Source organism: Narcine bancroftii, chromosome 3 (assembly GCF_036971445.1).
Source record: "Narcine bancroftii isolate sNarBan1 chromosome 3, sNarBan1.hap1, whole genome shotgun sequence".
Classification (NCBI taxonomy): domain Eukaryota; kingdom Metazoa; phylum Chordata; class Chondrichthyes; order Torpediniformes; family Narcinidae; genus Narcine; species Narcine bancroftii.
The window spans coordinates 290,735,667-290,857,669 of NC_091471.1; the positions used below are offsets into that span (position 1 = coordinate 290,735,667).

Genomic DNA, 122,003 nt, shown 5'->3' on the forward strand with positions numbered 1-122,003 from the left:
AAGACCTGCCAGTAGATATGGCTACGCTCTCAGCCAATCACAGTCATCCTACACTACCATCTGTACATATACACATTGGTGATAGAATCTGTACTATCACAGAGCCCATCAGATCAGCCATTATCTCATGAATGGCGGATCGAAGGGCCAGATGACCTTTTCCTGCTCCTATTTCTCATGTTCTTGTGTTCTCACAGGAGCTGTCCATGAAAGCAGCTGGATCTCAGCTTGTTACATATTGTGATGTGGCATCTGGAACTGCTCCGTTCTCCTCCATGTCCCATTGAATAGAAGGCCTGCTGCTCCTGTGGCCTTAATTACTGTTTGCATTCAGTATGTTCCAGTGCTTTATGTACAAGAAACTTCAGCTTTCTCTTCCTCCTCCAGCTTTCCACACTTTCACAAATTCTTTGTGGTATCCTTTGATCAAAATGACAATACATTTCCATTAATATGGCAGCATTTCGCAATAATGATTTCATTGCCAAGGTATGGATTGCTGTTATGCTGACCTACATGCTATCGTTAACCTTCACTTTCGTCTCCAGGGTGGCCTGAAAGCTGTGGTCTGGACTGACATCTTCCAAGTGATCATCATGATGTCCGGCTTTGTAGCCGTCATTATCCGGGGCACCTATTTAGTGGGCGGAGCTGGCAAAGTCTTGGAGACTGCATACAATGGGTCCAGGATTAATTTCGGAGAGTAAGACTGGTTGTTGCTGTTGACGCTCTTTGCATGTTCAAGCAGCTTGCCCACTAACCCGAGTAGATAGTTACTGCTTCCTCACTGGTAAAACAATTCAAAACTGGATCATACTGGCTGCAGCGCAGAGGGATATTTTCCCCAATTTTGTAACGATTTGTCCCACACAGGATTGCAATGGGATTGGCCCAGGACAGATAAACAAGCAATCTGACATTTGGTCAAAGTGATCCGGACAATTGTGCGCTAGCCTGTGGTCAGGGATGGACAATCTAAGTCAATGTAATCACTGTTTCAATGCAGAGAACACAACAGTCAAATAAATGTCTCATCTCAATCACACTGCAGCAGTGTGACACCCTGGCATGGACCACCAGTGCAGTGACGGATACCTGGCATGGACCCCCAGCATAGACCACTAGCACAGATGCCCCCTCCTGGCACAGAACACCAGCAGGGACACAGCAGGGCCACACTCCCCCAGTACAGAACCCCAGCAGGCCCAAACTCCATCCCCCCAACATAGACCCCCAGCAGGCCCACACTCCCCCAGCATAGACCCCCATGGTCCACACCCCCTCCCCCTGCACAGAACTCCGGCAAAGACCTCAACAGACTCACACTCCTCCGACACTACCTACATAGCATTGGAATGTGCTGCCTGAGCACCTGTTTGACTACCAAGGTCCCACAGCCATGATCCTGAGTACAGGGTAATGATACCCAAGGAGGTGCAGAACCAAACTTCAGTGAACAACTTCCTGTGAAACAGAAATTGTGGTGAGGAAGTCCCTCCAGCAAAATCAAGGAATGCTGGAAATCTTAAACAGAAAGATCTGCGAGGAGAGAACATAATAAGAGAATAAGAAATTGGAGCAGGAGTTAGCTATCTGGTCTATCGAGCCTGCCCCTCTATTCAATGAAGCTGGCTGATGAATCCAGCTGCAACAACCCCTTTCCCCACAATCCTTAGTTCCCCTGATATGCAAAAATCTATCTAATTGTGCCTTCTGTTCATTGAGTGAGACAGTCTCTGCTGCTTCCTTGAGCAGAGAATTCCACAGATTCACTGCTTTCTGGTAGAAGCTGTTCCTCTTCATTGCCATTAAATCTCCCTCCCCCCACCCCACCCCATCCAACCCCCACAAGCCTTGAGGCTCTGTCCCTTAGTTCTAGTTGCCTTTCAAGACCAAATCATTTCAGCAGACGCTACCTGAACAGACTGGAAAGGAGAAAGTGCGTCACTATTTCAAGCCTTTCTTCCACTGTTAATCCACAGCTTTCCACACCTCAGATGGACAACATGTACCTTTACTTTGTGTGTGTGGAAAGTCTTAATAGAGAGTAAGATTGGATGGAGTCAACCCCAATTCCTGCAGGTGGGGTCATTTTAAAATTAGTACCTGATCATTTCCCCCTTTTCTATTCACAAAGTCCAACCACACCCCCAAGCACCAAGCCACACTCCATCCTAGCTTGGCAATAAATTACTCTGGAATCTTCACAGAGAGGTGCAGAACCAAATATCAGAGATCCCATTAGGAAATATAGGTAGAGCCAATAAAGGAGCAATGCATTCTTGGTCACTGTGGGAATCTTTGAAAGAAATTGGTGCAGCCCTGACAAAAATATTTGCATCATGAGGAAAGGAGCCAGTAGGGTGGCTGATGTGTTGTCATTATTTTCAAAAGACGCTAGGGATCTACAGGGCAGTGATCTTAAAGTCATTCAGGGAGGGGAAGGATTACTGGAGGCCATGATAAGAGACTGAATTTACTTGTATTTGGAACACCACGGACTGAGTAGGGAATGTCAGCATCACTGTGTGTGTGGGAAATTGTATCTCACTCATTAGACTGAGTTTTCTTGAAGAGGTAACCAAGAGAACATGCCAGTATATGACTACGTGAATTTTAGCAGAGGCTTTGACAGAATCCCACATGATCTAGAATGTCAGAATCCCCTGGATCCAGCATGAACTGGTCAACTGGATGGAGAATTCACAATGTAGGAAGGTAGAATGTGGTAAACTGGCAGGATCAGATTGGAGGCGGGGTGGGGGGGGGGGGGCAAAGGCCCTGTTTCTGTGCTGTAAAGCTTCATGGCTTTCACCAGACCACACTTGTGATGCCCTTGTGGCAAGAATAAGTTGCAGGTTATGGTGAATTGTCAAAGAAGAAGGTTCACGACAACATATTGATCACATTGAATGGCAGGGGCTGAATGGTCTCCTTTGTTCCTGTGTGGTGGTGAAACCATATAGGGATGTTCTGTACAGATCATGACCAGACTCTTCCAGGAACAAATTGGAATGCAAACACTTTCTGCGATGTTTCCTGTGAGAGGCTTTGGAAGTGTGAGCAAGGAGAGCTAAGCTGACGTTGATGTGCTTGAAGGTATTCTGAGCCGATTGACTGGTTTGAGTTGTCGCAGGTTCTCAAGCCTTGGGCATTGGGAGATTCAGGCTACAAGCGTCAGCCAAGAAAATAAAGGAGTCACAGCCACGATCTTTGTGAGTGGCATGACATACCTAAGGGTTGTCTCACATTTCTTTTCCTTTTGTTTCCCTCATTGTGTTGACTTAACCTGGAGTTGCATATTAATGGACCCTCTGCTTAGTTTTGATCCAGATCCCAGGAGACGCTATACATTTTGGACATTTGTTCTTGGAGGAACAGTGATGTGGCTGTCGATGTATGGGGTCAACCAGTCCCAAGTCCAGCGCTATATCGCCTGCAAAACAGAGGTTCAAGCTCGGCTGTAAGTTTGGCAAAGAGGCCAATCTTGGCAATGTTGAGAACGTAACAGGAGAGGGCTGAGTGTCTGGGGAGGTTACACCCAAATTTCTTTCTCCAGACAGCTTCTTCTACTGATAACTGCAAACGCCATGCCAATCACTTCATCCAAGGCTCAAACCTCCCAGTGGGCTGGTCCTTCATTCAGGAGGGGAGGGGTGGGTGTTAAAAATGCAGGATCAGCTGTACAAGTCAGAGTTCTGGAAAAATGTCTTTACTCAGAGGCCGGTGAACCTTTGGAATAATAAAATAGAAGATTGTTAAATTTATTGAGGAGTAATTGGAATGCCTGGAATGAATCAGAAAGAAGTTGTAGAGCCAGTCAGACAGCATCAAACTGGCCGTTTTGCCCAAGTCTACAATGCTGACCAATCCAACATTCTGGCTCATCCCATTTCCATGCAGTTGGTCGATATCCTTCCAAATCCTTCCTATCTGTATATCTCTCCAACTGTTAAAATTGTGGTCATTTCTACAGTTTCCTCTGGTAGCTCAATCTACATACATTGAGTGAAAAAGTACCTCTTAAATCTCTCCATGCCCCTCATCTATTTATCAACCTCTAATGTTAGCCCTCAGCTTCCTGTGCTTTATGGAATAAAGACTCAACCTATCCAACCTCTCCCTAGAATTTTTTTAAAATTTAGACATAAAGCACAGTAACACACCATTCAACCCACAAGTCCAGGGCCACTCAATTAACCGACACACCCTGGTATGTTTTGAATGGTGGGAGGAAACCGGAGCCCCTGGGGAAAACCCACACAAACACAGGGAGAACATACAAACTCCTTACAGACAGCACGGGATTCGAACCCAGGTCCCAATCAAGGGCACTGTGAAGGCATTGCACTAATTGCTTCGCCAACCATGCCACCCAATTAAAGCCCTCAAGTCTGGTAACATCCTAGTGAATTTATTGATGACCTCCCTTTGTAATGTTTAGTGAGCTAGGTCTTCTCAGAGTGACAGGAGTGGCTGGTGGGTGATGTAATAGAAGTGCATAGGATTATGAGAGGCATAAATATGGTGGACAGCCAGCACCTTTTCCCCAGGGTGCAATGCCCAATACCAGAGGACATCTGTTTTTTTTTATTTTTTTATTTTTCACACCATAATCCACATTAACCATGATACATACTTTTTCCTTTTCAAATATATACAGTGCCATTTTCTCCCCCCCCCCTCCCTCCTCCCATCCCACCCTCCCTACCACCCCCCCATCCATTTAAAGTACAAAATCTAGGATACATTAAACCAGTCAAACAATGTTGTCATTCAATAAAAATAAACAAGAAATTCTACTGAGTCAATTCTTTTCATTTCCTTCTCCTTTCGTTAATTTAGGTAGTGAATGTCCCCAGTAGGTTTTCTCTATTGTGTTTCATGTAAGGCTCCCATATTTGTTCAAATATTTCAATATTATTTCTTAAACTATGTGTTATTTTTTCTAATGGAATACATTTATTCATTTCTATATACCATTGTTGTATTTTCAAATTATCTTCCAATTTCCAGGTTGACATGATACATTTTTTTGCTACGGCTAGAGCTATCTTAACAAATCTTTTTTGTGCACCATCCAAATCAATTCCAAATTCATGGTTTTTTATGTTACTTAGGAGGTAGATCTCTGGATTCTTTGGTATATTGTTTTCCGTAATTTTATTTAATATTTGGTTTAGATCTTCCCAAAATTTTTCTACTTTCTCACATGTTCAGATTGCATGAATTGTTGTTCCCATTTCTTTTTTACATCGAAAACATCTATCAGATACTATTGGGTCCCATTTATTTAACTTTTGAGGTGTAATGTATAGCCTGTGTATCCAGTTATATTGTATCATACGTAACCTCGTATTTATTGTATTTCTCATCGTTCCAGGACATAACTTCTCCCATATTTCCTTTTTTATCTTTATATTTAAATGTTGTTCCCATTTTTGTTTAGTTTTACCATTTGTTTCCTCATTCTCCTTTTCTTGCAGTTTAATATACATATTTTTTATAAATCTTTTGATTATCATTGTATCTGTCATCACATATTCAAAGTTACTTCCCTCTGGTAACCTCAGACTGCTTCCTAATTTGTCCTTCAAGTAGGATCTCAATTGGTAATATGCCAGCACTGTATCTTGAGTTATATTGTATTTATCTTTCATTTGTTCAAAGGATAATAATCTATTTCCTGAAAAACAATTTTCTATTCTTTTGATCCCTTTTTACTCCCATTCTCTAAAGGAAAGGTTATCTATTGTAAAAGGGAGTAACTTATTTTGCGTCAATATTAGTTTTGGTCATTGATAATTTGTTTTATTCCTTTCTACATGAATCTTTTTCCAAATATTGAGTAGATGATGTAATACTGGAGAACTTCTATGTTGTACCAATTTTTCATCCCATTTATATAATATGTGTTCAGGTATCTTTTCCCCTATTTTATCTAGTTCAAATCTAGTCCAATCTGGCTTTTCCCTTGTTTGATAAAAATCTGATAGGTATCTTAATTGTGCGGCTCTATAATAATTTTTTAAGTTTGGCAGTTGTAAGCCTCCTTGTCTATACCATTCTGTTAATTTATCTAGTGCTATCCTCGGTTTCCCCCCTTTCCATAAGATTTTCCTTATTATTTTCTTTAACTCCTTGAAGAATTTCTCTGTTAAGTGTATTGGCAATGCCTGAAATAGGTATAATATCCTTGGGAAAATGTTCATTTTAATACAGTTTATCCTTCCTATTAGTGTTAATGGTAAATCTTTCCAATGCTCTAAATCGTCCTGTAATTTTTTCATTAGTGGATAATAATTGAGTTTATATAGATGGCTGAGATTTTTATTTATTTGTATACCTAGGTATCTTATTGCTTGCATTTGCCATCTGAATGGTGATTCCTTCTTAAATTTTGAGAAATCTGCATTATTCATTGGCATTGCTTCACTTTTATTTACGTTAATCTTGTAACCCGACACTTCTCCATATTCCTTCAATTTCTTATATAATTCTTTTATTGATAGTTCTGGTTCTGTTAAGTATACTATAACATCATCCGCAAATAAACTGATTTTATATTCCTTGTCTTTTATTTTTATCCCTTTTATATTATTTTCTGTTCTTATCAATTCTGCTAGTGGTTCTATAGCTAAAGCGAACAATAAGGGTGATAGTGGGCATCCCTGCCGTGTTGACCTGCTTAAGTTAAATTGCTTTGATATATATCCATTTACTGTCACTTTTGCCAATGGCCCCTTATATAATGCTTTAATCCAATTAATATACTTCTCTGGTAAACTGAATTTTTGCAATACTTTGAATAAATAATTCCATTCTACTCTGTCAAAGGCCTTCTCTGCGTCTAAAGCAACTGCTACTGTTGGCGCTTTACTCCCTTCTACTGCATGAATTAAGTTAATAAATTTACAAATATTGTCTGTTGTGCATCTTTTTTTAATAAATCCAGTTTGGTCTAGATTTACCATTTTAGGTACATACTCTGCTAATCTGTTTGCTAATAGTTTAGCTATTACCTTATAATCTGTGTTAAGTAATGATATTGGTCAAAATGACGCTGGTGCAAGTGGATCTTTCCCTTGCTTTAGTATTACTGTAATTATTGCTGTTTTACATGAATCTGGTAAGCTTTGTGTTTTATCAATCTGGTTGATTACTTCCAGGAGGGGAGGAATTAATAAATCTTTAAATGTTTTATAGAATTCTCCTGGTGTTTTATTATTTGGTAATTTTTTTATTATCTCTTGTATTTCTACTATTTCAAATGGTTCTGTTAATTTATTTTGTTCCTCTATTTGTAATTTTGGTAGTTCAAATTTAGTTAGAAATTCATCTATTTTCCCTTCTTTCCCTTCGTTTTCAGTTTGGTATAATTGTTCATAGAATTCTCTAAAGTTTTCCTTGATCTCCTTTGGATTATATGTGATTTGTTTGTCTTTTTTCCTTGATGCCAATACCATTTTCTTAGCTTGTTCTGTCTTAAGCTGCCATGCTAGAATTTTGTGCGTTTTTTCCCCTAGTTCATAATATTTCTGTTTTGTCTTCATTATATTCTTCTCCACCTTATATGTTTGTAGTGTTTCATATTTTATTTTTTTATCTGCCAATTCTCTTCTTTTAGTTATATCTTCCTTCATTGCGAATTCTTTTTCTATATTTACTATTTCCCTTTCCAACTGCTCTGTTTCCTGATTATAGTCCTTCTTCATCTTGGTTACATAACTTATTATTTGCCCTCTAATGAACGCTTTCATTGCATCCCATAGTATAAACTTATCTTTCACTGATTCTGTATTTATTTCAAAATACATTTTAATTTGTCTTTCAATGAATTCCCTAAAATCCTGCCTTTTGAGTAGCATGGAGTTTAATCTCCATCTATACATTATTGGAGGGATGTCCTCTAACTTTATTGTCAATATTAAGGGTGAATGGTCCGATCATATTCTAGCTTTATATTCTGTTTTTCTTATTCTATCTTGCATACGAGCTGATAACAAAAATAGATCTATTCTTGAGTATGTTTTATGTCTAGCCAAGTAATATGAATATTCCTTTTCATTTGGGTGTTGTTTCCTCCATATATCCAAAAGTTGCATTTCCTCCATCGATTTAATTATAAATTTGGTTACTTTGTTCTTTCTGTTAATTTTTTTCCCAGTTTTGTCCATATTTGGATCCAAATTCAGGTTGAAATCCCCTCCTATTAATATGTTCCCTTGCGTATCTGCTATCTTCAAAAAAATATCTTGCATAAATTTTTGATCTTCTTCGTTAGGTGAATATACATTGAGTAGATTCCAAAACTCCGAATATATCTGACATTTTATCATTACATATCTCCCTGCTGGATCTATTATTTCCTCTTCTATTTTAATTTGCTCATTTTTACTAATTAATATAGCTACTCCTCTTGCTTTTGAATTATACGATGCTGCTGTTACGTGTCCTACCCAATCTCTCTTTAATTTCTTGTGCTCCAATTCAGTTAAATGTGTTTCTTGCACAAATGCTATATCATTTTTTTCTTTTTTCAGTAAATTTAGCAGTTTCTTCCTTTTAATTTGGTTATGTATTCCATTAATATTTAAAGTCATATAGTTCAGCGTAGCCATTTTATACTTTGTTTATCTTCCCTTTCCGTTTCTCCATCATCACCTTTCCTTCTTATCCATTTCTGCTTTCTTGTTTTGAACACTTTATAAGACAACATTTCTAAAACATCAAACATTTTCCTTATTCTCCTATTTAAAACTTCTTTAACCCCATTCTCCCCTCCCCCTCCTGAGTTGCCCTTTATCCCTTGTCGGACAACCACATCTCCCCTCTCCATTTGGATTTGCGAATTCACTCGCAAACGTCAGCTGATTTTGCAGTGACCGTAACTCCTCCCCACCCAGCCCCCCCAGAAAAGATTTCAATTTTCATATGTAACAAAGGTCATTCTTTTAATTCCCTCCTTATTCCCTCTATTCCATTTCTCTCCCTTATTAATTCTTGTCTATACTCTATATATTTTCCTCTAAATACGGATACATTCATGTATGCACACTATATATATATATATATACACACATATACCCCTTTACACACATACATATAGATCGTGATCATTTTTACTCTTATTATATGTCTTTATCTCTCTGCTTGTTTTGTAGTTGTTCTGCAAATTTCCTTGCTTCCTCTGGATCCAAGAATAGTCTGTTTTGTTGCCCTGGAATAACTATTTTAAGTACCACTGGGTACCTTAACATAAACTTATATCCTTTTTTCCATAAGATCGTTTTCGCTGTATTGAACTCCTTCCTCTTCTTCAGTTCAAAACTTATGTCTGGATAGAAAAAAAATTTTTTGACCTTTATATTCCAGTGGCTTTTTGTCCTCTCTTACTTTCTTCATTGCTTTCTCCAATATATTTTCTCTTGTTGTATATCTTAAGAATTTTACTAAAATGGATCTTGGTTTTTGCTGTGGTTGTGGTTTCGGGGCTAAAGTTCTATGTGCCCTCTCTATTTCCATTTCTTCCTGTAATTCTGGTCTTCACAGGACCCTGGGGATCCAATCTTTTATAAATTCTCTCATATTCTTGCCTTCTTCATCTTCCTTAAGGCCCACTATCTTTATATTATTTCTTCTATTATAGTTTTCTATTATATCTATCTTCTGAGCTAACAGCTCCTGTGTCTCTTTAACTTTTTTATTAGATTCTTCTAATTTCTCTTTTAAGTCTTCTACTTCCATTTCTACAATTGTTTCTTGTTTTTCCATATTTTCCACTTTTTTTCCTAACTCTGACATGGCCATTTCCATTTTATTCATTTTTTCTTCTGCATTCTTAATTCTTCTTTTTATCTCATTAAATTCTTGTAATTGCCATTCTTTCACTGATTCCATATATTCTTTAAAAAAAAATACATCCATTGTCTTGCCTTTCTCTTCTTCTTCCACTTCTTTCTGTTCTTCTTCTTCTTCTTCCTCTGGGTTGACCATCTGTTGTTTCCTTGTTTTCTTTTTACCCTCTTCTTTCTTGTTGTCGTTATTGTCCGTGTTCTGCACCTGCTGCTGTGCTGCAGGTGTCTCTCTCAGCTGTGGAGATCGACTCCGCAGCTGTTCCCCCTCCCGTCAGTGTGTTTTTTTTCATGCGCGGTTGCGCACTTTTACTCGGCTCTGCGAGCCATTTTTGTAGTCCCGAGCCCGGGACATCCACTGACCTGTGGGAGCGGGCCTCTCTCTCCGCGGCGGGCCTCTTCGGACAGGTAAGGCCTTCACCTTCTTCTTCCGACGTCTTTCCTTCTTCTTTTCTTCCCGTTGTTTTTGGTTTTTCTTTCTTCGCTGCCATTTTCTTCACACTTTTACTTTCACTTTGTTTTGGTTTTTAAGTTTGTGCCTTTGCTTTTTCTCTATCTTTTTTTAACTTTTCTGGAGAGGGCTGGAGTTCCCCTAGCGGCCACTACTCCATCACGTGACTCCTCCCCAGAGAACATCTGTTTAAGATGAGTGAAGGAATGTTTTAGGATAGGGTTTTTTTTTAAATCACGAATAGTGGGTGCCTGGAATACATTGTCGGGGTGGTGGTGGAGGCTGGCACAATAGAGAAATTTAAAAGACTTGCATCCTTTTTCATAAAAGTGTTTGGGAATAAACCAAGTAACTGCAGACTAACTGGAGAAAGTTCTAGAAAGAATTAGCATTAAGGGTGAAGGACATGGAAGAGAAGGGGCTGCAACAATGGTTGGGAAATTGGCTCAGAAACAAAAACAGAAAGTAGGTGAAAAGTTGTTTTCCAGACTAGAAGGAAATGCATTGTGAAGTTTTCAGGATCTGGGTGTCACCAAAGGTCAAGCTTTATTGTCCTAATTACATTTGAACTGGGTGGTTTGCTATTATATAGAACACTCGACTCAGCCTCACTGTGAATATGTGCAAGCCCCAATGGCAGATTTCCTTCCCAAAGTACATTAGGAAGCTTGAAGAAAACAAAAAGTCTGCAAGTGCTGGAGTACGAATCCAGTGCTCAAATTCACTGGAGGAAGTCATCGATGAAAAGCAACAGGCAGCCGATTTTTCAGGCCTCAGCTCTTCCTGAAACATCAATTGCCTATATGTGAACTAGATCTGCTTTGACAATACTCACTGTCTTGTAACTCTATCTTGGCATTGCTCATTCTCTGTGCAAGCACCAAGAATCCCTCCAGAGCTACAAGCTGCTGTCATTATGTGACCATCACACTGGTTAGCTGTTGCTAAGCTCTTGTTGAGCACGGTAATTAACTCTGTCCATTGGAGAAGCTTTTAAAACGGGCAACCTTTAACCTATGCATGAAGTGTTGGTCTAGGAGTAAACACTGAAGGCAGTGGAGGGAAGCGAGCTGTAAAAATCCCTGACGTATCTCATCACAAACTTCTCTTTCATTCCCATCAGTATCCTTATTCCTTCTTCAAGCACCAGCTCAGGGCTTTAGTAGCCTTGCATGAGCAGGAAGTCAAACAGCTCTTTAGAAACCATAGCCCTTTGTTTCTATTTATCTTCTTCTGGCTTGAGAGAGACGAAAGAGCTTTTCTGATAGACTATTCCTTTCCTTCCATTTATTAGCAAAATACACTGAAAACTCATCCAATGTGGAGAACATAAGACAATAAGGAAGGTTTGCTAGAAATGGCAATGTGCAGAGGAAAGACAATGCTTTCAGAATGCAGTGCATTCGGGCAACAAGACACATGGAAAATTATACCAGGCAATTTCTGGCAATGACCTTCTCTATGATTGGGAACCTTGTACCAGGTCACGATAGAGAGGACATTATTGGATACTGACAGGTGGAAATGGTGGGGTTTTATCCATGGAGTGCACAACCTGGTTGGTGGCAGTTAAGTGAAATACCCAATCCTTTGGCTTCACCCAACATGACCACCCATCTCCAGCGTATGGTCAGACTCCCTGATTCTCTGTCTCCCCCCCCCACCCCCCCACAATGGCCCTGATTCCCCCTCCCTTGCACCCAATTCTCCAGAAAACCCTGACCTTTTCCATTGCCCAAGCACTAATGGAGAGTCTCCCAATTCCAACCTCATTCCTCCTGCTGGCCTCTAAAGGCCCCTCAATCCAGGAATGGGAAGGAGGAAGGAGCGAACAACCAACTGGTGGCCTGCAATGTGCCCATCTTGCACAGATCCCTGACACCGGAGATTGGGCAGTGAAGAGCAGTAGGTGGAATGAGGCTAAGAGCAGAAACCCTCCCAGACATTCACAAGACAAGGTGAACTCCTGCTCCTGTATCCTGAATCAGTTAGCTTTGAGAATATTAGTGAGGTGACAGTGTGCATGGGAAGGGTCTTTGTTCGTATTTGTCATTCTTCTTCTTTGGCTTGGCTTCGCGGACGAAGATTTATGGATGGGGTAAAAGTCCACGTCAGCTGCAGGCTCGTTTGTGGCTGACAAGTCCGATGCAGGACAGGCAGACACGGTTGCAGCGGCTGCAGGGGAAAATTGGTTGGTTGGGGTTGGGTGTTGGGTTTTTCCTCCTTTGCCTTTTGTCAGTGAGGTGGGCTCTGCGGTCTTCTTCAAAGGAGGTTGCTGCCCGCCGAACTGTGAGGCGCCAAGATGCACGGTTTGAGGCGATGATCTAGTTCCACGCTCTTCCTCCCATTCTTCACTGGATTCTGTGTGATCCCTTTGACTGACAACATGGAGTGGCTCTCTAACTTCAGTCAGTGTTGATGGTTCTGAAATATCTCTCTTTTGCCTCTCAACAGACCAGCTGAGTGGCTCTTCATCCAATATATCTAAAAAGTTAAAGAGGTATGTATAGGCCTCAACTCCAATTTCTTGTCTGATTCCACACAACACTCGGTGTTCCTATACTCCCAAAATATACTAATATCAGCCCTTACTGAGTCTGCCTCTTCAGTTCTTGGGGAGTACCATCACTAAATCCCCCATTATCAACATTCCGTGGTATTACCATCACTGAATCCCCATCATCAACATTCAGTGGTATTACCATCACTGAATCCCCATCATCAACATTCAGTGGTATTACAATCACTGAATCTCCCACCATCAACATTCAGTGGTATTACCATCAATGAATCCCCCATCATCAACATTCAGTGGTATAAACATCACTGAATCCCCACCATCAACATTCAGTGGTATTACCAACACTGAATCCCCACCATCAACATTCAGTGGTATTACCACCACTTAATCTCCCATCATCAACATTCAGTGGTATTACCATCACTGAATCCCCATCATCAACATTCAGTGGTATTACCATCACTGAATCCCCCACCATCAACATTCAGTGGTATTACCATCACTGTATCTCCCACCATTAACATTCAGTGGTATTACCATCACTGAATCCCCATTATCAACATTCAGTGGTATAACCATCACTGAATTCCCATCATCAACATTCAGTGATATTACCATCACTGAATCTCCCACCATCAACATTCAGTGGTATTACCATCAATGAATCCCCCATCATCAACAATCAGTGGTATAAACATCACTGAATCCCCACCATCAACATTCAGTGGTATTACCATCACTGAATCCTCACCATCAACATTCAGTGGTATTTCCACCACTTAATCTCCCATCATCAACATTCAGTGGTATTACCATCACTGAATCTCCCATCATCAACATTCAGTGGTATTACCATCACTGTATCCCCATCATCAACATTCAGTGGTATTACCATCACTGAATGCCCCATTATCAACATTCAGTGGTATAACCATCACTGAATCCTCATCATCAACATTCACTGGTATTACCATCACTGAATCCCCCATTATCAACATTCAGTGGTATTACCATCCTGAATCCCCTATTATCAACATTCAGTGGTATTACCATCACTGAATCCGCATCATCAAAATTCAGTTGTATTACCATCACTGAATCCCCATCATCAACATTCAGTGGTATTACCATCACTGAATCCCCCTTTACAACATTCAGTGGTATTACCATCACTGAATCCCCATCATCAACAATCAGTGGTATAACCATCATTGAATCCCCCCTCATCAACATTAAGTGGTATTGCCATCAATGAATCCCCCATTATCAACATTGAGTGGTATTACCATAAATGAATCCCCCATCATCAACATTCAGTGGTATAACCATCACTGAATCCACATCATGAACATTCAGTGGTATTACCATCACTGAATCTCCCACCATCAACATTCATTGGTATTACCATCACTGAATCTGCCACCATCAACATTCAGTGGTATTACCATCACTGAATCCCCCATCATCAACATTCAGTGGTATTACCATCACTGAATCTCCCATCATCAACATTCAGTGGTATTACCATCACTGAATGCCCCATTATCAACATTCAGTGGTATAACCATCACTGATCCCCATCATCAACATTCACTGGTATTACCATCACTGAATCCCCCATTATCAACATTCAGTGGTATTACCATCCTGAAAGCCCTATTACCAACATTCAGTGGTATTACCATCACTGAATCCGCATCATCAAAATTCAGTTGTATTACCATTACTGAATCCCCATCATCAACATTCAGTGGTGTTACCATCACTGAATCCCCCTTTATCAACATTCAGTGGTATTACCATCACTGAATCCCCATCATCAACATTCAGTGGTATTACCATCACTGAATCCCCCATCATCAACATTCAGTGGTAAAACCATCATTGATTCCCCCATCATCAACATTAAGTGGTATTGCCATTACTAAACCCCCATTATCAACATTGAGTGGTATTACCATAAATGAATCCCCCATCATCAACATTCAGTGGTATTACCATCACTGAATCCCCATCATCAACATTCAGTGGTATTACCATCACTGAATCCCCCATCATCAACATTCAGTGGTATTACCATCACTGAAGATCCCACCATCAACATTCAGTGGTATTACAATCACTGAATCTCACACCATCAACATTCAGTGGTATTACCATCACTGAATCCCCATTATCAACATTCAGTGGTATCACCATCACAGAATCTCCATCATCAAAATTCAGTGGTATTACCATCACTGAATCCCCCATCATCATCATTCAGTGGTGTTACCATCACTGAAACCCCCACCATCAACATTCAGTGGTATTACCATCACTGAATCCCCATCATCAACATTCAGTGGTATTACCATCACTGAATCCCCCACCATCAACATTCAGTGGTATTACCATCACTGTATCTCCCACCATTAACATTCAGTGGTATTACCATCACTGAATCCCCATTATCAACATTCAGTGATATAACCATCACTGAATTCCCATCATCAACATTCAGTGATATTACCATCACTGAATCTCCCACCATCAACAATCAGTGGTATTACCATCAATGTATCCCCCATCATCAACATTCAGTGGTATAAACATCACTGAATCCCCACCATCAACATTCAATGGTATTACCATCACTGAATCCCCACCATCAATATTCAGTGGTATTACCACCACTTAATCTCCCATCATCAACATTCAGTGGTATTACCATCACTGTATCTCCCATCATCAACATTCAGTGGTATTACCATCACTGAATGCCCCATTATCAACATTCAGTGGTATAACCATCACTGAATCCTCATCATCAACATTCACTGGTATTACCATCACTGAATCCCCCATTATCAACATTCAGTGGTATTACCATCCTGAATCCCCTATTATCAACATTCAGTGGTATTACCATCACTGAATCTGCATTATCAAAATTCAGTTGTATTACCATCACTGAATCCCCATCATCAACATTCAGTGGTATTACCATCACTGAATCCCCCATTATCAACATTCAGTGGTATTACCATCACTGAATCCCCATCATCAACATTCAGTGGTATAACCATCATTGAATCCCCCCTCATCAACATTAAGTGGTATTGCCATCACTGAATCCCCCATTATTAACATTGAGTGGTATTACCATAAATGAATCCCCCATCATCAACATTCAGTGGTATTACCATCACTGAATCCCCATCATCAATATTCAGTGGTATTACCATCACTGAATCCCCCATCATCAACATTCAGTGGTATTACCATCACTGAATCCCCCATTATCAACATTCAGTGGTATTACCATCACTGAATCCCCATCATCAAAATTCAGTGGTATTACCATCACTGAATCCCCATCATCAACATTCAGTGGTATTACCATCACTGAATCCCCATCATCAAAATTCAGTGGTATTACCATCAATGAATTCCCCACCATCAACATTCAGTGGTATTACCATCACTGAATCTCCCACCATCAACATATAGTGGTATTACCATCACTGAATCTCCCACCAACAACAATCAGTGGTATAACCATCACTGATCCCCATCATCAACATTCAGTGGTATTACCATCACTGAATCCCCCACCATCAACATTCAGTGGTATTACCATCACTGTATCTCCCACCATTAACATTCAGTGGTATTACCATCACTGAATTCCCATCATCAACATTCAGTGATATTACCATCACTGAATCTCCCACCATCAACATTCAGTTGTATTACCATCACTGAATCCCCACCATCAACATTCAGTGGTATTAACGTCACTGTATCTCCCATCATCAACATTCAGTGGTATTACCATCACTGAATCCCCCATCATCAACATTCAGTGGTATTAACGTCACTGAATCTCCCATCATCAACATTCAGTGGTATTACCATCACTGAATCTCCCATCATCAACATTCAGTGGTATTACCATCACTGAATCTCCCATCATCAACATTCAGTGGTATTAACGTCACTGTATCTCCCATCATCAACATTCAGTGGTATTACCATCACTGAATCCCCCATTATCAACATTCAGTGGTATTACCATCCTGAATCCCCTATTATCAACATTCAGTGGTATTACCATCACTGAATCCGCATCATCAAAATTCAGTTGTATTACCATCACTGAATCCCCCTTTACAACATTCAGTGGTATTACCATCACTGATCCCCATCATCAACAATCAGTGGTATAACCATCATTGAATCCCCCCTCATCAACATTAAGTGGTATTGCCATAAATAAATCCCCCATCATCAACATTCAGTGGTATTACCATCACTGAATCCCCATCATCAACATTCAGTGGTATTACCATCACTGAATCCCCCATCATCATCATTCAGTGGTGTTATCATCACTAAATCCCCCACCATAAACATTCAGTGGTATTACCATCACTGAATCCCCATCATCAACATTCAGTGGTATTACCATCACTGAATCCCCACCATCAAAATTCAGTGGTATTACCATCAATGAATCCCCCATTATCAACATTCAGTGGTATTACCATCACTGAACATCCCAACATCAACATTCAGTGGTATTACAATCACTGAATCCCCCACCATCAACATTCAATGGTATTACCATCACTGAATCCCCATCATCAACATTCAGTGGTATTACCATCACTGAAACCCCTTCATCAAAATTCAGTGGTATTACCATCAATGAATCCCCCACCATCAACATTCAGTGGTATTACCATCACTGAATCTCCCACCATCAACATATAGTGGTATTACCATCACTGAATCTCCCACCATCAACAATCAGTGGTATTACCATCACTGAATCCCCATCATCAACATTCTGTGGTATTACCATCAATGAATCAATTACCATCAACATTCAGTGGTATTACCATCACTGAATCCCCACCATCAACATTCAGTGGTATTACCATCACTGAATCTCCCACCATCAAAATTCATTGGTATAACCATCACTGAATCCCCATCATCAACATTCAGTGGTATTACCATCAATGAATCCACCATCATCAACATTCAGTGGTATAAGCATCACTGAATCCCAACCATCAAAATTCAGTTGTATTACCATCACTGAATCCCCATCATCCACATTCAGTGGTATTACCATCACTGAATCTCCCACCATCAACATTCAGTGGTATAAGCATCACTGAATCCCCACCATCAACATTCAGTGGTATTACCATCAATGAATCCACCATCATCAACATTCAGTGGTATAAGCATCACTGAATCCCCATCATCAACATTCAGTTGTATTACCATCACTGAATCTCCCAGCATCAACATTCAGTGGTATTACCATCACTGAATCCCCATCATCAACATTCAGTGGTATTACCATCAATGAATCCACCATCATCAACATTCAGTGGTCTTACCATCACTGAATCCCCATCATCAACATTCAGTTGTATTACCATCACTGAATATCCCACCATCAACATTCAGTGGCATTACCATCACTGAATCTCCCATCATCAACATTCAGTGGTATTCACATCACTGAATCCCCGTCATCAACATTCAGTGGTATTACCATCACTGAATCTCCCACCATCAACATTCAGTGGTATTACCATCACTGAATCTCCCATCATCAACATTCAGTGGTATTACCATCACTGAATCTCCCATCATCAACATTCAGTGGTATTACCATCACTGAATGCCCCATTATCAACATTCAGTGGTATAACCATCACTGAATCCCCATCATCAACATTCACTTGTATTACCATCACTGAATCTCCCACCATCAACATACAGTGGTATTACCATCAGTGAATCCCCCTTTATCAACATTTAGTGGTATTACCATCACTGAATCCCCATCATCAAACTTCAGTGGTATTACCATCACTGAATGCCCCATCATCAACATTCAGTGGTATAACCATCATTGAATCCCCCATCATCAACATTATGTGGTATTGCCATCACTGAATCCGCCATTATCGACATTGAGTGGTATTACCATAAATGAATCCCCCATCATCAACATTCAATGGTATTACAATCACTGAATCCCCATCATCAACATTCAGTGGTATTACCATCACTGAATCCCCATCATCAAAATTCTGTGGTATTACCATCAATGAATCCCCCATTATCAACATTCAGTGGTATTACCATCACTGAACATCCCACCATCAACATTCAGTGGTATTACAATCACTGAATCTCCCACCATCAACATTCAGTGGTATTACCATCACTGAATCCCTATCATCAACATTCAGTGGTATTACCATCACTGAATCCCCCACCATCAACATTCAGTGGTATTACCATCACTGAATTCCCATCATCAACATTCAGTGGTATTCCCTTCACTGAATCTCCCACCATCAACATTCAGAGTCATTACCATCAATGAATCCACCATCATCAACATTAAGTGGTATAAGCATCACTAAATCCCCACCATCAACATTCAGTGGTATTACCATCACTGAATCCCCATCATCAACATTCAGTGGTATTACCATCACTGAATCCCCATCATCAACATTCAGTGGTATTACCATCAATGAATCCACCATCATCCACATTCAGTGATATTACCAACACTGAACCCCCATCATCAACATTCAGTGGTATTACCATCAATGAATCCCCATCATCAACATTCAGTGGTATTACCATCACTGAATCCCCATTATCAACCTTCAGTGGTATTACCATCAATTAATCCCCCATCATCAACATTCAGTGGTATTGCCATCACTGAATCCCCATCATCAACATTCAGTGGTATTACCATCACTGAATCCCATTCATCAACATTCAGTGGTATTACCATCACTGAGTCCCCCATCAACATTCAGTGGTATTACCATCACTGAATCTCCCTCCATCAACATTCAGTGGCATTGCCATCACTGAATCCACCATCATCAACATTCAGTGGTATTACCATCACTGAATCCCCCATCATCAACATTCAGTGGTATTACCATCACTGAGTCCCCCATCATCAACATTCAGTGGTATTACCATCACTGAATCTCCCTCCATCAACATTCAGTGGCATTACCATCACTGAATCCCCATCATCATCATTCAGTGGTATTACCAACACTGAATCCCCATCATCAACATTCAGTGGTATTACCATCACTGAATCGCCATCATCAGCATTCAGTGGTATTACCATCACTGAATCCCCATCATCAACATTCACTGGTATTCCCATCACTGAATCCCCATCATCAACATTCAGTAGTATTACAATCACTGAATCCCCCATCATCAACATTCAGTGGTATTACCATCAATGAATCCCCATCATCAACATTCAGTCGTATTACCATCTCTGAATCCCCATTATCAACATTCATTTGTATTACCATCAATGAATCCCCCATCATCAACATTCAGTGGTATTACCATCACTGAAACCCCCATCATCAACATTCAGTGGTATTACCATCAATGAATCCCCATCATCAACATTCAGTGGTATTACAATCACTGAATCCCCATCATCAACATTCAGTGGTATTACCATCAATGAATCCGCCATTATCAACATTCAATGGTATAACCATCACTGAATCCCCCATCATCAACATTCAGTTGTATTACCATCACTGAATCCCCTTCATCAACATTCAGTGGTATTACCATCACTGAATCCCCATCATCAACATTCAGTGGTATTACCATCACTGAATCTCCCACCATCAACATGCAGTGGTATTACCATCACTGAATCCCCATCATCAACATTCAGTGGTATTACCATCACTGAATCCCCATCATCAACATTCACTGGTATTCCCATATCTGAATCCCTATCATCAACATTCAATGGTATTACCATCACTGAATCTCCATCATCAACATTCAGTGGTATTACCATCACTGAATCCCCATCATCAACATTCACTGATATTCCCATCATTGAATCCCCATCATCAACATTCAGTGGTACTACCATCACTGAATCCCCATCGTCAACATTCAGTGGTATTACCATCACTGAATCCACCATCATCAACATTCAGTGGCATTACCATCACTGAATCTCCCATCATCAATATTCAGTGGTATTACCATCAATGAATCCCCCATCATCAACATTCAGTGGTATTACCATCACTGAATCCCCATTATCAACATTCACTGGTATTACCATCAATGAATCCCCCATCATCAACATTCAGTGGTATTACCATCAATGAATCCCATCATCAACATTCAGTGGTATTACCATCACTGAATGCCCATCATCAAAATTCAGTGGTATTACCATCACTGAATCCCCCATCATCAACATTCTGTGGTATTACCATCACTGAAGCTCCCACCATCAACATTCAGTGGGATTGCCATCACTGAATCCCCATCATCAACATTCATTGGTATTACCATCACTGAATACCCATCATCAACATTCACTGGTATTCCCATCACTGAATCCCCATCATCAACATTCAGTGGTATTACCATCACTGAATCCCCTTCATCAACATTCAGTGGTATTACCATCACTGAATCCCCATCATCAACATTCACTGGTATTCCCATCACTGAATCCCAATCATCAACATTCAGTGGTATTACCATCACTGAATGCCCATCATCAACATTCAGTGGTATTACCATCACTGAATCCCCATCATCAACATTCCGTGGTATTACCATCACTGAATCCCCATCATCAACATTCAGTGGTATTACCATCACTGAATGCCCATCATCAAAATTCAGTGGTATTACCATCACTGAGTCCCCCATCATCAACATTCAGTGGTATTACCATCACTGAATCTCCCACCATCAACATTCAGTGGTATTACCATCACTGAATCCCCATCAACAACATTCAGTGGTATTACCATCACTGAATCCCCATCATCAACATTCAGTGGTATTACCATCACTGAATCTCCATCATCAACATTCAGTGGTATTACCATCACTGAATCCCCATCATCAACATTCACTGGTATTCACATCACTGAATCCCCATCATCGACATTCAGTGGTATTACCATCACTGAATCCCCATCATCAACATTCAGTGGTATTACCATCACTGAATCCACCATCATCAACATTCAGTGGTATTACCATCACTGAATCCCCCATCATCAACATTCAGTGGTATTACCATCACTGAGTCCCCCATCATCAACATTCAGTGGGTTTACCTTCACTGAATCTCCCTCCATCAACATTCAGTGGCATTACCATCACTGAATCCCCATCATCAACATTCAGTGTTATTACCAACACTGAATCCCCATCATCAACATTCAGTGGTATTACCATCACTGAATCACCATCATCAGCATTCAGTGGTATTACCATCACTGAATCCCCATCATCAACATTCACTGGTATTCCCATCACAGAATCCCCATCATCAACATTCAATGGTATTACCATCACTGAATCCCCCATCATCAACTTTCAGTGGTATTACCATCACTGAATGCCCATCATCAACATTCACTGGTATTGCCATCACTGAATCCCCATCATCAACATTCAGTGGTATTAACATCACTGAATCCCCATCATCAACATTCAGTGGTATTACCATCACTGAATGCCCCATTATCAACATTCAGTGGTATAACCATCACTGATCCCCATCATCAACATTCACTGGTATTACCATCACTGAATCCCCCATTATCAACATTCAGTGGTATTACCATCACTGAATCCCCATCATCAACATTCAGTGGTATTACCGTCACTGAATCCCCATCATCAACATTCAGTGGTATTACCATCACTGAATCCCCATCATCAACATTCAGTGGTATTACCGTCACTGAATCCCCCATCATCAACATTCAGTGGTATTACCATCACTGAATCCCCCATCATCAACATTCAGTGGTATTACCATCACTGAATCCCCATCATCAACATTCAATGGTATTACCATCACTGAATCCCCCATCATCAACATTCAGTGGTATTACCATCACTGAGTCCCACATCATCAACATTCAGTGGTATTACCATCACTGAATCCCCATCATCAACATTCAATGGTATTACCATCACTGATTCCCCCATCATCAACTTTCAGTGGTATTACCATCACTGAATGCCCATCATCAACATTCACTGGTATTCCCATCACTGAATCCCCATCATCAACATTCAGTGGTATTACCATCACTGAATCCCCATCATCAACATTCAGTGGTGTTACCATCACTGAATCCACCATCATCAACATTCAGTGGTATTACCATCACTGAATCCCCCATCATTAACATTCAGTGGTATTGCCATCAATGAATCCCCATCATCAACATTCAGTGGTATTAACATCACTGAATCCCCATCATCAACATTCAGTGGTATTACCATCACTGAATCCCCATCATCAACATTCACTGGTATTCCCATCACTGAATCCCCATCATCAACATTCAATGGTATTACCATCACTGAATCCCCCATCATCAACTTTCAGTGGTATTACCATCACTGAATGCCCATCATCAACATTCACTGGTATTACCATCACTGAATCCCCATTATCAACATTCAGTGGTATTACCATCAATGAATCCCCCATCATCAACATTCAGTGGTATTACCATCACTGAATCCCCATCATCAATATTCAGTGGTATTACCATCAATGAATCCCATCATCAACATTCAGTGGTATTACCATCACTGAATCCCCATCATCAACATTCAGCGGTATTACCATCAGTGAATCCCCATCATCAACATTCAGTGTTATTACCAGCAATGAATCCCCATCATGAACATTCTGTGGTATTACCATCACTGAATCCCCATTATCAACATTCAGTGTTATTACCATCAATGAATCCCCCATCATCAACATTCAGTGGTATTGCCATCACTGAATCCCCATCATCAACATTCAGTGGTATTACCATCAATGAATCCCCCATCATCAACATTCAGTGGTATTACCATCACTGAATCCCCATCATCAACATTCAGTGGTATTACCATCAATGAATCCCATCATCAACATTCAGTGGTATTACCATCACTGAATGCCCATCATCAAAATTCAGTGGTATTACCATCACTGAATCTCCCACCATCAACATTCAGTGGTATTACCATCACTGAATCCCCATCATCAACATTCAGTGGTATTACCTTCACTGAATCTCCTATCATCAACGTTCTGCACATTACCTTTGACCAAAAACTTAATTGAATGAGCCATCTCACCTAGTGGCCACAACATCAGATCAAAGTTAAGGAAAGATGTAGCAAGTAACTCACCTCCTAACTCCCCTCAGTCTATTCACCATCTACAAGGCACAGTCAGGAGAATGATTCAATACTCTCTATTTGCCTCAATAGGAATAGCTTCAACCAACAGAAGAAGTTCAACACCATATGTGGCATAGCAACTGTTTAATCGACAGCCAATCCACAACAATTCACTCACTCCAACAATGACGCACATTCACTTCAATCTGTAGTCTCTAATACTTACCAACTCCTTGGACAACACCATCTAAACCCACAACCTTTACTAACTACAAGGATAATGGCAGCAAAATCATGAATTATCACCACCTACAAGTTCACCCCAGATGCTGCAGCTGCTGGAATCTGGAACAGCAAATGATTCACTGGAGGAACTCCGTAGGTTGAGGTGCCTCAGAGGGAGAAAAGAGTGGTCAATAATCTGACGTCTTGATGAAGGGTTCTGACTCAACCCGTTCACCTGCTGAGTTCTAACAGCAGATTGCTTTTAATATCACCTGGAAGTAGCCTTCCAAACCTATATCATCTAACCTTGGTAATATACCACTGTTTCGGCACTGTTCCTGGTCAAAATCCTGGAACTGACTCCCTAACTGCGCTGTGGGTGCCCCCACACCTCGAGGACTGCAGCTGTTCCAGAAGGGAGCTCAAGGGCAATTAGAGATGGGCAATTAAATGCTGGATCTGCCTGTGAAGCCCACATCCCTGAATGGAAACAAATCACAATTTTGTAGATTTACACCTTCCAAGTCACAGCAAGTCCCTGAGGGTGAGGTGCTCCTGCCAAATATAGAAGTGTTTGTCATCCGTTTCCAAAAAAGACCATCTGTCACATTTTGCAATATTAGCAAACTGTAATAAGTATGTACAATGAATCTTTTACAGAAAGTTCAGGGAGCATACCTTGAAGTCTGGTATTGAGGGACTTATTAGGACATTGGTGCGGCCAAATTTGGAATATTGTGTGCAATTCAGGGTTCCTAACTACAGGAAGGATATCAATAAGATTGAAAGAGTGCAGAGAAGATTTACTAGGGTGTTGCCAGGTCTTCAGGAGTTGAGTTACAGGGGAAAGGTTAAACAGATTAGGGCTTTATTTCTTGGAGAGAAGAAGAATGAGGGGAGATTTGATAGAGATTTACAAGACAGAGTGGGCACTCCAAGGTTCACGTAAGTAGGCTTTCTCCACTTAGATTGGGGGAAATAAATATGAGAGATCATAGTTTTAAACTGGTGAAAGGATTAAGGGGAACATTAGGGGGAAATTCTTCACTCAGAGAGTGGTGGGAGTGTGGAATGAGCTGCCTGCCATCTGATGTGGTGAGTGAGAGCTCGATCATGTGTTTTAAGAATAAATTGGCGAGGTACATTATTGGGAGAGGCCTGGAGGGTTATGGAATGGGAGCATTATGGTCAGCACAGACTAGAGGGGCTGAATGGCATGTTTTCTGTGCTATAGATGATTAAAGTTTAGAATGGCATTACATGAACAGATAAAATGGATGGTGACTAAAGGTTTTCTCATTGATGATTGATGCCAATTGTAATGTCCATCTACTCCAATTCATTTGCCAGCAATGGAGTCAAAGAATCATTGAGTTTAACAGACAGAAACAAGCTTTTCGGCCCCTGTTCCATGCCAAGCTGAGCTCGTTCTATTTGCCTGCATTTAGTTCATATCCCTCTAAACTTTCCTATCCATGGGTCTGTCCAAAAGTTTTTAAACGTTGTAATTGTACCACTTCCACTACTTCCTTTAGCAGTTCATTCAATACACTCACCATCCTCTGTGTGGAAAAACCTGCCCCTCAATTCTCTTTGAAATTTTTCCCCATCACTTTAAACCAAGCCCTCTAGTTTTAGAGTCCCTGTTCACCTGATCTATTTTAAAAAGAATCCCTATGAGGTGACCCCTCAGCCTCTGATGCTCCATGGAAAAATGCCCTAGCATATTAACCACTCTTTATATAAACATAACAAACGGTAATAGGAGGAGACCATCCGGCCCATCAAGCCTACCCCAGCATTCAATGAAATCATGGCAGATCTGGTTGTGAACTCTGCTCCACCAACATGCCTTTTACCCCATAAACTTAATTCCCTGGCTGTGCAAAAATCTATTTAACTCTTCCTTAAATATATTTAATATGGCAGCCTCAATGGCTTCCTTGAGCAGAGAATTCCAAAGTTTCACTACTCTCTCTGAAATGCTGTTCCTCCTCATCTCTGTTCTAAATCAACTCCCCAAACCTTGAGGCTAGGTGCACTATTTCTAGACGTATCTCCCAGTGGAAACAACTTTCCTGCCTCGAAGAGTTAAGCCCTTGAGTCCCAGTAACATTTTCATAATCTTTTCTGCAACCTTCCTGCTTTATAGTATCTTTGCTACTGCTGAGTGTCTAGAACTGTGCACAATACACCAAGGGTGGCCTTGTGTAGTTGTAACATGATGTCCCTGCTCCTGTTTTCTTTGGCTTGGCTTCGCGGATGAAGATTTATGGAGGGGTAATGTCCACGTCAGCTGCAGGCTCGTTTGTGGCTGACAAGTCCGATGCGGGACAGGCAGACACGGTTGCAGCGGTTGCAAGGGAAAATTGGTTGGTTGGGGTTGGGTGTTGGGTTTTTCCTCCTTTGTCTTTTGTCAGTGAGGTGGGCTCTGCAGTCTTCTTCAAAGGAGGTTGCTGCCCACCGAACTGTGAGGCGCCAAGATGCACGGTTTGAGGCGATATCAGCCCACTGGCAGTGGTCAATGTGGCAGGCACCAAGAGATTTCTTTAGCCAGTTCTTGTACCTCCTCTTTGGTGCACCTCTGTCACGGTAGCCATATAACACGATCTTGGGAAGGTGATGGTCCTCCATTCTGGAGACGTGACCTACCCAGCGCCGTTGGATCTTCAGCAGCGTGGATTCAATGCTGTCGGCCTCTGCCATCTCGATTACTTCGATGTTGGAGATGAAGTTGCTCCAATGAATGTTGAGGATGGAGCGTAGACAACGCTGGTGGTAGCGTTCTAGGAGCCCTAAAGCCATGTGTGTCAAAAGTAGCTTTCTTCACCACCCTGTCTACCTGTTTTGACACTTTTATCGAATTATGATTTTAATTCCCTCTGGTTCTACACTAAGGCCCTGTGCAAATCTTGTCCTGGTTTCACTGACCAAAATAATATACCTTGCATTAGGCCAAAATCTCTCACTGTCTTTCTTGTTCAAGTACTTATCCAAATGGCTTTTTGAACACTAGTATTGTATCAGACTCCACTACTGGCAACTTATTCCAGGTACAATATTTTTTTATCCGTAATTCTGAAAATCAAAAAGTTCTGAAAATTGAACATTTCTTTTTCCTGGATGTCATCTGCACACCAAGGTTCGTGTTTGGCACCAAATGTGACCTGATGTGACCCACGTTCAACTCATGCTTGAATATCCTTCGTCGGTCCATGTTGATAATTAGGTGAGCCCAAGGGAATCCTTACTTTATAGATGCCAGCGGAAAAAAGAGTCCAGTGTGTAGAGCGCGTTGAAAGAACCAAAGACTTGTTGATCCAAACCAAGGCTTTTATTAACTAAAAGACTGGAGCATATCACAAGTAAGACGTACAGTCCAGAATGACCTGGTCTGGCTCGGAGCAATCCTTTAAGACTTGCCAGTAGGTGTGACTACACTCTCAGCCAATCACAGTCATCCTACTCTACAATCTGTACATATACACATTGGTGATAGAATCTGTACTATCACACAGTGCACGGTCGCCCGATTCGTCGTAGACGGCGTATGCCACGATGTCCGAACCCACCCATTCATTGCTGCTGCCACCCCCCCTCACCCAACGCCGTTGCACCCCCCGTCGCTCTGTCAAGAGACCCTTCTAGTTGGAGTGTATCTTTGCTTTGCACTAATCTGAAATCAGCGCAATTACTTAATACTCCGCCATTCTATTATCTGAAAAATTCCCAATTGCAAAAAGTGTCAGATAAAAGATTCTGAACCTTGTACTCACCACCCTCTGTGTGTAAAATTTACCTCCCAGATTACCTTTAAATGTCTTCCATCCCACCTTAAACCTGTCCTCTCTAGTTTTCATCTGCCATCTGTACTCCTCATAATTTTATAAACCTCTATGAAGGTCCCTTTCAGCGTCCTATCTTCCAGTTAAAATAAATCCAGTTTATCGAGCCTCTCCTTATATCCGAGTCCTCCATTCCAGGTAATATTTGGAGAATCTGTTCTGTCTGCCTTGATGGGTCTTGAACTCATCATCTGAACTGTTGGTCAAGACTTCAGGTGACCTAATCTGGTAACATAATCATTCAGCAGGACCATGGCATGTAAGGACTTCTGGTAGTGAATCAGGTACCAATCAAATTGTTGGCCAAAGTCTCTTGCTTTTTTTAAAATCTCACATTCTCATTATCAATCTTATTGTTGCTCAAGTTCCTACGTCTCAGCTCTTGACACCCGCATTTCATCCACCGCATCCTTTATCAGATCAGATTCTACTTATTGTCATGTAATAAAACAAAAACGTAATATTACACAAAATTGCCTTTAATTTCCCAGAAGGCAGACAAAGATTCCCCATTAGAATTTCCCAGTGCCCCTTTCAGTCAGAGAAAGAGAAGCAAAAAGAGAGGACCCCCCCCCCCCACCCCCTCTGATTGTCCATAGGTTCACCTCCCGGACTCCCTCAGCCTCTGCAACTGCACGAGACTCCAGTTCAGTTCAGACCATTGGCAACCTGAGCTGAGATCCAAGCCTCTGACACAATGAGGAAGTCTTCAGCGCCCCAGGCCCTTTGGAGCCCTTCTTATCCTCAGCATCCACTCAAATCTCGGTTCCAATACCTGATTCTCATGAGTCAGTCTCCAACAGCCCGCAGCCTGGTGTGAGTCCTTCGATCTCAAGTTACCAGCAGCCAGCAAACTGTATGGGCTCCTCGCCCACAAGTCGCCAACAGCCTGCTGCTTTTGTGTGTCCTCCATCCACAGAGCCCCTCACTGGTCTGCCACCATGGTCACCATCCTTAGGATCATCTCCTCTGCTTCTCCTTTTCAACGAGGGATGTTCTTCCCATTACTGGTGCTCTATACTGATCTATTGCACCCTCAGAGGCTGCAACCCCTCGAGGCTGCTGCCACCATATTGGGCCCAGAACATGCAGTCACAGAATTTTAAATAAAATACTGTCATGTCTTTTTACAGGCCATTGGCACCACCATTTTTTTTTGATGGGGTAGTCTCCATAAACTACTTTACGACTTCAGGTAATGTGTGCCTTCTCTCTTCCAAACTACTTCCACTTTTCCCTTACCCTCCCCCCCCCACCCATTTTTATTCCGTTAGTCGCCCAACCCATGCATTCTCATCTTCATCCCTCTTTGCTTTCTTTATCTTCCACTCCTATATGCCCCTTTGGATTCTTCCTCTCCCTGCCCGCCATCCTTGGTTCCATCCAAGCTCTCCATTGTCACCTTCTCTCCTTGGCAGGTTCCAGTGCTAGCATCCTCCCTGTCACCCGTTCAATCTCTCACCACCTCACCCCTTTGTTTCACTTGCTTTTCTCTCCTTTTATCTGCCATCTCCCAGCCAGCTATCTTGGTCCATCATCCTTTACCTCTCCCTGCTCCACCAATTCCCACACAGGCCCTGATCCTACCCTTCTCACCATGTCCTCATATCAGCTCTCTCTCATGGAGTCAGCTTCTCCACGCTGAACAATGTACGGCCTACTTCAGTCCCAGTTTCCCACATTCGGTTCATACCCATCCAAACCCCTTCTATATATTTAATTATCCAAGTGTTTCTTGAAGGAAGCTAACGTATCTGCCTTTGCCGCTGTGCCTGGCACATCATTTCACATGTCCACCAGGACACATCATCTCACATCCCTTCTAAATGCTGTTCCCCCTCAAGTTATCGTTCTGTCCTCTCATCTTATTCCTACTCCAGGAAACAGACTGTCACTATTCACTGCCCTTTATGATTCTATAGTGATGGCCTTTAACCTCACACACTCTCATCAAACAAGCCGAGTATCCAGTCCCTCATGATAACTTAACTTCCCTAATCCCAGTAACAACTTTGTAATCTTCTTCTCTACCCTCTCCAATTTTATCATATCCCTCCTCTACCTTGGTGACCAAACTGCCGCACAATATTCCAATTGCAACCTCACCAATGTAACCATATAACCATATAACCACTTACAGCACAGAACAGGCCAGTTCGGCCCTACTAGTCCATGCCGTAACAAATCCCCACCCTCCTAGTCCCACTGACCAGCACCCGGTCCATACCCCTCCAGTCCTCTCCTATCCATGTAACGATCCAGTCTTTGCTTAAATGTAACCAATGATCCCGCCTCGACCACGTCTGTCGGAAGCTCATTCCACATCCCCACCACCCTTTGCGTAAAGAAATTTCCCCTCATGTTCCCCTTATAATTTTCCACCTTCAATCTTAAACCATGCCCTCTAGTTTGAATATCCCCCACTCTTAATTGAAAAAGCCTATCCACGTTTACTCTGTCGGTCCCTTTTAAAATCTTAAACACCTCTATCAAATCCCCTCTCAATCTTCTACGCTCCAGAGAAAAAAAACCCAGTCTGCACAACCTTTCCCTGTAACTCAAACCTTGAAATCCTGTCAACATTCTCGTGAACCTTCTCTGCACTCTCTCTATTTTGTTTATATTTTTCCTATAATTTGGTGACCAAAACTGTACACAGTACTCCAAATTGGGCCTCACCAATGCCTTGTACAATTTCATCATAACCTCCCTACTCTTGAATTCAATACTCCGATTTATGAAGGCCAACATTCCAAATGCCTTCTTCACCACACCATCTACCTGAGTATCAGCCTTGAGGCTGATACCACAACTCCTAAATCCCTTTGTTGCTCTGCACATCTCAATAGCCTACCATTTAATGCATATGACCTATTTAGATTTGCCTTTCCAAAATGTAACACCTCACACTTATCTGTATTAAATTCCATCAGCCATTTCTCAGCCCACACCTCCAGCCTTCCTAAATCACCTTTTAATCTACGATAATCTTCCTCACTGTCCACAACACCACCAATCTTTGTATCATCCGCAAACTTGCTTATCCAATTCTCCACCCCTACTTCCAGATCGTTAATATATCTATAACAAACAATAGTGGACCGAGGACCGATCCCTGAGGAACTCCACTAGTCACCGGCTTCCAATTGGACAAACAATTTTCTACCACTACTCTCTGACACCTCCCATCCAACCATTGCTGAATCCATTTCACTACCTCCTCATTTATACCTAATGCCTCCACCTTTTTTCCTAACCTCCTGTGGGGAACTTTGTCAAAAGCTTTACTAAAGTCTAAATAGACAACATCCACAGCTTGTCTTGTATAACTTGTATAACTTCAGCGTGATGTTCCAACATTTGTATTCAATGCCTGACCGATGAAGGCAAGTGTCCCAAACACTTTCCTCATCACTCTGTCTTCAAGTGCAGCCATCTTTAGATTGTGTACCTGCACCCCGAGGTCCCTCTGCTCCACAGCATTTTTCAGGGCACTGCTGTTAACATAGTAAACCCTGATGTGGTGATACGACCACCACCTACTGCAAGGGGGCGATCTCTGTACCTGCAGGAAGATCACTTCAGGGGCTGTCTCCACCTGGCTGGCTGTCAATATAGACTTGAGCTGGCCCCTCCTGAGCCAGTCACACGGAGAACCACCAAAGCATGAATTGATGTTCAGACTTTTACTGGAATAAAGCCTGTTGTTCAGTCTTTCGAGTTTTGTGCATGCTTGCTGCTACCTCAGTGCACCACACCTGTCCTGGTTCGATTTACCCAAACACAGCACCTTGCACTTCTCTGAGTTGGACGCCATCTGTCATTCCTTAGCTCAGTTCCCCATCTGATATAGATCACATGGTAATCCCATATAACATTCTTCAGCATCCACTGTCGCACATATTTTTATATAATCAAGAAAGCATCAAGCACCACCAGATTCAGAAACAGCCCGTCCACCATCAGACTCCTCAATGATAAACCCCATCAGGAACTTACTTATGGATCCTTACTTTTGCATGTTATTGATTTTTTCCCCTCTCTATATTGCACAGTCAGTTTGTTTACATTTCTTTACATGCATATATATCTTCTTGAGTACAATATTTTGCCTATCAATAAATGGTCATTCTACCTGGCCCACAGGAAAAAAAGAATCTCAGGGTTGTATGTGATGCCATGTATGTATTGTGACAAAAAAAATTCTGAACTTTGAACTACGGTACTTACTCACCTGACCTTAAGTATCCCTGTCCAAATAATCTATACATATTACAAAAATCAAAGGTTCTGGTACTAAACCCTGAGGTGGTCATGGTCCTCTAGTCTGAAATGCTGTCCTCTCCAACCAGTCTCTCACTCCTATCCTTAAGCCCATTTTTCATCCATTTGGTCAGCTGGTCTTCCATACAAATCAACAATGTGAGACCTAATGAAACACTTCACTCTTTGGCTTGGCTTCGCGGACGAAGATTTATGGAGGGGGTAAAAGTCCACGTCAGCTGCAGGCTCGATTGTGGCTGACAAGTCCGATGCGGGACAGGCAGACACGGTTGCAGCGGCTGCAGGGGAAAATTGGTTGGTTGGGGTTGGGTGTTGGGTTTTTCCTCCTTTGCCTTTTGTCAGTGAGGTGGGCTCTGTGGTCTTCTTCAAAGGAGGTTGCTGCCCGCCAAACTGTGAGGCACCAAGATGCACGGTTTGAGGCAATATCAGCCCACTGGCGGTGGTCAATGTGGCAGGCACCAAGAGATTTCTTTAGGCAGTCCTTGTACCTTTTCTTTGGTGCACCTCTGTCACGGTGGCCACTGGAGAGCTCGCCATATAACACGATCTTGGGAAGACGATGGTCCTCCATTCTGGAGACGTGAACCACCCAGCGCAGCTGAACCTTCAGCAGCGTGGACTCGATGCTGTCGACCTCTGCCATCTCAAGTACTTCGACGTTAGGGATCAAAGCGCTCCAATGGATGTTGAGGATGGAGCGGAGACAACGCTGGTGGAAGCGTTCTAGGAGCCGTAGGTGATGCCGGTAGAGGACCCATGATTCGGAGCCGAACAGGAGTGTGGGTATGACAACGGCTCTGTATACGCTTATCTTTGTGAGGTTTTTCAGTTGGTTGTTTTTCCAGACTCTTTTGTGTAGTCTTCCAAAGACGCTATTTGCCTTGGCGAGTCTGTTGTCTATCTCATTGTCGATCCTTGCATCTGATGAAATGGTGCAGCCGAGATAGGTAAACTGGTTGACCGTTTTGAGCTTTGTGTGCCCGATGGAGATGTGGGGGGGCTGGTAGTCATGGTGGGGAGCTGGCTGATGGAGGACCTCAGTTTTCTTCAGGCTGACTTCCAGGCCAAACATTTTGGCAGTTTCCGCAAAACAGGACGTCAAGCGTTGAAGAGCTGGCTCTGAATGGGCAACTAAAGCGGCATCGTCTGCAAAGAGTAGTTCACGGACAAGTTTCTCTTGTGTCTTGGTGTGAGCTTGCAGGCGCCTCAGATTGAAGAGACTGCCATCCGTGCGGTACCGGATGTAAACAGCGTCTTCATTGTTGGGGTCTTTCATGGCTTGGTTCAGCATCATGCTGAAGAAGATTGAAAAGAGGGTTGGTGCGAGAACACAGCCTTGCTTCACGCCATTGTTAATGGAGAAGGGTTCAGAGAGCTCATTGCTGTATCTGACCCGACCTTGTTGGTTTTCGTGCAGTTGGATAATCATGTTGAGGAACTTTGGGGGACATCCGATGCGCTCTAGTATTTGCCAAAGCCCTTTCCTGCTCACGGTGTCGAAGGCTTTGGTGAGGTCAACAAAGGTGATGTAGAGTCCTTTGTTTTGTTCTCTGCACTTTTCTTGGAGCTGTCTGAGGGCAAAGACCATGTCAGTAGTTCCTCTGTTTGCGCGAAAGCCGCACTGTGATTCTGGGAGAATATTCTCGGCGACACTAGGTATTATTCTATTTAGTAGAATCATAGCGAAGATTTTGCCTGCAATGGAGAGCAGCGTGATTCCCCTGTAGTTGGTCACGATCCTCTAGTCTGAAATGCTGTCCTCTCCAACCAGTCTCTCACTCCTATCCTTAAGCCCATTTTTCATCCATTTGGTCAGCTGGTCTTCCATACAAACCAACAATGTGAGACCTAATGAAACACTTCACTAAAATTTATATAAATAACATCAACTGCTTTGCCCTCACCTACCCTTTCTGTCAACTCTGCAAAAGAATACCATTCACAAATCCATGCTGGCTCTGTGTAATTATCCCCTGGCCATACAAATGTTGATAGATTCTACCGTTCTTTCACACTCTCAGTACTGATAAGGGTTCTGGGCTGCAAAACTGACAATTTGTTTTCCTACATTGATGTTGCTTAACCTGTTAAGTTTTCCCAGCAGACTTTGTGCATCTCTGGACTTATTTCATTATCTTCTCTCCCAAGAGTAGCAGTGCCTCAGAGGCCAGCACACCCTTGTGTATGAGATCACCTTAGGTGACACAGTTGGCATAATGGTTAGTGTGACACCTTTACAATGCCAGCAATCGGGATCGGCGTTCGAATCCCAAGCTGTCTGTAAGGAGTTTGTACGTTCTCCCTGTGTCTACGTGGTTTTCCCCGGGGGCTCCGGTTTCCTCCACGGTTTGAAACGTACTGAGGGTGTAGGTTAATTGAGTGTAAATTGGGTGGCACGGACCCATAGGGTGAAATGGCCTGCTACTGTGCTGTATGTCTAAATTTTTAAAAATTTAAAAATTAAAATTTAGAAAGCTTGAACTCCAGACCTAAACTCTTTTTTGCTGAACGTTGGAAGTGAACAAGAAATCTGCAGAGGATGGGGTCTGGAGCAGAGCACAAAAGTGCTGGGAAAACTCAGCAAGTCATGTACCATCCACAGAGAGCAAAATGTTAAACACCCCTTCTTTAGGTGCGTTTAAAGTGCTTTGCTCAAGAAATAATGTACTTCGGGCAGCGCAATGTGAATGATTCATTAACTTTTGGAGGGGCAGTACTATAGGAGTATTCACTGTTGGCGAATAGTGGTGAGAGAAATGTACAATGCAGTGAAATATTAAGGGAGTGTGCACTGTTGGACAGCCATTGTTGGAATGTTGCACTATCAGCCAGACAGAACTGAACGAGAGTCAGAATATTAAAGGGCAGTACTGATGTGAAAATACAGAAGGGCTGGAGGAACTCAACAGGTCTTGCAGTGCCCTTAGGAGATAAAGAAATACAGGTACACAATCCTTTATCCAGACACCACAAATCCAGAAAGCTCCAAAGTCCGGCAAGTGGGGACCGGCAGTCGGGGGAGGTGGCTGAGGGACCACGGTCGGGGGAGGCGGCCGAGCAGCTGAGGGAGCGGTGGTCAGGGGAGGTGGCCGAGCAACGGGTGGTCGGGGCAGGCGGCCGAGGGATGGGCGACCAGGGGACGAGTGGCCAGGGGAACGGTGGTCGTGCGGCTGGGGGTCTGGCAGTCGGGGGAGGCATCCGGGCTGCCGAGGGACAGGTGGCCGGGTGGCCACAGCGGGGGGAGATGGCTGAGGGACCGCGGTAGGGGGAGATGGCCGAGGGATCGGCGGTCAGGGCAGACAGCCATTGGGGTAGACTGCCGGGTGACTGGAAGGGGGTGGGGGTGGTTAGGCAGCATAATTTGGGTGGGGTTTCTGAAATCCGGAAAAATCCAAGGGTTCCGGATAAAGGATCGTGTACCTGTATAAACAATTTTTCGGTCCTGAGCCCTTCTTCTCGGGGAGTACTTCTGAATTGACACAGGAATAATGTGGAAGGAATGGCACTGTTGGTGAGGAGATGCTGAGAGTCCAGAAGACTGTTGGGGGACAGTTTTGTGGGAGAAGCAGTCTATTGGAAGGGAAGTACTGAGAGTACCACACTATTGGATGCGCAGTACATAGTTGGAATTGTATTTCAGAGGGATCTCTGCACTGTTGGAGATACACAACTGAGGGAACTTTGCACAGTTGGAGGTGCATGACTGAGGGATCTCTGCACTGTTGGAAGTGCATCATTGAGGGATCTCTGCACTGTTGGAGATGCTCAACTGAGGGATCTTTGCACAGTTGGAGGTCCATGACTGAGGGATCTCTGCACTGTTGGAGGTGCATGACTGAGGGATCTCTGCACTGTTGGAAGTGCATCATTGAGGGATCTCTGCACTGTTGGAGGTGCATCATTGAGGGATCTCTGCACTGTTGGAGATGCTCAACTGAGGGATCTTTGCACAGTTGGAGGTCCATGACTGAGGGATCTCTGCACTGTTGGAGGTGCATGACTGAGGTATCTCTGCATTGTTGGAGGTGCATAACTGAGAAATCTCTGCACTCTTGGAAGTGCATCATTGAGGGATCTCTGCACTGTTGGAGGTGCATGACTGAGGGATCTCTGCACTGTTGAAGGTGCAGGACTGAGGGATCTCTGCAATGTTGGAGGTGCACATGACTGAGGAATCTTTGCACTGTTCAAAGTGCACGACTGAGGGATCTCTGCACTGTTCAAAGGGCACAACTGATGTATCTTTACACAGTTGGAGGTGCATGACTGAGGGATCTCTGCACTGTTGTAGATACACAACTGAGGGATCTTTGCACAGTTGGAGGTGCATGACTGAGGTAACTCTGCACTGTTGGAGATGCTCAACTGAGGGATCTTTGCACAGTTGGAGGTCCATGACTGAGGGATCTCTGCACTGTTGGAGGTGCATGACTGAGGTATCTCTGCACTGTTGGAAGTGCATCATTGAGGGATCTCTGCACTGTTGGAGGTGCATGACTGAGGGATCTCTGCACTGTTGACATGCAGGACTGAGGGATCTCTGCACTGTTGGAGGTGCACATGACTGAGGGATCTTTGCACTGTTCAAAGTGCACGACTGAGGGATCTCTGCACTGTTCAAAGGGCAAAACTGAGGGATCTTTACACAGTTGGAGGTGCATGACTGAGGGATCTCTGCACTGTTGTAGATACACAACTGAGGGATCTTTGCACAGTTGGAGGTGCATGACTGAGGGAGCTCTGCACTGTTGGAGATGCTCAACTGAGGGATCTTTGCACAGTTGGAGGTCCACATGACTGAGGGATCTCTGCACTGTTGAAGGTGCAGGACTGAGGGATCTCTGCACTGTTGGAGGTGCACATGACTGAGGGATCTTTGCACTGTTCAAAGTGCATGACTGAGGGATCTCTGCACTGTTCAAAGGGCACAACTGACGGATCTGTACACAGTTGGAGGTGCATGACTGAGGGATCTCTGCACTGTTGTAGATACACAACTGAGGGATCTTTGCACAGTTGGAGGTGCATGACTGAGGGATCTTTGCACTGTTCAAAGTGCATGACTGAGGGATCTCTGCACTGTTGTAGATACACAACTGAGGGATCTTTGCACAGTTGGAGGTGCATGACTGAGGGAGCTCTGCACTGTTGGAGGTGCACGACTGAGGGATCTCTGCAGTGTTGGAGGTGCAGATGACTGAGGGATCTTTGCACTGTTCAAAGTGCACGACTGAGGGATCTCTGCACTGTTCAAAGGGCACAACTGAGGGATCTTTACACAGTTGGAGGTGCATGACTGAGGGATCTGCACTGTTGGAGATACACAACTGGGGGATCTTTGCACAGTTGGAGGTGCATGACTGAGGGAGCTCTGCACTGTTGGAGATGCATGACTGAGGGATCTTTGCACAGTTGGAGGTCCATGACTGAGGGATCTCTGCACTGTTGGAGGTGGATGACTGAGGGATCGCTGCACTGTTGGAGGTGCATGGCTGAGGAATCTATGCACTGTTGGAGGTGGATGACTGAGTGAGCTCTGCATTGCTGGAAGTGCATGACTGAGGGATCTCTGCACTGTTGTAGGTGCACAACTGAGGAATCTCTGCGCTGTTGGAGGTGCATGACTGAGGGAGCTCTGCATTGTTGGAGATACACGACTCAGGGAGCTTTGCATTGTTAGAGGTGCACGACTGAGGGAACTCTAAGTAGTTGGAGATGCACGACTGACGGGCATGTTGTCATCAGAAATGCCGCTGTGTTCAATAGCTAGTTCTGAGGGAATATTGATAAGTGGGCAGTACTGAGTGCCATGAGTCCCATTGTGACTGATGACTGCACAAAGGTTTGGCCTAAGCCCTAGGAGATGGGATATTAAATAGTTAAATAAAAAAGATTAAATGATGCCATCCTGAGACAAACAATGTCGGTCACCTCATGTCTTTTACATTGCTAACCTCTTAATCAAGATTATAGAACAGATATCTGTTCCTTATCAATTGTTCCGATACTAACTGCTCGCTACACTGTATTTACAACAACTTGCTGTGAATTTCATTGAGATTTCATTGGGTGACAAGGTGCAACTCTCTCAGAGGCCCAGCAACCTGGCTTTGAATCCGGGAGCTCCAACTTCCTCGCACCCTCCAAGACGTAAGGGGTTGGTTTCATGGGCTGGAAGGGCCTTCTCCTGTACAGTATTGTTAAAATTAAATAAATAAATCTCCTGAGGTTATAAACGGAGTCATATAAATAATTTATTTCCTTCTCGGTTCCATCCTTGTACCACCAGGATGAGAAATGACGGGAACTGGAATAACAATGTCAAGGTAAAGATCATGACCTTAGGCCATGACTGTTATTGGCTCTTCTGATTCTGATCCACTTTATTATTTCCCTATTGCATGGATATAAAAGTTGGAGATTATAGACTCACACTCATAGACCTCCCCGGCCCAGCTGATCTCCTCAATTATACACACTGCCCTTGACATCAAGCCATTCTGACAACATCCAGCCCCAATACCTGTCTCCTAACTTTCCTATTCCTTCCTTCCTCTTTCATTCCTGCCTCCCTCCCATTCCTATCCATTCTTTCTCCAATCTTCTTTTCAGTATTTATTTCACACCTACAACGCAATGTTTCAAAAGCGTAAGTGCTTGAAATAAAAGAAACAAAATGTTTGCATTTTTATGGCACCTCCAGGCATTTGAACTCACATGCAAACATTATAAGTACAGACGTTGTTAAAAAGAATAAAACGCAGCGCAAGAGAAGGGTCAGAATTTAAAAAGAAAAGAGGGTGATGCAAAAAAAAATGCATTCCATTTCATTATAAGGAATGGAAAATTTCAAGAATCTAATTATTATTAATAAGGAGAGAATAAAGAGAAAGATTGAGGAATGGGGCATAAGAGATGAGTGGAGGGGAAATGGAAAAAAGGGAAGGAGATTGGTAACAGAATGAAAAGTTCCTTCTGTTCCTTCCCATCCTCAAGATCACAGGGTAGAAGGTGTGACTGAGGAGCAGAACCAGCACACTGTTTGTGTTTGTAATTTCTAACGATACAGTTGTTCGATGTGGAACTTATAAAGTGGCTAGAAATCCATTCTGCAATTGACAGCTGTCCTCAGTTCATGACAACAAAAGAGGATTAACCTTGAAGGACTCAAGTCCCTCACTGTAAACAGAAAATTGGTCAGAAATGTGATCAGACACCCCTATACTACCTGTTCGTCCACTCACTGTCGTATCGACTGCAAAATGTAAATGGAACATTGGTCAGAAATGTGATCATACTTCAGCCAAATTAATTGGGCAGAAGTCAAAGAGAAAGCATGTCCAAATGAAATAAAGGAAAAAAATAAACAATGAGAAAAGAAACAGATACATAATGATAATTTCCTTGCCGATGGAATGTGAAAAGGAGGGCAATGCAGCTGGTACACGGAAACAACATAATGTTGTCAGAACATTTAAAAAAAGTTGAGAACCTTTGCATTGACGATGCAGTTACACTTCATATTGGCCCGCACGATGAAAGACATAGGGTTTTCCCATCTGTAAACATGATAATTTGTTGCATCCATGGTTGGATGGATTTCAAGAGGTACAAGCCAAACCTCATAGGCGATTTCTAGGTGTGAGGGTTCTCTGGGCCTGTTGAGAGCCATATGCACTGAAGCTGTACATCACCAAACTTCTGAACTTACCCTGCCTCTGCAGAGGTAGGGGCACCAACAATTTGTTTAGGTTCTGACCTTCCGCCTCAGTCTCAGTCTTAGCACGACATCACTTAGATCCTTCTTGAAAGGATTATACCAGAACAGATCAGCTTTTACCTGAAATATTCCACCTTTTCACTCAATTATCTCTATCTTTTTATGCTCTTCTCTGCCGAAGTGAAGCCAGAGGGTGAATATATCCTTCTTTAAAATAATGACAAGGTTGGAGGGAGTTAACTGAGATGTTCTGATTTACTGATAGGACACTATTACAGCGTGATGCTATTACAGTGCCAGAGGCCCAGGTTCGAATCCGGTGCTGTCTGTAAGGAGCTTGTACATTCTCCCTGTGTCTACATGGGTTTTCCCCGGGTGCTTCAGTTTTCTGCCACCCTCCAAAATAAAAGGAGTTGTAGGTTAATTGGGCTGTAATTGAACACCAAGGGATTAAATGGCTGGAATCGCCCACTACAGCATTGAAAATAAAGTTTAAATTTTAAATTTAAGAAACGGACTAAATATAAAACACTCAATAATAAACCCAGTCAGGAAATCCCGGGGCAATTCAGTTCTCAGGGAAAAGAGCTTTTATTTTTATTATTCATTGACCCTGGGTTACAGAAATTTGTTGCCTTTCCCTGGAATGCATTTCACAGCCTGGTCATCAAAGAACGCCAGTAAATTTGTCAAACAGAACTTGGTCTTGGTGAATTCATACTGGGTCCACCTGAAGGAACAATTCATATCTATGTTTCTGAGGAACCAGAGGTGCTGGTGCACTTCCTTGCGCACCGCATGGATAGAGTTGGAACAGGACAAGTTGTTGGGCACATTTACACCTGAGAACTTAAAGCTGTCTACTCTCTCTGCCTCAGCACCGTTGATACAGGCAGAGGAATAAGCTCCGTCCTTCTTTGCAAAGACTCTGACCATGGTCTGATAATTGGCAAGTAGCACTGTGCTCAAAATTGCCACCCAGTAATAATTGAGAGTACAACCTTTGAAAACCAATGGGATTACCATCACTGAGTCTCCATCATTAACACCCTGGTCACCTTTGACCAGAAACTCATCTGAAGCAGCCACATGAAGGATAACAATGTTTTTTTTTAATGGTGTGAAAACATATCCAAAGTGTATGACAGTGAATAGGCAGCCTAAAGTAATAATTCTCAAGTTGCAAAGGAAATATATTCCTTTAAGGCACAAAACAACAAAGAAAATTGATTCAGCTTCAACAGTCAAGAAGTAAATGTTATGAAGGTTAAAAGTGTTGTGGACAGTGTAGACCGGTGGTCTCAATCTTTTTCTTTCCACTCATATTCCACTTTAAGTGTTCCCTCTGCCATCAGTGCTCTGTGATTAGTAAGGGATTGCTTAAGGTGGTATGCGGGTGGAAAGAAAAAAGTTTGAAATCCACTTTTTTAATCGTACCTAACTGGCTTGTAATGTACACGGCTTCATAACTCCAAAGGAAAAGGGCCAATGACAATTTTTCTCAAGCAAAATATCTCAGTAAAATTGGGTCTGGAGCAGTGATTTTCAACCTTCCCTTCCCACTCGCATACCACCTTAAGCAATCTCTTACTAATCACAGAGCATAAGGATTACTTAAAGTGGTGAGTGAGTGGAAAGAAAAAGGTTGAGAACCACTGGACTGTAGAAGGTTGCCGTAGGTTACAACAGGATATATGCAGAATGCAGAGTTGGTGGTGAAGGGCAGATGGAGATCAATCCGGATAAGTATGAGGCGATGCATTTTAGTAGATCAAACTTGAAGGAAGAGAACATGGTTAATGGTAGGATACTTAACAGTGTGGAAGAACAGAGGCTCCTTGACATCCAAATCCATAGATTTCTCAAGGTCGCTGGGCAGATTGATAAGAAGTTAAGAAGGCCTATGGGATGCTAGGATTATTTAATTAAGGGATTAAGTTCAGAAGTCGCGAGGTAACATTGCAGCTCTATAAATTTTTGGTGAGACCATATTTAGAATATTGTGTTCAGTTCTGATCACCTCATTATAGGAAGGATGTTGAAGCTATGACAAAAATAAAGGTTATGAGATATGGAGGGATTAATTTAATTTTGAAGTTTATTTTGGTATATATAGGTCAGCACAACATCATGGACAAATAAGCCTGTACTGCGCTGTAATGCTCTATGTCCAATGTTCTCAGTGAAGGTAGTACTAACTTGAAGTTTATGGAGATCACTACAGAAATGAGAAATTGGGAATTTTAGTACCATAGAATCCTACAGCACAGAAAACAGGCCATTTGGTCCTTCTAGTCTGTGTCAAAACATTATTCCACTAGTTCCATTGACCTGGACTCAGTCCATATCCCTCCAGACCTATATATCTATCCACATATCTATCCAATTTATTCTTAAAACTTAAGATTGAGCCCACATTTACCACGTCAGGTGGCAGCTCGTTCCACACTCCCACCACTCTCTGAGTGAAGAAGTTCCCCCAATGTTCCCCCTACAGACTCAATTAAGAATCCATGAAGGAGGACCACAAAATTGATAAAGAAAGGCAAGACAGACTATGGCAAGACCGATGATGATAACAGGCAGTTCCCAGGTTACGCACGTATGACTTACAGACAACTCATACTTACGAACAGACTACGCATGGCTTCAGCGGTTCGTCAGCTCGAGGAAGCAGAATGCCATCTGCAATTTTAAGATGGATCATGGTTATTTACCTTTGTAACCATGCCTCCGAAATGTAAATCCAATGCAACAAAAGCTCTGTACAAACCTCCCTTGATGCCTACTTCAAGAAATTTGACTAACTGACGCTAAATAAGAACTGTATGTACCTGTTCTGACTTATCTACAAATTCAACTTAAGGATAGGCTTACGAATGGATCTTGTTTGTAACCCGGGGACTGCCTGTATAACATCCCTGGAATGAAGGGATTAGCTTAAGAGGAACATTTGACAGCTCTTGAACTGTACTCCTTGAAGTGCAGAAGAATGAGGGAGGACCTTGTAAAAGCATTTTGAACATTGAAAGACCTGGATAGAGAAGATCTGGTGAAGTTGTTTCCCATGGTAGGGAAGTCAAGGTCAAGAGGGCATAACTTCAAGATTGCAGGGTACCAATTTTAGCCAGAAAATGGTGAACCTCTGGAATTTGCTACCATGGGTAGCTGTGAAGCCTGATGTATTTAAGGCAGAGATTGATAGGTATCTGAATAGTCAGGGTATCAAAGATTATGGGGAAAAGGCAGTGGAGTGGGGATGAGTAGGAGAATGGATCATCTCATGATGGAATGGTCAAGCAGACCAAATGGCCTACTTCTGCTCTGTATCATATGATCTTATAAACAGAAAATGGGAAGGGGCAACTACTTTTGGTTCCAGTTGCTGATTGATGTTAGTATCCTGTTCCTTTCTTTTCCTCGTAGCCTTTGATCTCTTTAACACACATTTCCACCACTAGAAATAAATGATATTTGCATTGTGTGCATTGTAAGGATGAACTGCAGGTACTTAAGGTGAAAAAGAGAGACGACAGATGCTATAAAACTGGAAAATTACACAAAATGTATCAGTAGCACTCATGGGTGGCAATAGCTAGTCGAGGTTTCAGGCTGCAATCCTTCATTTGGAATAACAAGAAACAGGCATACGTGAAACAAAAGTCTGCAGACACTGTGATTAGAGTAAAAACACATTGCTGGAGAAACTCAACAGGTCAGTGCCCTTTATAGAGCCCTTCATCAAGGTGTGGAAAAATTTCGGCAGCCATCCGAACGAAACGGTAGTGGGGGAGGAATATGATCACAAAGGCAGGAAGTAATATGTGGAAGAAGGATGGAGGGCACAGCAGCAACAGGAGGAGTAGAGATGGAGAATGGAGAGGGAAGGGGGTGGAGAGCTGAGGGAAAAAAGACAGGGAGAAGGGAAGGTAGCAGAAACCTGAGAGGTCAATGTTGATGCCATCCGGTTGGAGAGTGCCCAGATGGAAAATCAAGTGTTGCTCCTCCAATTTACAGGTGGTCTTGGTGGGACAGACATGTGAGTATGGGAGTGGGTCACAGATTTGAAATGGTTGGCAACTGGGAATTCCCTGTCACTGATGCAGACAGAGAGAAGAGTCTCAGTGAAGCGATCTCCCAGTCTGCGCCCAGTCTCTCCGACATAGAGAAGGGCACAAAGGGAGCACCAGATGCAGTATACCAATCCTGCAGATACACGGGTGAAGTGTTGCTTCACTTGAAAGACTTGTTTGGGGCCCTGAACTGTGGTGAGGGAGGGGGTGTGGGTGCATATGTTGCACTTCGTCTGGTCACAGTGGGAGGTGCCGTGGGGTGGGAGGGGGGAGTCCGATTGGTAGGGAACGATGAATACACAAGGGAGACACAGAGGGAGCGGTCCCTACATGGATAAAAGGAGAGGAGTATCACAGATTTGCAGATGAAAAGTGAGTGCAGGTAAGAAGGGGAAGTAATTGAAAAAAGAATAAGAAGCTAGGTGATTGAAAGAAGAGGCAGAATAGGAGGAAGGAATGATGGGATGGAGGTAGGGAGGAGGAAGGAAGGAAGCAAGAGAAATAGGCAAGTTGAGAGGACAGGGGAAGGGAAGACAATGAAAGGGGAAAAAGGAAGGGGGCTAGAGAAATAGGGGAAAGCTGTGGGGTTTGATAAAAACAAAGGGGATACAGTAGGGAGTATGCCATGGATAGTCGAGTCAATGTGGGTATAGGAAGTAGGATTAAAATTGCTGGTTACTGGGAGATCCTGGCTGTTGTAGGGCAGAGAAAAGGTGCTCAATGAAGCAGCCTCCAATCTGTCCCTGGTCTCCCCAATGTAGAGAAGGCTACTCCGGGAGCACCGGAAATAACCCCTACAGATTTTCAAGTGAGGTGTTGCCTCACTTGGAATAACTATTTGTGACCCTAAGTGGTGGTGAATGAGGGTGGCACTTACTGCAGACACGAGCATAAGTGATGATGGGGGTGGGGGGTGGGGGTGATGCATTGGAAGGGATGAAAGGACAACAGAGAGGAGTGGAGAGGGGAGGGGAGTGGAGGTGGCACCTACTGGAGGTGGTGGAAATTGGGGAGAATTCCCCCTTCCATCTGTATTCACTTATCACTTGCCAACATGTTCTTCCCCCTCCCTCTCTTTCCCCCAACCCTTTATTGAGACATCTACCTATTTCTTGCCATTCCTGATGAAGGGTTTTGGCCCAAAAAGTCAGCTATCTTTTGGCTTCCATGGATGCTGCCTGACCCACTGAGTTCCCCCAGCATTCCATGTTTAACTGCATGCCAATGCTAGTCCCAAAAAAGGCAAAGGCGGTGATCTTGACTTCAAAATTTATAATCAGTCCTTCATCATTACTGCATTATAATCCAGACCTCACTATGGGAGCACCTTCACCACAATGACTCTGGGATTCAATGAGGCAGCTTATCATACATTCTTAAAAGTAATAATACTAGACAAAAATGTTTTAAATGTTTTCTTCCCGAAAAAAAAATTGGGGATGAAGTTAGACAAGTTCAAGCTGAACACCAAGATAATTTCAGATTTGCTGTATCACATAGGAAGATGGAGAAACATTAAGTTAACTTTTATGAATTTAGCAAGTTTATTTGCATAATGATGCTGACACATTGGATTAGTTCAACTGACCTAAAAATGTTGTACCACTGATTTTCGTTTTGTACTCAGCATCTGATGCCTCTCATGTCAGTGTCCAACAACAGTCGGCCAGCATTGGTGGATTCCATTTGCCATGCTATCACTTTTCCATGGCTGTAATGTTCTGATGAAACCTTTCACTGTGTTCTTCACTGACTGCACCAATGTCAGCAGGGAAGAAGTCTAAACGCGAATGCAGGAAATGAATTTTCAATGAAATGTTGCACTTTATGGTTGAAGTAGACTTAAAATATTACAGAGAAACTCAAAAATAAGTTATATCTGAAAGCATGCTATAAGGTAGGACATTTTTAGGTCAAAATCCACAAAATACACCCAAAAATGTTCAGGAAGAAAAAATATTCATTGTTCAGTGTTATTGATGGGTTTTGCTTACAGTATATCTTAAGAAATTAATAAATAAACAAAAATAATATTTCCAGTAACTGGAGTGCAGAAGCTTGAGTTGTATTAATGTTCAGATACATTTTGCAGCTCAGATCAGTGCAAACCTGATGGATTAAACTCAGCCTCGGACCTCTGCTGACCAGTTGGCCTGATGCGAGTTACAACTCTGAAGACTGTATTTTTGCATGATAAGCATCTTCAATATTGGCTCAGGCTCTGTCACAGAATACAAAGGTGTCTTTGTATGACTAGTTGAGAGAAGGACTTGATCTCTGTTACTGTCCTTTGTACTGGAAGCATGCAATCTATGGATAGGTTGCAGAAACTGCTGCCTTGAATTTATTTGTATCATCTTGTTAAGAGCATCTGCCAGTAAATTTCAATACTGACCTTGAAGGAGAAGATTAAATCTACAAGTTTAATTAAAATAGGCTGAGTGATATCGGGTGCATAGTTCTTCAGCGTGGAAAAGGAAGAGAACTGACTTGCCAAGCATTTCCACTTCCATTCCATCACCTCCTTCTCGGGGGTGCCCTCTCGTCTCCATGTCAGGAGTTCCCTGAACATGGGTGTGATCTTGTCATTAATATAAATACAGAGACTTAAAAGACGACAGATTGGTGGAACATGGAACCAAAAGCAGCTGGAGGAACTCGGTGGATCAGGAGGCATCTGTAGAGGCAAAAAGGCACAGTCAATTTTCTGAATTGAGACCTTTCGTCGGGTCTGTGAGATTAAAGAAATAGGGAGAGGGTGAGGCAGGAGTGGCAAATGATGGTGCATCCTGATGAGATGGGGTTGATGACACTTAGAGTATTATGTTCAGTTCTAGTCACCTCATTATCAGAGGGATGTGGAAGTTATGGAGAGGATGCAGAGGAGATTTACCAGGATGTGTCCTGGATTAAAATATGTCATGACACAAGGTTTAAGAGGTCCTCAAAATTTTGAGGCATAGATAGGGTAGACACCCAGCTCCTATTTCCCAGGGCAGGATCGGCAAACACCAGAGAACAAACAGTGTGCACAAAGTGAACGGAAGGAAGTTTAAGGGTGACATCAGGGTTAATTTTTTTTTTTACGCAGAGAGTTGTGGGTGCCTGGAATGCCTTGCCAGGGATGGTGGTGGAGGCTGAAGCATTAAGGGTATTTAAGAGACTCTTGGATGGAGGAAAAGTGGAGGGTCATGGGGTAGGGAGGGTTTAGTACTTTTTTCCCGAATATATAGGTCGGCACAACATCAAGAGCTGGTACTGTGCTGTAATGTTCTATCATAAAGGATGCCCATCATCCTGATCGTAACCTCTTGGGCTGAAGGTACAGAAAACTGAAGAGCAGCACCACATGAGGTTCAATTACAGTTTATTCGTAATGATTATCATGCACTTGAACCACCTCTCACTCACCAATCATAAACTAATATGGCTCCAAAAAGACCTGACTGCTCTCTTGATACCCACTTTTTTTTTATTGGAACTATGAATATTTATTCCATATGGTAAATTAATTTATATTATTTGAACTTTTTTTTTAAATTACAGAGTACCTGTTCAGCTGTAGCAAGTAAGAATGTCAGTACACTGTATGTATGAGAATTTGTGTTTGAGAATTTAACATTAACATTATCATTATCACCTTTCAATTGCCATCTCATTTGCAAACCTCATGCAATGTGTTTCTGGTTGATATGTAAATGATTAAAGGTCCTATGTTTCACAGGAAAGATGCAGTGTCTGCAGGAAGTGAAGAAATTTGTGATGTACAACTATAATTTTATTAGATGTGAGGCTGAATAATTATGGTGAGTGGAAGAATTAAGGATTTAAGGAATTGATCTTATTTTATGGCTTGGTTATATTTGCAGTTAGCGGTAACATTGGATTTAATTTAATTTTGACAATAGTGAAGATTACTTCGCGGCACAGTTTGTGTAGTGGTTAGTGCAGCACTGTTACAGCCCCAGTGACTTGGGTTCGAATCCTGTGCTGTCTGTAAGGAGTTTGTATGTTCTCCCTGTCTGCATGGGTTTCCTCCAGGTGCTCTGGTTTCCTCAAAATGCACTGGGGGTTGTAGGCTAATTGGGTGGCACAATACACACATTAGTCAGAGATAATAGACTGGGGAGATGGTGGCGTGATGTTCCTGTATTTCATATCTCTTCTTTGGCTTGGCTTCACGGACGAAGATTTATGGAGGGGTATGTCCACATCTGCTGCAGGCTCGTTGGTGACTAACAAGTCCGATGCGGGACAGGCAGGCACGGTTGCAGCGGTTGCAAGGGAAAATTAGTTGGTTGGGGTTGGGTGTTGGGTTTTTCCTCCTTTGTCTTTTGTCAGTGAGGTGGGCTCTGCGTCTTCTTCAAAGGAGGTTGCTGCCCGCCGAACTGTGAGGCGTCAAGATGCACGGTTGGAGGCAATATCAGCTCACTGGCGGTGATTTAAATACAAAACACCCTATGTGATTTTTTTAAATCCCCCTTCTATAAAGCCTTTGAATCGCTCAATCAGGAAAGACTGGGCATAGCTGGAGAAATGTCTCCATCTTGTGTTTGCTTTGTGGTGGTGTGCATGGTATGACCTTCATAAGCAGGGGTGCCACAGATCCCTTCTCAGTGCACTCCTATATTAAGCAAGGCTAACAACTTATTCCAGCATGTTGCCTGTCTTTCTCTTTTCCATATTTCTTTCTTTTCATTGGTTTAACATAAGCAAAAAGCAAATGATAAAGTAGATTAATATTAAATGGAAAGATAAAAAGATACATGCTCCGAATTTAAAATTCAAACCCTACCCTATGAGAGTTACTGGCCAAGTTAAGAAATCCACTAGATAGTAATATTTATGGGATCATGAGGAAAAAAAAGACCAAAAATAATTGATGTACATTTTGAAAATGCAGTAAAACCTCATTAGAACGCGGTAGTTGGGGTCCAAGATTTCATACCGTGTTACAGCCAAGTCGCTGAACAAATGCATATATGTTATGATTCAGGAAGCAGGAAAAGAGAATACTGTGACTCAAACCCTATAATAAGACCTTTAAGACCTTTAAACTCTACATATTAACATACACATCTTGTAAGTGTGTCATAAGAGACTGTCTTTGAGTTTGTGGCTGCTAGTCACTGTTAGCCTGGCACCCTAAATCAATGTTCGGGGTCCAAATTCTGCGGATTAATGAATCGCGTTCTAACGAGGTTTCAATGTAAATAAGAAAAGGACCCCAGAGAGAAAGAAAATTAAGATCCAGTAACAGAACACCTAATTTTTATCTAGAGGCAGACGTGCCATCACATCCACAACCATTGAGTGTGAGTGGGAGGGACGGCATCTTCCCATCTCAGCAAAATGGCCCTTCTAGCCATGAAGGAAGCATGTCAGTATTAAATCCATTGGCCCCACTCACTCCAAAAACAGCAATGGAAGGTGTACTGACACCAGCGGTGCAAGTATAAGACAGCTTTAATAAATATGTACACTATTATTCGTAATAGTGATCCTTGCAGAGATCCTTGTCTCTCTGCAAGACAAACCTGGAAGCCTAGACTGTAGCTCTGGACTGCTTTATATACAAGGTCACCGGGGTGACCCCTGGTGACCTAGTGGTGTAATTACATATCACCACATTCACCCCCTCTTTAAAAAAATTATTTCCCCCAGCCACCCACCCCCCCCCCACCTCCCCCCATCCCCCCTCAGTCCTCCTTCCCTTGTTTGTAAGTTTATGTCCAAAATTTTTTGTGGCTTCCATTGCCTTCTGGACCTCCTTGGTGCGGTCTGCTTTTCTTGGTGGAGGTGTGGGAGTGGGAAGTACTAGATGGCCATGTGGCTATGTGGGCTGGGGATCCTCTTGTATGAGATGAGGTACTGCCATCAAGTCTAGGGTGGTGATATTTTGTGGGGCGAGCAAACCCAGGGTCCTGATTTCTGAGGTGGGTGGTATAGTCCTCTGGGGTGACTCGATGGACGACTGTTCTAGTGACTGCTGCTGAGCTCCTTGTTGATCCATAGACATCTGTGTTTCCTACGTGTTGTTCACACATCCGGTCGGCGCAAGATCCCTGGTGGCCACTGAGTCTTCTCTTCCATCTGGGAATGTGACGAAGGCGTACTGAGGGTTCGCGTGCCTCAATTCCACTTGATCCACCAGCGGGTCCGCTTTGTGGGGTCTGCAGTGCTTCCAGAGGAGAACAGGTCCCGGTGTCATCATCCATTTAGGCAGCACTGAGCATGTCGTGGCTTTCCTTGTGAAAGAAAAAATACGTCATGCGGGATCATATTAGTGGTAGTACACAACAAAGAATGTATAGAGTGTAGGGCTTCTGGCAACACTTCTTGCCATCTAGTAACAGGCAGGTCTTTTGCTTTTAAGGTCAAGAGGATCATTTTCCAGATAGTGGCATTTTCCTTTTCGATTTGTCCATTCCCTGGGATTGTAACTTGTAGTGCGGCTGGTAGTAATCCCTCTCTCGTGCAGGTACTGCTGTACTTCTGCGCTCATGAACGCAGCTCCCCTGTCTGTGTGTATGTAGTTTAGGTACCCAAATATGCTGAAGATGGGTTGGAGCCATTTTATAACAATGGCTGCTGATACATCAGAACACGGGATTGCAAAGGGGAAATGGGAATATTCATCTATTATGTTTAGGAAATAGACATTTCTATTATTGGATGGGAGTGGGCCTTTCAAATCGAGCCTGAGGCGCTCAAAAGGTTTGGTAGCTTTTATCAGGGTGGCTTTGTCTGGCCGGTAAAATTGTGGTTTGCATTCTGCACAGATGGGGCAGCTCTTTTCTCTGACCTCACTTCCTCTACCGAAAATGGGAGGTTTTGGGTTTTAATGAAGTGAAACAGTCTAGCGACCCCTGGGTGGCTCAGCTCGTTGTGCAAGCTCTGAAACTAGGACGTGTGGTTAAGGATGGCACAAGTGCCTCTGGACAGCACGTCCAGGGGCTCGTTGAGTCTCCAGGGACGGTATAGAATGTCATAGTTAAATGTAGACAATTCTATCCGCCAGTGCAGGATTTTGTCATTCTTAATACTCCCCCTGTTCTGGTTATCGAACATAAAAGCCACAGACCATTGATCCGTGACAAGGGTGAAGTGTTTGCTCACCAGATAATGTCGCCAGTGCCTTACTACTTCCTCAATGGCTAGGGCCTCCTTCTCTACTGCTGAGTGTCTTGCCTCTGACCCCTGTAGGGCTCGTGAGAAAAAGGCCACCGGTCGTCCGTCTTGGTTTAGGGTGGCTGTCAGAGCCACATCGGATGCATCCATTTCTACTTGAAATGGGATCGACTCATCTATGGACCGCATGGTAACTTTAGCGATATGGTCCCTAATGTCCCTGAATGCTCTGGTGGCTGCTGGGCACAGTGGGAAAATTGAGGCTTTTATAAGTGGGCAGGCCCTGTTGGCGTAGTTGGGGACACATTGGGTGTAGTAAGCAAACAGTCCCAAACACCTTTTTAGTGTTTTCAGCATGTGTGGCACTGGGAGGTCTAGGAGAGGGCGCATACAAGCTGGGTCTGGGCTAATTTCCCCATTCTGTACTATGTAGCCCAGGATTGGCAGCTTCCTGGCGCTAAAGACGCATTTGTCCCTGTTGTATGTTAGGTTTCTTTCCTCGGCTGCCTGGAAGAAGCGTTTTAAATTCGTGTCATGATCCTCCTGAGTGTGGCCACAGATTGTCATGTTGACTAAGTAGGGGAACACCGCTTTCAGTGGGAACTCATCTACTATTCGGTCCATTTCTCTCTGAAACAGGGACACTCCATTGGTGACACCGAAGGGGAGTCACAGAAATCGATACAGCCTGCCGTCTGCCTCAAATGCCGTGTAAATGCGATTGCTGTTTCTAATGAGCAATTGGTGGTATGCTGCCTTCAGGTCTATGGTGGAGAACACCTTGTACTACGTAATGTTATTGACCATGTCTGCTATGCATGGCAGGGGGCAAGCATCTAGTTGTGTAAATTTGTTGATTGTCTGGCTGTAATCCACTACCATGCACAGTTTTTCTCCTGACTTTACTACAACCACCTGGGCTCTCCATCTCTATGATGCCCTCCTGTAGTAGCCTGTGGACCTCTGTCCTAATGAAGGCTCCATCCCTCCTGCTCTTTGTGGCTATTGGGCTATTGGTGTGCATACTGGGGTCAGGTGTGTGAACAGCAGAGGGGGTTCTATGTTCAGGACAGACAGGCTGCAGTGTTGTTTCTTCGCAAGGCATAGTGGGGGGTGAGGCCCGTTGTGGACTATTGTAATGCTTTCTAACTGGCACTGAAAATCTAACCCCAATAGTACTGGGGCACAGGGGTGAGGGAGTACTAGTAATTTGAACCCTTCGTAATTTGTGCCCTGGATTTCTAGAGTAACCCTGCAAAACTGTTTTACCTCAGCCGCAAGGCTGCTGGCTGCTAACAGGATCGTGTGGGGAGGGCAAGGCGGTTAACTAACCCCATGTCAATAAAACTTTCAGTGCTTCCACTATCTATTAAGCAATTTACCCTCACATCATTAATTTTGATGCACACAGTGGCATCAGATAAATTATGTGAACTCGCCTGATTCATGCGTAGGGAAGCAAGTCTGGTGTATCCTTCGTGTCCTTCCATCCGATAGTACTCGGCGTCATATTCATCTCCTGACGACTGTGTCCTCTGCTCTGTAGCATTTGTCCAAGATGGCCGGCTGCACATGGCATTCTTCTTCTTCTGTTTGTCTGTGGAGAAAGAAGAGCTTTCCCGCCTCTCATTAGCATGAGAATGGGCCTTGTCTGTGGCCTTGGGACTTCTGTGGACTTTTGCATAATGCCCACGTTTTCCACAGTTGGAGCAGACATTTTCTCTGGCAGGACAGAGGGTTCTCGGGTGCTTTCTTTGTCCACAGAAAAAGCACTTGGGACCCTCAAGGTGTGCTGCTGCTGTGAATTCCTGTGAGGCAGCATACTTTTCTTTTCGTGGGGTTAGAGTCCAGCAGTGTGACGTTTGTCCCAGCCCCAGGGTCCTGTGTGTACTCCTCCAATTCTTTCCTGGTGCTTTCTAAAGCTTCTGCAATAGTCTCTGCCTCATCTAGCCCCACCGTTCCTTTCTCCAGCAATCAATGTCTTGTCTCAGTGGACCGTATGCCTGCAACAATTCTCTCCCTAATAAGGTCCTCCGCATAATCCTGAGCTGATACTGCTTTAAAGTTGCAGCCTCTCTCTTTCAGAGAGAGTATAAAGTCTCTGACAGACTCCTTTACTTCTTGTGACCTGGTCATGAGCCTGTACTGGGAGTGGAGTTCACTATGGCCCCTTACTGTAATGCCTCTGTAAAGAGCTCATTGCCTCTTGGTAGGACCTGTATCCAGGATAAGGGATTAGGGGTGGTCTCCCAGCTGCACTAACAGCAGCATTAATTGCTCTTTATCCGATGCCTCAGCACCCTCCACGTAATTCAGAAAGCATCTCTGCCAGCGGCCGAAGTACGTGCCGGCTCCGGGATTTCTGGGGTCGATCTCCAGCCTGTCTGGTCGCAGCACATGGCTAAGCCACAGTCTCTGGTCCCTTAGATAATGCGGGAGCACCCCGGGGATCGTTCCCGGTCTCCACGTGGTCTCTGGGTCTAGGTGTAACACCTAGGGGTACTGGGAGCTAGAGCCTCTGTGGGGCTTGTGTCTACTGGAGGAGTAACCTGGGTGCTTGGGCCTGTTGGCTGAGTCTCTGGCTTTGGGACATTTGCAGCGGGCTTAGGGGAGATCCCAGCCGTAGCATCAGGTCTCTGTAGTACTGGGGAAACTGCTGCTGGGGGAGTGATGGTAGCGGTGTCTGCTTTCCCTGGCTCTGGAGAGGTTGGGAATTCTGTACATACGTGGTGATCAGGAGCACGACTTGTGGAGACCGCGCTTGTAGTGGCCCCTTTCTGATCGAACCGGGGTTTAGGGTCTGCGGTGCCTGTAGCGGTGAACCCACAAGCAGGCAGGGCTCTTGGCCTTTTCTTACCTGCCCTATCGTACTTCTGTGGTCTTCCCTGCATTCTACAAAGTACCTTCCTCATTACCATATTTCTTTGTTTCATGTCGTCTCTTAATTCTATTGAGTCTATGCTGGCTTTCAAAGCCATTCAATTCTTGCATAGTGAAGCAGGAAAGACTGCAGATGCTGTGATTGTAGTAAATTCACAAAATTGCTGGAGAAATTCAGCAGGTCCCACAGCATCCATAAAGAGGCAAAGATATCTTCACCATGGATATCCAATCTCTCTACTCCTCCATCCCCCATACTGAAGGCATCAAAGCCCCCCATTTCTTCCTCAACAACGCACCCAACCAGTCCTCTTCTACCATAACCGTCCTCCACTGGTGGAACTTGTTCTTAAAATCTTTCCCTCTCAGAGGCAAAATGTTCTGTCCTCAGAAGAGATCAGATCTTTGTCCCCCTTCACCCATACTTCAACGTGTTCTGTGCACGCCATGATGCCAAACTCTTCTTCTGACGTCTCCTTCTCCATGCTCACTTCTTCCACTGGATGCTCCATATCTCCCTCCTCTGTAGACCCCTTCTCTCACCACAAACCTTCTTCCATCTCTTTGGAATTTTGTTCTGGCCTTCTCTAGATCTCTGTATCTCCAACTGCTGCTGACCCATCTGGACTACACCACTCCCCTCATTTATTCTAATCTCACCCCCTCGGAATGCTCTGCCCTCCATTCTCTCCACAACAATCCTAACCTCGCTATCAACCCCACAGACAAGAGTGGCGCTGTTGTGGTCTGGCACCCTGACCTCTCCCTTCCCAAGGCCAAATACCAGCTCTCAGAGACCTCCTCTTACCATTTCATCAGACTCCACCAAGAAACAGTTGGTCTGTGCATGAAATCATAGACAGATATGTCAGCATGGGAATGGGGTAGGCAATTGAAATGTGTTACCGCTGGGAGATCTCTGCAATTAAAGCAGACAGAAGCAAGGTGCTCAACAAAGCGATCTGCTAGTTTGCATCCAATCTCTCCAATGTAGTAGAGTCTAAAGCAGGAGCACTGGATGCAGTAAATTACCCCTACAGATTTACAAGTAATCTTTCACTTGGTAGGACTGTTTGGAGCCTTGAATGGTGGTGAAGGAGGAGATGTGGGTGCGAGTGGAGCATTTTCATTGGGCACAAGCATAAGTACCAAGGGGATAATTGACAGAAAGGGAGAAGCGGTCCTTGTGGAAGGCAGTAACGGGTGGAGAGAGGAAGATGAGACTGCTGGTGAGATCATGTGTTAAGGGGTGGAAATTATGGAGGATGATACGTTGGATGCAGATGCTGGAGTGGTGGAAGGTAAGGACAAGAGGAATCTTGCATCGGGGGTGGAGGGAGTCAGCGCAGATGTGTGGATAATGGAGGAAATCAGATGAAGGCCAAGTTCACTCAACCTATCCTCATAAGGCAAACTCTCCAATCCAGACAGCATCCTTGTGAGTATCCTCTCAATAGCATCCACATCCAGTAATGAAGTGACCAGAACTGAACACAATATTTCAAGTGGAGTCTAACCATTGTCTTGTATAGCTATAATATTACCTGAAAAGCTATTAAACACGGGTAATGAAGGCTAATACTCCATACACCTGCTAGCAACACTATCAACCTACGCAACAGCTTTGAGTGTCCTATGAACATGGACCTCGAGATCTCTCATGCTTGTCCACACTGCTCAGAGTATTGAGCGCTTGTTATGGTGTTATTGGCAGCTGTACTCTGCCACTTGCAGCAAGCCTTGTTGCAGTTCATCCATGTAGATTGGAATGAGTCTACACTATTAATGAAAACTGTACAAATTCCTGTACCACCACTCCAGAACTGCTTTTCTCAATACCTCAGGTGCAGTACATGGATGATGCTTGTGTATTAATGTGTTTAGAAGTTAAACATGGCATCATTTATTAATTTAATGATATGCAAGAGAGAATGGGCTTTAAACTCCACACCTGTAGATCAAATTATCTCTACCTACCAACCCTCAATGAGCACCATCATGTCCCATATATCAGGAGATAGAAACATAGAAACATAGAAGATAGGAGCAGGAGTAGGTCATTTGACCCTTCGAGCCTGCTCCGCCATTCAACGAGATCATGGCTGATCTTAAAGTTCAGTACCCCGTCCCCGCCTTCTCTCCGTAACCTTTAATACCCTTCTACTGAAGAAATATATCTAATTCCCTCTTAAATATATTTAATGAACCTGCCTCTACTGCCCTCTGTGGCAATGAATTCCACAGATTCACCCCCCTCTGGGTAAAGAAATTCCCCCTCATCTCGGTCCTAAATGGTTTGCCTATTATCCTCAAACTATGGCCCCGGGTTCTGGATTTTCCCATCATTGGAAACATCCCATCTGCATCCATTCTGTCCAGTCCTGCCAGAATTTTATATGTCTCTATGAGATCCCCTCTCAATCTTCTAAACTCCAGCGAGTACAATCCCAATTTGCGCAATCTTTCCTCATAAGTCATTCCTGCCATTCCAGGGATCAGCCTGGTGAATCGCCTCTGCACTCCCTCCATTGCAAGAACATCCTTCCTTAGATAAGGTGACCAAAACTGCACACAATACTCCAGGTGGGGTCTCACCAAGGCCCTGTACAGCTGCAGTAAGGTATCCTTGTTCCTATACTCAAACCCTCTTGATATGAAGGCCAACATACCATTTGCCTTTTTAACCGCCTGCTGTACCTGCATGCTCGCCTTCAGAGACTGATGTACAAGTACCCCTAGGTCTCTCTGCACTTCCCCATCTCTTAATCTATTGCCATTCAAATAGTAATCTGCCCTCCGGTTTGTATTACCAAAGTGGATAACCTCACATTTATCCACATTGTAGTGCATTTGCCATGTATCTGCCCAGCCCCTCAATTTATCCAAATCACACTGGAGCTTCCTGACCCCCTCTTCCGTGCACACAATCCCTCCTAGCTTAGTGTCATCTGCAAATTTGGAGATATTACATCCAATCCCCTCATCCAGATCATTAATGTAAATTGTGAACAGCTGGGGGTCCCAGTACAGATCCCTGTGGTGCCCCACTGGTCACCGCCTGCCACTCAGAAAATGAGCCATTTATCCCAACTCTCTGTCTTCTACCTGCCAGCCAGTTATCAATCCACATCAATACTTTGCCCCCAATCCCATGAGCCTTGATTTTGGAAGCCAGTCGTTTATGTGGGACCTTATCGAAGGCCTTTTAGAAGTCCAGGTACACCACATCCACTGGCTCTCCCCCATCTATTTTACCTGTCACCATTTCAAAGAATTCCAATAGATTTGTCAAGCACAATTTACCTTTTGTAAATCCATGCTGACTCCGTCCGCTCCCTTCTCTGCTAGTCATATGCTCCGCTATTACATCCTTAATAATGGATTCCATCATTTTGCCCACTACTGATGTAAGGCTCACCGGCCGATAATTCCCCACTTTTTCTCTACCCCCCTTTTTAAATAGTGGGGTAACATTAGCTACCCTCCAATCCATGGGTACTGATCCTTAGTCTATCGAGTTCTGGAAAATAATTCTTAAAGCATCTGCTATCTGAATGGCCACTTCCTTGAGTACCCTAGGATGTAGATTATCAGGCCCTTGGGATTTATCTGCCTTCAATCCCATCAATTTCCCCAAGACCATGTCCTTAGAGATACTGATTTCTTTCAGTTCCTCCCTTGCATTAGTCTCTATGTTTCCCAAAATCCTTGGGAGGTTATTTGTATCCTCTCTTGTAAAAACAGAACTAAAGTAAGAATTTAATTGGTCTGCCATTTCCTTATTCCCCATTATATATTCCCCTGATTCCGACTGCAAAGGACCTACTCTGGATTTCACCAATCTTTTCCTCTTGACATATTTATAAAAGCTTTTGCAGTCGGTTTTTATATTTGCCGCAAGCTTACTTTCATAATTTATTTTTGCTCTCTTGATTAATCCCTTTGTGATCAATGCCCAAGAAGTGTGTGGTAACCTTTCTAAATGACTATCGACCAGTGGCATTCTCATCAACAGGGAAGACATGTTTTGAAAGGCTGGTGTTGAAGCATATCAGCTCCTGTCTGAGCAGCGACATGGATCCATTCCAATTTGCCTATTGTAGGTATACAAAGATTAAAAGAGAGGCGTGGTTGAACATTGGACCACTGGAAAACTACACTGGAGCGATAGTAATGGGGGACAAACTAATAAGTCTTTTGCTTCTGTCTTCACTGTGGAAGGCACCAGAAGTGTGCCAGAAGTTCGAGAGTGTCAAGAGGCAGACGTGTGGGTAGTTGATATTACCAATGAGAAGGCCCTGGGAAAATTGAAAGGTCTGAGGGTGGATAAGTCCCCTGGACCAGATGAACTGCACCCCAGGGTTTTAAAAGATGAAGCTGAAGCATTGGTGGTCTCTTTCAGGAATTGCTAGATTATGGAGGACTGGAAAATTGTACATGTCACTCCATTCTTTGAAAAAGGAGGGAGGCAGAGACAGGAAATTATAGGTCAGTTAGCCTGACTATGGTGGTTGGTAAGATTATATAATTATTATTAAGGATGATACTTCAGCTTTCTGGGAGGCACACAGTAAAATCAGTATGATTTCTTGAAGGGGAAATCTTATCTAACAAACCTATTGGAATTATTTGAGGAAATAACAGGAAAAACAGATAAAAGAGAGTTAGTGGATGTGGCTTCTCTGAATTTTCACAAAGGCCTTTGACAAGGTGCCACACACGAGGCTGCTAAGCCAGATAAGGTATTGTGGAATATACTAGCATGGATAGAAGATTGGCTGCCTGGCAGGAGGCAGAGGGTAAGGATAAAAGGGACCTTTTCTGAATTAGGTTATTTGGCAAATCGAGTCCACCCTGTCATTCCAACATAGCTGATGTTTTTTTTCTCCTCTCCTGCTTTCACCCATAACCCTCGATTCCCTTTCTGATCAAGAATGATTCTGCCTACACCTTGAATATTCCCATGACTTAGCCTCCACGGCCATCTGTGTCAACAAATTCTACAAATTCCTCCTCTTCTCTGCTCTGAAGGGACTTTTTGTTTATTCTGAGGCCATTCCCTCCGGCCCCAGACTCAGAGGAAATACTCTGTGTGAAGAAGTTTCCCTTCATGTTTGATTCTCCTCATCTCACCTTTCACCCTTAACCCACCACACCATAACATTCCATTTTTTGGTGCAACGTTTGCATGCTGTTTGCTGAGAGAGTGACATTTGCCTCAATTACCAATAATGTCAGATCCACATGATGCTGATGGTTTACATTTTAATGATTGAAAATAGCGACAGATCACGAAGACCTCTGCCATTATTACTGGTCCAATTTGTACTGCCACTTGCAAGAAGAGAAATTCCCTCATCTCCACCCTCGTCACGCACGCAACATCCTGTTTGTCAGAGTTCGATCACCTCTCCCATTCCCAGCTTTTGAATCGACAAAGTTTTCACCGAGTCAAAGGTTTCTCAGGTGATGAATTGTACAAAATTAATGTTGCCTACGCTGCTCCCCAGTCTCTTGCGGTCCTTTCTCAGAGAGTGAGTTCAACTATTTAAAACCATGAAAGCAGCTCAAGCATGGAAGACAAAGAAATGCTTTTTCCCCCAACCACTGCCCGCCACCCACCAAACATCAGATTTAATGTTAAGTTTCATTTTATCCAGGAATTGGGCAACTTGCGGTTTCAGAGTTCTAGGCTGCATGGGTATATCATGCGATAAATCATGAGAAATTTCCTCAGCATCATGAAGCAAATGCAGTCTGTTTCCTTTGAACCTTTTTGTGTTGATTCCAAGCTGCAGGGGGGAATGCGTTATATCGGCCCTGAAGTGAAAACAGCATTCATCAGCAAATAGCAGCTTGACGTTCCTCCATCTTGTATAGCATTTCTACAAAAGTCGGTCGTTGAGCAGGATCCTTGCTCCAACAAGTCAGCATGACATTGTAGACCTAAATAACAAATGTGAAAAAGAAGTTCTCACTGCAGTGACCAGAATATCAAAATGAACTCCAGTGGGAGTCTGAATATGATTGATGAGTAAACAACAGTTTGTGTGGGGTGATGTTTGTTCAGCTGTTAGCTCCTTGGTTATAAAAGGCAGAAGAGCTGTTGTTTAGATGAAATATCCATCAAGCCCATCCCTGTTGTTTGGATGAAATATCCATCAAGCCCATCCCTCAACTGTCATCATTTTCCCTTTACTTTTCAGATTCCCTTTTGCATTTGCTTCTACGAGCTTTGCAATCTGTGTTGCAGATTATAATTCACTGCATCAGGCATATTCTCCACTTCACCCCCACCACCCCACCTCTTAAAATTCATAGAGTATCAGCAAGCTGCAGCTTTCATTTCCTCCCAGAAGTGCACCACTGTGGCAGGACATACACTGCCCACCCGGATGCTGTTTTTTCTTGCTGGGACATTTCAGAAGATGCGAGGGGCCAATCCCATTGCTGAGGTCCTGGAGTCCCCATGAAAATGCTGAAAACAAGTTCAGCAAGTATCGAGGGAAGAGAAACAGATTAAGGAAGGAGACCCTTCATCAGAAGTGGAAAGGAGACAAAAGAAGCTTGTCGCACTGCATGGAGGGTGGGGGGAAGGGGGAGCTCAGAGAGTGTAAAACTGGAATAAAGTGGAAACCAGATTAGCTGGTCAATGAGTGAATGGGAAAAGTTTGAGTGTGTGAAAACATAAGCAGAAGCATGTGGGTTGACAAACAAAAACTGCAGCTGCTGGAGTCGAGCAAAAATTGAGCTGTGAGAGGAACTCAGTGGGTCAGGCAGCATCTGTAGGTAGAAACGATCAGTCAACATTTTAGGTCAGGACTTTTAATTGAGATTCAAAGAAAGCGCCAAGAAAAGGTCCTGACCTAAAATATTGACTGACTATTCTATTCAAGGATGCTGCCTGACCTATTGAGCTCTATCAGCTTCTCGGTGTCTGGTGAAGAAGGTGGGATCCTATCAGGAAGATAGGGTCATAAATAGAACTTTTGGCAAAGTATTGAGTACAGGAGTTAGGATGTTATGGTATAGTTGTTTAAGATATTGGTGAGGCCAAATTTGGAATACTGTGAGGAGTTTTCATCACCAATTTACAGGAAAGATCTCAATAAAATTGAAAGAATGCAGAGAAGATTTACTAGGATGTTGCCGGGACTGAGTTAGAGGGAAAGGTTAAACAGGTTAGGACTTTATTTCCTAGAGTGTAGAATAATTAGGGGAATTTTGATAAGAGAATTTTGAGGGGTATAGATAGAGTAAATGCAAGTAGGCTTTTCCTACTGAGGTTAGGTGAGATACAAACCAGAGGACATGGATTGAGGGTAAAAGAGGAAAAGTTTAGGGAGAACATTAGGGGGAACTTCTTCATGCAGAGTAGTAGAGTATGGAATGAGCTTGACAGCTGAAATGGTGAATGAGAGCTCAATATTAACATTTAAGAAAAAATTGGACAGGTAAATGGTTGGGATTGGTATGGGTGAATCTCAATGGGATTGTGGGAAGGGTTAAGGGAATTAAATGGCTAGTAAACAGAAGTTCTTTCTTCGACCCACAGACAAAGGGGTGGATTCAGCAAAGCAGCCATCCACTCTACTGAATGCAGTAGATAGGGTTGGATAAGGGGCACACGAAACTCTACCTTACCTGGAAGGTATGTGTGTGACCCTGGATGGAGGTGAGCGAGGAGATATAAGGACAAGTTGCACTCATTCTGCAGTTGCAACAGGATGTGGAAGGTTGAGAGGGAGGGGAAAGCAGACCAGGGATTCACAGAGAGATTGTCCCTGTAAAGAGCAGAAAGGTGGGATCACATTGAGGTTATCTCAAGAACATTCCTCATTGCACTCCTCTCTTGGCAAATCATTATTTTTTTATAGATAAGAGGACCTTAACTGCATACACTGGTCTAGGGAGCGTGCCAGCAGCCCCTTTTTACTTCAAGTTCAAAATCTGACCAATCCCCACATTTTTAATTGGCGTAAATTTGATTGCTAAACTCTTGGCATATGGATAGGAAATGTTTACATGCCAAAGGTGAAATATAATTGCAAGTTGCTCTTGTTTTGCACCCTGCTAAACATACAGCTCCAAATGTCACATCAGATTTTTTTCCACATACAACTGGGTTGTGAGGTCATCAGATACACCAGATTAAGACCCCACTGTGATAGTACAGATTCTATCACCAATGTGTATATGTACAGATGGTAGTGTAGGATGACTGTGATTGGCTGAGAGGGTAGTCACACCTACTGACAGGTTTTAAAGGATTGCTCCTAGCCAGACCAGGTCATTCTGGACTGGTCAACCTACTTGTGATATGCTTAGTTAATAAAAGCCTTGGTTTGGATCAACAAGTCTTTGGTTCTTTCAACGCGCTCTACACCCACAACACCTTCTCGTTAATCAGGAGCTTATAGCAGCACCTACACTTCCTAAAGCGGCTAAAGAGGGGAAGGCCCCCTTCTTGGCAACTTTCTACTGGTGTGACCTGCCTGAAAAACATCAGACCAGAAGACTATACAGAGGATGATTAAAACAGCCAAGAGATCACTGGGGTTTCCCCTTCCTCTTTAGACGACATTTACTGGAAGTATTATCTAAACAGGGCTCAAGAAATTATGGAAGACCTTTCCATCCAGCACACAGTATCGTCAACACACCATCATCAAGAAGATGGTACAGAAGCATCAAAACCAGGACTGCCAGGCTAGAGAATATCTTCTTCATAATCAGTATCCAGTAACTGTGAAAATCATCCCAAATATTTATATATATTCATTTTAATTATTTATATAGTGTATTGGGTGTTTTTGTCAAGTCAAGTTTTATCATCATCTGATTGCTCAAGTACAACTCGAGGAAACAGCATTCTCTGTTCCTCGGTGCAAAACATGCAGACACACAACCAGTCATAAACCACAATCAGATATGTACGATTGTATGTACTGTGTATTGTGTGTTTATGTGTTTTGGGTCCCATACATACAGTCAGATGATAAATAACTTGAATTTTAATGTGAATCAAGGGGCATCCACCTGCTTTAATGGCCTGGATGGCAATAACAGGAATAAATCTTAAGGGCTGCATTTAAATAGTCAATGTTATTGAAGATCTCTGCAGGCTTGAACCTTCCTATTTTACCCATACTCCTTATCTGACCATCTTAAATCAAATAAACAATCCTTCACTTACAAAATTTCAGTGACAAGATGGAGTTAAATATGATTTTCATTTTGCAGTCTTCTGCCGGAACACCTGAGGTCTTGGTCTTCATTTGACCCTAAAGTTTGAAGATTTTTTTCCACTGCCTCTTACCTCACTTGGACAGTCCTGGGGTTTAGGTAAACGACTGGTTTTCAGGACTTCAAGCATTTGGAAGACCATATGTCTTTGTTTATCTGAACCAATCATTCTCTGAAACTCCTTTAATAAAAGAAAAGAAAAGGAAAGGATTATTGCGCTTCCCAGTATTTTTCTTTTGCTCCTACTAGTGAAGCAGGTTGACATGTTCAACTTCCTCACTCAAACCAGTCTGATTTAGACCCATCAGACTGTCTCCAAGACCAACTCATTCTTTCCCAAGACTTAAAAATGAGAATCCAGAATTTCCTGATACAATTAAAATGTTCATATCCCCACCATTATTTATTGAACTTTGATGTGTCGAGGGATCTGAATGTCATCATGTAAGATTACATAAATTTAAAACAGAGATGTGGTAAAATTTCTTTAGTCAGAGTGGAACTTGTTGCCAAATGTGGCGTATTTAAGGCAGGGATTGACAGGTATTTGATTAGTCAGGGCATCAAGGGTTACAGGGAGAAAGCTGGGGTGTGTGACTGAGTGGGAGGATGGATTAGCTCATGATAGAATAGCAGAGCAGACTCGATGGGCCACTGAGCCTACTTCTGCTCTTGTGGTCTTGTGAAAAGGTAAATTATGCAGGAAAGGGAATACAATGGCAATAATTATTGGGAGGGGAAATAAATACTAAAATTGGAAAGGTTATAGAAAATAAAAGTGCAGCTGCTGGGATCTGAAACAAATACAGAAAAGGTGGAGATCTGTGGAGAGGGAAACACGTCAACATTTTACTTAGACGTGAGGAATGTTCTCGTTGTCAGTCTCTTGAACAGAGCTCCCATTGTAAAATAATACTGCACTTGCACGGTTTGAACTGTGTTTTTCCATCACACCATAACCTGCAACTTTAGTTTGTGAGTTTAGTTTAGTTGCATTTAAGAATGGGTTGACTTTCCTGGAATGATGAAATCAGATAAAAGGGTTATAGATTTGGAAGTTGATTTTGACGTCATATCATTGAGGATCATCCTATCTAGATTCTTTAGTAGTTGTCTTGATGCTGCTTTGTGAGACTGCTGTGATGCTGTGTGAGTCAAGTTTCCTACATTAATACACCACTTCAGCCCAACACACAAATATATGTACAGCTGGAGAGGAAAGTGTGCTGGATGACATTGAGATTAAGGAAGAGCAAGTGTTGGATATTCTGAAAAAAATCAAGATTGATGTCCATGGGGTTGGACACATATACCAAAGGTTGTGGAGGGAATGGAGAGAAGAGATAGCTGGGGCAGTGGCTATGATCTTTGAGTCCTCTTTGACCACAGGGAGGTGTCAGAGGATTGGAAAATGGAAAATATGGTCCCCTTTTTAAAAAGGTAACAGTGAGCATCCTGGGAATTTAGACGGGTGAGTCTTATGTGAGTGGTGTGCAAACTATTGGAGAAGATTCTTAAGGATAGGATTAAGGAGCATTTGGAAAAGTATGGTCTACTCAAAGTTAGTCAGCATGGCTTTGTGAAGGGAAGATCATGCCCATGAGCCTAATTGAGTTTTTTGATGAGGTAACAAAAGAAATTGATGAAGGGAGGGCAGTAGATGTGGTGTATGTGGATTTTGATAAAGCATTTGACAAAGTCCCCCCATGAAATACTCGTTCAAAAAGTAATGAGGCATGAGATCCACAAAACCTTGGCTGTGGAGATTAAAAATTGGCTTGCATGGAGAAAGCAGAGAGTAGTAGTGGACGGAAAGTATCCTGCTTGGGGGTCAGTCACAAGTGGAGTTCCACAGGGATCTGGTCTGGGACCCCCGCTCTTTATGATCTTTATAAATTACCTAGATGAAGAGGTGGAAGGATGGGTCAATAAGTTTGCGGATGATATAAAGGTTGTCATAGATTACGAAAGGATATAGACAGGATGCAGAGTTGGACGGAAAAGAGGCAGATGGAATTCAATTCAGATAAGTATAAGGTGATGTATTTTTGAATGTCAAACCAGAAGGCTGAGTACAGGGTTAATAGTTGGATACTAAACAATGTGGAAGAATAGAGGGACCTTGGGGTCCAAATCCATACATTTCTCAAGGTTGCCACATAGGTTGATAGGGTAGTTAAGATGACCTATGGGATGCTGGGCTTCATTAACAGGGGTATTAGGTTCAAGAGTCGAGAGATCATGTTGCAACTCTATAAATCTCTGGTGAACCGCACTTGTGTTCAGGCTATGGAAGCTATGGAGAGGATGCAGAGGAGATCTACCAGGATGTTGCCTAGATTGGGAAGCGAGTCTTATGAGACAAGATTAGCAGAGCTGGGATTTTTTTATAGCAAAGAAGAATGAGAGGAGACTTAATAGAGGTCTACAAGATTATGAGAGGCATAGATAGCACCTTTTTCCCAAGGCAGTAATAACAAACACCAGGAAACATCTCTGCAAAGTGAAGGGAGGACATTTTAGAGGAGTCGTCAGGGATAAGATTTTTCCAAAGAGTGTGGTGCCTGAAATTTCTTGCCAGGCATTGTGTTGAAAGCTGAAACATTTCCGATATTTAAGATATTCTTAGACAGGCATATGGATGAAAGAAAAATAGAGGGTTATGTGGCATGAAAGGTTTAGTATTTATTTATTTTTGATAGGAATCATTGAGTACCTAAGGGCCTGCACTGTGCTGTAGTGTTCTATATTCACTCATACTAAATGCTGGGTATTGTTCATTAGGTAAAAATAAGTTAATAGCCTCTCAAAAGAACCTGAGGGGCACCATCTCAGATAGAGGGTGGCAGGTATGTAGAATGAACTGCCAGAGAGGATGGGAGAAGAGGGTATATTTCAACAGGTATAGAATGGAAAGATTCAGAGAGAAATGGGCCCAACACAGACAAATGCGACCAGTTTGGATTGACAACTTGATTGGCATAGAAAGGTTGGGCCGAAGACCTGTTCCTGTGCTGTAAAACTCAATAAAATTCTCTTAATTTTTACTTCTGTAGAAATCAGCGGTAACACAAATGGGAGAGAAGTAGAACCACCTGCCAGTTTGCAAGACAGTTGACTTATCTTCTGGACTGTGATTTAAAAAGGAAGGCCTATTGGGGAAGGATGTCCACATTTTGATAACTTGGCACAGTCTCAAGTTTTTGGTTTAACAGGCAGTAAAATCTCAAATCTGACAGTAAGAATAGAAGGGACCATTTTCTTTGTAATATTACCACTCACCATTGGTGGACTCCTGCTATGGTCGCCATATGTAAACAACTCGTAAAGCAGAACACCAAAACTCCACACATCTGACTCCCTGGAAAATTTGCTGTCAGACAGAGATTCAATAGCATACCTAGACACAAAGAACATTTGATTAAAAAAAAAATCACAGCCGAGACTTCCCTTTTAATATTGTCAAGATGACTGGCAAAACCCTCTATACTTTAAGGTTTAGAGTAGATATCATCATACTATTTATCACAGTGCAATGTTTATTAACTCTGCATTATAATTTTCCTAACTGACATGCATAAGAGCATAAGAAATAGGAGCAGGAGTCGGCCATCCGGCCCGTCGAGCCTGCTCCGCCATTCAATGAGATCATGACTAATCTGATGATGGGCTCATCTCCACCTTCCTGCCTTTTCCCCATATTGCTTAATTCCCCTACTTTGTAATAATCTATCCAACTTTGTGTTAAATATATTTACTGAGGTCGCCTCCACTGCTTCAAAGGGCAGTGAATTCCATGGATTCACCGCCCTCTGGGAAAAGCAGTTCCTCCTCATCTCTAAACTAAATCTACTACCCTGGATCTTGAGGCTATGCTCCCTACTTCCAGTCTTCCCCATCAATGGGAACAATGTACTGATCTCTATCTTATCTGTGCCTTTCATAATTTTATATGTTTCTATAAGACCCCTTTCATTTTTCTCAATTCAAGTGAGAAAAGCTCCAGACAACTCAATCTCTCCTCAAAGGCCAACTATTTCATCCAGAGAATCCACCTGGTGAACCTCCTCCGCACTTCCTCAAAAGCCAGTACATCCTTCCTCAAGTAAGGAGACCAGAACTGCACGCGGTACTCCAGATGTGGCCTCATCAGTACCTTGTGCATTTGCAGCATAATCTCCCTGCTCCTAAATTCAATCCCTCTAGCAATGAAGGCCGACATTCCATTTGCCTTCTTGATAGCCTGCTGCACCTGCAAACCAACATTTTGTGATTCATGCACTAGCTCTCCTAAGTCTTTCTGCACAACACATGCTGCAATCACTTGCCATTTCAATAACAAACTGATCTTTCATTTTCCCTTTCAAAGTGGATAACCTCACATTTACCAACATTATAATCCATCTTGCCCACTCATTTAACCGATCTATTCTCTTTGCAGATTCTCCGTATTCTCTGCACAATTTGCTTTTCCATTCAATTTAGCAAACACCAAACTTAGATTCACTACACTCTGTCCTTCTTTAGTGGTCCTAAGTCAGGCTTCAATTTAATGACACTCAAGCACAATGTTGCAGTCACTGCGATTTTGCCTAATAATTCCTTTGTTTGAAGTACAATATTTGCAACCCTGATCATAATAGACCGTGACCTGCGAACAAACTCATTGACAGTTATGCTCTTAGTGCTTCCTGGGTGGTAGAGATTGTTGGGTTACAAGGTGTTGCCAAAATTGACGATGTGTATGTCCACCATGCATTTTGTAGAACGTGTACACATACTGTGCTAGTTGTGGAGGGAGTGAATGATTATCGAGGTGAATATGTTATTGATTAAGTAAGTTACATTGGCTGAGATGAAGTTGAGCTCGAACTGGGCTGATGTTAGTTACCACAGGTGCAGTACACCAGTCAGCTATCTTTTGTGACACAGATTATCCTTCAACAGCAGTGCAAATACCATATTTGTGCAAGAACTCACTGAGCCATCTGAGGAAACCTGTCTGTCATGGATTAAATAAATCTACTCTTGAGTCCACAATACCTTCACACTGAAGCGAATACATTCTGGATGTAATGCAGCCAAACAAATGAACTGAGAGGATGATTGGGTTGTGTAAAAAGCAAAACAATGGAAGACAATGAACAAGGTTCATGAATGGAAGTGTGGGAGTGTCTACACCAGCATCTAGGTAGGTTGCTTTGAAAAGAACTGATCATAGCATGACCAGGAGCGGATGCCAACCAAATGAGGACTGATCTTACCAAAAGATTGGACTCTCTCCCGCTTCCAGAACTTTATAATAATCCTTATCTCCAGGCAGAATCTTGGTTAGTCCAAAGTCACCTATCTTAACACAGGTGTCACTTTCGACGAGAATGTTCCGCGTTGCCAGATCTCTGTGTACATATCGTTTGGAGCCAAGATACTCCATTCCCTTTCAACAAGAGCAAATGAATAAACATGAGGTTTGTAGAGCAGATGATTTTGTTTCCTTGAGATTTCATTAATATTTTAGCTGAACAAACTCCAATTTTTAATTTTAATTTGATTGTTAATTTCAAGCATGTTTTGAAGGTTTTGAGATTGAAGTGCTGGACATTGATGCAAACAATCCAAGGGAGGAATTCATGGGCTTCAAAAGTTGTCTTTAAAAAAAAAGATTTTGAGCACTTTGTTTCAGGTTTGCATTTCTGACAATTGGTAGGTTAGAGGATGGGTAAAGGCTCTATGGCCAACTGTTAAGAAGAATCTTTTAGAGAAATGGAGAATTCTTCAAGTAACAGGAAGGATAGATATCATCAAGATGTGCAGGACTTGTGACCAAAGATGAGAATGGGGGATAGGATGACTGAGTCATGAATATGTCATTCAGTTGGAAAGGAATCAGAAGCGAATCACCAGGTTGTTAGCAGAACTAAAGGCCTTGAGTTATATGGAGAGGCTTTACTCCATAGACTTTAAAAGTTTGTAAAATCATGAGGTGCATTGATAAAGTGAATGTTCACAGTCATTTTCCCAGAGAGAACAGTTCTAGAACTGAAGGGCATAGAATCAAGATGAGACAGGAGAGATTTAAGAGGGACATAAAAGGCCACATTTTCACCTAGAGGGTGAATGTATCTGGACCTCCTTCTAGGTACTGACCAGAAGAAGTTATAAAAGTTGATGCAATTACAATGTTGCAAAGATATTTGGACAGACAAATGGATATGAAGGGCTCAGAAGGAAATGGATCAAATGATGACAAATGACTGGCCCAGCATGCCAAGATGGTCAGCATAGATAAGATGAGCTGAAGGCCATTGCAAGCTGTATGACTCCATGACTATCTGAATTAACTGGGAGTCTTGTATGGAGCAAAAAGGACAAACATCTGATCTTGTATCACTTTATATTCATGTTAGGGGCTTCATGAGGCTGATACAAGGAGAATGTGGACCTGTTTGTCATTCTGCTTATAGATAGTTCCCGACTTACAACTGAGTTCTGATCTGACCGAACGGTCATACCTCGAAATGGACGTAAGACTGAAATTCACTGTATCCGTTTTATCATTTGTCACATACAACACGACAGCCACCAAGGCCAGCTCTTGCGAGAGGTTGGCCACCCCTGTCATTGGCACTATTTTCCATAGATATGCCCTTCTTTTGCTCCAAAAGTGTAATTTTTATATTTTTTTAAATGTATACAGATGTTTTTTGGTCATATGTACAGATGGTTGTAAGTTGCATAGATCGTAAATCAGGGAATAACTGTTACATGACTGCGTACTGCCCACCCAATCCTTGCAAAGGAATGAGTTTCCCAAGTGTGAAAACCTACCTTGCATATCTGAGAGGCATACAAAAAGAGTTTATTGTGATCCAGCCTGTCCCTGTTCTTTTGCAGGTAATCTCGAAGACTTCCATGTGGCAGGTACTCCATGATTAGTCTCAGATTCTTGCGTCCTGCAGAAATTAAACAACACTAATTGCACTGGAAATATAACATGGGTGTATGACATTGAATTATTCAACATGCATCATTGAAGAAAGAACAAATCTTGTGCAATACCCAAATGTGCTGGAGAAACTTAGTAAGTCATGTAGGAAGCAAAGGGTAACCAATGGTTTAGACCTGAGCCCTTCATCGAAGGATGAATAAAAAGCAGGCAGGTGCCTGAATAAAGAGATGGGGGAAGGACAGGAGGGAAGAGGGGGCAGGGGGAGGAACATAGGCCAACAGGCATGAGTTCACAGGTGGATATGAGTGGAAGAGCAGAAGAGAAAAAAGCTGAGGTGATGGAGGGAGGTGGTTGCTCGCTGAATGGAGAGGAAAGTGTTTGGAGAGCCAGAGGAATGGGGAGAGAGAGAGAGAGAGAGAGAGAGAGAGAGAGAGAGAGAGAGAGAGAGAGAGAGAGAGAGAGAGAGAGAGAGAGAGAGTGGGGGGGAGGGGGGGGGAAAGGCCTAACGGAAACTGGAGGTCAATGTTAATGCCATCTGGTTGGTGGGTGCCCAGATGGAATATTAGATGTTGTTCCTCCAATTTGCAGGAAATGCAAGGAATAAATCTTATCGATTTTGAAGGAATAAAATACATTAATTAAGAATTGTCTCATTCTCCAACCCTACGCTGCAATCTTTACCCTGACTTGCCTTTTAAATCAATGTTACCAAGCTGATCAACTTCCTCCTGCATATTTCTTCATTCAGAATCCTCGTTGTGGTCACATCAAGATGATTAGTGAATCCTTCCAGCAGTCCTTCTTCATTCAGGCACAACACAAAGTCAAATAGGTTTGCACTAAGAATGGATTTTGGTTTTGTTCCCGTTTTAGACACTTAGAACCTGGAACATGATAGCGCAGTGCAGGCCCTTCAGTCCCCGAACCTGTGCCCACCTAGGTAAACCTACTCCACAACAATCTAATTTTCCCCCTACCCAAAACCTTCTATTTTTCTTACATCCACGTGCCTATCTAAGAGCCTTTTGAATGTCCCTATTGTAACAGCCTCCACCACCATCCCCAGCAATGCATTACAGGGACCCATCACTCTATAAAATAAAAATCCCTCTGATATCTCTCTTAAACTCGTCTCCACTCATCTTACACAGATGTCCTTTAATATTTTCTATTGTTGCCCCAAGATAAAGGTGCTGGCTGCCCACCCTATCTAAGCTCTTCATAATATATACCTCCATTAAGTCACCTCTTATTCACTGTTGATCCAAAGAGAAAAGGCTGAGCTCTGTTAGCTTTGCCTCATAAGACATGTTTTCCAACCAAGGCAACGTCCTGGTAAAATCTCCTCTAAATCTCATCTTCATCCTTCCTGTCATAGGTGACCAGAACTGAATGCAAGTGTGGTCTAACTATAGAGCTGCAACATTACCTCACAGCTCTTTACTCAACACCCCAACCAAGGAAAGTCGGAATTCAGGCTATGCAAATATAATGAGCATTTCATGAGCATAATAGGGAAGGAAAAAAACATCTGATTCATCATAAATGAAAATAAATTCTCAGTCATTTATCCAAGATTTTTTGAGCATTCAGTGAACCTTTCCATGTGAGGGAGCAAATTATAAATGTGCAAATCAATTCCATGAACGTCATAAGGGAGAGTGGAACCTTTATTTAATTTGTATTTAATTTGTATTTAAATTTCTTAGATTCAATTAAAACTATGACTTAAGTTCAATTGCACAATGGATTATGAATGAAAATGCACATGCAATAATGTATTTAAAATGATTCTTTGGCACACTTGGCAAGGGATTGAGTATCAATGTAGGGACGTCATGTTAAAGCTGTACAAGGTGTGGGTGAGGCCACAACTCGAGAAATGTGCACAAATCTGGTTACCCAGCTAGAGGAAAGATAGCATGAAGATTGAAAGGGTGTAGTGAAAATTCATGGAAATGTTAACAAAACTGATAAGTTTGGCTAATAGGAAGCAGCTAGGCAGAGTGTAGTGGTTATCACGTCTACTTTACATGCAGAAGATCCTGGGTTCAAGCCGCAGACACTCTTGGGCAGCACGGTTGGTGTAGCAGTTAACAGAACCAGCAATTGAGACCAGACCAGGGTTCGAATCCCATACTGTCTGTAAGGAGTTTGTACATTCTCCCTGTGTTTGTGGCTTTTCTTTTCTTTTCCACCCATCTTTCAAAAAAAAACGCACCAGGGTGGAGGTTAATGGGGTGAAAATTGGGTGGCACAGATTCAAAAGGCCAAATTGGCCTGTTAAGGTGCTGTATGTCTAATAAGAAAAGACAGGGCTGTTGGGGCAGATTTTTCTTCAGAGGAAGGTAGCAGGAGCCAGGATCATGGCATTGTGAGTGGCTCTGGTGCCCAGAACAAGAAAAAGAATAGCAGAGCTGTAGTGTTAGGGGTTTTTAAGGTATTTCACTGTAAGGGGGATAGACAGGAACCTCTATAGCCACAATTTGAACTCTTGGTTGGTGTGTTGTCTCCCAGGTGCAAGGATCAGAGATGTCCCACAGTGGCTGTTGACAGAGGAGGGTGCACAGCCAGTTATCATAGTGCATGTAGATATGAATGATAAAGAAAAAAAATTAGGTCTGATTAACCGAATTTAGGGAGCCAGGAGATAAATTGAAAAGTGGACCTCAAAAGGTAGCAATCTTAGAATGTCAGAGTAAAAACAGAAAAATAGTTAGAATAAATATGAGGCTTCGTTAGTGGTCTGGGAGGAAGAATTGCAGATTCCTGGGGCACTGAAATGGTTCTGGGCATGGGTGCGCCAGCATAAATTAGACAATCTACACTTGGGCAGGACTAGGAATCAACAGCCATGGGGGATTGCTTGCTAGTGCAGTGGGGAGAGTTTAACAAATGTACCAGAGGGATGGGCAGCTCATGTTTAACATTAATCAGACAATAGATATCCGAGTACTCCAGGATCTAGATCACATCAGAAAGTGGCCAAGGATTGGCAAATGAAATGTAACTCTGATAAGTGTGAGGTGATGTAATTTGACAAGTCAAATTAAAGTAGGATATACACAGTAAATCAAGGAGAACCAAGGAGAGAGTGAAGGCTCAGGCTGACTGGGTCGTGAAGAAGGTGTGAGTCATGCTGCCCTTCACTGAGCAGAGTACTGAGTCCCAAAGTTGAGACAGCATGAGACATGTGTGCAAGGCAAGAAAAACACTTGTGAACTGTGTGCAGTTCTGGTTACCCAGATGTTATGAAGATGTCATTAACTTGGAAAGGCCATGGAAGAGATTTACCAGGATATTACTGGGGCCTGAGGCTTGATAAGCTGAGTGTTTATTTTCTGGAGCACAGGAGGCTGAGGGGTATTCTTAGAGAGGATTGTAAAGTCCAGTTCCCATGGTAGACATCTCTAGGATGAGAGAGCATAGATTTAAGGTGAGAGCAGAGAGGAATCTGAGGGCATCATTTTCACGCAGTGGTCCATATAGGGAACAATCTGTCAGACGAAATTTCAGAATTGGGTACAAATTTGGGCATATATGTAGATAGGAAGGGTCTAGAAGGATATGGATCAAATGTAGGCAAATGGGACCAGCCCAGATGGCTTCCTGGCCACCATAGACAGGTTGGGCTGAAGTTCCTAATCTGTGCTGTGTGACTCTCGGCTTCTAATTAAAAATAAAGTGGTTTTAGATTTTTCCTTTCGAAAATCCATAAAATCCAAGTCTAAGTAAGTGACAAAGGATCATTTTTGGCAGTGACTTTTCAGAAATAAAGTTCGAACTTTATCCACTCTTTATATCAATAACCACATCATATGTAGATGTGTGGCTGGAAATTGGGTCCATTGATCAATGTCGTTAAAAACGCTTTCTTCGATATATCTGGAGATAAACGGGATGAATTTTATTCTTCAACCTGAAAGGAGACGAGTGGAGTAATTATAATGAAATTCACTTCTGTTCACCTCGATTACACTCAGATCGGGATCATTGGTAGAGTCTCTTTCCAGGAATGCTACTTGGCTCTCCCAACATTTTTGTTTTATTTCAGATGCCAGCATCCACAAGTTTATTTATTTTCCATTTGGTTCAATATTAGTTAGTTTCTGTCCCTGCCTGACTCTAGTTCTCCATCCAAATACCTTCAGGAATTTGGAAAAACTGGAAAAAAAGCCACCCATAGCTTTCTAGGGAGAGAAATATTTAAAAAATCACCACCATTTGAAATGCCTCCTGAATTGAACTGAATGGAATTGTTTATTGTTATTTGTATTGAGATACATTGAAAGACTTGGTCCTATGTTTATCACATGGGCGGCTCATTCAGAAAGTCATGAGGCATTGGATCCAGGGAACCTTGGCTTGTAGAATTTGGAAAGTAAACTTGCATGTTGAATCAGTGGGGAAGAAGGCAAATGCAATATTGGGATTCATTTCAAGAGGAATAGAATATAAGAGCAGGGATGTGATATTGAGGCTCTTTAAGGCACTGGTGAGATCTCACTTGGAGTATCATGAACAGTTTTGGGCTCCTCATTTAAGGAAGGAGAGGGATCAGAGGGGGTTCACATGGATGATTCTGGGAATGAATACAAGGAACATTTGACAGCTCTAGGCCTGTACTCATTGAAATTTAAGAGAATAAATGGGGAGAAATCTCATTGAAACATTTCAAATGTTGAAAGGCTTGGAAAGAGTAGATGTAGAAAGGTTGCTTCCAATGGTGGGAGAGTCTAGGACAAGAGGGCACAACTTCAGGATTGAAGGGTGTTCACTTAGAAGATCAGTTCATGGGTAAATGGTGGGGCAGATAGACTCAATGGATTGAATATCCTATTTCTGCTCCTGTGCCTTATGGAATTGATGCCTGCAGAAAGAAGAGGGTAGTAGTAGATGAAATGTAGTCTGCATGGAGGTCAATGGGTAGTAGTAGATGGAATGTAGTCTGCATGGAGGTCAATGAATGTAGTCTGCATGGAGTTCCACCTCTTTATGATTTTTATAAATGACTTGGATGAAGAAATGGAGTGTTAAGTCAGTAAGTTTGCAGATGATACAAAGATTGGAGGTGCTATGGATAGTGTAGACAGTTGCTATAGGTTACAACACAATATAGACAGAATACAGAGTTGGGTCTAGAAGTGGCAGATGGAGTTCAATCTGCATAAGTGTGAAGTGATGCACTTTGGAAGGTCAAGCTTAAAGGTGGAGTACATGGTTAATGGCAGAATTATTAACAGTGTGGATGAACAAAGAGATCTAGTAGTCCAGGTCCATAGATCCCTCAAAGTTGTCACACAAATGGATAGCGTGGTTAAGGCGGCATATGCTGTGTTGGCCTTCATTAGTTGGAACTTTTGAGTTCATGAGCTATGAGATAATGTTGCAGCTCTAAAAAAACTCTAGTTGGAATCACACTTAGGGAAGTTGCATTCAGTTCTGGTCACTTCATTACAGGAAGGATGTAGATGCTCTGGAAAGGGTGTATAAGAGATTTACCAAGGTATTACCTGGATTAGAAAACATGTATTTTGAAGCAAGATTAACAGAGCTAGCCGACAAAGGATGAGAGATGACTTAAGAGTGTGTATAAGATGTATGAGGGGTTTAGACAGGGTGGTCAGCCAGCTTCTTTTTACTGGGGTGACAATAGCAAATATCAGAGGACATCTGTTTAAAGTGAGTGGAGGAAATTTTAAGGGAGATGTAAGAGGTTGTGCTTTTGATTTTTTACACAGAATGTGGTGGGTGCCTGGAATGCATTGTCGGGGGTGGTGGTGGTGGCAGGTACAATTGGGAAATTCTCAAGACACTTACACAGGAACATGGATGTAAGAGGGTTATTGGTATGAAGTCAGGGAAAGTTAGATAGTTGTAGACCATGTTTGCCTAATTCTGCACAATATTGTGGGCTGAAAGGCCTGTACTGCACTGTAATGTTCTATGTTCTATTCAGCCAATTTGTACATAATACAACAGATAGAAACCTATCAATCTCTGCCTTAAATACATTCCAATGATTGGCCTCCACAATCACCCATGGCATCAATTCCAGAGGTTCACAACTCTCTAGCTAAATAAATTCCTGCTTTAAACAGGTGCCCTTCAATTCTGACTTTGTGCCCTATTGTCCTCAACTCCCCTACTATGAGAAACAACTTTGCCACATCTACTCTGTCCAGGCCTTTCAACATTCAAAAAGCTTCTATGAGGTCCCTCCTACCACTAATGTGAGACTCACTGGCCTATAATTTTCCTAATTATTCTTCTAACACTTGTTGAGCAAAGGTACATTAGCCACTCTCCAGTCCTTGGGGACCTTCCCTGTCACAAGTGAGGAAACCAAGATATTTGTCAAAGGCAAGCAATGTACTTACTTGCCTCTTTCAATAACTGGGATTCTCTCCCATCAGGCCCAGGAGGACGTATTGAGATTTATAAATCATGAAGGACATTAATAATGTGGATTGTTAACGTCTTTGTTCAGAGGACAGGAGCTTAAAAGAGGAGGGAATAGGCTTGATGTGAAAGGGAAAGGCTTAAAAGGTAGTTGAAGGACAGGTTGGAGGTAATCTGGAATAAGATGCCAGAGGAAGTGGTCGAGGAAGGTACAATTTAAATATTTAATGAGTATCAATGGAATTGGATAGCTGGAAAGGGTTCAGAGGGATACACCCCAAATGCAAGCAAATGGGACTAGCTCAGGAAAGTACCTGAACTAGGCATAGAGCAGTTGTACATGAGGGTCAGTTTCCATGCTGTATAACTCTGATTCTATATCTATAAAAGAACAAAAATAAAGAATGGATGCATGAATCCCACTCACCGGCACTGCAGCAAACTCCTTTATATTTGACAATGTGTTCATTGTGGAGATTCTTGACCACCGCAATTTCCCGCTCAAAGTCATAAAGGTGCTTTCTCGTGGTGTGTTGCAATTTCTTCACAGCCACCAGATCCCCTGTGTTGTCATCAAGGGGATCATATTGGCACAGCTCTACACTGCCAAAATTTCCCTGTCAGTGAATTAACAGGATAAATTGTAAGAGAATATCAACCTTTCCAGGAAGTATTCCAGACTCTCATCTCCACCAACACATTAAATTCAAAAAGGTCACATTTCATTCTTTTATATTGGCATGCTCAATCTTTCTCATTACATCACTCCTTTCTGCAATGCTTCCTCCTGCAATAACAAGGCCAAATTAGGATGTAATATTCCAGGTAACTCCTCATAATGATCCATCAAAACTTACTTGCAATCAGGGCCAACATCCCAACAGCCTTCCTAATTAGTTGCTGCCCCTGCATTCTATCTGATTGAGTTTCAAAGAATGGTCACTCGAGAAGCCCTGAATTGTGTATGCCCCATTAACTACTTTCTCAACCTGCTCTGCACTTCCAATGACTTGCGTACCCATACTCTTCAACCCCTCTTTGCTGAACAATGTTCTTTCTTCTATTCATCTCTCTTCATTCTTCCTATCATAACGCGCTTCACACATCAAGCCCTAACGGCCACACATCTCTCATCTATCTGGCACTGAAACAATGGAGTAAGTGGGCTTCTCCTGTGGCATGAACTCTACATGTTTCTTGCTCTATTTCCCTAATGCCAGGCATTGCATCCTAATTACCATCTACCTGTAAATGGCAAGGTTCACCAAACTTAATCTCAACTGCACTCCTGTAAGCACGTCCAGCTCTCCGGGGAGGAATTGGCCTCAATGTTGCTACTTTTCTCTGCTTTACTAATGCAACAGATGAGCACTTCCATGGCATAGCTATCTCATCTAAATTTGAATTCAAATCCCACTCCAAAGGCCACTCTGAAACATCCAGAGAAACACAATGAGAGGGCTGCAGCGTTGACAGTCAGACGATCACCCACGTGGGCATCTTAGTGGGTATTAAAAGCTCTGCAACATAGTTGGAAGCCAACATTATTGTCCAGCATTGATCTATGAATGAATACATTGAAAATAATTAACTTATCATTTAATGTTATGTTCTAGTGTCAGCTGTGCAACACAAACAGCTCCAACTTCACATGAAAGGCTAAAACATTTGAAAATTAATTCAGATCTTTGAGACAACCTGAGGAAATACATAGTCCCCACATCTTCCCTTCTACCACCTCCAGTTCAGCTGAACATAATGACAGTACCTTGCCCAACATGGAAATGAATTTGAGGTGCCTCTCTTCAAAGAGAATGGGATCTTCCTGTTGCCTTACAGCAACAAAATTCCAGAAATTGTTTGTATTTGGGAGTCCAGTGGGGGACAAGTCACACAGTCGTTCGTAATCTGTAAGATAGCAAGCATCGTGAAGTACACTTTACGACTTAGATCTCCAACTACAAAGCTTTCAATTCTGGGCAGAACAAATGGGGCACACAGGGAGATATAAAAATGCTGGAAATTCTCAGAGTTAGGCCCAGTGATGGAAGCTCATCAACCCCAAATCAAGTTTGTGGCCATCTGATTATACAAGTACAACCTGACGAAAGAACATTCTCCAGTCATCAGTGCAAAACATGTAGACACACAGCCAGACATAACACACATAGGGACAAATAATAGACATGCAGAACAAGTATCCTTATATACAAATAAATAAATAAATAAATTGCTTTGTGAATAGGTTAGTGTGAGCAGTTCCTTCAGTTGTTCAGCAGTCTCACGGCCCGTGGGAAAAGCTGTTCCTCAGCCTGGTGGGTCTGCTTCTGATACTCCTGTATCTCTTTCCCAACAGGAGCAGCTGAAAGATGCTGTGTGCAAGGTGGAAGGGGTCCTCAATGATTTTTTTTCACACCCTCTTTAGACAATGATCCTGGTAGCTCATGTCAATGGTTGGGGCGGGGGGGTGGGTGGAGGAGTCCTGTGGATTGATTTTCAATCAATTTCTGGATGCTCTTGAGAGAGCTCCTGTTGAAGGTTGACATAATGGTGGCTGGTAGCCTTGCCCGCTTTAATCTTCTCAGGAAGTGCAGTCACTGTTGCGCCTTCCTGATAAGTGAGGAGATGTTGTCTGTCCAGAATAGGTCGCTAGTTAAGACAGTGAACTCCAAGGAACTTGGTGCTCTCCACTCTCTCCTCCACAGAGTTGTTGAAGTGTAGTAAAGGGTGGTCATTCCTTGTCCTCCTGAATTCCATGATCATTTCCTTCCTCTTGTCCAATTGAGACTCAGGTTGTTACTCTTGCACCGTACCACAAGATTTTCCACCTCTTCTCTGTAGTGCACCTCATCATTGTTGAAGATGAGGCTAACTACTGTTGTGTCATCTACTAACTTGATGACAATTTTGGAGCTGGATCTGGCAATGCAGTCCCGGGTCAGTAACATGAACAGGAGTGGGCTGAGCGCACAGCCTTAAGGTGCACCAGTACTCAGTATGACAGTGTTTGACATTGTGCTACTAACCTGGACAGACTGTGGTCTTTCCGTTGGTAAGTCCAGAATCCAGTTACAGAGAGGGGCGATGAAACATACCCTGCTCTCCTCTCAGGTGCTCCTCAACGTGCTGAACATTTCCACCATTTTCTGTTTCTATTTCAAAGTTTGAGCATCTGAAGCATTATTTGAAGCTTTTGAATTCATGATATCAAAGCCTCCATTGTCCACAGAAGCTGCTGCTCTGAAACTTGTGTAGAATGATGAAAACCAGCAGCACAGGAAGTTTATGTTCCCCATCCACATCTATCCAAAGTGGAGCTCCCCAGATTACTTTAGTTCCTGTTTCTTACTTCATACATTATAAAATATCACATCAGAGTGAAAATTTAAAGGAAAGTGCTGGTCAAGTTTTTTATTTACACAGAGTGGTGGGTGCCTGGAACGGGCTACCAGCAGTAGTGGTGAAAGCAGATATGATAGTAGCATTTAAGAGGCTTTCAAATAGACGCATGAAGATGCAGGGAATGAAGGGATACAGATTATGTGCAAATAAAAGAGACTTAGTTTAATTTACATCATATTCACCACAGACACTGTGGGCTGAGGGATCTGTTGTAGACTATTCTTGGTTCTAAGTGCTCATCCAGATTTGTTTTTAATTGTGCTGAAGGTTTCTGCTTCCACCAGCCTTTTCGGCAGTGAGTTCTAACTTCCAATAACCGAGAGTAGAGGCAACTTTATATCTTATGGGATCAGCTGGAAAATTGGGCGGGACGGAGGGTTGATGGAATTTAATCCAAATAAGTGTGAGTTGATACACTTAGATTAAAATTCTGGGAGGTCGTATACATGGCAGGGATCTTGGGAGCGTTGATGTGCAGAGAGACTGTGAGATGTAATACATACCTCTTGACAGTGGCAATGCAGGTGATTAGGATAGAGAAAAAGGCATTTGGTATGCTTGCCTTTAGAGGCTGTGGCATTGAGTATATGATTTGAGACACAGCTGTACAAAACACTGACTAGACTGCACTTGGAGTATTGTGTGGACATCTGGTCACCTCATGGTAGGATCTGATAGCAATAGAGAGACAGCAGGTCTCACCGGGATGTCACCGAGAAGGAAGGGCTTTAGGTTCGGAGAAAGGTTTATTCCCTCTGGAATACAAGAGTGAGGACTGACCTTGTAAAGATTTATAAAATTGTGAGAGCCATGGATAAGATAGACAGACATTTAAAGGACATCAGAGGGATTAAGTTCTTCCCTCACTAGGGAGGGAAAACATCCAGAATGAGCTGCCAGAGAAGGAGTGGAGGGCAAGAACCATCACAAAGCATTTGGACAGGCACCTGGCTTGGACAGACTCAGGCCAAATGAGATCAGTGTTTGAAACCATCATGGTTAGCATGGGTGAGTTGAAACCAAATACCTGTTTCACACTGCCAGATCCTATGGGCCTTTGATGTAACTGCCTGGAGGGAAGTTTTAATCTTTTTTTTTAGATTTCATGGGACCATGCACATGGAACATTGATCATAGAGCAGTCCAGCACAGGAACAGGCACTTCAGCCAACTTGATGGCAATTTAAACGGACCTCTGCAGCTTGCACATGATCCAGATCCTTTTATTCCCTGCGTATCCATGTGCCCATCTAAAAGCTTCTGTCGTGTTTGCTTCCACTATTCCTGGCAGCCCATTCCATATACTTACTACTCTCTTGTAAAATATTGCCACACCAAACGTTTCCCCCTTATCTTAAATACATGTCCTCTAGTTATGGTCATTTTTACCCCAGGAGAACCCATTTTTACCTCTGGTTTCCTACCCTAACGATACTTCTGATGATTTTATAAACTTCGGATGAGTGTTCAACATGATTTTACCTCAGAGGCTGGTGGATAAACTCGCTGCGACTCAACACTTCTCTCTGCAACTTGATTCTGGACTTCTCAACTGAAAGACCCCAGTCAGTCTAGGTTGGCAGTTTAGCTGTTCATCAGTCATTCAGTAGTCACACTGCCCGCTGGAAGAAGCTGTGCCTCAGCCTGGTGGTTTTGGCTCTGATACTCCCGTATCTCTTCCCCAACGGGAGTAGCTGGAAGATGCTGCGCATGGGGTGATAGGAGTCCTCACAGATTTTACGAGCCTTCTTACCTGATGTGTTTAATCTGTTGAGCTCCCTGATGGTGGCTCTGAAAGAGGGTCGCAGTTCAGGCCGATAGTTCATGCACCAATTGATGAGGTTTGCCAACTCTGTCCACCTGGGAGCAGGAAGTTGAAGGTGGTCTTTGTAAAACTGCAGCTTCTGCATAACAAATGGGCATCAAGACAAGTGTAAACACATTTACAGAAATGTGGTTTCGTTTGTTTCATTAGGGCCCTGCCATAAAGTACAAACCCCTGTTCAGTTTCTTTAAGCAGGTCAAAGATTTAAAACTATCTAATAACTTGTCTACACATGGTGGCAATGTTAGCGTTGCAGTTAGTGCCACATGATTACAATGCCAGCGACTTGGTTTCAAATCCAGGGATCTCCATAAGGAGTTTGTACATTCGCCCTGCATCTGCCTGGGTTTGCTCCAGGAGCTCAGGTTTCTTCCCACTGTTCAAAAATATACAGAGCTTGTGGGTTAATTGGGGTATTTGAGCAGCATGGGCTCATGAGCTGGAAAGACCTATCACCATGCAGTACATCTACATTCCAGAACCAATAAATGTTCAGCCCTGCAGACAAGAGAAACTTCAATCTGCATCAGAGTTCACTCTGTGGTATTGGGCATTTGAGTCCTGCCCCAAGCACTTGACAACAGCATCAATACATGTTGAGGAACACTGCACTGAAGGAGGTGCTTTCTTTGGAATGAAGTGTCCTGACTGCCTCTTGGATTGGAACATTAAAAATCCTGTCCAGTCATATTGTTTTAAAGTTGGTCTGGGCAGTTTGCCCCATTAATTTGGCTTTTCATTCCACAATCACCACTGACACCGATGTAGATTCAGAGTCAAGGGCCACAGATGCAGGCATTTCAGCCCCTTTGTCCATGCTGACCATCATATGCCCACATATATTAATCCTTTTTACCACAACCTGTTACATAGCCTGAGTAATTCCCATGTTCATCCAGGTACTCAAGTGTTATGGGAGTCTCTGCCCCCAGCACCCATTCAGGCAATGCTTTCCATATTCCAAACACCCACTGGGTGAAAAAAAAAATCTTTCTCAACTTACCACAACTTCTTAATTCCTAAAAGTTTCACCATCTGGATTTCAATAACTTTATATAGAGAAAAAAAAATCCTATGATTCACTTTGCTCTTCATAATTTGTATATTCTCTTCAGTCTTCTCCACTCTAAGGAAGACAAGCCCAGACTACCCAGCCTCTCCAGAAAACTGAAATGTCCCATCCCAAGGTATGCATCATACAAGCACCAGAGATCTACTTTAAAATGGTCATCATGTTCAGTCCAGACATGTAGACTGAAGGGCCTGTTCTTCTGTTTAATTCTTGCTCTTCCTCATGAAGGGTATCAACCCAAAATGTTGTTTGTCTACTATCTTCTATGATTGCTGCCTGCCCACTGTATTTCTCCAGCTTTTTGTGTTGCTCCAGTTATCCAGCATCTGCAGTTTCTCGTTGCCCTGTTCTTCTGTTGCATTGTTCAGAGTTCTATGTTAAGCAATATCTTGGCAAATCTTTTCTGCACACCCTCCAATGCAATTACATCCTCCCTACACACACACACACACTCACCCACACTCTCTCACACACACACTCTCACTCACACACACCCTCTCATACACTTGCACACACCATATAGATACATACATATTCACACACAGTCACACACTCTCACTCATGCGCGCACACACACGTCACATATGCAAGGTCTCACACACCACAAACACACACACTCACACACTCTCACTTACACAATCTCACTCACACGTGCACACACAAGTCATGTACACACATTCTCACACAGACACCACCAACACACACTCTTACACACACACACACACACACACACACACACACACACACACACACACACACACACACAATACACACCCCACACACATGACACATCCCACACACGACACACCTCACAAATGCACATATGATGTAAAATAAAAGATTCCTCACCTGCTTGGGTTCCATGCTATGGAGTGGAAGGTCTCCTCCACTAAATATTTCCCAAAGAGTTGTTCCAAAGCTCCACCTGTCTGATTCTGGAATCAGATGTGTGATTTTGTCAATGTATTCAGGAGCCAACCATGGGATCCTGTCAATGCGAACTGCATTAAAAAAAAATCCTTGTCATTTTTTATTGAGCATTTTCAAACTCTCAATCTGTCTATCCTGCAGGATAAGACTCTGGGATCCATGGAAAGTCATGGATAATGTAGAAAATCATCGTAGATTACAGCAGGGTATAAATAGGATGTATTCATCAAAATAATCAAAATATAGGCAGGTGCCCAAGGTTTGACCTGCTGAGTTTCTCCAGCATTGAGTTTTTACATGAATTTACCAGGGGATTTCCTAGTTTGGAGAATGTGTCTTACTGAAGAAAAATTGAGCAGCTGGAACTTTCTCTTTACAATGAAGGAGGATGAGAGGCCACTTGATAGAGGTGGATGAGAGGCAAAGACAGGGTGGACAGCTAGTACCTTTTTCCCAGAGGCGAAATGCAAATAGGAAAGGTTTTATCTTTGCACAGGGAGTGGTGGTGCCTGGAATGCGTGGCCAGCAGTGGTGGTGGAGGCTGACACAATAGGGATATTTAAAAGACTTCAATAGGTACATGGATGTAAGAAAAATAAAGGGTGAAAGATGTGAGCAAGGGAAGGGTTAGATTGATGATATTGCTTTATAAAGATTGGCACAACATGGTGGGCAAAAGGACCTGTACTGTGCAGTGCAGTTTTTTTGTAGTAAATTCCATCAAGAGTTTACAAAGTCATCCCTGAGATGAGCATTTCAGGTGCTCACTTTTCATCTGAGGCCATGATACATTTCCTACATTCACATCCAAGTCTTTAATTTGAATCACGGAATACAAATACCTCAGCACTGATCCTTGAAGTACACTATATGTCACAGACTATCAAAAAGAAAAGCATCATCAACACTCCTTTAACACCCTCTGCCTCCTTCAGTAAGCCAATTGTAGACCTGGTTAGCTAGCCCCACCTAGCAGAGTGACACAGTAGACTCCTGGTGGTGTGAGTCTCTTATTACCTTCACTTGGCAGAATGGTCACACTGACTCCTGGGTCACTCAGCTTGATAAATGGAGGATACCCGGCTGTGGGGTCTCCTTCTCGTGTCAGCAAAACATTCCTTGCACAAACATTACCATGGACTATTTGCTTGTCATCCTGCAAACAGAAAGCCTGATGTTAGAAATTCTTCAGTGAATGGGGCAAGAGCTGCTCATAAGAAGCTGGGTGGGTTTGGCCATTTCCCGCAATCCAGAGCCAGATCCGATGTATATTCCTGAGCCACATCAAAATAGCACAAAATATAAACACATGGAGTAAATAAAGCTTACTCTCCAACAATGGCTGCAGTGGGCCAATTAGGACTTGACACAACGAGATCAAAAGTTTGTTCCCATTGTGATGTGAAATGGCTTTCATTCAGCAACAATACTGTTGTTAAAGGGAGAATAAACTGTATTTACAGAATTTTACAAATATAGGAGAATTTGCTTCAATTATACAGAACTGAATACAAGACCTGTCATACACAGAGCATTAGAGGTTGTATGTAAGGAAGGAAATAATGTCCAGGAAGCAGGTTAATGGTTTATTAGGCTAGTACCTGGACAGGGTTAGTTGTGTTTTGTGGGAAGATTGCACAGGTTAAGCTTGTATCCATAAAATTTAGAAGTGTGAGTGATTACGGCTGAAACATGTATGACCCTGGCGGGCCTTGAGAAGATGTTTCCTTGATAGCAATACAAAATAAGAATCATCGTTTAATAAAAAATGATTGACACCCAGTGAATAACTCGAGAGGCTGAGACTGAGTCATTGATTTATTCACAACCTCATCCCGTGCCATGACCCGGCTTTCTGGAGAAGAGTCAAGGTGTTAGAGGCTTTATACAAGATCAAAAGAAGGAGGGGCCACAGATACAGTCACAGAACGGAGCAGAGCCAGATAATCAGGAATACAGCAGTGTGCCACAATGATGTTCAAAGTTCAAATTTATTGACAGACTACATACATGACATCAAGCAAAATTTCTAATTATCACCCACCATAATCTGAACTCAAGAAGAATGAAATGTATAAAAGAGGAAGAATGGAAAAGAAATGTAAACAAAGTGACTGTGAAAATTAATAATGAGCAAAGTACAAGTCCCTGACTGTTCCTGAACCTGGTGGTGTGAGTCTTGTGGCACCTATACCTCCTTCCTGATGGCAGCTGCAAGATAAGAGGATGTCCTGGGTGGAGTGGATCCTTGATGATTGCTGATGTTCTCCAAAGGCAGCATTCTCTGTAGATGTTTTAGATGGTGGGGAGGGTTTTGTCTGTGATTTCCTGGGCTGAGACCGCAACATTTTGCAGGATTTTTTTGCTCAGAGGTTTTGGTGCCCCATACCAGCCTGTGATACAGCTGGCCAGCACATTTGACTACACATCTGTAGAAGTTTGTCAATGTCATACCAAACCTTGGCAAAATCCTGACGAAGTAGAGGCGCTGACATGTTTTCTTCACAAATGCCATTAATATGATGAGTCTAGGACAGGTCCTCCAAGATAGTGACCCCAGGAATTTAAATTTGCTCACTCTCTCCACCTCTGATCCCCCAATGATCACTGGATCATACAGCTCTAGTTTTTCTTTCCTAAAATCTATAATCAGCTCCTCAGTGCAAATACATGCAAATACACAACCAGACATAACACACATACAGACAAGCGATACATATGCAGAACATATATACATAAAGAAAAATTATTAAATAAATATTTCATCAATAAATAATTTTACCAGGATGTTGCCTGGATTGGAAAATAAGTCTTTTAAGAAAAGGTTATCAGAGTAGAGACAATTCTCATTGGAGCAAAGAAGGATGAAAAGAGACTTACTAGAGAGCTACAAGATTTTGGTGGACAACCAATGCCTTTTCCCCGCAGTGAGAGTAGCAAACACCAGAGGACAAAGTGAAGGGAGGGAAGTTTAGGGGAGACATCAGGGGTAGGTTTTTTACAGAGAGTTGTGGTTGCCTGGAATGTACTGCCAGGGATGGCAATGGAAGCTGAAACATTAGGAGCATTTAAGAGACTCTTAGACAGGAACATGAATGGAAGAGGGTTATGAGGTAGGAAGGGTTTCATACATTTTTCTGAAGGAATATATGAGTGGGCACAACATGAAGGGCCAAAGGTCCTGTACCATGCTATTGTGTTCTATCTTCTTTGTTAAATAAGAGAAAGTTAATGGGAGCAGTTGTTCAGCATTCTCACTGCCCATGGGAAGAGGCTGTTCCTCAGCCTGGTGGTTCTGGCTCTGACACTCCTGTATCTCTCTTCCGGTGGGAGTAGCTGAAAGATGCTGTGTGTGGATGTTGTGCGCCCTCTTCAGATAACAATCTCAGTAGATCACATCGATGGGCGGGGGGGGGGGGAGGCGGAAAGGGAGACCCTCCCAACAAATGGATGGTATATAAGATTATGAGAGGCATAGAAAGAGAGGAGAGCCAGCATTTTTTTCCCAGGGTGGCCATGATCAATACCAGAGGACATCTCTTGAAGGTAAGTGGAGGAAAATCCTGGGGAGACGTCAAAGATGTTTCTTTTTACAGAGCATGGTGGCGGCCTGGAATGCATTGTAGAGGCTGCTGATACAAAAGGAACGTCTAAAAGATTCTTAGATAGCCACATGGATGTAAGAAAAATTGAGGGAGAGAAGTGTTGGATTGATGTGGAGTAGGTTTATATAGGTCGGGACGCACTGATCTATGTTCTGTCTCTACATAGCACTGTTAATGCAGACAGGGGATTGAGATCCACTCCTGCTCCTATCATGGTCAGTGTCGGAATGAGTTTTAGAGGAGGGCATTATGGTAACTGGGTGGGGCACAGTCTGACAGTCATAAACTCACTAAGTGGGGAGGGGAGGGGGTTGCTGGTGGTGGCCTACCTGCCGAACAGACATAAACCTCCGTCTCTCTGATGCAGTAGCCGAAGGTGCTCCTTTTATTGCGTGGAGAGTCACTAGCGTGCATCAAGCTGGACGTTAGTGATGCTTATCGCACACTAGTGATGCGGGTGGGGGCGGGTCTGATGGCGAGCGATGGCCCCGAGCATATGGGGGGGCACAGCTCCTCGCAAGGAGAGGCCATGCCCACGAATCCCTCCCCTTGGTGCCGACCGTGATCATCAGTTCCTTGGCCTTGCTGACACTGAGGGAGATGTTGTCCTGGCACCAACCCATAAACCCCTCTATCCCTCTTCAGTACTCTGTTTTGTTATTGTTAGCAATCCTGCTAATGACAGGGTTGTCATCCTTGAATTTATAGATTGAGCTACAACTGTGTTTGGCCACATAATCGTAGGTGACCAGGGAGTGGAATAGAGGGCTGAATACACAGGTATTCACAAGGATGGGCTCAGGTGTTCAGTACCGGATTAACTTAGTAGCAAAAATAGCATATGCTATGGGCCTCGCTTTTCAAGGGCCCAGTGCTAATTGCTTTTAAGCTATCAATTCCGATTCAGTGATTCTGCACTTGCTCTGTACAGGGGTGCAGTGCAGCTGGAGCCACATTACAGATTCGAAACATGATTATCTGCCACGCAGGGTGGGGGGTAGGGGTACATATAATCACCTTTTATGTTACATTTTAAGAAACTTGGAGAGCCAAGGGTGTGATTTGAAATGTAAAAAAACAATTGTTTCATTGTTCAAACATTGCTCAATAACAATACCTCAGCTGACTCAGCTCTGGCACACAGCCTTTTCACCTCGGAATGGAATAGAGCCAGAGATGTGCTGGCACGGTTGGTGTCGCGGTTAGCTCTGCACCTTTACAATGCCAGGGATTGGGACCAGGGTTCGAATCCTACGCTGCCTGTAAGGGGTTTGCATGTTCTCCCCATGCCTGCGTGGGTTTCCTCTAGGGGATCCAGCTTCCTCCCCCTATTTGAAACGTACTGGGGGGCTGTAGGTTAATTGGGCCAAAACGGCCTGTTACCGTGTGGTATGTCTAAATTTATAAATAGGGGCACATCTTTCCATCCCTCGCAAAACCCAGATGATCTAAAAGATCGCCATGAAGTGATCGAATCTGATTTGAGCAAAGAATGAATTCTTCTGCATTTTTTTTTAAATTTTGTGACTCCTTTTACCTGCTTTCTTTTCAAAGAGACCATTTTTCATCAAAAGACCAAATGCCATTTTAATACCGACAATTATGCAAATAACAATACATCCTATTAAATATTGATAAGTAGCACAACGGTTCTTGTTAAAAGGTACAATAATAAAGGCAAGCTAAAACAATTATTTGCAACAAAGCCGAGAAAACGATCCCCCACTCCCCACCCATTCTAAAGGGAAAACAGGCGACATGGCACGAAGACCCAGCCACACCAATCTGCAAGGAAGGCAACATAGAAGACGCATAATGATAACTGATTTACTTATTATGTTGAAAAACACGCAGCAGCTGTGGAAATGCAGTTACACTAGAACAGTGGTTCTCAACCTTTTTCTTTCCACTCACATAAGTATTCCCTCTGCCATCCGTGCTCTGTGATTAGTAAGGGATTGCTTAAGGTAGTACATGAGTGGGAAGGGGAGGTTGAGAATCACTGCTCTAGACCCAATTGTTACTGAAATACTTTGCTTGAGAAAAATTGTCCTTGGCCCATTTCCTTATGAAATCGTGCACATAGCGAGTCAATGAGGTGCGATTAAAACAGTGTTTTTCAAACTTTTTCTTTCCACCCACATACCACCTTAAGCAATCCTTTACTAATCACAGAGCACCTATGGCCTAGGGATCACTTAAAGTGGTAGGTGAATGGAAAAGAAAAAGGTTGAGAAGTTCATGGGCAGATGATAATGTTGCATTCAAGAAACAAAATCTTTCAGGTCACGTGGTTAGTAGTTGGTTAGTAGTAGTTAGTGGCTGAAAATAACATTGACTTTTCTTCTTTGGCTTGGCTTCGCGGACGAAGATTTATGGAGGGGGTAAAAAGTCCACGTCAGCTGCAGGCTCGTTTGTGGCTGACAAGTCCGATGCGGGACAGGCAGACACGGTTGCAGCGGTGCAGGGGATGACTCTTGCTTTGATTTACAAATCCTGATGTTTACCACAAATGGAAGGAACAGCAGCAAAGGCTGATTAATCTGTAGTTAGATTGTTTTTTAGTGACAAGATGGTTTGATGAGTTAATTAAGCAGCAGGCCTGTAAAACCAGTCTATTTGCATAGTAATTCCTCACCACTATGCAAGTGCAAACAATTCTGGATTAAATTACAGCCTCATGAATATGTTAATCTTCTTTTCTTTGGCTTGGCTTCGCGGACGAAGATTTATGGAGGGGGTAAATGTCCACGTCAGCTGCAGGCTCGTTTGTCGCTGACAAGTCCGATGCGGGACTGGCAGACACGGTTGCAGCGGTTGCAAGGGAAAAATGGTGGGTAGGGGTTGGGTGTTGGGTTTTTCCTCCTTTGTCTTTTGTCAGTGAGGTGGGCTCTGCGGTCTTCTTCAAGGGAGGTTGCTGCCCGCCGAACTGTGAGGCGTCAAGATGCGGGGTTTGAGGCGAGATCAGCCCACTGGCGGTGGTCAATGGGGCAGACACCAAGAGATTTCTTTAGGCAGTCCTTGTACCTCTTCTTTGGTGCACCTCTGTCACGGTGGCCAGTGGAGAGCTCGCCATAGAACATGATCTTGGGAAGGCGATGGTCCTCCATTCTGGGGACGTGACCTACCCAGCGCAGTTAATCTAGTTGTGGGCTAAAAGAAGGGCTGCCTTTCTCCAGGCAGCCCTTCTGTGGCCACTCTAAAAATTACGCAGTCCCCTAAGGGAAAACAGTTTATCCGCCTGCTGCCGGATAAACTTGAAGCTCACCCCCTCACTCCACCATTCCTAAAAGGTAGTTTGTTATGCTGGGGTGTTTGGATGTTTGAACAGTGGTGTAAGATGTGTATTGTCTCAGTAAATCAGAGCTCGTGACAGCCCTTGAGTTCTCTTTGTTAGCTAAAACTTGCTTAAAGTTCACCCAGCTTGTTTTCAATATATTGGCCATTTGCCACAGGAGTGTGCTGGGGAGGTAGGACTGGAAACCACATTGTTTCAGTCTCATCTACTACCCATCATAACTGCCCCATCCCTGAAAGGATGGTTAGTTCTGGATGAACCCTGGAGATTTTCCTTAGAACCATGAGGAAATGTAGCAAGTCAGCATCTTTTAAAAATATCTACACGTGCACCAACGAGAGCATTTTATCAGGTTGAAACATAATGTGGGATGGGAAATGCTCCATACAAAACCAAAAAAATCTGCAGTAAACCTAGCTCAGACTATCTCTCACACACACACACACACACACACACACACACACACACACACACACACACACACACACACACACACACACACACACACACACACACACACACACACACACACACACACACACACACACACACACACCCTCTTCTCTATATTTCTCTCCCGCTTCCTTGGAAAAGGAGCCAACATATTCAACACACCCTGGCCACCCTCTATTAACACCCAATCTCTCCTATCAGGAAATTGATTCACGAGTGTAATTTCATATCACACCATATTCTTTTCTTTCCTAATGTTAGCAGACTCCAGAATGAACCTCAAATGAATAGAATTATGCTTCCTTTGCTTCATCCCAACTGACCGCTCTCTGTAGCTCTGCACTTTTGTACTGTGTCATACCTACCTCAGGTTTGCTCCACAAAAAGACTTGCCAGTGCTTCTAGCCTTTCCTATTTTAGTTACAACCATAGAAAATTACAGCACAGAAAACAGACCTTTTGGCCATTCTGGTCAGTGCCAAACTATTAATCTATCTAGTGCCATTGATCTGCACCCAATCCCTAGCCCTCCATACTCATCCTATCCATATGGCTGTCCAAATTTTTCTTAAATATGAAAAATGAGCCCACATTGACAGCTCATTCCATACCCCCACCCCTCTCAATGTGAAGTTCCCCTAATGTTGCCCTAAACTTTCCACTTTCACCCTTAACCCATGTCCTCTGGTTTGTATCTCACCTAACCTCAGTGGAACAAGCTTATTTGAATTTAATCTAGCTGTACTCCTCATAATTTTGTATACCTCTACCCTCATTCTCTTCACTCCAGAGAATAAAGTGCTAACTTGTATAATCTTTCCCTGTAACTCAGTTCCTAAAATCCCTGCAACATCATAGTAAATCTTCTCTGCAATCTTTCAATCTTATTGATATATTTCCTGTAGTTAGGTAACCAAAATTGCACATAGTAGTCCAAATTTGGCCTCAACAATGTCTTTTACAACTTTACCATAACATCCCAATCCTGAAACTCAATACTGATTTATGAATGGCAATATGCCAAAAGCTCTCTTTGCAACCCTATCTATCTGTGATGCCACTTTCCGGGAACTATGTAAATGTATTCCCAGATCCCTCTGTTCTTCCACACTCCTCAGTGCCAAACCATTTACCATGCATGTCCTACCTTGGTTGGTCCTTCTACTATAAATGCTGGTTCAGTACTTTGGGCCTGGAAGTCAAGCTGTTGAATGTGGAATGAGTTATGTGAAAATTGCCTCTGATATCTGGCCTGATACTTACCAGGAAATTCATGGCATAGGCAAGCTGCTTTGCAACCTCAAGTTTCCAGCTAATGTTGACACAACTGTTATTTTTATTCTTCTTCAGGTAAATGTCCAGGGCTCCGTATTTCATGTACTCCTGCACCATGATATCTGCAAAGGAAAGGGAGTAAATCAATCCCTTGAGACTGGAAAGACATTGCAGGTACAGGAATAGGCTATTCATCCAGATTAGTAGCTAAAGTGATATAAAACACAAGATTCTGTTGACACCGTGGTTAAATGAAAAAACACACAAATGCTGGAGAAACTCAACAGGTCAAACAGGGCCTTTAAGAAGTGAAGGTGAAGATACATTGCCACTGTTTCGGGCCTGAGCTTGATAAAGGGCTGAAGTCAAAGGAGTTAGATAGGTCATTATTTGACATGGATCAACCACATTGACATGATGGTCAGGAAAGCACCAACACCTCTATTTTCTCAGAAGACTAAAGAAGAAAGCAAGTCCCGCTTGTCCCTCAACAACTTCTAAAGGTGCAGTAAAAGCATATTTGCTGGATGCATCAGAGTGTGGTATGGAGGATGGTCTGATCAAGATCAGAAGAAGAAGTAGAGGGTAGTGAATGCAGCTCAATGTCTAACACAAACCTCCTTCCCTTCCTAGGACACATCTCCTACTGCTGAGTAAAGGCAGTCCAAATACTGAATGATCCATCACTCACTAGACACACTCTCTTCTCCTTCCTCCCATCTAGGAGAAGGCAGAAGAGTGTGAAAGCGCACACCAACAGGCTTAAAGAGAGGGTTTTTTCCCCCCCCCCTTCAGCCATCAGGTGTCTGAATGAACAGAATAACAGTTCTCTCATGCTGCCCTTGCTTGGTGCTAATTAATTTTAGTTTGCAGTGTAATCTGATATCTGCAAATTATAGAACATTACAGCACAGTATCGGTCGGACATTTGGCCCAAATATTGTGCTGACCCATGTAAATCAACTCCACAATTGAATTTTACCTATCTCACATTCTTAACCCTCTATTTTTTGCGCATCCATGTGCCTACCTAAGAGTTATTTGAAAGTCGCCATGTACCTACCACCCTCAACAATGCATTGCTGATACCCATCACTCTCTTGGTAAATAGCTTACCTCTGACGTCTCCCCTACATTTTCCTCCACTCACCTTAAACAGATATCCTCTGGTATTTACTATTGTTTAATCTTTCCCTGTAACTCAGTTCCTGAAGTCCCTGCAACGTCATAGTAAATCTTGTCTGCAATCTTTCAATCTTATTGATATATTTCCTGTAGTTAGGTAACCAAAATTGCACATAGTAGTCCAAATTTGGCCTCAACAATGTCTTTTACAACTTTACCATAACATCCCAATCCTGAAACTCAATTCTGATTTATGAATGGCAATATGCCAAAAGCTCTCTTTGCAACCCTATCTATTTGTGATTCCACTTTCCGGGAACTATGTAAATGTATTCCCAGATCCCTCTGTTCTTCCACACTCCTCCGTGCCCAACCATTTATCATGTATGTCCTACCTTGGTTGGTCCTTCTACTTTAAATGCTGGTTCAGTATTTTGAATGTAGAATGAGTTATGTGAAAACTGCCTCTGATATCTGCCTCTCAGGGTAAAGGTGCTGGGTGTCCACCCTATCTTGGCCCTTATACCTCTATTAAGTCACCTCTAATCCTTTTTTACTCCAAAGAGAAAAGGCCCTTGCTCTGTCAACCTTACCTCATATGACAAGTTTTCCAATCCAGGCAATGTCCTGGAAAATCTCCTCTCCAAAGCTCCTCTCTGCAATGAGGTGACCAAACTGAACACAATAATCTAAGTGTGGTCTAACCAGAGGTTTATAGAGCTGAAACATAACCTCACAGCTCTTACCCCAACTAAATACCCCAACTAATGAAGGCCACCCAATCAATTTACATAGCAACTTTGAGGGCTCTATGAACCTGGACCGCAAGATCTTTCTGTTCCTCCACACTGTTAAGTATCTGGCCATTAACCACAGACTCCACCTTCTTTCGGCCTTTCAAAGAGCAACATCACATTAACCAGATTATCTGCCACTTCTCTGCCCAATTCTGCATCCTGTCTATATCCTGCCGCAACATATGACATCCTTCAGCACTCTCCACAAGACCGCCAACCAATGTATCATCTTCAAAATTACTGACCCACCCTTCCATCTCCATCCAAGTCATTTATAAAAATCCCAGAACAGATCCCTGTGGAATGCCACTCATCATTGACCTCCAGACAGAATACATTCCATCTATTCCTACCCTCTGCTTTCTGAATGCAAGCTAATTCAGAATCCAATCAGCCAAATTTCCTTGGCTCCCATGGCTCATGGTGTAATGGAGGATTAAAACCATGTACCCAAATGCTTTTTGCTTATGTGGAACTGACGACACTGGGTCCACACGCAGGTCACCTTACTTTCAGAACTAGCAGATGTAATTAAACTCAGCCATGGGGACTTATCTGAAGATACACTTTGAAATGGAATTCCACTGTGAGGCCCAGGGAAAGCAGTTGTCAAATGCAACACTCTGAAATTGACGAATTGGTCACAACCTGTCTTGCTCGAGAAGTTTTAATAAGTCTTTATATCTACGAGATAAACCAGGAAATTATAACATCCTGGTTCCATAATAATTAATCTTCTAAATTGTAGAATGTAATGTTCAGTTTTGATTTTGACTGACAAATATTAGAAGGAGTAGGCGCATGATTAATTGTTTTTGGGGTATATAAGCCTGTGGTCCTGCTGCTGAAGTTTAGACTCTCTGAGGGGTGGGAACACCCCTTGTCAAGAAGGAAGAACAGCCAGAGTCCGAGCAACGTCCCGGTCGGGGGAGGTGGAGAAGCTGCTACCAGCGCCCTGACAACTTACTACAAGTGTGCAGTCGTTGCCTCGCTTCGGCAGTTGGGACCAGTCCAAGCGTTGATAAGTATAGTTGGGAAGGGCTTGCATATTGTAGTGTGAAATCAGCTTTTGAATTAGTAATAAACATTTGTATAAACTGAACTGCTCTCGGTGTGTGTGTCTATTTTCTTTCGGTAGCTCAAACACTGTGACCAATCTAAAATGAACAAAATGAGAGGTATAAGTTTACCCAAGACAATTGGCGCTGCGAGCAGGGTTGGTCTCAAGATGTTTCGCCGAAAGAAAGAGGTGAGCCCTGAGCAGTACTTGATTCCTGGATGGACTTCCAAAGACGGTGGGTTTGGCATGTTGGCCAATACCCTGTCTTTGTTGGGACCACCCATTAGTTGGGATGAGAAGTTAGACTCATCAAGTGCACCTCTGGGAGAGCGGGTTGCCACTCTCCTTCGAGAAAGTAAATTTCCTGATAAAAAGGGAACGCTGACGAATGGTTTTTGGTTGCTGGCCACAGCATTACGCCACTCCGTTCAGCGTGAAGCAGAATTAATTCAAAGAGAAGTAGAATCTCAGTGCAAAAGAAAGCAATTAGAGGAGGAGCTAGAAGTCCTGCGACAATGCTGTTCCATGATGAGCGAGATTGTTCGCACCAGTCAGGACAGAGCCAAAGAATGGGAAGATAAGCATGTCCAAATGATTTGCCGTAATATTAAACTCCGGCAGCAGCTCTGTGCAGATAAGGAAAGGCATGGAGTAGAACCCGATCCATATCGTATTCATGCCATGATAAGGAATGGTGACGATCCTGATGTAATTGAGGATTGGGATGGGAATATCTGGAATGACAATGGTAATAATGCAGATACTCCTCAGCATACTACCCTCTCCATCTGCTGTTCATGCCCGCCCTATAAGGCAGCAGATTTCCCAAACAGACAGAAGGGGGGATGATGTAAGGGTAGAGATGGAAGGGATAGATACCCCGGTTTCCCATGTGGACCCAGGGGAAAATACCCAAACCCCTGCTTTTGCTCTATGGCCTACTCCCTCTGTTGGATGGCCTCCACCTCCTCCCCTAGACTGGGTGGAGGACCCTGTGAGCCAAAGTGGGAACAGGGGTCGGAAGGAGTCAATGATCCGTGATTTCTCTGTAAAAGAGCTGGCTGCCATTGGAGATCGATTTAGGAAAAAAGCAGGGGAACATCATCCCCAGCTGCTGAGTCCTCCTGGCCCAGCTGTGCTTTCTGCTCCCACTGCTGCTTCTATCGAGCTGGCTTCTCCTGCTCCAGTTACTCATGATGAGGTAAAACAATGGGTTAAACAGGCTCTTAAAGATAACAATAGCATGTGGTCCTGGAAGCCCCCGAACCCTTCTGAAGCCTGAAGGTGTGGGCAGGATTCCCGTGTCTACTCCATCGAGACACGGCACACACACGGGGATCTGCGGCCCTACATACCGTTAACAATCCACTGGGGTGGGGGTAATGATCGCCAATACTTGGCTTTGGTCGACACCGGTGCAGAGCACTCGGTGATTCCTGGTAATCCCGACCTCTGGACTGGACCGGCCTTTCGAATAGAGGGGTTGGGAGGAGCGGTCACCCTGGCAAAGGAAATAAAAGTCTGTGCCATGGTGGGTGATAGCCCTTCCCCTGTCTGGTTACATGCCCTGGTGGCTGCTACTGACGAGTGTATCCTGGGTATTAATATGTTGGCCGGTATGGCCCTTAATACTAGCCAAGGGGGATTTGAATTTGGAATTCGAACTATTACAAAAAAACTAGTAGTGGGTCAGGCTAAGTGGGATCCTGTGATGGTGCCAGCCCCCATGAAACCAGTGTGCATTCCACAATATCATCTCCTTGGGGGGCAGGAAGAGATTACTGCCACCATCGATGCTCTGCAAGAAGAAGGGGTAGTGAGGCCCGCAACGTCGCCCTTTAATAGCCCTGTTTGGCCGGTCCAGAAGCCAGACGGCTCCTGGAGAATGACAGTTGATTATCGTTTTTTGAACAAACATGCCCCACCACTTGCTTCAGCAGTTCCGGACATTGTCACCCTTATTGAAAACATTGCTACTGGGAACTCAGGAACATGGTATGCTGTCATTGATCTCGCTAACGCCTTCTTCAGTATTCTTATAGCTGAGGATTCACAGGATCAGTTTGCCTTTACCTGGAAGGGGCGCCAGTATACCTTCAACCACCTTCCAGTATCGCCTTCCCTCTCAATTCACCATTATATTGATGATGTGGCCTCCTGGAGCCTCTGGCAGAAACAAGAGGGTCGCCGAGTCCCACTGGGATTCTGGTCACGTACCATGCCCGAGGCTGCCACTCGTTATTCTGTTTTTGAACAACAGTCACTAGCCTGTTACTGGGCCCTGCTAGAGACTGAAAGAATGACAGGTGATGCAGATGTTCAATTGCGACCTGCACTTCCTATAATGAATTGGGTCCTGGCTAATGATGCTAATCTAAAGATCGGGCGGGCTCAGCAGTCTTCTATTGTTAAATGGAAATAGTATATTCAGAGTCGTGCGACCAGAGGGCCTGAAGGGGTGGGCCGCGTACACGAACAGGTGGCTTACCATCCCAGGTCAGGAACTCACTTATCGGAGGAGGGGGATGGTGGCTCCAGTCAGTATGATGAGTTGAAGGCAGTCACTTTACCACTAGATCCCCATGATCACCCTCTTCGCCTGTTTACTGATTCCTGGGCTTTGGCTAATGGACTTGTGGTATGGATGCCTGATTTGCAAAAGAACAACTGGATGATACATGACCGCCCAGTATGGGGCAAAGAGTTGTGGCAGCTGTTGTGGGATGCTTCCCACCATCGAGTGATAACCGTTTATCACGTTGATGCCCATACCAATATGGCGACTAACATGGCTCAACATAATGCAGTAGCAGATCAGCTTGCCACTATCAGCTGTGCTGATACCGTCCCCCTGGCTCGATGGGCACATGAACAGAGTGGTCATTTGGGGGAGAAGGGATCAGCTATGTGGTCCCGTACACATGCTTTATCCGTCCATCAGGATGATGTCCACATGGTCGTACGTACATGCCCAGAATGTCAGCTTGTGAAGATCCATACCGTTCCACCTGGTCCGCATGGCTGAATAAAACGGGGTGCTCACTCAGCTGCGGTCTGGCAAATTGATTACATAGGCCCCATGCTAGAGTGTATGGGTAAATATTACGTCCTAGTAATGGTTGACACCTTTTCGGGCCTGGTTTTTACTTTTCCCACCAAGACGGCTGACCAAGCTAGCACTATCCAAGGACAAAACCATTTGATTTATCGTTATGATGTTCCAGAGGAGATTCACTCTGATAATGGCTCGCACTTCTCCGGGAAAGCAATCTGTGATTGGGCAAATGACAACGGTATTTTATGGGTCCACCATATTCCTTATTACCCGCAGGCTGCCGGGTTAGTTGAACAAATGAACGGCTTACTGAAGGAACAAATTCGTTTGTTAACATCACTGGGGACCCAGAAGGGATGGTGCCATGTGCTGCAGCAGGCAGTCGACAATTTGAATCATCGCCCTTTAAAAGGATGATTCCACCGACTTCTTCACGCTCCTGAATTACAGCCTATTCCAGAGGAATAACAGTCATTGCCCCCCATCCCCGAACTAGAGAATGTTGGACAAAAGGTATGGGTGGCACCACCAGGTAGTGGCCCTCCTGTAAAAGGGGAAATAGTGACACCTGCCCAGGGTAACACTCGGTGGGTAGCTATTGAGGGAGAGGATGATTTAGTCTGTTTAAACACTGAACGCTTATGGTATCGTGAGTGACATGTGTCAGGCTTCTTTGTTCCAGGTTCTCCATTTTACACTCCTGGTGATCTGGCTTAACAGCTGCTTTGATGCCAGCAATTTGATTTGTAATGTCGAGGACGTTCCAAGGGAGTTCCCCGTGGGAAACACGGTCCAATGCATTACACCAAGGAAGTCCTCGGTCACCAGCCTCAAGTGCAGCTTATATAAATATGTTATTGTTCAGCATGTTTCAAAATCTGTTCGTGAGCTCCAGTATCTGGGTATTGTGGCCAACAAGGATAATTTGAGCCTTGGTTGGAATCCTTTCTCATGGCTAACTGCTACATTTGGGGGAGTGGGCCACACTATCCTCCGTTGGTTGCTCGCGTCATTGCTTATTTTGTAATTGTTATTTTGATTTCTCTTTTTTCGCTCCCTCTGTACTCAAATACTGGTTAGGCCTCGCAAATGACAGATTGTGACCAAGGGGTGGAATGTAATGGAGGATTAAAACCATGTACCCAGATGCTTTTTGCTTATGTGGAACTGACGACACTGGGTCCACACGCAGGTCACCTTACTTTCAGAACTAGCAGATGTAATTAAACTCAGCCATGGGGACTTATCTGAAGATACACTTTGAAATGGAATTCCACTGTGAGGCCCAGGGAAAGCAGTTGTCAAATGTAACACTCTGAAATTGACGAATTGGTCACAACCCGTCTTGCTCGAGAAGTTTTAATAAGTCTTTGTATCTACGAGATAAACCAGGAAATTATAACATCCTGGTTCCATAATAATTAATCTTCTAAATTGTAGAATGTAATGTTCAGTTTTGATTTTGACTGACAAATATTAGAAGGAGTAGGCGCATGATTAATTGTTTTTGGGGTATATAAGCCTGTGGTCCTGCTGCTGAAGTTTAGACTCTCCGAGGGGTGGGAACACCCCTTGTCAAGAAGGAAGAACAGCCAGAGTCCGAGCAACGTCCCGGTCGGGGGAGGTGGAGAAGCTGCTACCAGCGCCCTGACAACCTACTACAAGTGTGCAGTCGTTGCCTCGCTTCGGCAGTTGGGACCAGTCCAAGCGTTGATAAGTATAGTTGGGAAGGGCTTGCATATTGTAGTGTGAAATCAGCTTTTGAATTAGTAATAAACATTTGTATAAACTGAACTGCTCTCGGTGTGTGTGTCTATTTTCTTTCGGTGGCTCAAACACTGTGACCAATCTAAAATGAACAAAATGAGAGGTATAAGTTTACCCAAGACACATGGCTTTCCACTTGAGCCCTCCATAGGGGACCTTGTGAAACGCTTTATTCAAATGTGTATACACCACATTCACCTTCTTACCTTTATCAATTTCCTTTGTCACTTATACTTTTTATAATGGCAGTATGTTTTGCGGAAACTGCCAAAATGTTTGGCCTGGAAGTCAGCCTGAAGAAAACTGAGGTCCTCCATCAGCCAGCTCCCCACCGTGACTACCAACCCCCCCACATCTCCATCGGGCACACAAAACTCAAAACGGTCAACCAGTTTACCTGCAAGGATGCAAGGATCGACAACGAGATAAACAACAGACTCGCCAAGGCAAATAGCGCCTTTGGAAGACTACACAAAAGAGTCTGGAAAAACAACCAACTGAAAAACCTCACAAAGATTAGCGTATACAAAGCCGTTGTCATACCCACACTCCTGTTCGGCTCCGAATCATGGGTCCTCTACCGGCATCACCTACGGCTCCTAGAACGCTTCCACCAGCATTGTCTCCGCTCCATCCTCAACATTCATTGGAGCAACTTCATCTCCAACATCGAAGTACTCGAGATGTCAGAGGCCGACAGCATCGAATCCACGCTGCTGAAGATCCAACTGCGCTGGGTAGGTCACGTCTCCAGAATGGAGGACCATCGCCTTCCCAAGATTGTGTTCTATGGCGAGCTCTCCACTGGCCACCGAGACAGAGATGCACCACAGAAGAGGTACAAGGACTGCCTAAAGAAATCTCTTGGAGCCTGCCCCATTGACCACTGCCAGTGGGCTGATATCGCCTCAAACCGTGCATCTTGGCGCCTCACTGTTCGGTGGGCAGCAACCTCCTTTGAAGAAGTCCGCAGAGCCCACCTCACTGACAAAAGACAAAGGAGGAAAAACCCAACACCCAGCCCCAACCCACCAATTTTCCCTTGCAACTGCTACAACCATGTCTGCCTGTCCCGCATCGGACTTGTCAGCTACAAATGAGCCTGCAGCTGACGTGGACATTTACCCCTCCATAAATCTTCATCCGTGAAGCCAAGCCAAAGAAGAGAAAGACATAATGCTCAAGATAACCTGTTGGTTTGCTCGCAGAAGAACACTTCCACTGACCCAGCTATTTTGCGACAAATAAACAAACTAATTTCTTTTTTTTTCAAAAGAATCAAGAAATTGCAGACAGGAAAGAGAGAGAGAGAGAGAGAGAGAATGGGAGTGGAATGGTGCTTAGAGAATGAGTGGTACATGGCAATTCTGTCTGAGTGAGGGAATTTCAGATTATACGATTATGAGTACATGCTGAATTTGAAATCCAGCACCGGGATTTTACAGTGAAGAGAGGTTTATACATTGGTACAACTCTGCATTCTGCTTATAATACTCGGGAAGTGGAAACCCAGTCTCAACATGTAATCCCCAATGAGATCCTCATTCATCCCATGAGCTAATAAAGAGTTACTTCACAATCATCATGAAAGGTCAGAGCAAGATCTCCAGTTTAATTGAATTCCTTGTTTCTTTGCATCGTCGAGCAAGTCAAAATAGCAAAAAGCAATAGAACTAAATAGTCCAACGTATGCAATAGCACTTCACAAAGTTTGAAAGGAAAACTTGCACATTTCTGTGGTGACCCTGAAGAGTTTGCACAATGGAGTGCTTTGTTAAGTGCAGTCAACATAATGACTTTGGAAATGCAAAAGGCAACTTTCAGACAGTGAGATTGAGCAAGATGTTTGGGCAGATACTTTGCTGTAATTGATGTTATTTCAGGGATAAATATTGGTCAGGACACTGGAGGTAAATGGTGCAGGAGTGCATGAGATAGTGCCAAGGAATATTTTATATCCACCAGAAAAACACATAAATGTTAACTTGTTATTGAATATGTTTCTTCTTTCTTTCTTTGGCTTGGCTTCGTGGACGAAGATTTATGGAGGGGTAATGTCCACGTCAGCTGCAGGCTCGATTGTGGCATTAAGCACCACTGAAGTGGTAGATGACTAATGGTTTTCAAGTTAATCGATGCCTGTGAAAATCTCAGTAAATTACTTCTTACACCTGACTGACTGAATGTCTCGTACTGATTTCTATATCATCTCGCATAATATTTCTATGGAAGCTTCTTAATGATTCACATCTTAGAATAATTTTAGAACATATCTGAAGAACTGTGAAGAAAAAATTGGAATCAGGTACCAAGTTCCAAGACTTACTCTCTTTGTCGATGGCACAAATTCCATAAACCAGAATGAGATGCTTGTGGGAAACTTGACTCATAATGCTTGCTGCCTCAAAGAATGACTATAATGGTAAAAACATTCAGATTTTAACAAAATTGTATTTCATCATGGAAGTTACAACAGACAAATTTTGTCAACAACCCCCAGCCACAATACTCTCCCAAATACAAATTCTCCAGTTCTGGTCTCTTTAGAATCTCTTGATAATTGCCTCCTTTACAACCTGGAAGTCCTTCCCATCTGTGGCTTGTCAATCTCTGATTCATTTCTTCTCAAAGTACAGTATTTTGATTGTTCCGTGCAAGGGAAATAATCTTTCATCAACTTATTAAATTTCTTTGAAAAGTTGTCATATTTAATTTTTTTACTTTAGCTTTAATTTAATTTAGGCATACAACATGGTAACAGGCCATTTCGGCTCACAAGCCCATGATGCCCAATTAATCTACAAACCCTGGTACATTTTGAAGGCAGGGAGGAAACCGGAGCACCTGGAAGAAACCCATGCAGACACGGAGGTTTCCTTACAGACAGCGCCCGATTTAAATCTTGGTTACTGGCGCTGTAACAGAGTTGCGTTAACCACTAGGCTAAGCATGCCACCTTTATGAATAAGTACATTCAACTTTGCGTGCGATAATCAAATTTCATATCTCACTTGACTAATATCTCCAGAAAACTTTTGATAAGCTTTAGCATCAAATATAATTGTGATGCAGGAGCTAATATATGGGCTCACAGAAAATAGAGAGTAGGCACAACTTGCTCTCCAGATTCCAGAATCTGCAATCTCTCTTATGTTTCCAGTGACAAGTTAGGGAGATAGACACTGACAAAGTAGCTGAGGATATTGGATTGAATATACTACTCTGAGGAATGCCTGTAGTGATTTAAAAATAAACAAGATGTTGGAGGAATGCAGTCAAGTGAGCTCATCAAGGTGATTTTAACTTGCACATATGTTGGGCAAATCAATTTGGTCGAGGCATGTTTGAGGAAGACTTCATGGAATGTGTCCTTGGTAGCGTTCTTGAAGAGCATGTAACTAAGCCGACAAGGGATCTGGTCCTGTGCAATGAGAGTGATAAAATTTATGACCCTCTCACAAAGAGTGATATGCTGTGATTGAATTTCTCATTCAAGTGGTTCAATTTGATCTGAAAAGCAATGTTTCATTCCTAAATAAGGGAGTCCACAATGGGATAAGGGAAGATTGGCTCGTGTAGACAGGGAACACAGGCTATATATATAGAGGGACAGTTGAGGAACAGTAAAACATTTTCAAAGTGATTTTTCATTGCCCTCATAGATTATGAAAGTAAACCAGGACAAGTATAAAAGACATTTTTAGAATTGTTCAAAACAGAAAAGGGTTACAAAACCTGAACAGAGGTTCTTAGTAAGATGAAAAGAAGGAATTAATATTGGGTAATATAGAAATAGCTGTGGCTTTGAGTGACTATTTTGTGTGTCAGTCTTCATGGTGGAGGACACATCTAACATGCTAAAGAGAGATGTTGTGGATACGATGGGTGGTGAGGACCTCCATGCAAACTCCAAGGTGGTGCTAAGCAAACTGGTGAGGCACAAGATAGATAAGTCCCTTGATCCTGATGGAATGCATCCCAGGGAATGCTGAAGGAAAGGGCAGAAGTTATAGTAGAAGGGCTTGTGATAATTAACCAGAGTCCTCTAGAATCTGGGCAGGTCCCAGAAGATTGGAAAACTGCGAATGTCACACATTATTTAAAAAAGGATGTAGGCAAAAGCTAGGTAACTATAGGGCAACCAATACTTCAGGCCTGAGCCCTTTGTTAGGTGCTTGCTTTAAGTCGGAGCTGTGAAAATGTTTAAAGTTATCATTTAGGAAAGAAAAACAATATATCTGGATAGACTGGTCTTGAAAGATTTTGGCTGATTCTGCTCAACCCGCTGAGTTCCTCCAGCAGTTTTTCTTTCCAAGTTTCAGCATCTGCAAACTCTTGTACCTCCTATAGTGACATCCTGAGGCTGAAATGATTAACCTACATTATTCTTTGTGTGAGGTATGAACCTCAGTATGTTCCTTTTGATGCCCAGATTCAAATGATGTCACACTCCCAGGCACTGCTTTGATGTAAAAGGCAATCACTTTCACGTCATCTCTCACATCAATTTGTTGATCCAAGTTTAGACAAGGGTTTCGATGGGAATCTCAGTTTTAACTTTGCCAGTGTTAGAAAGTGGACTGCGAATGTGGTAATGAGTGGGATTAGATGTTTATGTACTTGACAAAGGTGGGCAGCCTTCCACTTGCTGGGGCCGATGCCAGTGTTGCTACTTTCCTGCAACAGCTTGGCTTGGAGCACAACTAGTCCTCGAGCAATATAATATCATACAATCACATTCTGGCTAATAAGTATACTTGAACTCTAGTAGTAACACAAGTCTTAATTTCTCTGTCTAACAAAATCTCTAACTTTTAGTTTGGACATTTCCAATTAATTACAAGCTAAAATTTTTATTTTCGAAGTCCTGTATTCCTCTGACCTTCTGTGTGGTGATGAGTTTTCTGGGATCACCTGTTTAATTTAATTTAGATGTACAGCACAGTAACTGGTTATATCGTCCCATGAGTCCGTGCCACCAATTTACATATAATTAACCAGCTTTGAAGGGTGGGAGGAAACTGGAATCCCTGGGGAAAACCCATGCAGACATGGGGAGAAAGTATAAAATCCTACAGACAGCACAGGATCTGAACCCTGATCCCCTTCGCTGGTGCTATAAAGGAGTTGCGCTAACCGCTACGCCAACCATGCCACCCAAAGACATTCTGAACATCCTAACCAAATTAGTCTATATATTTCCTGCCACTATATGATTCCTTTCTTTATCGACCATTAATGAGAATCTCAATTGACCAGAATGAAAAATTAAGGGGATCACCTCAGAGTAGTTTCTGTACGATGAATCCAGTACTTTCAGTAAAACCTCCATATGGTAGACATCATTGTTTGCATTTCCCTCTCTCATTCCTTTGAAGATCTTTGTAAAGGTGCCTTGACCCAGACTTTCGCCCTATTGTAAATAAAGCAAAGTCTGACCATGAGCTCAGCATCTTTCCCATGCTCACCTTGATCTGGACAAGCTGGAGGTCGCAGCATTCTCTTGTTCTCAAATATCAATAAAATGGCAACATCATGCACTTGCAGCTGGATTGACACTGATCACAGGACAAAAACGTATACATTTCTCATGCAACAAAGGATGTTCAAATCAGGAAAACTAAGCAAAATTTACCATGCAAAAATGGACCTGCTGCTGAATTGGCCATGCTCGTGTTTTTCCCCTGCTTGTGGTATCCTACCCTTCTTCATTTCACACCATCCCCATATTGTTCTATTGCTTTTTCGTTCTGTGTTTATCCAGCTTCTTCTAAAAAAATTCAGTGGGAGTGAGCTCCATATTTTCCTTGCATTATGGAATTCTTAATTGGAATTCATGGCGACCTGACAGTTCGGAACCTTCCTTCTGTGTGACTAAACTGTCCAAGGGACATCTTAAATCAGAGTTCCCCTTCTTTACAGAGAGTCTGATATTCTGAGTCAGTTGACATGATCCACCCTTGTTTAGAGCATATGGTTTATTGGAGTCAGGAACTGTTGGGCACAGCTATAAATTTAGGATATTTAGGTCATTTCTTTTATCCAAAACTTGACAGTTAATTCTTGGCACAGCTGACAGACTGCAAAAACTGAGCTTTCTCCACAAGTATGATGTGCCCTCCAATAACACACAAACTCCAGCAGGTGCTAGCATGAGAGACCAACCATCTACTTCTTGCAGTGAATGATGTCCCTCACATTCCTGATCATTCCTGCTCTTTGATCAGCTGCAATGCCCTGGGTCACTGGCAATGATCTTCATATCCTCACTGGGGACAGAAGTACCAAAGGACTGCAAATGTTGTTCCCTGATCAAGTCAGTGAGTAGAAATAACCCAAGAAATTATAGACCAGTGAGTCTTACTTCAGAGGAGTGCAAGCTGTTGTAGAAGATGCTGACAGACAGGATTTACAAGCATTTAGAGAGGCATAATCTCATTAGGGATAGCCAGCATGGCTTTAGCAGGGGAAGGTGTATCTCACGAGCCTGAATGAATTCTTTGAAGATGTAACAAAGAATATTGATGAAAGGAGATGTAGTTTATATGGATTTGATAGGATTCCCAAAGCAAGGCTCCATCAGAAAGCCTCAAGGCCTGGAATTCAAGGAGGCCTTGCATTGTGGATATAGATTCCCCAGAGAAGGCAGGTTGTAGATGGTTAATAATCTGCAGGCTGTAGATGGTAAGTGACCAAACTGGTACCCTTCATCTTTGATATTTTTCTAAATAACCTGGATGAGGAAGGGTAAGGAGGGGTTAGTAAGTTTGGGGATGACACAAAAGTGGATAGTGTGGTGGATAGTCTAAGAGGGTTACCAGAAATTACAAAGGGGCATTGATTAAGTATAGAGCTGGGCTGAGAAGTGGCAGATGGGTTTAACCAAGAAATGTGCAAGGTGGTTAGTTTCAGTAGGTCAAATTTGAAAGAAGAATAAAATGTTAATGGGAGGATTCTTGAGAAGCATGGACGACCTAAGATATGTTGGGATCCATGTCCATAGGTTCTGCAAAGGTTGATAGTGTTGTTAAGAAGGCATATGCTGTGTAGGTCTTCATTAACTGTGGGATCGAGTTCAAGACAGTCGTATAAGACTTTGGTTAGACCCTGTTTGGAATATTGTGTTCAGTTCTGGTCACCTCACTACAGGAAGGATATGGATGCTATAAAAATGGAGCATATGAAGTTTCCAAGGATTCTGCATGGATTAGAAAGCACGCCTTATGAGGATTGGTTGAGGGAGCTTGGTCTTTTCTCCTTGGAGCAATGGAGGATGAGAGGTGACCTGATGGAGGTGCGCAACATGATAAGAGCCATTGATCATGTGGATGGCCAGATGCTTTTTCCCAGAACTAAAATGCTAGCACCAGGGAGCATAGTTTTAATGTGCTTGGGAGTCAGTACAGGAGAGGCCTAAGAGATAGGTTCTTTGTAGATGCATGGAATGTGCTGCTGGCCACAGTGGTGGAGACAGGTACAATAGCTTATTTTAAGAGACTATTAAGTACATGGAACTGAGACAAATGGTGGATTATATAGAAGGAAAATTCTGGGCAGTAGTCAGAGCAGGTTCAGGTATACCCCACTTTATGAATACTCACTATATGCAAATTCGTAAACCTCTTCTGTACCCCTTCCAACGTTATGAAATCCTTCCCTTTGCTAGCTGACCAAAACTGCACACAATATATCTTTAACATAATATCCCAACAGTTGTATTCATGCCTGACCAATTAAAGCAAGCACCCCAAATATTTGTTCACTACTCTGTCCATACATATATAGATATCTATATATAGATATCTATATATAGATATATAGATATCTATATATATATATATATATATATATATACACACACCGACATCCTTTGGTCACTCTGCTGCAACACACTCTTCAGGGCACCACAAACTGTGTAAATCTTACCCTGCTTCAATTTACACAAATTCAGTACCTCCTATTTTTCTGCCTTGAACTGCATCTCCCATTCCTTCATCCAGTTCCCATCTGACCTGTAACCTTCTTCATTGTCCATCGTAGCATTCTTTATATTGTTGTGTCACCAGCAGGGCCACAAACACTTTGTACAAATAATCTGTGTGCATTACAGAAAGCAATGGTCCTCCAGGTCCTCTACAATCACTTTTATTATTCCTGGAATTAAACACTTCCTGTATTTTGACAGACTCACCCAGATCAGCTCCTCCTTCTTTACTTTGTGGAACATCATCTGATTGACGTTCCTTCTCTGCATAGCAGACGACAAAGGTAGGTTAGATGACCAGTTACTGCGAATGATAATCAAGTTGGACTTTTCTGGGAGGAGAGAAGAAGAAGGTAGGGATCTCCACTAGAGCACAAGAAGTTACATCATGAGATAACAACATCTGGGTAGAGAGCAAAAACCAATCTGCTCGTGGAATTCAGAGGGTCGAACAGCATCAGTGAATGGAAAGGAATTGTTGATGTTTTGCGATAGAACCCTTTGTAAAGACAATGAGTGTAGAAGGGAGATTGCCAGGGTGGGAGGGGCTAGAATTACAACAGCCTGGAAGAAGGGTGAGGTGATCTGTTAAGCAGAAGAGAGAGGGGAGCACCTCTGTTTTTCTCCAAACCACCCTCAACATTTCTGCCCCTTTCATACCACATCCATACAGATTTCCCTCTGGTTCCGTCCTCTTTCACCCACATGCCACCAGCATTTATCCCATCTGTCCTGCACCTCTTACCCTAGTAGCCGCTCAACTTTTCAGATCCCAGCATTGGTAACCTTTGACTCCAATTATCGCCCCCTCCATCCTACCTGACTTATCTTCCTCACCTGACCCCTTTTTTTCTCTGCCTCTCTCTATCCGTCTCTGTCTTCCCATCTGCCCATCATTCTTCACCCCTCCCTGTATGGCCAGTCCCCCATTGGCCCCTGTCCAACCCCTCCTATCCTGTCCTCATTATACTGGCGATCTCCCTTCTGCACTCTCAGTCTCGATGAAGTGTTTCAACCTAAAATGTCATCAATTCCTTTTTCACACCTTTGCTGCTCGACCCACTGAATTTCTCCAGCAGACTCTTCTTCTTTTGTTTCAGATTCCAGCATCTGCAGTCTCTCTTGTGTCATCTGGTGGAAGAGCTTGTCCACTGCACGATCTGCTTTGATTTCATTCAGAAGAATTCTGTTACTTTACTGCTCAGGTTTTGATGGAAATCTCCATCATTGCTGTCAAATGAAAAACAGAAAGCAGGCAACATCTTTCAAACCTTTCAATATCCAACATTAATCCTTGAACTCTTCATGGAAAGTTCTCATGAACTCACTCATCATCATTTCATCCTGACAGTAAATGTTGCAGAATTGCATTAACGACAGGCAATATTGTGTGATCAGTCCAATTGGAGAAACACCATTGGTCATAGACCACCAGGCAGAATAACAGCCTTTCACTTCTTACTTCTGTCCTCTATGAGCCAGCCAATTTTAAATCCAATTGTAGATGCCATGTATCTGAATCAGCCTAGTGTGAGGGACCTTGTCGAATGCCTCACTTAACTCTATGGAAACAACGTACACCATCAACCACCTTTGCCATTTCCTCAAAACACTCAATCAAATCGGTCAGACATGACCTGCCCCTCACAAAGCCATGTTGACTGTCCCAAATCTGACCATGAGTAAATGTGTATAAATCCTATCCCCAAGTATTCTTTCCAATAGTTTCCCTACCACTTATGTGAGGCTTAATGACCTAAAATTTCCTGGATTATCTTTTTTTTTCCTCTCTATTGAACAAAGGTACAACATCAGCCACTGTTCAGTCCTCTGGGACCTCTCCTATCACTGGTGAGGATCCAAAGATCTTTACCAAGGCCCCAGCAATCTCTTCACTTGCCTCTTTCAATAACTGGGCGCGTATCAATCAGGGGCAGGGAACGTCCATCTTAATGCTTCTTAAGAGACACCACCTCTTTCTGGATCTCAGAATGCCCTAAAATATTCTCCACATTATGATCCCTATCACTGCCCATGTCCTCTTCCTTCGTAAACACCAATGCAAAGTATTCATTTAGTATCTCACCAACTTCCTCTGACTCCAAGCATAAATTCCGTCCTTTGTTCTGACTGGTCCTCTCTTCTGTCTGGTCATCCTCTTATTTGTAAACATAAAATGTCTTGAAATTTTCTTTAATCCTGCTTACCAAGCACACTTTCATGGCCTTCTTAATCGTCTCGAGGACTTTCCTGCAATATGTATGTTCCTCCAGGGCCCTGTCTGATTGTAGCTTCCTGAATCTTGTGGATACCTCCTTTTTCATCTTGACTGTTCATGGCCACTCTCGTCATCCAAGATTCTCTCACTTTGCCACCCTTTTCCTTGCTTCACATTGGAGCATGCCAGTCCTCAATTCTACTCAGTTGGTCCTTAAACAACTCACACACATCAGATGTGGGCTAATGGGGGCCATCAGTGTAATCCTATCAATTTGATCCTCCTTTTTATTCATAAATTCTATGCATAAAGCCTCACTGGATAATTTCCTGGGATATCCCCTCTGAGGGCTGTTATTGTGTTCTCCCTGGTCCATTTTTTGTAAAGTTGGACAATGACATCCCTGTTATTATACTCAATATCCCAGATAGTGAAGGCAAGTATCTCATAAGCTTTGTTCACTATCATATCTATCTATGCCGTAACCTTCTTGGATTTTTGTAACCCAAAAGTACATCATAAGACCATAAGATGTAGGAACAGAAGTAGGCCATTTGGCCCATCGAGTCCACTATTCCATTCCATCATGAGTTGATCCATTCTCCCACTCAGCCCCTCTCCTCAGCTTTCTCCCCATAATCTTTGATACCTGCATTATTCAGATGCCTATCAATCTCTGACTTGAATACATCCAATGACCTGGCCTCCACAACCACCCGTGTTAGCAAATTCCAGAGATTCACCACTCTGGCAAAATAAATTTCTCCTTATCTCTGTTTTAAATGGGATTTAATTTTATCTGTGATTGTTCTGCCCAATTTACCAACTCATCAATATCTCCCACAGCATATGACCACCTTTCTCACTCTCACCATTTTTTGTGTGATCTGCAAACTTGGCTGATCAGGGCTCCTACATTCATGTCTAAACTCTCGAAATGAATAACAGTCATCAGTCCTCATTTTCATACTAGTGGTCCAGTCATAAAACCACTCTTGACCTTCACGCTCTGACACCTATCACAGAGCCAGTTTTCCAGTTTGGATGCCTTAAGGTCTAACTCTTTGGACATCTTCCCATGTGGGACTTCCCATTTGGAACAGTGCCCTCACTGAGCTCTTCAATTTATATAGTTTCACCAAAAAAATTGAACCAAATTTGATGTAAATATACATAAGTGCTGGAGAAACTCAGCAGATCCTGCAGCATCCAGAGGCCGCAAAGGTGTAAAACCAACATTTTGGGCCTGAATAAAGACACCATATTTGCTGTCCTATAATCATTGGGCACCTGACTTGTTGCTGGCAAAGAATTATAAAATTCTGTCAGGGCCCCAGTAATCTTCTTCCTTCCCTTCCATAGTAGCCTGAGATACATCTCATCAAGCTCTGGTCATTTATCCATCTTTAAGCCCACAAAGTCCCCTGATACCTTTTTTGATTTTAATGCAAACATGTTCAGGAATATCCGCACCCCTTCCTGAATTATCCAGCTACAACGTCTACAATAAAGATTTCTTCCCTTTATCCTCTTGCTCCACATACAGATTGGCACTTTGATCTGTAACAGGGCTTACTCTTTCTTTGGTTGCCTCTTGCCCTTATCAAGTTTATAAAATGATTTTCTTTAATCTTGGTTGCCTTTATTTTCCCTCCTGATTTGATTTTTAAGTACTTCACTACACTCTTTAGACTCCGAAAGTGTCTCACCATGCTTCGTTCCCTATACCTGTTATATGTTTGCACTATCCTCCCCTCAGTATTGTTCATCATCCAGAGTTCCTTGATTTGCTGTCTGGGCCTTACTTTTAGGAGAACACATGGAGAGTATTCACTAGTCACATTGATACAATTCATTTCTGTTAGCCCCAGTTTAGATTCATAGGGACATGGAGTCTTACAACACAGAAGATTCCCTTCAGCTTAGCTTGTCCATGACAACAATTGCCAATCTTGCTTTATGAGATGGAAATTGGTTTTAACCCAATTTAAGACATTAATTTTCAAACCTTAGATCACTACAGCACAAAAAAAGCCCCTTCAGTCCATTTAGTCCATGCTGCTATTTTTCCACCATAGACCTCCATATCCTTGCAGCTATCCAAATTTATTTCAAATGTTGAGATCTAACCCACATCCAGCACTTCTACTGGTAGCTCATGGAGGTCCCGGTGGGAGATGGGATGGCCCCATGGGAGATGGGGATGGTCCCGTGGGAGTTGGGGATGATCCCGGTGTGAGATCGGGGTCCCAATGTGAGATGGGGGTCCCTGTGTGAGATGGGGTTAGCCCCGTGGGAGATGGTGACAGCCCTATAGGAGATGGGGGTCCCAGATGGAGATGGGGACAGCCCTGTGGGAGATGGGGACGGTCCTGATGGGAGATGGGGACGGTCCCAATGGGAGATGGAGGCCTCCAGTGGTAGATGGGGACAGTCCCAGTGGGAGATGGGTGAGCGATGAACCTCTGCTCAGATATCTACAGCACCTTTAAATCATGTGACACTACTCAAAGTACATCCAGGAATGTTGCCCATCCATATTGACCCCCATGTGGTGACATTAGGATGTGAGTTAGGGATTTTAAATACCTCATGGGACAGACAAAGGAAGAGGCAGGGGGGCATGAAAAGGAATTCAAGTGTCAAAATTTGGAATAGACTGGGCATTTACCTTTGGGTCTGGGTGGGCAGCAGGTGTTGAGTTCGATGCTGATTCCCTCTGTCACAAGTCCGGTCATCTGGTAATAGTTCAGCAGACTCTTCAAACTCTCAAATTGCCATGGTACACCATCCACAACGTAGTTCTCCCCCTTTATAATCAAGCAGTCCTTGTAATCCTTCCCAAACTCTGTCTGCAACCAATGAAATGAATATCAAAATTGCACTAATTTATTGGTTGAATGATATATGGGAAAGTGAATTGTCAAATCACTTAACTGGAGCCTGGCTCAGGCCTCAGGCTTCTGGATGGAAGTCAACTGGACAAAACGTATATTGAATTTGTGGCAGTTTCCAGGTTAAATAGAAGCAATTAAGAAGTGAGACTAGGCTCTTCTTATTGTGAATCACCCTTGCAAACCAACACAGGACAGCAAGGAAAGCCTCTCCATATCACCTCCTCACCAACCTTCACTGTGTGAAATGCCATCTTGCTTCATTCAGCCTCTGGTTACTGCTTCGTGGTCTTTGTCTGATCAAAGGCACTCCTCAATGCCTCCTCTATTTAATACATAGAATGGTACAGCAAAGGAACATGTCCTTACAGCTCATTCTGACCATCCCATCGTCTGCATGAGGCTTCTATCCCTCTTTTTCCTTCTCTATCCAATTACCTGTCCAAATGGCTTTTACACATTGTATCTGATAGTACTGCCTCCCCCAACACGTCAATTAAAATATGCACATATGCTGTGTGAAACTCTTACTCCTGACCCCACTGATCAAATCCATCTGCAGAGGGCTGGGGGAGAGATGGGGTGCTTTTTCCACTGAGGCTTCATCAGTTCTGCCCCATTCTGATTTGTCATAAAATCATTTTCATGGTCCAAAAATGAATCATGGTAGAAACTTCATGATGAATTTCTCATTGCTGAATTGTAATGTTTGCCCATTGCTGCACCTCCCTGACTGATGTACGTACAGTATGCAAATCGATCAAAGGCTTTTTGCGCATCTCACTCAGTTGCTATGGCTACAATGCTGGTCAAATGCCATCAGTGTCCATTAGAGCCAAAACCTTCACCAATGTTTAGAGTTGAGCTGATTGGAGAAATGTCATTGTGCAGAGGTCACAGTGGATTCACAAAATAAAAATAATTTGTCTCAAATTGTCTCACTCAACTTACTTCAACACAAATGGTCAGGAAGTATGTGTTAAAATCCTTGGGGCTACAGCGCAGGATGAAAAGACCTTTCCTGTTTCCCTGCTTCTTCAGCTTGGACACCGCAAAGTCAGAGCTGCCATGAAAGAAAATGATAATTGAAAATAAAGACAAGCCAAGTTATTGCTTGGACCCTTCAGAGGGCCAGAGTGGAGTAGCTGGTTTAGGGAGGAACAAGTTTCTGCCATGGGTTCTGTCATTTCAATGATTTTCCCTTAATGTTTTCCCAAAAACTTGAATGTTGCTACTTGGCGAGCATTTTGTGCCCCTATTTAAGTGAGTGTGTCAGAATGGAATAAGGATTGGAATGCCAGTTTGCAAATTACTTCAGCCTTGTTAACTTATCCTTTGGTCTCCACCGCTGACCGCAGCCCATACCTACACACTGGAATTCCATCCCAAGTCCTTGCTACTTCCTGTAATATTCTGTTTAATTCCAACTATTGATTACATTTGGATGCTCTGCCCTAATATTTCTAATTTATAAATTTTAAATTTAGATGTACAGGCCATTTTGACTCACAATCCTGTGCCTCCCAATTATACCCAATTGACCTACAGCCCTGGCACATTTTGAATGGTGAAAGGAAATCCGAGCACCTGGATAAACCTCATGCAATCACAGGGAGAATGTACAAACTCCTTATAGACAGCATTGAATTCAAACCTGGTTCCGATCACTGGTGCTGTATCAGTGTTGTGCTAACCGCTACACTAACAGACTCTCCCTGATATATCTCATGATTAAATTCTGCATCAATTTTTGTTCCTCATTATGATGCTGTGAAACATCAAGAAACATTTTACTGATTAAAAGTGTCATATACATGAAAATAGCTACTTTTGCTTTCATGTTGTGATCTACAAAAAGATAAAATTTCACATGCATCTGGTATGATCCCATATGCTGCCCCAGATCAAGCAGTGCTTCCATTAATCAGTTTGGAAATCCATTGATCTTTTGCAGAAGGAACTTCTCATGAATTCTCTTTTCCATGAACTAGTTGAACTGAATTTATAATGTTGGAACTTTGGGAAAAAACACAGCTCTCCAATCTTAGCCCAGGTAGAAATTAAATCCACGCCCAAATGAAAAGGCCCAATATTCAAATACTGGGCTCCACAGTTTCTGTGTCCAAGTCCTGTTGTAACAACTTCCATTTATGTGGTTCCTTTGATGTAGCAATATGTCGTAAAAGAAATTTAACGGGGTGCTTTCATGAAATTTATAGAACTATGCAATTTATAACTCCACGCCACTTAAGGAAATAATTGGCAAATCACCAAAGACTTGGTCAAAGAGATAGATTTTCAGCTGGTTTAGGGAGGAACAAGTTTCTGCCATGGGTTCTGTCATTTCAATGATTTTCCCTTAATGTTTTCCCAAAAACTTGAATGTTGCCACTTGGCGAGCATTTTGTGCCCCTATTTAAGTGAGTGTGTCAGAATGGAATAAGGATTGGAATGCCAGTTTGCAAATTACTTCAACCTTGTTAACTTATCCTTTGGTCTCCACCGCTGACCGCAGCCCATACCTACACACTGGAATTCCATCCCAAGTCCTTGCTAAATGAAAGGAGAGGTGAGGGTAGAGATAGAGTCAGTTAGAATTAGAGAGGGGATTCTAATGTTTATAGCCCTGGAAACTGAGAAGTACCTGCAATGGGGAAGCAACACAAATCCAGGATGTACAAAAATTTGGAAATGGGGAGGAGACAGAAAGATTGGTCAAGCTTGAGGAGGAATAGAGAAACAATGTACATAAATGATTTGGAAGAGTGTAGTGTAGTGTGCCTAAATCTAAGTTTAATGATGAAACTAAATTGAGTGGAAAAGCAAATTGTGCAGAGGATATGAAGAGACTGCAGAGAGATATAGATAGGTTAAATGAGAGGGCTAGGGTCCGGCACATGGAGTACAAATGTTGGCAATGTGAGGTTATCCACTTTGGAAGGGAAAATGGAAGATCAGATAATTTTTTAAATGGCAAGCAACTGTAGCATGCTGATGTGCAGAAGGACTTGGGTGCACTTGTGCACTTGAGCATTGGCCTTCATTGCTAGTGATTGAATTTAAGAACAGGGAGATGATGCTGCAATTGTACAAGATACCCGTGAGACCACATCTGGAGTACTACAATGCAGTTTTTGTTTCCTTTCTTCAGGAAACAAGGCTTAAGGCTTTGGAGGCAATGCAAGGAGATTCACCAGGTTGATTCCAGGGATGAGGGGTTAGTCTATGAGGAGACATTGAGTTGTCTGGGACTGTACTGGCTGGAATTCAGAAGAACGAGAAAGGGTCATGTAGAAATGTATAGAATTATGAAAGGCATAGATAATATGGAGGTAGATAAGTTGTTTACATTGGTAGAGGAGACCAGAACTAGGGGACATAGCCTCAAGATTCAAGGTAGTAAATCTAGGAAAGAGATCAGGAGGAACTGCTTTCCCAGAGGGTGGTGAATCTGTAGAATTTGATTCCCATTGAAACAGTGGAGTCTACCTCAGTAAATATATTTAAGACAAGGTTGTATAGATTTCTACATAGGAAGGGAACTCGGAAATATGGGGACAAGCATATAGGTGGAGATGAGCCAATCATTAGATCAGCTATGATCACATTGAATGGTGGAATGGATTCAATAGGCCGGATGGCCTGCTCCTGCACCTATTTCTTATGTTCATGTTCTTTTGTAAGGGAGAGTATAGACCCAGAAAGGAATTGAAAAAAAGAATGATCATTTTATCTTGAGCTATTGGCAAATTTGGGTATGCCGTGAGCAACAAGGACAAGTGTAATGGTTGAGCAGCGCAAGGATTTAGGGCAAATATGACAGGAAAATTTTGGATGCTTGTGGATATTTATAAGGATACAAAGAGATTCTGGGAGAATACAGTGTGTGTTGTGGCAAATTTAATGGGCATCCAACAGGATGCTCCACACAAAATAGGGCAAAGTTGGAAACTGCACTTCATAATTTTTGACGTTATTGATCTCATTGATAAACGCACTAAATAGGTGGCTGCTGTTTCTTGACACAAGCTGAGAGAAAGACAGTAAAATACTGAGATATTTACTGCAAAATCATTCTCCAGCAGCAATGCCACCATATGGTCATGGCTTCAATATGAAATCTACTTCTGAAATTTGGTTCCATCGTCTGTAACAGAACTGAATTTCAGAAGAATGCAATGCAGACTCGATTCTATGTTTTGTATTTAGCATGGATGACCAAGGATAATTATTTTCTCTCATTGGAAACCATATCCCTGGTCATCATAATAGGTTGCTGGTAAATCATTCAGTCAGATAGCAGGAAAAGGTTAGTTCTCTACTTGTTCTTTTGGAGGAGGATAGAAAGTAGAAGAAACTGAAAAAGAGTGCAATGGTCTAACGGCAAGTTCCCTTCTGTAAGGAATTAGACCTCTCTCATTCCTAGAACATACGTGATAGGTCCATGACAATTGTTCTCAATATGTTCCAACAGTTTTGGAGGAGCCACTTCTTTGCAGAAGTAATGGTGAGCGTCGGCAGTCAATCTGTAATAGCCATCAATAAGGGCGACAAAAGATAGAGCATCTCTCAGAGTGGGAAACTCTGCCTCCTGCAAAGTGGAAAGCGTGAGACAACTATTAGACAAACTTAACACAGAGATAGGCTGAATGAGCTCACAGTCTGCAAAGCCATGCGTAATGGGAACAATGTATCTGGACCCCTCGGTCTCTCTGTTCCACAACACTGTCAGGCCCCTGTTATTCACCATGCAAGTCCTGTCCTGGCTCTTATCTAAAATAAGCACATCTGCGATCCCTTGTAAGCTGAGATAACCTTTCTCATTGTTCATGATACCACCAATTTTAGTGTCATCCACAAAGTTACATCATGCCCCTACATTCTTATCTGGATGGTTAATATAAATTGTAAAAATTAGAGAGCCTAGTGTCATCACACCACGTCATGACCTCCAGCCTGAAAAATTACCCTTTACCATCACCCTCTGTATCCAATTGGCCAAGTTGCCCTGGATCCCACATGATCTAACCTTCCAGACCAGCTTACTATATGGAACCTTATCAAAAGTTATTTAATGCCCATGTAGACAATATCTGCCACTCTGCCCTCATCAATCTTCTTGATCACCTCTTCCCAAAAACTCAATGAAATTTATGGGGCATGTCTTACCATGCATAAAGTCATACAGACTTTCTCTAATCAGTCCTTGTCTTTGCAAACATGTATACATTCTGTCTCTTAGAATGCCCTCCAATAATTTACCTATCACTGACATTAAGCTCACTGGTCTGAAGTTTCCAGGCTTGCCCTGCACCCTTTCTTAAATAAAGATACAATGTTAGATACCCTCTAGTTTTTCAGTAACTCACATATGGCTAACAATGATGCAAATAGATCTGCAAAAGCTCCCACAAGTTCTCCTCCTACTTCCAAAGAAGCCCGAGGATCTGCTTGATCCAAATGTAGCCTAACCAAAGTTTTTCCACAGCTGTAACATGTTTCCAACTTTTATACTTCATGACCTGACCAATAAAGGCAAGCGTGCCCAACACATTCTTTGCCGCTCTCTCCACTTATGTTGCCAATTTCAGATAGCTGTGGACATGCACCCCAAGATCCCTCTGCACAAGGTCCCACGGTTGATTGTCTACTTTTGTCTTGCATTTGGCCTTAAATGCATGTTTTTAAATTTCTGCTTCCTTTGCCAATCACCTTGAATTCATTTTATCCAGCCACAAATCCTCCTGCCACTAGAAGCTATTTCTCTTTCTCTGCTCAAGGAGTGATTGCATTTGAGCATCTCCTCATCTCTTTTATTACCCAAAGTAACTGCTATCAAGATCAGTTCAGACTCTTATTTGTCAGCACAGACTTTCACATATCAGGGGTCTTTTTCAGGCAAGGTTTGTAAGAAGATGTGAAGTATTTATTTTTCTGGAGGGAAAAATGTTGAATTTGTCAAAGGCTCATTATACTGATGCATGGAATTACCTATTATAAATGTGCATTATAAGAAAGAAGCACTTCAGTAATGTGTTTTACATCTACCAGGCCTGCATTGGAGTCAATGTAGTAATTTGAAAAAATGGTGCCCCAACGTTAAAAGGGACAGTCGACCTCTGTGAAGTAAAATCTCCAAGCAGTACAATGTTTTGTTAGTGGTGTTGATTGAGGGATACATATTGGCTGGAACACAACGGAGAACACCCCTCTCTTCTTCAAACAGCACAATGGGATCATTTAACATCTCCTGGCAGAACCTCAATGACTGTGTAGTTTTCGCTCTATTGCTGCTTTAGAACATTAATGTAGGTTCTTATAATTAAGTCTCGATGCAGAACCTGGGACCCACACAGTCACACACTGCTCGTTCCAAAAAATTACCAGCTTGTTCCTCTCATTAAAACTCTGAAACAGACAAGCACTGAGTAGGAAATGTTATATTTTAATTAAACTTACCAAAACCTTGTTGTCTTGTTTAGTAAGTGTGACAATTCGCCCCTCTTCTAAAATGTGATCTCGTCTAGCTTGCTTGAGAGTGATGTCAACAATCTCTGGGAAGTCACAAAAGGGGCGCCATTGCTAAACAAGAAGGTAAATTAAAAGAGGGAAGTACTTTACTCCCTTCATTCAGGTCAAGCATTCACTGAATCTAATTACGACAGCTGTGTTGAGCATACCACCATACGCTTTTGTCCACCAATAAATTCCAACCAACTCTCAGCCACAAACTCTTGTGCTGAGGCTTTGTCATTCTAGTTCCTGTCATGCTGGTTCCAAACGCCCCACAAAGAGGCTGCAAAATGTCACTCCCTCTTGAGTGACCCAAGACTATCAAGGAGTGATATTAGATTTTGGTCCACTGTCTCATTTGTCTGGATTAGACCCTTCAGACAGACAATAGTTGGATAGCTTCAACTTAATGCAACTAACTGTCCATCTAGAATTTCTACAGTCACAGGGGCTGGTGTGAGTGGGCCCTAAAATCCTTCAACCTTTAACTCAGGGCATGCAATCCCATTCTTGTTTCAAAGAGGGAACTTAGGTACTGGAACTACACTTAATAATCACCAATTTAGACACATGAGCTAAGCTTAATTCAGAGTAAATTCAGAATCTCAAGTCTAAATTCTTGTGATTTTCTTAAGAGAAATTTTTGAATATTGAACTAATATAAGAAATAGGAGCAGGAGTCGGCCATCTGGCAACCTCTACTGCTTTCTTGGGCAGAGAATTCTACAGATTCACAGCTCTCTGGGAGAACCTGTTCTTCTTCAACTCCATCCTAAATCTACTCCCCCAAATATTGAGGCCATTTCCCCTAGTTCTCATCTAACTCGCCAGTAGAAATTATTTTTCAACCTTTGTCTTATCTATCTCTTTCATATTAGGAGACCATTAAATAGGTACAAGGAACTGAGAAAAATGGAGGATTATGCATTTGGGAAATTCTAGGCAGTTATTAGAGTAACTTATTTGGTCAGCACAACACTGTGGGCCGAACAGCCTATCCTGTGTCATAGAGTTCTATGTTCTATGTTCGGTTCTATTTCTATAAGGATTATAGAACGCTACAGTTCAAAAAGCAGACTCTTCAGACATTCTAGTCTGTGCTGACCACTATTTCACTTGTCCCACTGACCTGCTCCCACTCCATAATCCTCCAGACCTCTCCCATCCATGTATCTATCCAATCTATTTTTAAACTCAAGAATGAGCCTGCATTCTCCACATCAAATGGCAGCCCATTCCACATTTCCACCACTCCCTGAGTGAAGAACTTTCCATGAATATTCCTTCTTTCCCCTTTCCACTTAAAGCTATAACCCCTCATATTTATCTCCCTCAATCTGGAAAATGTCTACTCTCATCCACTCTGTCTATACATAATCATGTAAACCTCTATCAAATCTCCCCTCATTCTTCTTCGCTCCAAGGAATAAAGTCATAACTTGTTTAATCTTTCCCTCTAACTCAACTCCTGAAGACCCCGCAACATCCTAGTAAATCTTCTCTGCCCTCTTTCAATCTTATTGATGTCCTCCTTTAGTTAGGCGACCAGAACTGCACACAATATTCCAAAGTTGGTCTCACCAATGTCTTAAACAACTTCAACATAACATCCCAACTCCTTTACTTAATACTTTGATTTATAAAGGCTTTCTTTACAACCCTGTCTACCTGTGACATCACTTTCAGGGAACAATGTATCTGTATTCCCAGATCTTTCTGCTCCTCCACACTCCTCAGTACCCTACCAATTACTGTGTGTGTCCTACCTTGGTTTGCCCTTGCACTTTTCTGCATTAAATTCCACCTGCCATTTTTTGGCCCATTCTCCCAGTTGATCTAGATCCCTCTGCAAGCTTTGAAAATCTTCCTCGTTGTCCATAACAC

At 42.8% G+C, this 122,003-nt stretch overlaps 2 protein-coding genes across 2 annotated transcripts in view; one reads left to right on the forward strand and one right to left on the reverse strand.

Annotated features, from left to right (window-relative positions):
- Positions 1–3,503, forward strand: part of LOC138756839 (sodium/iodide cotransporter-like) — a 13,843-nt gene extending 10,340 nt beyond the window's left edge. Inside the window, exons 5-6 of the mRNA XM_069923230.1 lie at positions 549–703; positions 3,323–3,503. Coding sequence (XP_069779331.1) covers positions 549–703; positions 3,323–3,467 — 300 coding nt within the window. The 3' untranslated portion in view covers positions 3,468–3,503. The remainder of the gene's footprint in view (positions 1–548; positions 704–3,322) is intronic.
- Positions 3,504–59,500: 55,997 nt separating this feature from the next.
- LOC138756840 (tyrosine-protein kinase JAK2-like) lies at positions 59,501–121,440 on the reverse strand. Its single transcript, XM_069923231.1, has 19 exons — positions 121,249–121,440; positions 120,066–120,188; positions 118,040–118,197; positions 114,558–114,669; positions 113,384–113,564; positions 108,702–108,826; positions 105,792–105,923; positions 102,837–102,924; positions 92,695–92,828; positions 85,093–85,231; positions 83,995–84,146; positions 82,002–82,152; positions 78,615–78,754; positions 77,274–77,463; positions 70,324–70,448; positions 68,760–68,932; positions 66,778–66,895; positions 63,569–63,676; positions 59,501–60,195 (listed from the first exon to the last, which is right to left on the reverse strand). The coding sequence occupies exons 1-19, from the start codon at positions 121,438–121,440 to the stop codon at positions 60,091–60,093; spliced, it is 2,646 nt and encodes an 881-aa protein (XP_069779332.1). The 3' UTR covers positions 59,501–60,090.
- Positions 121,441–122,003: the final 563 nt, after the last annotated feature.

Coding starts and splice junctions, on each gene's coding strand:
- LOC138756840 (XM_069923231.1), bottom strand. CDS start 121,440: ATGAGGGGTTATAGCTTTAAGTGGAAAGGGGAAAGAAGGAATATTCAT. Junction 118,198..120,065: donor AACAAGACAACAAGGTTTTG/GTAAGTTTAATT, acceptor TCCACTTTGCAG/GAGGCAGAGTTTCCCACTCT. Junction 68,933..70,323: donor ATGCCTCTCAGATATGCAAG/GTAGGTTTTCAC, acceptor TCTTGTTGAAAG/GGAATGGAGTATCTTGGCTC.